Source organism: Ochlerotatus camptorhynchus, unplaced genomic scaffold, assembly GCF_037179485.1.
Source record: "Ochlerotatus camptorhynchus isolate MF236.1 unplaced genomic scaffold, CSIRO-AGI_Acam_v1.1 ptg000823l, whole genome shotgun sequence".
NCBI classification, from domain to species: Eukaryota; Metazoa; Arthropoda; class Insecta; order Diptera; family Culicidae; genus Ochlerotatus; species Ochlerotatus camptorhynchus.
Window position 1 is genome coordinate 1 of NW_027041284.1, and position 142,188 is coordinate 142,188.

General features: G+C 38.3%; 3 protein-coding genes across 5 annotated transcripts; 1 reads left to right on the forward strand and 2 right to left on the reverse strand.

The window, feature by feature from the left end:
• The first annotated feature begins 8,849 nt into the window (after positions 1-8,849).
• On the forward strand, positions 8,850-121,045 carry homer (protein). 2 transcript variants are annotated; one of them, XM_065238544.1, is made up of 6 exons: positions 8,850-8,993; positions 19,744-19,900; positions 75,016-75,147; positions 87,926-88,117; positions 88,181-88,365; positions 120,820-121,045. In XM_065238544.1, the coding sequence occupies exons 1-6, from the start codon at positions 8,989-8,991 to the stop codon at positions 120,914-120,916; spliced, it is 768 nt and encodes a 255-aa protein (XP_065094616.1). In that variant the 5' UTR covers positions 8,850-8,988; the 3' UTR covers positions 120,917-121,045. The 2 variants fall into 2 exon arrangements, with proteins under 2 accessions (XP_065094616.1, XP_065094617.1); XM_065238545.1 differs by lacking the exon at positions 120,820-121,045 and adding an exon at positions 112,442-112,487 and having other exon boundaries at positions 8,852-8,993.
• On the reverse strand, positions 100,903-104,894 carry LOC135715149 (uncharacterized). The gene is made up of 2 exons (XM_065238548.1): positions 104,337-104,894; positions 100,903-102,220 (listed from the first exon to the last, which is right to left on the reverse strand). The coding sequence occupies exons 1-2, from the start codon at positions 104,886-104,888 to the stop codon at positions 101,921-101,923; spliced, it is 852 nt and encodes a 283-aa protein (XP_065094620.1). The 5' UTR covers positions 104,889-104,894; the 3' UTR covers positions 100,903-101,920.
• LOC135715148 (uncharacterized) lies at positions 105,046-106,771 on the reverse strand. Of its 2 annotated transcripts, XM_065238547.1 has the most exons (2): positions 105,247-106,771; positions 105,046-105,213 (listed from the first exon to the last, which is right to left on the reverse strand). In XM_065238547.1, exons 1-2 carry the CDS (start codon positions 106,019-106,021, stop codon positions 105,047-105,049), a joined length of 942 nt encoding a protein of 313 aa, XP_065094619.1. In that variant the 5' UTR covers positions 106,022-106,771; the 3' UTR covers position 105,046. The 2 variants fall into 2 exon arrangements, with proteins under 2 accessions (XP_065094619.1, XP_065094618.1); XM_065238546.1 differs by having other exon boundaries at positions 105,046-106,771.
• Positions 121,046-142,188: the final 21,143 nt, after the last annotated feature.

A 142,188-nucleotide genomic window follows, 5' to 3' on the forward strand; every position in this document is an offset into this window, starting at 1 on the left:
TTTCAGACTAGACTAGACATACCATTTAACGTACAATTTCCATTTTCTTTATGTAATTTGAAATATATTGAATGAAACTTACTTCGTAAGTATTTGGATCTATATACTTTGCATGTTTTGTAAAATAAAACTTCACCTATAGTTACAACATTTTCTCAAATTCGCAGTGAACAATCATGACTGATTTTCTCAGAATTGGGTAGGTCAAATTTTGAAAAGAAAGTGGTAGTAGCTTTCTTATTCTATACCCATGTACCGTTCAAGAAACTGTTTTTGAATTTTTTTGGAAATGTTTTAAATAATTGAAATAGTTAGGGTAAACGCTCCTATAGTTGCGGTACGTTAGAAGCGTTAGATTCCTATAGTTGTGTATTGAGTCTCGATGCACAAATATAGGAACCTAACGCTTCTAACGTACCGCAACTATAGGAGCGTTTCCCCTATTTATGTTATTTCGCAAGTTTTGAATCACCCTAAAAAATAATTGAAAACCTCGTACTTTGATAATTCATAACTCATTGTCGATGATATGTATAAAGAAATGATAAGAAAATTAAAACAGCAAAAAAGGTTATCTTCCATTTAATTCCACTTAATTAATTTTGGTATCCATGACAGATACGTATTTCGACTACAATGTGCAGTCTTCATCAGTGTCATTCCCACTAAAGAACTTGAACTAAAGACTGCACATTGTAGTCGAAATACGTATCTGTCATGGATACCAAAATGAATTAAGTGGAATTAAATGGAAGATAACCTTTTTTGCTGTTTTATTTAGCATTCCGCTAACAACCCAATTTCATTACTTCATTATGATGGCTACCAAGCCTTTGGGGATTTTCCTTATTAGAGAGTTGTATAGATTTTTCTCCTTTAGCTTACTTAAATCTTTGGTTTTTATTAGTTAGGTAGGTTCCGATTCAACACATTGTAGTTTCATTTTTATACCTATGATCTTGACTTTTTTACCTAGGGGATGAGTACTTAAGGGGGTTAGATTTTGATAAGTTCTTTAGTGATGAAGACTGCACATTGTAGTCGAAATACGTATCTGTCATGGATACCAAAATTAATTAAGTGGTATTAAATGGAAGATAACCTTTTTTGCTGTTTTATTTAGCATTCCGCTAACAACCCAATTTCATTACTTCACGATAAGAAAATTATTTCATCATCAGCAATACATTAAAAATATATACCTACACAGCAAAAAAAATGTAATATCGATCAACGTAATTCAAGCTGCTGTATGAAATAATTATGTAATAGCAAAAAGCAGATACAATATTACATCAATGGACGTAATTTTGTTCGCAAAATCGAACGTACATTGATGAACTTGCAACGTTATATTAAATAACCGGCGGAATGATCTCTGTGCAGCTGTTTGGATGTAATATTCAACAACTTTTTTTTTTCTGTGTATCTATCTGAAAAATGTTTTAAACGGCATTTATCACAGTGGAGGATTTTGCCCGATCCGATCGTCTTCTTGTTTAATTATTTTCTTAAAATGGTCCATAACCGGCCAGTAGTTTTTCGGTAATTACTCTAAAACGGTAAAAGATACCAGTCCGAAATTTGCACCAGTAACAGATAAGAAGTAATGTACACCGGGGCAAGTTGAAACGGCATTTTGGAACATGAACCTTAAGACTCTCTGGAACAATAGTTAATTTAGATACACCAGATGTTTTTTCATCAACATTATCATGAAAGAGTTTTCCATTATAAAAAGTAGAAGGGTCTGTGCCTACGTGCACGAATCGAAGCTTGACGTGGGACCGCTAGTGGGCGGAGCAAATATGTTGATCATTTAGTTCTCTTTCCGTTTTTGAATTGGTGGCCCTGAAAAGGGCCGGTTGTTTTTGTGCAAGTGCAAGTCGATGCCGACCGGATGACAGCGGCCTAATCATGCTACCTATTGCGGGAAGCCTTTCCTCCGGTCGATGTGGGTGTTTTCGTCGTCGTCCGTCGTCTTCGTATTGGTGCAATGCGTGCTGTTCCACACATACTTCGTGTCCAACGCTTATCCGTACGTTGCTCGAAAGCAAATGACGAAGAAAACGATATGGCAAGCGTTTTTATTATCGCTGCTTTTCTCCTCCCTTCCTTTCATTGGTGAAATGGTGAGCGAGCAACCGAGCATTGAGCTCGCTTTTGTGAGCATGCGCAATGTGTCGTGTGTCCGATTCGCACTCTAACGTTGCGTCCGTGTTAGGGATTTTTCGTTACATGTCTGAATTTTGATTTTTTTAATGTGACCCCCAGAATAGAAATAAAAGACAAAGTCCTACGTCGAAAATATTAAATTACACATATTACCTGAGAAACATATTTTTTAAGCAAACAACAATAGTGTGTATTATTTCAGGCATAACATTTGATAACGGCACAAAAGCATTTGTAAACAAACTTTCTAAGGCCCTTTACACGCGAACGAAAGTACGCCCACGCAAACCAACAACATCAGCGAATCCAAACACATAAAGCAACCAACGATACAGACAAAACGGTTGCTACGACTACCATGACAAACTCGCTCTGTAACAAAGCTCGATCCGAGTGGTAGAAGGATAATGATATATTGCTTGCCTGCTTTGTTGCAATATACACGGATGAGGACATAGCTTGATATGAATCGGGAAAAGACATAACAAAAAAATTCCCATTAACACACGTGTATCATCTTCGGCAGTGTTTGAAGTTTTCACTGTTCACTGAATAATTCACATGTATTTCCGCAACCGTTGGACCCCCATGTGTCAGTAAACTAAACTGATTTCCTTGTATCGGCGAGACGACGAATCATGGCACATAAAGAAACAGAGAAAAATAAATCTTGCTGCATCGATGATCAAATACGTCCACACAAACGATTTACTACTGACGGTATCATCGAAAGAATCTTTATATTCGTGTGTATCATTCGGCATGGATTGTGTGCGTTAGTTTCTGTTCATGATACATCTGCGTATCGCAGTATAACACTGGTGAATGGTTCATATTCAGCAACATGTAATGACACTGAATATGAATGGTCAAAAGCTGTTGCATAAAGTGAACATTAACTTTTCACATCGAATTACGCGGGTTATTGGGGGAGATTTTGTATTGCCAGGTTCCTAATTTTGCGTATATATCCTAGCTATTGTAAATCCATTGAAATACTATACTCCTGAAAACTTTTTCAGAGGATTTCCAACAAAACATAATCCCTAGTACCTCTCATGTTCTTGACTGGATTTTCTTTATTAAGGCGTCGTCCACTGTTGTGGTGATGTGGCATGTGCTAGTATGTCAAAACATCATGACAACATTCCTCTCATTCCACAAAACATGCATGCAACCTCGATTAATGTCAGACACTCACTGCCCCACTACTGTGGCGGCGATGTGGCATGTAAAAACATTATGCTGAAGCATTGCATGTAGCGAAGGGGCTGTTCATAAACTACGTAGACAATTTAGGGGGGGTTGACAATTATCCACGGTCCATACAAATTAAAAAAAAATGTATGGACAATTGTCTACGCACGGGGAGGGGGGGGGTCAAGAATTAAAAAAAAACTGTCTACGTAGTTTATGAACAGCCCCGAACGTCAACATGATGTTAGTCAAGTTAGTTTCTGATATGGCGGCGGAGTGGCATCTGCTAGCATGGTAAAAAATCTTGTCGAGGTTTGCCTTACGCCACATTACATCCACATGATCTTTTGGCATGTTGTATGATGCCGCACCGTCGCCACAACAGTGGGCGCCTCGTCTCGTGTCCACAGTACGTTGTTCTAGAGTTTTTTTTATTACACGAGTGAATCCCGTAAATTTAATACACGTATCATGTGGAATTTGATTTTTTTTTTCCTTTGGTTTGTTTTTTCCGTCGATCTTGTTTTCCGTGCTGAGCACCAATGCTACCGACGTGCCAGGAAGGCAGCTCCTACACCTGGACCCTACCTATCGACCCATCAACTCATGAACCGGGGACCAACGGCTTTACTTCCCATCCGAAGAAAGGCGTGATCAGAGATGTTATGCCTCAGAACATCCCGGCGGCGCCGACTGGTATTGAACCCAGACCTGCTGGGGTAAGAGGTAATCACGCTTACCACTACACCACCGGCGCCGTTAAAGAGGGATTTGATTTAATTGGTTCCAAAATGGAATACCCGTGATCCCGGCGATATAGGAAGTTACTGTGTTCGGCAAACAGGTAACTAAGATCTTTCGGCACAAACGAAGTGACAGCGGCTCGAAAACTTTGGTGACTAACCTGCTATTTCAATTTTTCAGTGTACCACATGGCAACACCACTACTACTGGATTGAACCACATGGCAACACTACTACTGGATTGTATTAGCATTTTCACCAAATGTATTAGAATGTTTTGGTTCTATCTCTTTCACTCTACTCAAAACTGAAATGCATAAAAAAAATGACAAAATGATACACTCTTTGTCAAATAATCATTGTACACAAAATCAACTTTGTTCAAATCAAAACAAAAAAACTAGCCCATCTGGTGGATGATGGCACAAGCTTCCAAGAAAATTCTATTACAGTGAACCACATTATTTTAATGGATTTCTTCGCCAGTTAGTCGTCTGTCACTTCGTTTGTGCTTTCGGATGGTGGACATATAAGTTCAAAGTTCAGTTACTAGGTGGCGTAAGTGTATATATGAGATTTTTTATGTGCTATTTATATTTCATGAACCTGACGTTCATGGAAAATACAGTTCTCAACAATGTTTTTTTTACCCCGGTGTACAAGGCCTTATACATGAAGAAAAGGTTAGTTGCGAATGCTCTTGTTACGCGGCTCTATTGCATATGTCTTCTACATAGTTGCTAAGCTAACCAAGTCCTTTCAAATGATGGACAATAAGTGTGTATGATACATGCACAAGATCTTACGTACACTGTGTGTACGCTAGCGTACGTAAGAGCTTGTGCATGTATCATATCTCAAGATTATGGCATTCTGAGAAATAACTGTTCACTGCAAAGTTGTCCAAAAAAATATATGAAAACTTTCCCGAAGACACCCGTTCACGGATTTTTCATACATTGTAGCAAGCGTGATTGACCATTTTATGGATAATCCGAATCATCTGCACAACTTGTTTGTGGCCTCCAGAGTGCATAATTTGGCCTCAATGCCAAATTCAGTCAGATAACACATCAACAAGTGCTTGCGCAAAAAAAAAACATGGGGCTCTAGGACCAGTTTAATTTATTTACCTCTTTTACGGATGTTCCGGATCTTCTGGAGGACCAGTCTGTGATCATCAATATTCTGGCCACAATATGAAATTAATTCGAAAAACACATCAACAAGTGTGTTCGCAAAAAAATTGGAGCTCTAGAAACAGTTTAATGAATTGAACACTTTTACGCATGTTCCGGATCTTTAAATGGGCCAGCCTTAGCCCTCCAGGGTTCATATTTGGACCAAAACCCCAATTTTTTTTTTAACTCACCAATAAGTGCTTCCGCTAAAAACTGCGCAGCTCTAACTCCAATTTCATGAATTTACCACTTTTACGGATGTTACGGTGTCCCGCTGGAAGACACATTGTACCAAAAGGAGGACAGTTAACAATTTCCCCGAAGATACCAGGAAGTTATCTATTCATATAACTTTAATATCAGAGTTTATCAGAGTTTTATTGACTGTATATAAATTTAGTTTCATTCATTTTAAACCGACCATGACATTGATCCGTGTTCTTAATACATCAAAACTAACTAACTTATCCGCGTTCCATTTCTTCGATTATTTCTTCCCTTATTCGCTCGTAAGGTACCGCAGGACGAAGGAATGTTTCTTATGTACCTAGCTGCGCTGTGCTACTGCCAGAGTTGGTGCGGTAGAAAGATGACGTTTGCGATTCCTTATGTATCATCCACTGCTTTGTATGGATCTGTACGGCAATGTTGTGCGGTAGACACGAAGAGAAGATATGTGCAGTTCAAAGTTGTATACAATCATTGAACGCCTTATTCGGTGAACTGTTGAGATCGTTTTTCTTTTTGTGCAACCATCGTTCTTCGTTTCGTTCATTCATTTGGTGCTACAAAACTGAATACTCTTATTCGGCAAAGGTGTCTGACACTTCACTCATTTGTGAATATCTATTCATGACCAGTTACGAACCTGACACACGGTAGTTCAATGGCATGTTGACAGATTTCCAAACACTGATCTTCGGCTTTACTTCGTGAAGCAGCTTGCCAACAATTTGCTCGTTTCCTTCTACCGCCCCGAATGAGTCGGGTCGCACGAGCTGCTTGTCATGAAAAAGAACGGTGAAGATTATATCATTATTGTTTTCAACTTCTGACATAGCGTTATTATTCGGTTCGTTGATCGCTTGTTATTTTGTCATTTGGAGATATTTTTGATTCCTTGATCACCTTTCCGAAAGTGGTATTGGTTTGTGTGGGCGTTCTTTGGTTCGCGTGTAAAGGGCCTTAGAAAGTTTGTTTACAAATGCTTTTGTGCCGTTATCAAATGTTATGCCTGATTTTATCTTACTTCATATAGAGGGGTTAGTTGAAATACTCATAATACAGCAGTCGTTACACAGAAAAAAAAATATTATTATTGGCTCTGGCTTTGACAGTTCGCTTGGCTCAAAACCAGCTAGTTCGCCCCTCTCTTATATTAGACACTCTACAATTTTGCGTACACGCTATTTCAAAACTACCCAAATTTGGGTAGAATCCACCCAGATCTGTCAAAACTGAACCTACCCAAAAATGGGTAAACTGTGTTGGGAGTGACAAGTTGACAAATGAACAACGTCGATCGGATTCATACCAATGTTGTTCATTTGTCAACTTGTCACTCCCAACACAGTTTACCCATTTTTGGGTAGGCTCAGTTTTGACGGATCTGGGTGGGTTCTACCCAAATTTGGGTAGTTTTGAAATAGCGTGCGTAGAGATTTTCACGTCCAGTTGAATTAATCATATTGTCGAGCAGTTTTGGGACAACCTTCTACCAGCGATTTTACGGAAATGAAACATTAAGGCCGTTCGCAATGCTGAGTGCGTTCGCCGTTCGCAATGCTGAGTGCGTAGAGATTTTCACGTCCAGTTGAATTAATCATATTGTCGAGCAGTTTTGGGACAACCTTCTACCAGCGATTTTACGGAAATGAAACAATAAGGCCGTTCGCAATGCTGAGTTTCAAAATTGACCACTTTGTCAAGCAGTTTTGGCGTGACTTTCTACCAGCGATTTCACAAAACTGGACCAACTAATTTCTATTTTTTTTGTGAAACGCACAAATGTTGGCTACTTTTCTCGAGGTTCTGGAAGAAAAAATCTCTAAATAATGTTTCATTTCAAAGTTCGAGTGGTAGTAAACGTCATTTTATCTGCTCGAATGAAGTAGTTAATTGTTTTAAACTACTCGTCAATTCTATAATTTGAAACTGTCAAAAATAAAACTGCAACACGATCAGGGCAACGCACAGTTCTAAAAGATGTTTGTCATCATCAAGTTCCATAAACTTTACTGTTCTCTATGAAGTTCTCCGTTTTTTGTTTGTGAAGCTCTTCGAAGCATCTTTAAACACATCCAAAGAAATTTGAAACAGAGTTCCATTCATGTTTCAAACTCGCTCAGAATTAAAACAGAATATTCGAGCAGTTGCAAATCTGGTGCAAAATAGTGCTCGAAAAATGAAACTGCAACTCAGCATTGCGAGAGGTGCGTTTCTGTTCTAGTTTCAAATTGAAACAGTCCTTATAAAATACAACAGCATTGCGAACGGCCTAATCATTTTAAACTGCTCGAATGATGTGATCCATTGGTACGATATATGAGAGCGTGTTAGTCAATATCCGAGGAAAATACATCAGTGCTAACATTTGAAAACGGCACAAAAGCCATTTGTAAACAAATGGTTTGTGGGCCCTTTACTCACTACTTGAAGTACACCCACGCGACACAACAGCAACATCGGGTAGGGGAAATTTTCCCCTTCCTGACGATGCTGTTGGTTTGCGTGGGCGTTCTTCGGGTAGCGAGTAAAGGGCCCACAAACCATTTGTTTACAAATGGCTTTTGCGCCGTTTTCAAATGTTAGCACTGACATAACAAATCGCTGTCAAACTCATTTTGAGAGATCTAATTTCATACATTTTTTAGGTTATTCAGAGGAAAATAATAAACAACTTTACTCAGCGGTCCACCCACCTGCTAGTGTGCGGGCGTTAAACGTCACTAATCCTTTTTGACGTTTAATCATCTTTCTCTATCTAGCACACATGGATGAATGAACGGTTTGTTTTCCCACTAATCTGTTTTCTACTTGCTCGCACTTTTTCACTTTAAATAGTACAATAGTGTGCGCCGATTAAACGTCAAAAAGCTCTATACGTATACGCGACGAAGTGTGCGTAAGATAAACGTCGGCAATCTTAATTGACCTTTCTGCCGTTTATCAGTTGCACACTTCTGTAATCCTATTTTCAAGTGGGAAGTTTTTTTATCCTCATTTTCGCTCCAGCGAAATGATGCTTTGTTATTGTTATCCTCACTTTCGGACCATCAATACTCGCGCATATAGAATGGACTATAGACTTCTCTACCATCGTTTCATCAGGAAAATTTCTTCCATGGTGCATTGACGAATTTTAGTTCATGCTCTGACGAAAATTTTACAGGATTACTAATCATGAACACTAAATGTAAGCTTTCAGTAAGCGTTACCCCGATCTCCTGTCAAATTATCATTTCATGAACTAAAATTCATAGCGAAAAAGGTTCCCGATGAAAACAAATCACTGACACAACAGCACTTTAGACATCTCTATAGTAGTAAGTTGAACGCTGAATTTAATCGCCCAAACCGGGCTTTAGGACTTGGTTCAGTTTTTCTTAAATATATGTCAGACTGTGTGTAAAAGCAGCTAAGCAAAAAACAAATAGATTTATTCTTCCTATATTTAACCTAACCATTAAAGCATGGGGTAAGTAATTGTTCTAACTTTTATTGTAAGTGTAGTACGTATGTCATTAATAATAGTACTTCTGTCATAGTATATTTAATCGTTTCACCCTCAGAAGAAAAAAATACTAAGCTACGCCTTGTTCAATCGTTCAACCCCCAAACATTAAATTCTCACTGGAAGTAGGATGTTTGATACCAAGTACATAAAATTTATTATAATACCTTTAAGTCCGTACGCAGTAAAAGTTTGTGATGGATTAAAGGGAGATAAAAAGTTGCTAATATTAAATGGCATGTATGTTTTACCAAATAACTAGTTTATTTGTATTCAGATTCGACCCAGTTCAAAGGAGTGCGAGGCTGGATCCACGGAAAATTACAAAAGAAAAGTTCAAACGGACGTTTACTAAAGCCCTCTAGTAAAACTATGGACGACTGCCACCAGAAAACTATGAAAAGCTGTTCCAATCGAACCAAACGGTGCATTTTTACAGTTACTAGACAGCTTTTAGCAGACGGCCAAACTTCTACTGGAGGGCTTTAACGTTTAGCTATCGGAAAACTAGTAGTCTATTTTAATCGACGGAATAATAAATCAACCGGTCTAAACAGCTACTAGGGTAAACGCTCCTATGGTTGTGGTATGCAAGAAGAGTTTTTGTTTCCTATTAAAATATAGACTGTAAAAAATAGTTTAACTATTTACAAAAAAAAAAAAAATCAAAATTATTAAAAAAAAAAATAAAATAATTCAAATTGCATTTTTTGTTTAATTATTCTTTTATATTTATATTGTATTTAAGAAAAAGTACTACTCACTGACAATGTGTTTTTTCTGGGCAATTCATAAACAAAAAAGTTATGAATTATTGAAAAAGCACTATTTTCCAAAATACTACCTACGGTTATCGAATATCTTTGAAATAATGTTAATATCAAAACAAATTAAGTTAACAACAAAAAAGCTCTTGATGTTGAAAGTTATTCTTATAATCAGGCAAGACCGGTAACATTATTAAAATGAATAAAATAACAATATAGTATGACTTAGATCATCGGATTTAGAGTTGCTTTATGCTTTTGGGTTGTTAAAATAATACTTTAAGGAAATCTAAAAAACCAGCACATACTATGGGTTTTACAGTGATTTTACATGAGTTCTAGATTTTTAGGGGGGTACCCAATTTAAAATCACGAGATATCGTTTTAAAACATTTTAAAAAAATGTTCCTTAAGTAATTTTCTACAAAAAACTCTTGGACGGCAATGTCGTAACATGCTTTAGTTAGGCAGTATACGACATCGGGACAACATCCCAAACTTCAAAAAGAGAGTGGTACCACAAAATTAGGACGTGTTAGGATATAGGTATTAACGGCGCCGGTGGTGTAGTGGTAAGCGTGATTACCTCTCACCCAGCAGGCCTGGGTTCAATCCCAGTCGGCGCCGCCGGGATGTTCTGAGGCATAACATCTCTGATCACGCCTTCCTTTGGATGGGAAGTAAAGCCGTTGGTCCCCGGTTCATGAGTTGATGGGTCGATAGGTAGGGTCCAGGTGTGGGAGCTGCCTTCCTGGCACAACGGTAGCATTGGTGCTCAGCACGGAAAACAAGATCGACGGAAAAAAGAAACCAAAAGAAAAAAAAGAAAAAGGATATAGGTATATTCAGGACTTTTACTCAGGAGTCTACAAGAAAGTCAAATATGGTCAACTTTCTCAGTCCTAGAAAAAAGTTTCGATTTGTTGCACAGTGTATTCAATCATTGTCATATTTTTTTACATTTTTTCTTATTTTTTATTATAGTATGCTATTATTCGTCTCTATATAGATGTGTAATGTAACATGTCTCTTAACCGTAAATCAAAAATATATATATATACAGCCATTCCATAGCAAAACGATATAGAGCATTTCCAGCCCAAAACGCAAACCGGTTGGACATGAGTGTTTCCGATTTGAATGAAACATTTCTCACGTGTTCGCTGCTACTAATGGTTGCATTTTTCATTTAAATATGATTTTTTCCTCCAGAGTAACTTTTAAAAAGGGCGTATAAAAAAAATGGATTATTTTTTTTTTCAAAAAATCATAACTTGAAAACTATTGAGCCAATCTCTTATGTAAAACATGGTTCATAGGAATTATTGCTGAACCTTAATATGTCTGTATAAAGGTATGAATTTTGAAACTACCATTTCCCATCACTTGAATCCCCCATCAGCCATAATATTCACCCATCACTAAATTCCCAATATATGTTTTACCCCCGAATGTATATGCAAATATGTTAGTTCAACATGTAAATAATCGCACTACATGTCGCAATATTGTCGCGCTTATGTTAAATTCTCATTTGGTGACGGATACTGGATAAAGAGCCGCCGTGTGTTAAATCAATGGGCGCAGTCGTACGGCCATAAACAGAAAATAGATGGTATAATCCTTTTTTTGAGAAATTATCCTGCCACACACAGTACATCTCCGTTTACAAAATCACCAATTTTCTGATTCCGGTGTTGTTGTTGTTGTTGTTGTTGTTGTTGTTGTTGTTGTTGTTGTTGTTGTTGTTGTTGTTGTTGTTGTTGTTGTTGTTGTTGTTGTTGTTGTTGTTGTTGTTGTTGTTGTTGTTGTTGTTGTTGTTGTTGTTGTTGTTGTTGTTGTTGTTGTTGTTGTTGTTGTTGTTGTTGTTGTTGTTGTTGTTGTTGTTGTTGTTGTTGTTGTTGTTGTTGTTGTTGTTGTTGTTGTTGTTGTTGTTGTTGTTGTTGTTGTTGTTGTTGTTGTTGTTGTTGTTGTTGTTGTTGTTGTTGTTGTTGTTGTTGTTGTTGTTGTTGTTGTTGTTGTTGTTGTTGTTGTTGTTGTTGTTGTTGTTGTTGTTGTTGTTGTTGTTGTTGTTGTTGTTGTTGTTGTTGTTGTTGTTGTTGTTGTTGTTGTTGTTGTTGTTGTTGTTGTTGTTGTTGTTGTTGTTGTTGTTGTTGTTGTTGTTGTTGTTGTTGTTGTTGTTGTTGTTGTTGTTGTTGTTGTTGTTGTTGTTGTTGTTGTTGTTGTTGTTGTTGTTGTTGTTGTTGTTGTTGTTGTTGTTGTTGTTGTTGTTGTTGTTGTTGTTGTTGTTGTTGTTGTTGTTGTTGTTGTTGTTGTTGTTGTTGTTGTTGTTGTTGTTGTTGTTGTTGTTGTTGTTGTTGTTGTTGTTGTTGTTGTTGTTGTTGTTGTTGTTGTTGTTGTTGTTGTTGTTGTTGTTGTTGTTGTTGTTGTTGTTGTTGTTGTTGTTGTTGTTGTTGTTGTTGTTGTTGTTGTTGTTGTTGTTGTTGTTGTTGTTGTTGTTGTTGTTGTTGTTGTTGTTGTTGTTGTTGTTGTTGTTGTTGTTGTTGTTGTTGTTGTTGTTGTTGTTGTTGTTGTTGTTGTTGTTGTTGTTGTTGTTGTTGTTGTTGTTGTTGTTGTTGTTGTTGTTGTTGTTGTTGTTGTTGTTGTTGTTGTTGTTGTTGTTGTTGTTGTTGTTGTTGTTGTTGTTGTTGTTGTTGTTGTTGTTGTTGTTGTTGTTGTTGTTGTTGTTGTTGTTGTTGTTGTTGTTGTTGTTGTTGTTGTTGTTGTTGTTGTTGTTGTTGTTGTTGTTGTTGTTGTTGTTGTTGTTGTTGTTGTTGTTGTTGTTGTTGTTGTTGTTGTTGTTGTTGTTGTTGTTGTTGTTGTTGTTGTTGTTGTTGTTGTTGTTGTTGTTGTTGTTGTTGTTGTTGTTGTTGTTGTTGTTGTTGTTGTTGTTGTTGTTGTTGTTGTTGTTGTTGTTGTTGTTGTTGTTGTTGTTGTTGTTGTTGTTGTTGTTGTTGTTGTTGTTGTTGTTGTTGTTGTTGTTGTTGTTGTTGTTGTTGTTGTTGTTGTTGTTGTTGTTGTTGTTGTTGTTGTTGTTGTTGTTGTTGTTGTTGTTGTTGTTGTTGTTGTTGTTGTTGTTGTTGTTGTTGTTGTTGTTGTTGTTGTTGTTGTTGTTGTTGTTGTTGTTGTTGTTGTTGTTGTTGTTGTTGTTGTTGTTGTTGTTGTTGTTGTTGTTGTTGTTGTTGTTGTTGTTGTTGTTGTTGTTGTTGTTGTTGTTGTTGTTGTTGTTGTTGTTGTTGTTGTTGTTGTTGTTGTTGTTGTTGTTGTTGTTGTTGTTGTTGTTGTTGTTGTTGTTGTTGTTGTTGTTGTTGTTGTTGTTGTTGTTGTTGTTGTTGTTGTTGTTGTTGTTGTTGTTGTTGTTGTTGTTGTTGTTGTTGTTGTTGTTGTTGTTGTTGTTGTCTAAACAGAATCTGGCGTAGCGGCGTTTACCCTATCAGCTGGCGAACCGGAATTATAGTGCCGATTCCGAAGCCAAACTGTTCTGAATCTGGACCTGCTGCTTTCCGACCTATCACTATAACGTATCGTGAACCGCAGATTGACGACTGAGAACGTATCGTGAACCGCAGATTGACGCCTTTAGAGCTGGGAGAGGCGTCGACACATACTTGGCGGAGTTGGATAGGTCATTGCCAAATCGGGACAAACACTGCTTGATTGCATCGCTTGATCTGTCGAAAGCGTACGACACCACTTGGCGGTACGGTATCTTGCGCACTCTGCGTAAGTGGCTGATGGGTGGGCGCATGTTCAACGTACTGAACAGTTTCCTCACCGACAGATCTTTCCTGGTGAACGTGGAAAAACATTTATCGGGTGAAATGCCATTGGAGAACGGAGTCCCCCAAGGGTCAGTGTTGTCTGTCACGTTATTTCTTATAACGATGCAGCCGATTTTCAGAGTGGTGCCGCATACTGTTGCCGTGCTTCTCTATGCGGACGATATTTTGCTGGTGGTACGGAGGAGTAAGAAGCGTCCTCTGTATAGAGATCTACAGGCTGCAGTGAAAGCTGTCGACAAATGGGCGAAAAGCGTCGGCTTCACATTTTCCGCGACAAATCAAAAAATTTCTACGGCAGTCCCAACGCCCGTTGAGAACCCAGCAACGATATATTCATCTACAGCTGTACCGAGGACAAATCAACTGAAAGTTGTTGGCGTCAACATTGACCGGTCGCTGTCCTTCAAACACCATTGCAAGGAAATCAAAAACACGTGCGACTCTAGACTGGGGATCTTGAAGATGATCGGGGCTAAACTTCCGCGAGGGCAACGCGATTCTCTGTTGGGTATCGGATCAGCAATCGTCACGTCGCAACTTATCTACGGTATCGGGCTCGTCAGTAGAGCGAAGGATTCGGTGGTGCAGACTCTTGCATCCATCTACAACCGAATGGTCCGGTTCGCCTCAGGGGCGTACGTCACCAGTCCGATTCCAGCGATTATGGCTGAAGCAGGTACTTTGCCATTTGATTTAATGGCTATGCAAGCCATAATTCGTGCTGCAATTCGTTTGATGGAGAAGGATTCTAGGAATATCGATCTTCCAGTTGTGGAACGAGCGTCCGATCGCCTGGCGACGATTGATGTAGAGCTTCCAAACATCGCTGTACGAACACGTCTCGCCAACCGAGAGTGGTATGAACCCAAGCCGCATATTGTTTGGGATGTCAAACGGAAGGTGAAAGCTGGGGATCCCCTGAATACAGTGCGTCCCATCGTGCAGGAATTGCTGGCTAACCGGTTTAACCGTGCTTTGGATATTTATACGGATGGTTCTAAATGCGAGAACATAGTTGGAGCAGGTGTATTTAGAAGCAGCATTCAGCAAGCAATAGGTCTTCCGTCACAATGTAGCGTGTTTTCGGTGGAGGCCTTTGCAATCAAGTCGGCCGTCATCGCTGCAAGAGCATCAACCGAATGTGTTATAATTCTGTCTGATTCGGCCAGCTGTCTTTCGGCGATAGAGAGTGGTAGATCGCAGCATCCGTAGATCCAGGAAATCGAGCGCTTACTACGTGGACGGCCGATCCACCTTTGTTGGATCCCTGGTCATGCCGGAATTCACGGTAACGAAGAAGCAGACCGTCTAGCCAGTGAAGCACGAAACAGTCCACCAATCAACGTCGCCGTACCAAGGATTGATTCCATCAAGAACATGAACCAAGTCTTTCGTCAGCTATGGGAAGCACGTTGGGCACAATTGACAGATGTGAAGCTGAAGGAGGTCAAAAGGGAAACGAAGAAGTGGATCGATCAGTTCAGCTCTGCCGATCAACGCATATTCACTCGTCTGCGCATTGATCATACTACACGAAACGAAAATCAATTATTTAATTCATGTGTTTCACTTATACATTTTTGCCAGAGTATCAGCCTTATACATTCCATAAGACAAACCACATAGGTCCTATTAGAATGCATTAAAGGTATGTGTGACCGCTTATACATTTCATTTGACACATGATCTTTATTAACTTTTTGCAAGGCGTCTGCTTATTAATTGACTTATACATTTTATGAATAATCAGCAATGGAAATTTGCCAAAAGGTATACGGAGATTTCTATCCGTGTAGGGTTAGGCATAACTTTTTGCTGAAGAAAACAGCTCCGCCAGCATGTGAATGCTGTGGGACCGTTGTTGACGTTCGTCACATTATTCTGCACTGCAGAAAATTTGAAGCGGCCAGGACGAAATACGGAATCGATTCCACAAGCCTTTTTACGGCGTTACGCAACGACGATGATTATGAGAAGCGGTTGCTGAAGTTTCTGCATGAAACCAAACTTTATCGGAAGCTTTGAAGGGCGAAGATAGAATGGAAAGGAAAATGCAGGATATAGGAAGAAAACGAAGCGGAGGATGAAGAACAAGCAAGCGATGCAGAAGAAAAACGAAGTCTGAATGGAAGAAGATGTCGGACAGGAAATGGAAGAAGATGCAGCGGAAGAATGTTACCAATGAATGTTGGAAGCAAATGAGTTCATGAAGAAGATGCTGAATGGAAATCGAAAAAGATAGAGTGAAAAAGGATGAAGATGAAGCCGAAAACGAAAGTACTACAGAAGACATGAATGAGTATGAAGATGCAGAAGAATGAAGATAAATATGAAGCGCAAGGAAAGAACGGAGAAATCGAAAAATAATGTGGAAAAGATATATGGAAGATCATGAAGAATGAAGATGGTGAATATATATATAGAAGAAGTAAAGAAGAAATTTATGGAGAAGAAGTGTAAACCATGAGATGAGCATGCAGACGATGAACCAGGAAACGAGCAAACGATAAGAAACCTAAGTGAATTTTGAATTGTATCGTAAACACTAACACTCACCCTCACATCACTCTGAACACACCCACACACTGTTTACACAAAAACCAATTCAACTGACATGAATGCATCAGCAGGATGTAAAATGTCAATAATAAAGAACAACAACAACAACAAAGCCTGTTTTTGTTGATTCAAACGCCTTAATTTCCGCGCATCGTATTCAGACCAATCGGTCTTCCATACTCTCCTCGTACCTAGAAGACGCCACCCTGAGCTATCAGCGTCCTTTTCCTTGTTCAATTCTACCTCCACACTGGGGTGTAAGTCGGGAGAAGATGGTAGCGATGCAGTATGGCGTGCTATGTTGGCAGACAGCGTCTTCACCTCATCGAGTATTTCAAGCTCCAACATTGAATTTGTTTGCATTGTGCAACTTGCCGCGGTATCTAAAGAGAGCTGGGTGAGATGGCTAATCTCATCATTTAAGCTACGTAGGTCTGTTGATAGCGCTGACGTCACCGATTCGACCGCCACATGAACATTCTCCTTTGTTCAAAGCGAGGTGAAAGTTGAAGTAAGTGAAAAATCAAATCTGTTTACAATTCCAAATGAAGTGAATTTTTTGCGAATTTAGATTTTCACGCTGGTGAAAAATGTAGTATTTTGTATGAGATTTGACCTTTAAGCGGTGAATGGAAACCTAATAGAAAAATTTCAAAAAGGTTATATCTGCTCTATGCTTCACCGACTTTTTCTTTCGTTAAAAACTCAACTGAAACAAACATTTCCTGCTGTGTTTGACGTTTTGCTTCTAGATCATATCTTCTGTAGCAAAAATAGCAAAAAATGCATAACAGTGCATAGAGAATGTCGATGAAGAGAATCGATCATTGCTGATAGGATCTTTTGAAATGGTCACCTAGATTCAGTGTTCGGAAAATCTCAAATAGTAAAATTTCACGCTTGAGATTATTCGCTTATGAGTTTTGTCTTGCGAAATTTAACTGCGCAAAAATCACAGATGAGTTTTCAGGTTCAAACATTAATTGCTTATATTTTGGTGTTATTAATTGTTATTAGCGTTGTTTTTGTATCAGTGGATGGAAAACTAACAAAACATGCATAAAAATGCTTTCAATTGACGTTTGAGCGGTTTTTATAAGTTTAAACTGTAATGATTTGTTTGTCGTTGTGAGTTTGAGTGCGTGAAAATGCATGAGAATCTCAAGCGTTACATTCGCATCATGCTTGCAATTGCTCATTACAGCTAAAATTCTATTTTTCGGTATTATGAAACAATGGGATACTATAATAATAATTTTTATTTGTAAGATGCAAGAATAGGTGGTAAAGTTTGTATATGACACATAAAATTTGTCAATTTTGCTTTCAGAAGGTCACAATTAACGATTTTATGATCGCTGATTGCTCGCTCATCGCGTTATTTGATGCAAAATATTAGTGTTTGAAGTCTCAGAAAGGTCTAAAAGTGTGAAAAAAGAGTTGGCGTAGATTGTGAAAATAAAAATAAAAATAAAAAGGAAAATGGCGAGAAGCAGAAGGAACCGGATGGCTGAACGACGGTGCAATACGAGAAAAAAAACAAACGGTTGCGTCCTCTGCGTAAGATGGCCGAAAGACGAAAAAGAAGGAATGGATGGTTTGTCCTTCAAAAAAAGCTAAGTACAATAGTTTTTGTGTTGCGTTAAATGTAGAGGGTGGGTTTAGTCGGGAATGGGATGCAGATTTTCCGGAAAAGCTGCAGCAATGTGGGTGACGTTTCCTCGAATTTGGGTGGAATTTTGCTCATTTGTATGTGGATACACTTTTTGCGCTTTTTGAGTGAACTGATATGAGCACACTGATAAAATTTCAAAGATTATTTTTATGTGCCCCACACATGAATTTTTGAAATGTGATCAACGAATTATATCTATTTGTCAAACGCATACTTAATATGTGTACACATAAAAGCCATGTGTAACCAAAAAAACTATTCTTTTGACTAATAAATTTTATGTGTGCTTCTGGGTGGATTCTGTTTATGTGTGGTCACATAAAAAATCATGTGGAAATTCGTCAGTAAAAATGTGTGGAATTGTATTAGTGTAGCATTTTTTGTCCGAGTATAGAATGGTAGAGATAGGCGAGACAACAACCAATTGAAGCGTTTGTTGTAATGCCATCTAGTGTCAATTTAAAAAAAAGTATAGATGTAATGATAGTACACGACTAGAAAATGGTTCCCAGCGACCAGTTCACTTTTCCTTACTTTTGATAGTATGTCTCCTTTTCTCCTTCTAATGTTGCCAAAAACAATGAAAATTAATGAGATAAGATTAAATTTGTTCGTTTGTGGTTGTGTATGAAAAAACTGATTAAGGTTGTGTTGATTCTGCCATGGTTATTGTATTTGGTGGGCTTGTTCCAGTTATGTCGCTTTCGTTATTGCGGTGTAGCACCGGTGTAGTGTAAACAGGAATAAGCGCGAGTCTTTGACAGCTTAACATCATTAGTTTTTAAACAAAGGTACATCCTATATCAACACCCTATATTATTTCAGTGTACAGCAGTGTAGCACCGCAAAAACGAAAACGAAATAAATTTCGTATAATTTGAGTGCATTACATGAACTTAAGTTTACTTTAATTGATTATAATTAAAATTGAAAAGACATAGAGGTTTTGGACCTACGGGAGAAGAGGTAGTAAAATTATTTTCACTCCCGCGAGTTTTCCTCTCAATCAATAGAAAAAAAAGATAAAATACAACATATTTCCTTCCTTTTAATTAGCTACGGGTGTGACAACGATGGCGAGTTCACTATGTTATATTTTCATTTTATTTCAGCAACCTTATCTTCCAGCAGATGATCCGGACAGCAATTTCAACATTAATAAAAAAAAACTATATATGCCAGCAACACTGACTGGGTGTATCCTATGGCTTACCTTCCCTACTAACATAATTCTTAAATTCCCGAGACATTTATGAGGGGTCGTAGAGTTCTCTGCATCTCTCTTAAGTAAATGTTGGACTAACATACCTTTCCTATCCCTACCAGTTGTAAGGACGTGGCCAGGACAATCCTTAACTGTTGGAGCGGGATATGTCGTTATCTGGGAGATAGTAATTACTTCCTACTTACTATCTGTCCAGTAATAGATATCCGTCTTGCTCTTAATAGTTTTGAATTCGTACCACCTACGATATTGTGCAACTTGTTCGATGCTAATGCTAATGCTAATGCTAATGCTAATGCTAATGCTAATGCTGATTGCTCGCTCATCGCGTTGCTCATCGTTACAGCTAATCTCTAGTTGTGCCCTTCGGAAAGCAAAATTGACAAATTTTATATGTCATATACAAACTTTACCACCTCTTCTTGCATCTTACAAATAAAAATTATCATTATAGTATCCCATTGTTGCATAATACCGAAAAATAGCATTTTAGCTGTAATGAGCAATTGCAAGCCTGATTCGCATACGAGCTTATTCTCTCGGAAGGGCTCAATGAATGAGATTTGAGGATGATTTTCCGAACACTGCCTAGATTTGATAATACGTTATTATATTGTATTTTCCTACTATCAAATTTTGACCTACCAAAACATATTTCTTCTTTTAGGGAACAACCAATATTCTCTTGCAATGCTCATGTATTCCATATCGACCCAAAAACAAAAAGGACATGGATTACAGCTAGCTCTAAAGCTATATCTGTAAGCTTTTTCTATGACTCTTCCAGGAATCTCTACCGCATCATTAGTGTAGAAGGAAGTAAGGTAAGAAATGTACAACTTAATGGCTTGTTCAGACTACAGAGCTATAAAATCGACAGTGAGCATGCATAAGGGCGTATACGCGATGATCGATTCTCTTCATCGTTTTTCTCTTTGCATTGCTACAGCTAAGCGAAACAATTTTGTAGAATTTGTTCAATGGAGAGTTGTAATAGGTTGTATTGGCTTTCAAAAGCAACAACAAACGCACCGACAAACGTTAAATCTAGCGAGTTATTAAGAAAAGAGAAAATCGATGAAGAGAATCGAAAATCGCGTATACGCCCTTATGAATGCTCACTGTCGAAATGTTACAAGGGCGTTATAATAATTATCGACAAGAGAAATTTCATCAAGATAACCCTGTAACATGTTACAATTCCGTAGTCTGAACATATCATAAAGGACTGATTGAGTGCGTGTCTAATAATGCCATTTTCAGACTTTACAGTATTAACATGTATTATAACATTATTATAAATGAACGACACGAAAAATGTCAACTGACGCGTTATAAGCCTATCTTGATGACATTTTTATTTTCATTAATTATTATATCATATTATAACTCTGTAGCCTGTAGTCTGAACGTGGTACGAGTTATTTTCTACATCCTTCTATGATTTGTTGATGGTTTTCGTTAAACGCTAGCCAGGCTGAACAGTTATAACGTGTTATAAGCCTATCTTCATGACATTTTTCTTGACATTTTATAACAATGTAGGCAAGGCATAGCACAGTTTTAAGTATATTTTGATGACATTTTTCTTGTCGATAATTATTATAACATGTTATAGCTCTGTAATCTGACCAATGCATTATACTATGTTCAGACTAAATTATTCTAATAAAAGCCCAATCTCAGTGTGTAACACACCAAGATAACCAGGCTTGCAATTGCTCATTGCAGGTAAAAATGTTGTTAGTTGGAATTATAAAACTATGAGATGTTATAACGATATTTTTTATTTGAAAGATGTACACACTTAGATTATTTTACCTAAATCTGTGAAATTTTAACTTAATGTCAACAGCTGAACGTTCGGTAAACAGTTCAGTGATTTTTCACAGATTTCTGTGAATATCTGTGAAAAATTACAGGAAATCTGTGAAAAACCACCGAATGTTCAGCTGATGAGATTTCGGTAAAATTTAACAGATTTCGGTAAAATAATCTTAGTGTGTAGGAAGAGGAGATAAAGTTTGTTTATGACACATAAAACCTGTCAATTTCGCTTACAGAGTGTCACAATTAGCGATTAGCTTTAACGATGAACGCTCACTTATCACGATTGCTCATCACAGCTAAAATCGCTAATTGTGTTCCTCTGAAAGCAACATTGACAGGTTTTATGTGTCATACACAAACTTTACCTCTTCTTATTGCATGTGGGAAAATGTTGTGGAATGAAAAAAAAATTGTTGCGTGAAAAGGAATTTTTTACGCAACAAGGAAAATGTTGCGCAACATGAAATAAGTTGTGCGAAATGAAAAATTAGCTACAACAGGCGCCACAAACCAATACTCTCATACTCAATATTCAAGCGACCATTGACTTAGGGGGTACACGACGTTAGGCATACGGTCGTTAGGCATACGGACGTTAGGCATACAGACGTTAGGCATAATGTACGATAGGCATAATGGACGTTGGGCATAAAGGACGTTAGGCATAATGGACGTTAGGCATAATCTACCCGATGAATTCCAGAAGGATGATAATGGGGATCGTCTATTGATTGCTGACTTCGGTGACAATAATGAAAGAGCCTTAATTTTTGGAACTCATGAAAACTTGAGACGTCTTGGACAGCAAAGTATTGGGTTACAGATGGTACGTTTGCCACAGTTCCTTGTTTGTTTCGGCAACTCATCACTGTTCATGGAAGTATCGCTCCCTCACATCAGCAGACGGTTCCGCTAGTATTCATACTGATGACAACAACAAAAGAATCGTTGTATCGAAAAGTATGGCAGGAAATCCTGGAAGCAGCAGGTATGTTTTTTTTTTTTGTTATTGAATGAAAAACCACAGAATTCACCATTCTTCATTTCTTGAGCTGTTCTTTGGCATCATATTTTATTCAACCTCAGCTTTTTTTTTTGTTATTGAATGAAAAATCACAGAATTCACCATTCTTTATTTCATGAGCTGTTCTTTGAGGAAAACCTTTTCTTCTTTGACAATTGCAATATGTGTGTAAGAATATATTACAACAAATGTTTTTTTTTTTTTATTTCTAGATACGATTGATTTCAAGATATAGTTCAAAACTATGCTGAGTTTTCATTGCCAGTTTACTTAACCGCTATCGCTACTAATCTTGGATCTAAGTAAATATGTAGCTACGTCACTTATGATATGATAAATAATGGATTCCAAACTGTGCTTGTTTGTTTAACTTGTATCATTTTTTTATTCAACGGTTAGCCTAATTTAAGCATTGTTATCATGCTCGAAACAGGTTTCTAGAGTTTCACAGCAGCAAGGTATTTTATGCCTAACGTCCATTATGCCTAACGTATATTATGCCTAACGTCAATTATGCCTAACGTCCATTATGCCTAACGTCCGTATGCCTAACGTATTTATGCCTAATGGGGTACACTCGACTTAGGGTGGTGTAGTTTTTAATTTTCCTTAATTTGTTTTCCGTCGATCTTGTTTTCCGTGCTGAGCACCAATGCTACCGAGGCCAGGGAGACAGCTCCCACACCTTGACCCTACCTATCGACCCATCAACTCATGAACCAGGGAACCAACGGCTTTACTTCCCCCCGAAAGAAGGCGTGATCAGAGATGTTATGCCTCAGAACATCCCGTCGCCAGGGAGGCAGCTCCCACACCTTGACCCTACCTATCGACCCATCAACTCATGAACCAGGGAATCGACGGCTTTACTTCCTCCGGAAAGAAGGCGTGATCAGAGATGTTATGCCTCAAAACATCCCGGCGGCGCCGACTGGGATTGAACCCATACCTGCTGGGGTGAGAGGTAATCACGCTTATCACTACACCACCGGTGCCACTAAAATTGGAAGTTATCTTTAATGAAATATTGCCTAAGTAGTTCAGAAAATGTTTCTTTTTATTTCATGACTTCAAAATTTTTAACCAATAATCTTTTTAGGAGATGCACAATTATGCTCAATTTTCAATCACAATTACCGTAATTACTTTTTACCGATAAACCTAAAAAATTTCCAACCATATGTTTGAAACAGAACACCTCTCAAACTTGTGCAAATGCTTCTTCTAATGTACGTGTTTAGCTTTTAAATTGCAAGTTTATTTATTTTATTTTATTTAACTTAAATTAGACTAAAAATGCAAATTATATGTTCTGGGATGAAGCTGATGATGCAGGCTTTTATTTATTAGTCGTCAATCAGTTTAGACCGTTTTACAGTTTTACTTAAACGCTAATTGTTACAATTTTACTTCAATTACTTGCATAGCATTTATATTTTATTATTGATGCCTAGCTAACCTCGTGAAGAAAGTTTTTTTAAGCGTACTTTTATTCATTGTTATGTCAATATATTCACAGTATGTATTATAGCAAGACATCATTCTATTCAATGGGCTGTTTTTGGCATAGTCTGTTCTTTGATTGTTGATGCTAAATAAATTTCTATTCCGCAGTGAGCGAGTGGGAGCATAAAAATTGATATTTTCCAAAATCTCTGGACTGTTAACTCTTTGCGAAATCACATCGTTTATAAAAGCAATCATTGCGAACTCTCTTCGCTTTTTGAGCTCATCTAAATTAATTAGCATACAACGCGATTCATAAGATGGAAGTGGAAAACTCGTCCAACCCAACTTTCTTAGAGCGAACAACAAGAACTGCTTTTGAACTGATTCAATGCGGTTTACATGTGTATCATGATATGGAGCCCAAACTATGCTACAATATTCGAGAAGAGGCCTCACATATGCTACGTAAAGTGTTTTGATTGTGTAGGGATCATTGAAGTGCAAACTAAATCTTTTAATGAACCCGAGCATGTTGCTTGCTTTGTAGATAATGTTATTGTAGTGATCAGCAAAAGTTAACTTGGAGTCGAGGATAACACCTAAGTCTCTGACTTGATAGGATCTTTGGATTGTTTTCTGGCCAAGAGTAATTGTGTCGTGTATTACAGCTTGCTTTCTTGTGAACGATATAGAATTGCATTTATTAATATTTAGTTCTAACAAATTTTTCTTACACCATGTGTAAAAAACGTCAATTTCTTGTTGAAATATTTGAAGATCAGGTGCTTTAGATATCTCCATGAAAAGTTTCATGTCATCAGCATATATAGAAACATGAAGAAATTTAAAAATATGTTCTATATCGTTGACAAATAAAATAAACAGTAATGGACCAAGATGTGAACCTTGTGGCACACCAGATGTTACATTAACTATGGTGGACAGATTTCCTTCAAATCTTACCTTTTGCGTCCGCCTTGATAAGTACGACTCGATCCATTTCAGTAGCCTAGGACTGAAGCCTAATTTGGATAGCTTAAAAAGCAAGAGTGGTATATCAACTCTGTCAAATGCTTTACTGAAATCAGTATATAGCGTTTCTACATAATTTCCTTTATCCATTGAGTTTAAACAGTATGACACAAAATGTATCAAGTTGGTAGTTGTAGATCGTCCTTTAACAAATCCGTGCTGTTTGCTAGTAATTACCGACCTCATCTGTAAGAATACATTGTCATTAATGATGGATTCGAATAATTTAGGAATGCTTGATAATATAGCAACTCCACGGTAATTTTTTACATCAGACTTTTTACCACTTTTAAAAATTGGAATTAAAAATGATTCCTTCCAAATCGGAGGAAGTACACTCGACTCCAAGGATAAATTAAACAGCCAGAACAAAGGTTTTGCTAGCTCCTTCGAAAGTGACTTTAAAAAAATAGGTGGTAAACCATCCGGTCCAGCACCTTTTGAAGCATCCAAGGTTTCAAGACCACGTATAATTTCCTTGAGAGTTAAATTATCCACTGCGATGTTCTTCATTGGCTCGGGGAGATACGAAAAATATTGATAATCTCGCTCATTCTCATCATGAATTGTATAAACGTCCTGAAAGAAGTCAGCAAATAAGTTACTAATCTGACTAGGAGTATTGCCCAACTTACTGTCTAATTGCATTTTGGATGGAAAGCTCTTGGATTTTTGCCTTTCTTTAACATAGTTAAAAAAGGATTTTGGGTCTGACTTAATGTTAGTTTCAATCTTTCTATTGTGCTCTTCATATGCATTTTCAATTTCTAAATTAAGTTGGTCACAAATAGTAAGATAATAGGTAAAATTTTCATCATTTTTGTTTCTCTTGTACGCTTTATGAGCTTTCTGCTTTCTGTTTCTAAGATTTATTATCTGTCTATTGTACCATATTGGTGTTTTTGCATTGGCTTTTTTCTTTTGCTTCATGGGCACTGTCTGTTCTAGAATAGAATAAATAATCTGATAGAATACATCAACTGCATGTTCTGTATCATGACTACGGATTACAAGTTGCCAATCTATACTGTTCAATTTATTTTTGATAGCTCCATAGTCTGCCTTACTGAAATCGAAATAGGGGTCTGACAAATTATTATCCACCATTGCGGTTTTTTCAAGTATCATTATGGAATATTCAATAGCAGTGTGGAACACTTCATTTTTCCAAAGAGGAGAAGGTGACTCTGATACGCAAAAATCGTCAGTCATGGTAGTAAATAGCAAATCTAAATAGCAGTTATTTTGATTTTTTATATCATTTACTTGATTCAATCCAATTTCTGCGCATTTTTCAAACAAAGTATGAAGTGTTTCATTTTCCCCCATAATCGGAATCAAAATGGATTCATTTTCGTCATCTACAATAAAATTAGCTGCCCGTTGATTAAAATCTCCGTATATGTGAACGTTTATGCAATGCAATATTCAGAAGTTAGCATTTATACTTGATTTGAGTTCGCTGAAGAACCTTGTGTTAAAATTTCAACAAAAGTTGTGGTTTAAGGCCATCGTTCGGACATTTTAAGCCGTTTGTCTGTGATTAGGGTGGTTTTCCAGGAAACGTCCCGAAAATCCTGTGAAGGAAAGCGAATATCGGGAAAAAAATTCCGTCCGATTGTAGCCAAGGATTTTGTTTTCCTAGTGGGGTAAAATTTGGGTGGAAAAGTGCATTCAACTTCAAGTGGTGTGCTTTTTCCGGGAAAGTGGCATTTCCACCCAAAGAGAATATGCACGTGAGTGTATATGTGCGCGCAAGGAAACGCAATCTTGCGCCTATGTTTTCCCGGGAATTTTCCAAGAAAGTATACCATATTTTTATACCAGGACATTCTGCAGACTATGCACAACATGATGGTATACATAAACATATGATTTTCGAAAATTTGTAGCATGGTTTTTCAATTTCCAAACCATGCGCCAAACATTCTCGCTGTAAATTCGTCACGGAAATAGTAAAGAAGCAATCAGCAATTATGCATTTGTTTTACCACGTTGCCACATTTTCTTGTTCGTAGGTCCACGAGTCCTTTTTCGCTAGTTCGCTCATCATATCAAATTGATCAGGAATTCTTCCGAATGTCAAAAATTATATCGAAGACCTACGACGGATCCGAAATTGAAATTGAGATCTCCATATATTCTTTCATCATATCAAACTGAACAGGAGTTCTTCAAAATCTTATCTTATCTATCGAAGACCTACGACTTATCGGGAATTGAAATCGAATCCTGCATATTCCCTCATCACATCAAATTGATCATTAATTCTTCCGAATAATCAGAAATTATATATAAAACGTATGCCTAATCGGAAATTGAAAATGAGTTCTCCATATATTCCACCAACACATCAAATTGATCATAAATCCTTCTGTAGACATTCGGGCAGTTAGAATATATTTCAAAATACAAGGATGGTCAAAAATTCTTCCAAACTATCAGAAGTTATATGGAAACCCTTCGATTGATTGCAAATTGAAATCAAATTCTCCATTAATTCCTTGATCATATCATATTGGAATTATCAGGAATTATTCCGAATAATAAGAAATTATATCGGAAAATGAAATCGAGTTCTCCATATGTTCCCTCATCACATCAAATTGATCAGGATTTCTTCCAAATTATCAGAATTAATATCGAACACGTATGACTAATTGGAAATTGAAATTGAGTTCTCCATATATTCCATCAACATATCAAATTAATCAGAAATCCTTCTGAAGAACTTCGGGCAGTTCGAATGTATTTCAAAATACAAGGATGATCAGGAATTATTTCGAAATTTCACCGAATTATCAGAAGTTATATGAAAACCCTATGACTGATTGGAAATTGAAATCGATTTCACCATAATGTGTACCCTATGTACCATATCAAAGTGTTCAGAAATTCTTCCGGATTATCAGAAATTATATTGAAGGTCTTCGACTAATAGAACAATTGCAACCAAGTTTCCATATATATCTCAATCAAATCAGGTTGATCAGAAATTCTTTCGAATTATCAGAAATTATAAAAAAAAAACTTCCTGATCAGAAATTAAAATCGAGTTGTCCTTATGCCCTTACCATATCAAATTGATCAGGAATTCTTTCGTGTGACCAAAAATTGTATCGAATACCTACGAATGGTGGGAATTTAAAATCGAGTTTTCCATATATTTCTTCATCATATCAAAGTGATCAGGAATTCTTCCGAATTATCATATATTATACCGAAGGCTTACGATTAAAAGAAGAATTGAAACCGAGCTCTCCATATATATCCTTTTTCCATCAAATTGAATAGAAATTGTCAGTTGGTCAGTAAGAATGTATTTACAAAATGTAATAATGATCAGGAATCATATGAAAGACTTTCAAATAATCAAAAATTTGTTTTAAACCCGTTGAATACTATCCAACAATGTCAGTTTGATAAATAATTCATTCGAATTATCATAAATGATACGAAGACCTACGATAGGAGATTGAAATCGAGCTCTCCATATATTCCCTGGTCATATCAGAGTGATCGAGAGTCCTTCTGATTATCTTTGGTCTGTAAGAATGTATTTTCAAAATTTAGCATTGATCAGGAGCCATGTAGACGATCTTCAAATGATCTTGAAATAAAACCATTTGAATATTCTTACATCATATGAGATTGGTTAGGAATTCTTCCGAATTATAAGAAATTATTTCGAGGACTTCCAACTTATAGAAAAATTTATATTGTGTTCTCCATATATTCGCTTCTCATATCAAGTCATCTTCCGAAGATCTTCGGTCAGTTAGAATGTATTTTCAAAATATAAAGATGGTTAGTCGAAGTCTTTCAAATGATCTTAAATTGAAATTCAATCTTTTGAATATTATCGTCCCATATGAGGTTGATCAGTAATTCCTCCAATTTATCAGAGTTTATATCGAAGGCTTACGACTTACAGGAAATTGAAATCGATTCTCCATATATTCGCTCATCATATCAAAGTGATCAGTAATTATTATGATGATCGTCGGTCAGATAGAATGTAGCAAAACTTCGAATATTCAAAGGATTTTATTTCAATTTCTGACCGTTTACAGATCTTCGACATGATTCCTGTTCAACGCTATGTTATGAAAATACGTTCTTATTGACTGAAGATCTTCAGAAGAATTGCTGATATATTTGTTATAAAAGGGGCGCTGGTGGTGTAGTGGTAAGCGTGATTCCCAAAAGGCCTGGGTTCAATCCAAGTCGGCACCACCGGGGTTTTCTGAGGAATAAAATTTCTTATCACGCCTTCCATCGGAAGGAAAGTTAAACCGTTGGTCCCCAGTCCATGAGTTGATGGGCCGATATGTAGGGTCCAGGTGTGGAAACTATCTCCCTGGTGCCGGTAGCATTGTTACTCAGTACGCAAAAGAAAATCGACGGAAACAAACCAAGGATTTTTTTTATATGATAAAGAAATATATGGAGAACTCGATTTCAATTTTTTTATTAGTCCAAGGTCTTCGATAAAATTTTTGATAGTATTCCTAATCAACCTCATATGATGAGAGAATATTCAATGGAATTATTTTTAATGTTTAATCATGTGATTCTTATATTTTGAAATGCATTCTTACTGACCGAAGATCTTCATAAGAATTTTTAATAATTTCGATTTGATAAGGAAATATTATATCAATTTATCAATATATTTATTCAGTTAGTCGTTAATCAAAAGCGTAGATTACATTATAATATCATTACTTATGATCTATGATTTCGCAGTGCTTGGAATTATTTTTCAATTTTAGCGGTGACATATTAAGGACAATCATTTCACAGTTTTCATTATATATAGATATCATCTGACTTATCGGTCCATATTTCGCTTAGCTAGTGCGGTGGCGATCTACCGCGAACAAATGTCTATTACGCAATTTTCGAAACGGTGCATAAAAATTAAGTCTTGATAATAAATAACCTGAGTCAATGCGTTGCGAAGCTATATTGTTTACGGAAGAGACCAAGAGACGATGCTCTTTCAATGAATGTTGATTAACAAACAACATGCTTCATAAGATGGGAGAAGAAATGCTGTCCATCCCAATTAACTCATATAATAAAAACTACTTTTGGATTGACTCTATTCGTTCAATTGTGTAAGGTGTAAAGTGGAAACCAAAACGCTTTATAAAATAAAATTGCTTTATAAAATAAATATGAATTGCTTGCTCTAAGAATTATTGTGTTATAATGATCCACAATTGCATATTTAGAATCTGGAAAAACACGTAAATCTTTTATTTTATATATTATTTATTTTATCAAACAAACTTTTACAACACCACGTCTAAAAAAACATGTACTTCATCAGCATGAATAAGCAGTTTGAGCTTTTTCAAAATAAGAGAGATACCGTTAACGTACAAAATGAAAAGAAGAGGTTCGAAGTGCGAGCCCTGAGGAACTCTTGACAAGTCTTGAAATGCATTAGATTTTTTCTCGCACTATCTTACAATTTTCTGACGGTCCGTTCCCAAGTATCACTTGCAACATCGTTCTTGACAAATAAAACAAATCCCAGTTGTGAATAAGTTCTATATTAATTGCTTGCAAAACGTCTTGTTTTAGACCCGTTGTATTGTTTTTGTGAAGTATTCAACCTTTCTGACATGCTGTTTATCTTGAAGTTATAATTCGGTATTGAATATCTCAATTATCAGTTTACAACATATTTATAAAAAAAAAACTTGGTGAAAACTTGCTAGCCTTATAAACAACATCTTTTCGTATGTCTGTTTTAGAAACGTGAGCAAATATGAATACATCTTAAATATAACTTATTTAAAATATGAAAGTAATAAGTTATATTTCAGTGGTACACATGACTAGCAAATTTTCATCAAATACCATCAGTTATAAATGTGTTATAAACAGGTAATTAAGAGTTGCAATACCGAATTATAACTTCATTATATGATACAAGTAATGTTCTTGTTTTTCGAATACATTTCATTCATGTTTTATCATCCCAAGTATGGTGTGTAGAAGAAAAACGTAAGATAACTAAAAATATGTTGACATTCTATTTTTTCCCAAAAAAAAAAGATGTTTGCAAAAATTGGGAATTTTATCAAGAATATGGTGTACAATTCTATTAACAGTATCAAGCTTTTTCTAAAGAGCCCATGAGTTTTTTGAAAGTAGAATGTAAAGATTCTCCAAAAAATTGCATGTGCATTGGGAGTATGAGATCTCATTTTATGCCCTTTTTTCACACAATTAAATACCCCAGAATAATAACTTTTGTTAATTGATGATGGAAACATAAAAAAATCCATTCGTTGGAAGGATGAAATTTATTTACAACATGCCCAAATTAGTAGGTTGCGTTGTAATTATAATTAAGTTGCGCTAGCCAATTATATTTACCATAACATATGTGTTTTATAAAGACATCACCTCTTGCGCTTTTATCGTGTGACTAGACTAAGTAAAAAATCTTGAAAGCGATTCTGCTGATTTTTACTTGATTTATTTGGTTTAGTCCTAAGAAAACAATTTTTTTTAAATAAACTGCAATGTCTCATTTACACCAATGACTGCGAGCAGAATGCTCTCATTTTCTGAATCAGAAATGAATGAAATCAGCATGCGTTGATTGAAAATGCCATAGATATGAATTTTAATTTCAGGAGAAAATTAAGATACTATTTATTCGGCTATTTGGAAGAATATTTCAATAGAAATATTACAATCAAAATATTTTTTTTTTTTTTTTATATATTAATTTATTTGTACAGGCTCAATCGAATAAACTTTACAGAGCCGAGTTATCATTTTCATTATACATGATTATTGTCTTAAATCTAGAGTTAAAGGAATTGAACCGATTACTCGCGGTCGTCTCGAGGTTAGTGGAGATTTACAATTTTTTGGGTGGGGAAAGGGAGAAGGAGGTTTGAAATATGATTTATTATACAAATATTTAATTAATCCTAAAACATGAACTTATTTCTATTCATCTTGAAAACAAACATTAAAAAAAAACTACACGCACAATACACAAACTAAACACAAGGTTAATCAAACTTACAATCTAAGGTTAGTATTCTTAAAGTAAACATATATGAGTTTCATAAACTCCAGGTCACGTCTAGCCAAAATATCCCGAACTGGAACATTAGGTTGTCTACCTCGAGCCCGAAGGGAATCGCACAGCTCAGATCTGACTCCACGATGCTCAGCACAAGACCAAAGGATGTGATCGGCGTCTTGGTAACCTTGCCCACATTCACAGAGATTGCTGTCTCCCAGCCCAACACGAAACAAGTGAGCGTTTAACGAATAGTGATTGGACATGAGGCGAGACATCAGACGAATGAAGTCTCGACCCACATCCAACCCCTTGAACCAAGGACTCTTCGACACCTTAGGGATGATCGAATATAGCCATCGTCCCAAACTCCCTTCACTCCACTTATTCTGCCAGCTGACGAGTGACTGTTGACGATAAATGAAGAAAAATTCATCGTAGGCGATTTGTCGATCGTAAATATCGCCTTCCATAGCGCCCACCTTAGCAAGTGAGTCAGCCATCTCATTGCCCGGAATCGAGCAATGAGATGGGACCCATGCAAAGGTGATGACAAAAGATCTTAAAGATAAAGCACTTAAAAGCTCTCGTATTTTCATGAGAAAATACGAGGAGTGCTTTACCGGCCTCATAGAGCGAATAGCCTCGACAGAACTGAGACTATCCGTAAAAATAAAATAATGGTCTGGTGCAAGTGAGGCGATCGTTTCTAGCGTATAATATATTGCCGCCAGTTAAGCAACATATATGGAACAAGGAGCTTGAAGCATTCGAGAGGCGCTATGAAATTCGTTAAAAATACCAAAACCAGCGGACGACTCTATTAGTGATCCATCTGTGAAGAACGATCTTGCGGAATCAACTTGGCCAAACTTTGCAGCGTAAATTGACGGAACAATCATGGAACGATGATGTTCTGGGATTCCACGAATCTCCCGCGTCATAGATAAATCAAAACTAACTGAAATACACGATGGGGATTATGCTGTGAAGGGCTGACATCCTGAGTTATGTACACGTAGTACAATGACATAAAACGAGTTTGAGGGTTTAGCTCAAGAAGCTTCTCAAAGTTTTCGATTACCAGTGGGTTCATAACTTCACAACGGGTGAGGAGCCTGAGGGACAATTCCGAAAACCGATCCGATAGTGGCAACATGCCCGCCAACACTTCGAGACTCATCGTATGAGTCGAGTGCATGCATCCTAACGCGATACGAAGACAACGATACTGGATACGTTCCAGTTTGATGATGTGAGTTTTAGCCGCCGACTGGAAGCAAAAACTACCGTACTCCAAAACCGCTAAAATCGTTGTCCGGTACAACGTTAGAAGATCTTGCGGATGAGCTCCCCACCACGTTCCGGTAATTGTTCGGAGAAAATTGATCCTTTGTTGGCATTTTCGTCTCAGATACTCAATGTGGGATCTCCAGGTGCATTTGGAATCGAACCAGACCCCAAGATATTTGAAAGACATGGACTGAGTGATCGGCTTACCCAAAAGTTGAAGCTTCGGTTGTGCTGGGCTATGCTTCCTAGAAAAAACGACCAACTCAGTTTTCTCCGAGGAGAATTCGATACCTAGCTCGATAGCCCAAGTAGACAAATTATCTAAGGTATCCTGTAAGGGTCCTTGCAGGTCGACCTCTTTGAGCCCTGTCATTGACACTACTCCGTCATCTGCAAGTTGTCTCAACGTGCAGTTGTCACTTAGACAATTGTCAACTTCTCTGACGTAGAAATTATACAAAAGGGGGCTTAAACATGAGCCCTGGGGGAGACCCATGTAACTAAATCGAGAAGCTGTAGAGTTTCCATGAGAAAAGCTCATATGTTTCTCTGACAGCAAATTGTACAAAAAGTTATTAATTAATGGGGAAAGGCCACAAGCGTGGAGTTTGTCTGAAAGGACTTCAACCGATACTGAATCAAAAGCCCCCTTAATATCCAAGAACACAGAAGCCATTTGCTCTTTTTTAGCAAAAGCCAACTGGATTTCTGTGGAAAGCAACGCGAGACAGTCGTTCGTTCCCTTACCCCTACGGAAACCAAATTGAGTATCTGAGAGTAGGTGGTTCGTCTCAACCCATTTGTCGAGGCGAAAAAGGATCATTTTCTCCAACAATTTTCGAATGCACGATAACATCGCGATGGGACGATACGAGTTATGATCTGACGCGGGTTTTCCAGGCTTTTTAATGGCTATAACTCTCACTCGCCTCCAATCATCTGGAACAATATTGAACTCCAGGAACTGACAAAACAAGTTCAACATGCGCCTCTTAGCGACGTCTGGGAGGTTCTTCAACAAGTCGAACTTGATCCTATCAGCCCCCGGAGCCGAATTGCGACACGAAAGGAGCGCGAGTGAGAGCTCCAGCATTGAAAAAGGCTGGCTGATCTCGTCTACCGAATTCGTCGTTTCGCGAGGAATCATCTGTGCCGGCACGGAATCAGGACATACTTTTCGCGCGAACTTGAGAATCCACCGATCCGAGTACTCCTCGCTCTCGTTGTTTGAAGACCGGTTACGCATCCTTCGCGCCGTGTTCCAAAGCGTATTCATCGACGTTTCGCGCGATAAACCGTCCACGAATTGCCGCCAGTATCCGCGTTTCTTGGCTTTGATGAGGCTCTTGAGTTCGTGTTCAAGAGTCGAGTACGCTTCGAAATACTCGGGTGTTCCGCGTTTCCGGAAAAGCTTAAACGCGTCGGACTTTTTACGATAAACCTCAGTGCATTGCTGGTCCCACCAAGGGGTAGGAGGTTTCCTACGAAAAGACGTTCCTGGAACCGGCCGAGTTTGAGCTCGAAGCGCGCTGTCCAAGATCAGATTGGAGAGGAAGTTATATTCCTCCAACGGTGGAAGCTCTTCTACCGACGACACGGCTTCATCTATCGCGGTCTTGAACGTTGTCCAATCGATATTACGGGTGAGGTCGTACGCGACGTTAACGGGTTCCGACGGATTGAACCCACTGGCAACTGAAACTTTGATCGGCAAGTGATCACTACCGTGGGGATCTTGGATCACATTCCACGTGCAATCCAACGATAATGAATTAGAGCAAAGTGTGAGGTCTAATCTACTTCCATTTGAGGATGGACCAGCCAGACGTGTTACTTCTCCATTGTTAAGAATTGTCATATTGAAGTTATCACAGAGGTCATATATCAAAGTAGAACGGTTGTCATCATACAGTTCCCCCCAGCCTGTACCGTGGGAATTAAAATCTCCCATAATCAACCGTGGAGTAGGAAGAACTGAACAGATATCTGAAAGTTGTTTTTGACTAATCGAAACTCGGGGAGGAATATACACAGAAGCAATACAAAGGCTCTTGCCTTTAACAAAAGCCTGACATGCGACAACTTCAATACCTGGAAATTGTGGAAGATTCACTCTATAGAAGGAATGGCACTTTTTGATCCCCAAAAGTACTCCTCCTCCACGCGAATCCTCACGATCCAGTCGAATAATGTTAAAATCATGAAAAGGAAGATCGATATCTGAAGAGAGCCAAGTTTCACACAGAGCAAATGCATCACAATCATTATTGTGAACCAAAAACTTAAACGATTCTATCTTAGGAATAAGACTTCGACAATTCCACTGTAGAACAGTGATCAAATCCCCGACCTCGTTTGGAAAATTATCCATCGAAGGAGATGATTGCTGCAAGGAGGGGCCACTTCAATGTCAACTGCTTCAAGAGGGTTTTCACAGTAGGAAGCATTGCCAGAACAATGCTTTTCAGAGGATCAGAAATATCGAGGTAATTGAGGATACTGTCCACAATGTTATCAAATGAGAACAACCCAGATGAAGAAGGGGCTTGTGTTCTGAAAATTGGGGCATCGGGGGTTTTGGATGTCCCCGGGAGAGGTGGAAAATCCTGGGTATAATCAGTTCTGCGGAATCCAGGAGGAGTAGAAGTCTCCTTTTTTCCACCACTCCTTGATTTGGGCAAGCTGATTTGGGGTTCTTGATCTGCAACTTTCCGCGAACGGATGCGTTTTCGTTTCCGGGCAGAACCTTCCGGAAAACTGAAAGAAACTCCCTCCTCAGCCAAGTCAGAGCCAGACTCGTCATCTGACAAAAGAGCGAAGGGATTTGTTTCGTTGGTCGATGGCTTGGCTGTCTTAAGCATTTCTGCAAAAGACCGCCTGGAACGTTCTTTAAGAGAGCGCTCTAGTTTTTCCCCGCGTTGTTTATACACCGGACACGACGAGAGACCATGAGGAGGAGATCCTTTGCAGTACACGCATTTTGGTGCCGTGACTGTGCAGGCGCCATCCTCGTGCTTCTCCCCGCATTTGGAACAGCGTGCCTTGCTGCCACAGTGAGAGGCCGTATGTCCCAACTGTTTGCAGTTTTGGCAGATCATGACCCGAGGAACAAACAAGCGCACAGGTAGCCGAAGTTTTCCCAACTCGATGTACTGAGGAAGGGCTGAACCAGAAAAGGTCACGCGAAACGAGTCTGTGGGGGTAAAACTCTTTTTACCCTCGCTGACAGATACTGAGCCCAGTTTTTGGACATCCAGTATCTTCACCGGGGGGAGCAAGGGGTTCTTGAAACGGCCAACCGCCTGCTTCTCCAAGATCTCGGGGGTCAGACTCGCTTCGGTGACCACACCTTCGATCTCCACATCACGAGCTGGTATGTAAACTCTGTACTCAATCGTAAAGAGCTGGGAGGCAGCAATCTCGTTAGCCTGCTTCAGGTTAGAAACGACAACACGAAGTTTATTATGCCTAACCTTCGTGATTTCGGTCACGGCCGAGTATCGCTTCGTCAGATCAGTGGAAATTTGCATCAAGTTCAAAGGTTTGTTTTTGGGCTGAAAGTAGACAACCCATGGCCCAGTCGAGTCATCTGGATAGGCTCGCGATCGGGGGCTTTTCTGAGACGAACCATGAATGACAGGACGTTTTCGTCTTTTCTTGCCATCGAGTGGCAAACTGGTTTCATCTTCCGACAAAATGTCCATATCGTCTTCTGACGAGACGTCCATTTTGCCGTACTAGTGGGAGCGGTAAACGCTCTACCACTGAAACGATGCTTAAAACCACACAGACACAATAAACAGAAAAAAACTACAAACACAGAAACACAAAATTAAATTTAACTGATGGGCGAGAGAAAGAAACAGGAAAAAAAAACTTATCTGCTATACTACTACCACCGAGTGATTACACAGCAGCAGCGGAGCGACGCGCAGCGTGGGTGACCTTCGATGCGCGTGTGCGGGCGATCTTTGTAGTGGTGTGCTTGTATTAGGCTCGGCACTCAGCTGGACACACGATGATGGATGACCGGTATAAATGCGGAGGCAGATGCTGACACTCGATGACGATGATCTGTGTGCAGGTATGCGTGATCACGCACCGATGGCAAAATGGTTGGCGAATTGGCAATCGCAAAAACAATTTTCCTTCCGATGATGCCGAAAACACACTTTCTTCTCAGAAAAAAACTCACTTTCAGATAATTGTTTAGCCGGGTACTATGCCAGTAATCACTAAGCGAGAAAAAACTGATAATTTAAACCAACCGAATACCGAGAAAACTTCCGAAATACCGGAGCGCGAAACAAGTCGACTGTACTTCTTGCTAGGTCGCAGTGGGATGTCAATCATAATATGTGGCGAATAAAAAAGTTTCACCTGCTATATTTGTTTTCACCCACACACACTCAAATTCTTTAGATTAAGATTGGATAATGACTTCCTATTTTTTTTTTTTTTATGAAATTGCGATGCACTATTCATGTGATTGAAATTCTTACAATAAACCAGAATTACAATAAAAAGTGTTTCGGAGAAAAAAAATTCTGATCAGCCGTAAGGCTTCTATATAATTTCTGATGATTCGAAAGAATTTTATATGATGCGAGAATTTGGAATAATTCCTGATCATTCTTATATGGTGGGATACTATTCAAACGATGTAGATTCAATGTTTGGTCATTTGAAGGTCTCGACATTATTCCTGAGATCCTTATATTTTGAAATACATTCCAACTGAAAAGATCTTCAGATAAATTTATGATCAATTAAACATGATAAGAAAATATACGGAGAACTCGATACCAATTTCTGATCAGCCGTAAAGCTTCCAACTAACTTCTGATAATTCGGAAGAATTTCGAAATATATCCTGACTATCGTTGTATTTTGAAATACATTCTAACTGCCCGAAGATCTTCAGAAGGATTTCTGATCAATTTGATATGTTGATGGAATATATGGAGAACTCAATTTCAATTTCCCGTCAGTCGTAGGTCTTCGATGTAATTTCTTATAATTCGGGAGAATTCCTCATCAATTGATGTGATGATGGAATATATGGAGAACTCGATTTCAATTTCCAATCAGTGGCAATTTCTGATAATTCGTAAACTATTCTGATCAATATGATATGATGAGGGAATTAATGGAGAATGTGATTTCAATTTCCAATCAGTCGTAGGGATTCCATATAACCTCTGATAATTTGGAAGAATTTCAAAATAATTCCTGACCATCCTTGTATTTTTAAAATCAGTCTAACTTCCCGAATGTCTTCAGAAGGATTTCTGATCAATTTGATATATTGATGGAATATATGGAGAACTCGATTTCAATTTCCGATTAGTCATACGTGTTAGGTATAATTTCTGATAATTCGCAATAATTCCTGATCAATTTGATGTGATGAATGTACGGAGAATTGATTTCAATTTCCGATCAGTCGTAGATTTTCGATTTAATTTCTGACAATTCGGAAGAATTCCTGATCACTTTGATATAATGAGGAAATATTCAAAGACCTCGAATTCAATTTCCGATCAGTAATTGGTCTTTTTTATAATTTCTGCTGATTCGGAAGAATTCCTTATAAATCTGATATGATGAGGGAAATTTGGGGAACTCAATTTTAATTTCCAATTAGCCGTATGTGTTCGATATAATTTCTGATAATTCGGAAGTATAGCCGATCAACCTGATATGATAAAGATATACCTATATGGAAAAATCGATGACAATTATTCTATAAGTCGAAGGCTTTGAATATGATTTCTGATAATTCGGAAGAATTCATTATCACTTTGCTAGGGTGTATATGGATCATTCGATTTCAATTTCCGATCAGTAGTAGGTCTTCGATATAATTTCTGATAATTCGGAAGATGTCCTGATAAAACTCGATTTCAATTTCCCACCATTCGTAGGTATTCGATACAATTGTTGGTCACACGAAAGAATTCCTGATCAATTTGATATGGTAAGGGCATAAGGACAACTCGATTTTAATTTCTGATCAGGAAGTTTTTTTTTATAATTTCTGATAATTCGAAAGAATTCCTGATCAACCTGATTTGATTGAGATATATATGGAAACTTGGTTGCAATTGTTCTATTAGTCCAAGACCTTCAATATAATTTCTGATAATCCGGAAGAATTTCTGAACACTTTGATATGGTACATAGGGTACACATTATGGTGAAATCGATTTCAATTTCCAATCAGTCATAGGGTTTTTATATAACTTCTGATATTTCGGTGAAATTTCGAAATAATTCCTGATCATCCTTGTATTTTGAAATACATTCGAACTGCCCGAAGTTCTTCAGAAGGATTTCTGATTAATTTGATATGTTGATGGAATATATGGAGAACTCAATTTCAATTTCCAATTAGTCATACGTGTTCGATATTAATTCTGATAATTTGGAAGAAATCCTGATCAATTTGATGTGATGAGGGAACATATGGAGAACTCGATTTCATTTTCCGATATAATTTCTTATTATTCGGAATAATTCCTGATAATTCCAATATGATATGATCAAGGAATTAATGGAGAATTTGATTTCAATTTGCAATCAATCGAAGGGTTTCCATATAACTTCTGATAGTTTGGAAGAATTTTTGACCATCCTTGTATTTTGAAATATATTCTAACTGCCCGAATGTCTACAGAAGGATTTATGATCAATTTGATGTGTTGGTGGAATATATGGAGAACTCATTTTCAATTTCCGATTAGTCATACGTTTTATATATAATTTCTGATTATTCGGAAGAATTAATGATCAATTTGATGTGATGAGGGAATATGCAGGATTCGATTTCAATTCCCGATAAGTCGTAGGTCTTCGATAGATAAGATAAGATTTTGAAGAACTCCTGTTCAGTTTGATATGATGAAAGAATATATGGAGATCTCAATTTCAATTTCGGATCCGTCGTAGGTCTTCGATATAATTTTTGACATTCGGAAGAATTCCTGATCAATTTGATATGATGAGCGAACTAGCGAAAAAGGACTCGTGGACCTACGAACAAGAAAATGTGGCAACGTGGTAAAACAAATGCGTAATTGCTGATTGCTTCTTTACTATTTCCGTGACGAATTTACAGCGAGAATGTTTGGCGCATGGTTTGGAAATTGAAAAACCATGCTACAAATTTTCGAAAATCATATGTTTATGTATACCATCATGTTGTGCATAGTCTGCAGAATGTCCTGGTATAAAAATATGGTATACTTTCTTGGAAAATTCCCGGGAAAACATAGGCGCAAGATTGCGTTTCCTTGCGCGCACATATACACTCACGTGCATATTCTCTTTGGGTGGAAATGCCACTTTCCCGGAAAAAGCACACCACTTGAAGTTGAATGCACTTTTCCACCCAAATTTTACCCCACTAGGAAAACAAAATCCTTGGCTACAATCGGACGGAATTTGTTTCCCGATATTCGCTTTCCTTCACAGGATTAAGGCCATCGTTCGGACATTTTGAGCCGTTTGTCTGTGATTAGGGTGGTTTTCCAGGAAACGTCCCGAAAATCCGGTGAAGGAAAGCAAATATCGGGAAACAAATTCCGTCCGATTGTAGCCAAGGATTTTGTTTTTCTAGTGTGTAAAATTTGGGTGGAAAAGTGCATTCAACTTCAAGTGGCGTGCTTTTTCCGGGAAAGTGGCATTTCCACCCAAAGAGAATATGCACGTGGGGTGTTTGATACTACTGGCTATTTCTCCCGTCAGTGTGCGCGCAAGGAAATGCAATCTTGCGCCTATGTTTTCCCGAGAATTTTCCAAGAAAATATACCATATTTTTATACCAAGACATTCTGCAGACTATGCACAACATGATGGTATACATAAACATATGATTCTCGAAAATTTGTAGCATGGTTTTTCAATTTCCAAACCATGCGCCAAACATTCTCGCTGTAAATTCGTCACGGACATAGTAAAGAAGCAATCAGCAATTACGCATTTGTTTTACCACGTTGCCACATTTTCTTGTTCCTTTGCTACCAGAGCACATGTTCGTAGGTCCACGTGTCCTTTTCCGCTAGTTCGCTCATCATATCAAATTGATCAGGAATTCTTCCGAAATGTCAAAAATTATATCGAAGACCTACGACGGATCGGAAATTGAAATTGAGATCTCCATATATTCTTTCATCATATCAAACTGAACAGGAGTTCTTCAAAATCTTATCTTATCTATCGAAGACCTACGACTTATCGGGAATTGAAATCGAATCCTGCATATTCCCTCATCACATCAAATTGATCATTAATTCTTCCGAATAATCAGAAATTATATATAAAACTTATGACTAATCGGAAATTGAAATTGAGTTCTCCATATATTCCATCAACACATCAAATTGATCAGAAATCCTTCTGAAGACATTCGGGCAGTTAGAATATATTTCAAAATACAAGGATGGTCAGAAATTCTTCCAAACTATCAGAAGTTATATGGAAACCCTATGACTGATTGGAAATTGAAATCGATTTCACCATAATGTGTACCCTATGTACCCTATCAAAGTGTTCAGAAATTATTCCGGATTATCAGAAATTATATTGAAGGTCTTCGACTAATAGAACAATTGCAACCGAGTTTCCATATATATCTCAATCAAATCAGGTTGATCAGGAATTCTTTCGAATTATCAGAAATTATTTAAAAAAAAAACTATTTCTGACCAGAAATTGAAATCGAGTTCTCCTTATTCCATGACCATATCAAATGTACCAGGAATTCTTCCGAATTATCATACATTATATCAAAGGCCTACGACTGATCGTAAATCCAAATCCATTATTCCTTCATCATATCAAAGTGGTCAGGAATTCTTCCGAATTATCATATATTATACCGAAGGCCTTCGATTAAAAGAAGAATTGAAATCGAGCTCTCCATGTATATCCTTTTTCCATAAAATTGAACAGAAATTGTTCTGGACATTTTTGGTCAGTAAGAATGTATTTACAAAATGTAATAATGATTAGGAATCATATAGAAGACTTCCAAATCATCAAAAATTTTATACTATCCAACATTGTCAGTTTGACAAATAATTCATTAAAAAAAAAATGATACGAAGATTCACGATCGGAGATTGAAACCGAGTTCTCCATATATTTCCTGGTCATATCAGAGTGATCGGGAGTCCTTCTGATTATCTTTGGTCTGTAAGAATGTATTTTCAAAATTTAGCATTGATCAGGAGCCATGTAGACGATCTTCAAATGATCTTGAAATAAAACCATTAGAATATTCTTACATCATATGAGATTGGTCAGAAATTCTTCCGATTTATAAGAAATTATTTCGAGGACTTCCAACTTATAGAAAAATTTATATTGTATTCTCCATATATTAGCTTCTCATATCAAGTCTTCTTCCGACAATCTTCGGTCAGTTAGAATGTATTTTTAAAATATAAAGATGGTTAGTCGAAGATAGTTGAAATTAAATCTTTTGAATATTAGCGCCCCATATGAGGTTGATCAGTAATTCCTCCAATTTATCAGAGTTTATACCGAAGACTTACGACTTACAGGAAATTGAAATCGATTCTCCATATATTCGCTCATCATATCAAAGTGATCAGGAATTATTATGATGATCGTCGGTCAGATAGAATGTAGCAAAAATTTGAATATTCAAAGGATTTTATTTCAATTTCTGACCGTTTACAGATCTTAGACATGATTCCTGATCAACACTTTATTATGAAAATACGTTCTTATTGACTGAAGATCTTCAGAAGAATTGCTGATATATTTGTTATAAAAGGGGCGCCGGTGGTGTATGGTGAGCGTGATTCCTTCTCATCCCAAAAGGCCTGGCTTCAATCCAAGTCGGCACCACAGGGGTTTTCTGAGGAATAAAATTTCTTATCACGCCTTCCTTCGGAACGGAATTTAAACCGTTGGTCCCCAGTCCATGAGTTGATGGGTCGATATGTAGTGTCCAGGTGTGGAAACTATCTCACTGGTGTCGGTAGCATTGGTACTCAGTACGGAAAACAAGATCGACGGAAACAAACCAAGGATTTTTTTTATATGATAAAGAAATATATGGAGAACTCGATTTCAATTTTTTTATTAGTCCAAGGTCTTCGATATAATTTTTGATAGTTCGGAAGTATTCATAATCAACCTCATATGATGAGAGAATATTCAAAGGAATTATTTTTAATGTTTAATCATTTGAAGATCTACGATTATTATATTTTGAAATGCATTCGTACTGACCGAAGATCTTCATAAGAATTTTAATTAATTTCGATTTGATAAGGAAATATTATATCAATTTATCAATTTATTTATTTATTTGTTAAGTCGTTAATCAAAAGCGTAGATTACATTATAATATCATTACTTATGATCTATGATTTCGCAGTGCTTGGAATTATTTTTCAATTTTAGCGGTGACATATTTAGGTCTATAGGCCGGCGCCGGTGGTGTAGTGGTAAGCGTGACTGCTTTCTCACACCCCAGTGGGTCTGGGTTCAATCCCAGCCGAGGTCGGTGGGATTTTTCTGTGGCATAAAAATCTCTGGTCACGTCTTCCTTCGGAAGGGAAGTAAAGCCGTTGGTCCCGCCCCATGTATGTGTGTTGAATGGGTGCGATATCCTACGCAGGTGTGGAAGCTGCCTTCCTGCACATTTGATTGCCGTCAATGGATGGCAATCGATGTCCGTCGGTGATTGGCACTAGATTGCGGAACAGAGACCGACGTTAAATAAAGGAATGAAGATATTTAGGTCTATCATTTCACAGTTTTCATTATATATAGATATCATCTGACTTATCGATCCATATTTCGCGTAGCTAGTGCGGTGGCGATCTACCGCGATCAAATGTATATTACGCAATTTTCGAAAAGGTGCATACAAATTAAGTCTTGATAATAAATAACCTGAGTCAATGCGTTGCGAAGCTATATTGTTTACGGAAGAGACCATATTTGTTATACCGATGCTCTTTCAATACCTGAATATTGATTAACAAGCAACATGCTTCATAAGATGGGAGAAGAAATGCTGTCCATCCCAATTAACTCATATAATAAAAACTACTTTTGGATTGACTCTATTCGTTCAATTGTGTAAGGTGTAAAGTGGAAACCAAAACGCTTTATAAAATACAATTGCTTTATAAAATAAATATGAATTGCCTGCTCTAAGAATTATTGTGTTATAATGATCCACAAATGCTTATTTAGAATCTAGAAAAACTCGAAAATCTTTTATTTTATATATTATTTATTTTATCAAACAAACTTTTACAACACCACGTCTAAAAAAAACATGTACTTCATCAGCATGAATAAGCACTTTGAGCTTTTTCAAAATAAGAGAGATATCGTTAACGTACAAAATGAAAAGAAGAGGTCCCAAGTGCGAGCCCTGAGGAACTCTTGACAAGTCTTGAAATGCATTAGATTTTTTCTCGCAGTATCTTACAATTTTCTGACGGTCCGTTCCCAAGTATCACTTGCAACATCGTTCTTGACAAATAAAACAAATCCCAGTTGTGAATAAGTTCTATATTAATTGCTTGCAAAACGTCTTGTTTTAGACCCGTTGTATTGTTTTTGTGAAGTATTCAACCTTTCTGACATGCTGTTTATCTTGAAGTTATAATTCGGTTTTGAATGTCTCAATTATCTGTTTATAACATATTTATAAAAAAAACTTGGTGAAAACTTGCTAACCTTATATACAACATCTCTTCGTATGTCAGTTTAAGGCCCCCGTCTGGAAGTATTATTGATATTATTCCCTTGCTGGGATTTTTTAGAACATCTGGAAAAACCCGCAAAAATTAGCTAGAACAATAAACTAATCGAAAAATCGAAGCACACTACGCTCTAGCATAACTTTCTGGCAACATGATAGTTGGAAAATTTTTAGGAAAATCCAACCCACAAAAAAACTGGGTTGCTTTTCCGACATGAAGACCACCCAATTCCGGCCACGTGATTGCATAGGTGTAGACACCATGTTCTATCTTTCCCCTCTGATAGCTCGTGATCTTTATTCTAAAGTACCAGATAATTATATACTAGAAGATTCGTGAGAATGTCAGGAATCTTTTGGTGTACTTCAAAGTACAATTTTCCGACTTTCCTCGCATCGTTTTTCCATTTTCATTTCATGCATACCATTTTCCCGTTGTACCGGTACATGGCGAACAAGGCATGGAAAAGAAAAAAAACTGTACTAAACACGAATGCGCGCGAGAAGCTTTCGGCTCACATGATTTTTGCGGACGGCTGACTGAAGCATGTGAATAGTGGTGTCGTATGTTTAGCAAAAAATAATTCAAGTTGTTGATAATGAAAAAGGTCATCAAGAAATAAAATGCCTTTCCCTACATCCTCCATTTCGCCCTGAATGACAATGGGTCCAAATATGCACTGGGAAACATAGTGTTCTCTGCAGGTCGATGAAACTAGCTAGGTTACTTGTGTTTTCTTTGTTTGGAGTAAACATATAAATATTGTTTGGGAAGCAATACAAGCAATAAGCAAAATATCCTCCCACTTTGATATTGACTATATAATCTACACAGCAGGTATTATTGATTTCCGTATCTAAGAATCACATTCAAAACTTCATATGGTATAATTGCCAATACCTCAAAAAGCTCCGCGATGCGGATAGAGTCCCTATTGACGGTGTGATTTGTTGTAAGATGTAGATCTCACCGAGCTGATTCAATTAATAATTACGATATTACACTGAAAATGTATTTTCGTTATTTCTCTGAAAACCGTTTCGTAAAAATGAATATCGTACATACACGATATTCATTTTTACACATCTTTCATAAATGGTACGAAACATTCGTTTTTCCTGTCATCTGGCGCAATGTCAATATAACGCCTTATTCGTATAATATACAAATACATCTTCGTACAATCAAACCAACAACTGCGCTTATTGTCTCCTAAAGTGCTGATTGTGTGTTGGAGATGGGATATTTTTTTTTAGAAAATATTGTCGGTTTGACCAATCCATGCAAGCTACCACAATAAATCATCGCAGTGGTTTTATGTTAGAGAAAAAAAATACATGCAAGCAGCAGAAAAAGTAAGAGAAATCGAAGTACCGCTCCATGAGTGCTTCTTATTTGCCTTTAGCTTTACCTCTTCTCATAGCACAGATAGAGCGATGGAAAAAGCACAGATCCAACGATCGGCAAGGTTCATGAGTCGAGTTCTGTCTGAAGCCTAATTTTATGTTTTGTCATTTATTCCTTCCAATGATGAAGTAATTTTTAACCATCCTCACTAACACACTCCACATTTTTCAATTTCGACAACCAACACTTGTGGACCGCTGGTTGGGTGTAGCGATAGCGAGTGTGGCAGTTCTAACGAAACTAGCTTCATACAATGTACAAATCCATTTCGTTGCAGAAAACAACGAATAAATTCGTAGAACAAACGAGCGATTTCGTTGTATAAACGAAATTTTATTTTCAGTGTACAGCCGATAATTACAAGACTTTGCAGACTTGCTGAAACTTTGCATAACTTATATCAGCAGAAAAAAAATGCATCAGTTAGTTACAACATAGGCAATTGCTTTATCCCAAATGTCAGTAACATTTATTGATAAAGTGAAAACCTTTCTCAACTGTTGTAAAAAGGTAATGCTTTGTTCAGAGTTGGGCACATTTTAGTTAATCCACAAGGAACATTTTCGATAGCGATTATCGCTTCCGCTAATTTTCTAACTGATATAAAAAATCAGAGCAACCTGTTTTTTGAGACATTCATGATTATAATTTATAATTTTTACACTAAAAGACTCCTGAAATAATGTTGTTTAGCTATTATCGAATTATACTGACGTATTATCTGTAATAGAAGTAATAGTAATAGCTTTTGGTTAGTTTGACAAACCTCGGAAACTTTATATAGATAGTGTAACACTCAATTTCCGGCAGATATGAAAAGCCACAATTACTTGCGACTACGATACATATCATTCTCATTAGATGTGATCATCCCTACTTTCAGAAGAAAGAAATATTTATTTGCTTCGCGAAGAACGTCGTCAGCTTAGCGTACACTACTGTTTATAAATGTGGGGTTCCCTAGATGTTTCACTATCATGTATCTCTCATATCTAACATCAGCAAAAAGGTACTTTACAAAATTATTCTAGAAAGTTGCAAATAATATCAGGCGTAACATTTGATAACGGCACAAACACTTTTGTAAACAAAAGTTGTAAGGCCCTTTACACGCGAACCGAAGTACGCCCACGCAAACCAATACAATTATCGGAAAGGGGAAAGTGTCCCCCAGCCGATGATGTTGTTGGATTACGTGGGAGTACTTCGGTTCACGTGTAAAGGGCCTTACAAACTTGTGTTTACAAAGAATTTTGTGCCGTTATCAAATGTTACGCCTGATATCATCAACATTTATGCATCATATCATTTTATCCTTCATATCCAAATCAAGGTCAGATAGGCTAGGTGATGTAGAATTTAATTTTTCATTTATGTGTTCCCGAACTTATCCGAACTTATGACGTGTACAAAACCGAATATGAGCAACAGTTGTTCGTATTTTCGATTTTCATAAACCGGACCGACGCATCGATCAGTTTCAGTCTACAGCATGATGTGCTCCTCTCTACACATGTCGGTCGGGAGTACGTAGACTTGGAAATATGATGGTCAGCATTCTTATGTTGAACCGGCCTTCCCCGATACTGCGCCTTGAAGGATGTTTCTTATGGCCATTTCTGAGATCAGAAAATATTTTCCAGGTTTCCGAGAACGCCAACTAACCAACTCCAGTGATATGTAAGAAAAAAAAATCCGTGATTTCAGTACCTTCATGTGGTGTTCAGCATTTTCGCGGAGAAGCTACCTCCCCAATACTTGAAAAATTGTTCCTGGGAACATTCCATAGATTCAGAATTTTTTTTTACGAGTTTTTCGAAATGCCAAGCAGGCTTGCTTCCACTCACTTGCTATAAAAAATTGTTTTTCGAAATTATGAAATCATTAGATATTATAATGATAGTAAATAGTTGTAAGTCACAAGATAAGGTTGTAAACTAGGTGTTTGAGACATAAAACCTGTCATTATTGCTTTCAGTGCACAATCAGCGATTTTACGATTCGTGAGCGCTCACTCTGAGTGAACGCTCACGAGTCATAAATTCGCTGATTGTGACGCACTGAAAGCGAAATTGACAGGTTTTATGTGTCAAATACATACCTTCCAACCTCTTCTTGCTTCTGACAAGTACAAACTTTCATAAAAGCATCCAATGATTCCATAATTCCGAAAAACATTTTTTATAGCGAAGTGAGTGGAAGTAACCCTGGCCAAGTGACCATATTCTTTGATATTTATGTTCAACTGCCGGTGATTTCAGTGAGAGAAAATTAACCTCCATGTGGGTTCAGCATTTTTAACAGAGAACCAGCCTTCCCTGATAGTGAACCTTGAATAACAGGTCCTAAGGTCATTCGTGAGATCCTGAAGTATTTTTCCGAGTTATCAAGGGACCATTCAATGATATTTGAGTTCCCACACCGCTGTTTTCAATAAGAGGAAATAATCCTAAATGTGGGTTCAACTTTTTCATGGAAAACTGACCTTCTCCGATACTGAACCATGAAATAGTTCCTACATGGCCATTCCTGAGATCCGGAAATATTTTGAAATGCTAAGGAACCAACTTCATTGATATTTGACTTCAAATACCGGTGATTTTAGTAAGAGGAAATTTACCTATATTTGTATGGAGAATAAGTCTTCCCCTATATTGAACCTTATAGAAAAGTTCTTATGACCAGTCCTTGGATCCGCAAATATGTTTCCAAGATTTTTGAAATGTCACCAATTGCAATGATATATAAGGTTAAATACCAGCTATTTCTACACAGGGGAATCAAATAAGTAGAGATCAATATTTTTATGAAGTTCCTCCCTTGTGCACCTTGCAGTTATATTTCCTGTGGTCATTCCTGACCGCTGGATTTTTTTTTCAAGGTTATTGAAATGCCAAGGAACCAAGTTCAATGACACTTGAAATCAAGTACCACTGATTTCAGTGAGAGGAAGTTAATCTAAATGTGGGTTCTGTATTTTCATGGTGAATAGGTCTTCCCCGATACTATACTATACTATACCCGATAGTGCCTATGACTATTCCGGAGATCAGGAAATATTTTTCAGAGTTTTTTTTAAATGTCAAGCTACTAACATCAATGCTAATTATATGAGTTCAAACACTGATGTGTTCCGTAAGATAAAATCAACCAAAATGTGGGTTCTGCATTTCCATGGAATGCCGGCATTCCCTGATACTGTACCTTGACGAATAGTTCCTGGGATTCAGATATATTTTTTGAGTTTCTTGAAACACCAAGAGACCAATTGCAATGATATTTGAGCTCAAACACTGCTTTTTGCAATAACAGGAAATCATCCTAATTTTGGGTGCAGCATTTTATGTAGGCCTCGCTTAACTCAGTCGGTAAAGGCGCAGCTACAAAGCAAGACCATGCCTGGACGTCACTGGGTTCGATTCTCGGTCTGGTCTAGGTTTTTTTTTTTAAGTTGGAAAATATATCGAGTACCCTGAGCATAGAGTATCATATTGTACTTCCTGCTAAATTATACAATGCAAAAATGGTACCGGCTTCGAAAGCTCTCGACTGTGGAAGTGCATATAGAAATCTAAGTTGAGAGCACGCAATAAGCTTGAAATGCGAACAACAAGAAGAAGATTTTCATAGAGAACCGGCCTTTCCTGATACTGGACCTTGAAAAATAGTTTCAAGGCCATTTCTGAGATTTGAAAATATATTTTCGAGTGTTGTGAAATGACACGTGACAATCTGCAATGATATATGAATTCAAATAAACACAAAAAAACATTCTGAATTTTACTGGTGATATAAACTTCCATTTCACGTAAACTAGCTACTTGCAAGAAACGTTGCTTACAAATATGGACAGTTGGATAGAACAAATGGAATATTTCATTTCATGTCTCATAAATTTACACGATCTATAATGTAAACTTGTATGATATATGACACTCCATTTATGTACATCATAGTTACGGTTATTTACATACAATTTACATTTTACATACACGTGAATTTACCGAATTGTAGAGTTTAGCATATTCATGGAGATAATACTACGGAACCATTCTTAGATCAATCCGTTTTAGCAAAGACCCATTCTGGAGGCGGCTGGGTCCGATTCCTAGTTCAGTTCGGTGGTTATTCATCTATGCAAACATTGTATACATTTACGATATTTGACAAATCTCAGCTAATCATGACATTCACTTATTGCAAACAAAATTAATGAAGAAAACAATAGTGTCGTGAACCGGGGGTAACGGCTTCACGAATCTGCCGGGTTGCTGCTCGTCAGCTGAAATGAGGGTCGGAATTCTCTTCGGCCCTCGCTGATGCATGCGGTCAATCGCACTGGCAAGAGCGGTCCGCTGCCGTTGTTCTGCTTCTGCTGCTGCTTCCATCCTTGCTGATACTGTTGTTGTTACTGCTGCTTGCTGCGTCATCATGAAAACGTGTCACAAGAATGAGCTTAGCGATCACAGGTACCCCGTATTTATACCCCATCTAATTTCGCCTCTATTTGCTAATCACCAATCAGGGAGCTTTCTAATTTCCCCTCTTTAGGCAGAATAGGTATTCTCCGCTTTCAGATAAGGTCGCATGGAATGCAAGGTAGAAGTTCTCAAAAAGGCTTATCGTGATAATAATTCATCATTAGCATTTATTTATCTTTTCTTCTCTTTTTTAATTTTGTTTGTTTATACAACCAAGCTTTAAGTTGATGTGTTATTTAAAGATATTTAATTTGTTCTTGTTTATTCTGGTATATTCTACAAATAGTACTGCAGTCCTGATTATCACCTGTGCATCGAATAACTGAGTATGATTGTACAGCTTTCCCCCGAAGAACGCATTGCCGACTGTGTTTTACCCACCGCTTTTACTCGGCGGATTTTCAACCAACCGCTCTGATTTTCTGCGAGTGGCTAGTTCTCTATTGACACTACTAACATGCAAAAAATCATACCAACTGGTTGAAAACCTGCAGAAAAAGACGTGACGTTTTTCCCCATATCATTTCCATGACATTTACTCTGGTTATGACACTATTTATTAACAAAATTGACAGACAATGTTTATAGTGTTTATCAAGTTTATCTAGTGAATGTATCATGATCATCTATAATATAATGAGCAGATGTACCTTCTCAACAACAGAAAATCACCTACCTGTTAAATAAAAGCTAATTATGATCCAAAACTGCAAAGCAGGGAAACATATTTATAAATAATTTTTTTTTTTATAAAATCAATAACAAGCATGATATTTTGTTCCAATATCACGCGTGATCAGGCATGGAAAATCATTTACATTCATTTCGTGCCTTCATTTACATTCATTTGCCCCTAACTTTTCTCATCAACAGAATTCCGCAAAATGATGTATGGAGCTTTTGTAGGTTTTGTTATTAACTACAACTTTTGGAAAGAACTCAAATCCGTATATCTTATGCATGACGAACCAGAGCAAACAGAATCCACTACTGTTTTCCAGGGAATGTATTTTACATTCACTGAAAAACAGCAACGAGTTCTGCCCGCTCTAATTTGTGATGCATAAGGGCTACAGATTTGGGTTATGGGCAAAAGTTGTAGCTAATAACAAAACCTACTAAAGTTCCATACATCATTTCGTGGAATGGTGTTGATGAAAAAAGTTAGAGGCAAATGAATGTAAATGAATGCATGAAATGAATGTAAATGATTTTCCATGCCTGCGCGTGATATTGCGAGCGCATGAGAGCGGAAAAATATCAATTGATTTCTGATTTTGCCAACACTGACTGAAACGTTCCTTAAACCTGACCATAAGGTTAAGAAGGACTCAAATTATTTAATTTATAGAAATCTTCGTCTTGATGGACCCTGTGGTGGCATTGCCATCATTGTTCATAGACGAATCAAACATAAAATTCTTTCTTCATTTGAAACCAAAGTTTTTGAAACTTTGGGATTTTCTGTTGAAACAAAATTTGGACAACTTACGTAGCTGCCTATTTGCCATTTCAATGCGTAGGCCAGCAAAAGAATTTTCTCAAGGGGAGAAACCTTCAGAAACTTACCCGTCATAGGTTTAAATTCTTTAATATTGGTGATTTTCATGCAAAACACTGCTCATGGAATAATGCTTAAAGCAATTCCAATGGTAATATTTTGTTTGATAATTGTTCTGCAGGTTATTACACTATTCAATATCCAAATCACCTTCCAGTAACTTTTGAAATATCCCAAGAACTAATTTGTAATCCCAACAGCTCTATTTTCAATTACCATAGAGCTGATTGGGAGCAATATCGAACATTTATGGAATATAACTTCGATCCAAACATTCCTTTGTAAACCAAAGATGAAATTAATTATACTCTTGAATCTCTGACTACTTCTATTGTTGAAGCAAGAGCTGCCTCAGTACCAAAATTCGATTCAATTATAATAGACGACGACCTTCAGCTCTTGATCCGTCTTAAAAATGTCAGTAGGAGACAATTTCAAAGAACACGCGATCCTGCCATGAAAGTTATCTGGCGGGATTTGCAAAAACAAATTAAAAAACGATTCTCTGCCCTGAGGAACAAAACTTTTGAGAATAATGTTTCTAAATTAGACCCGAGTTCCAAACCCGTTTGGAAACTCACAAACATTTTAAAAAAACCTAAAAAGCCTATTCCAGTGCTTAAAGAAGGTGGTAAAATTTTAATCACAAATTTGGAAAAAGCTCATTAATGGCTTGCTAAGCAATTCGAGAGTTCCCATAATTTCAGTTTGGGTCTCACTAGTCCTATTGAGAATCAGATTGCTCAGGATTATCTGAATATTTTCTCCTTGGAAAATATTTTTGATGATTCCTGGGGGACTGATTTGGACGAAGTAAGGTCTACAACTAAAAAATTTCAAAATATGAAAGCTCCAGGTGATGATGGAATTTTCTATATCCTCATCAAAAAACTCCCAGAGAGTACCTTGTATTTCTTGGTAAAATTATTTAATAGATGTTTCCATTTGGCATACTTTCCTGATAAATGGAAAAATGCAAAAGTTGTTCCAATTTTGAAGCCGGATAAAAATCCAGCTGAAGCTTCTAGCTACCGTCCAATAAGTCTGATTTCTTCAATAAGTAAACTTTTTGAAAAGATAATTTTAAATAGAATGATGCTTCACATCAATACGAACTCAATTTTTGCAGATGAGCAGTTTGGATTTCGCCATGGGAATTCAACTACTCATCAATTCTTAAGAGTTACCAATTTAATTCATTCAAACAAATCTGAAGGCCACTCAACTGGAGTTGCTCTTCTAGACATAGAAAAAGCATTCGACAGCCGGAGGCGGAGGGTTCGATTCCCGGTCCGGTCGAGGGAATCTTTCGGGTCGGAAATTTTCTCGACTTCCCTGGGCATAGAGTATCATTGTACTTGCCACACAATATACAAATTCATGCATTGGTATTGGCATCGTCGTTGTCAATTTTGTTAGTAAATAGTGTCTTAACCAGAGTAAATGTCATGGAAATGATATGGGGAAAAAACGTCACGTCTTTCTCGGCGGATTTTCAACCAGTTGGTATGATTTTATGCATGTTAGTCAATGAATGTTGTCAATAGAGAACTAGCCACTCGCAGAAAATCAGAGCGGTTGGTTGAAAACTCGCCGAGAAAAAGCGGTGGCAGTCGGCAATGCGTTCTTCGGGGGAAAGCGGTACAATCATACTCAGTTCTTCGATGCACAGGTCAATTATATTTGCATTATTTGACAAACCTCTGATAATCAGGACTGCAGTACTATTGTTTTCTTCATTAATTTTGTTTGCAATAAGTGAATGTCATGATTAGCTGAGATTTGTCAAATAACGTAAATATATACAATGTTTGCATAGATGAATAACCACCGAACTTAACTAGGAATCAGACCCAGCCGCCTCCAGAATGGACCTATGCTAAAATTGACTGAGCTAAGGAAGGCTCCGTAGTCTTATCTCCATGAATATGCTAAACTCTACAATTCGTTAAATCCACGTGTATGTAAATTGCCTTCACAGTTTAAAAAAGTAGTGTAAAATACCGTTACTATGATGCACATAAATGGAGTGTCATATATCATACAGGTTTACATTGTAGATCGTGTAAATTTATGAGACATGCAATGAAATATTCCATTTGTTTTTACGCAACTGTCCATATTTGTAAATTACATTTCTTGCAAGTTGCTAGTTTACGTGAAATGGAAGTTTACATGCATGAATGTTTGCATGCATGGATGTTTACATCACCAGTAAAATTCAGAATGTTTTTCTGTGTTTATTTGAATTCATATATCATTGTAGATTATCACGTTTCATTTCACAACACTCGACAATATATTTTCGGATCTCTGAAATGGCCTTGAAACTATTTTTCAAGGTCCAGTATCAGGAAAGGCCGGTTCTCCATGAAAATCTTGTTCTTATTGTTCGCATTTCAGGCTTATTGCGTGAGCTGCACTTCCACAGTTGAGAGCTTTCGAACCATTTTTGCATTGTTTAAGTAGAGTAGGAAGTACAATGATACTTTATGCTCAGGGTACTCGATATATTTTCCAACTTAAAAAAAAAAAACTTAAAAACCGAGAATCGAACCCAGTAACGTCCAGGCATGGTCTTGCTTTGTAGCTGCGCCTTTATCGACTGAGTTAAGCGAGGCCTACATGAAAATGCTGCACCCAAATTTAGGATGATTTCCTGTTATTGCAAATAGCAGTGTTTGAGCTCAAATATCATTGCAATTGGTGTTTCAAGAAACACAAAAAATATATCTGAATCCCAGGAACTATTCGTCAAGGTACAGTATCAGGGAATGCCGGCATTCCATGAAAATGCAGAACCCACATTTAGGTTGATTTTATCTTACGGAACGCACCAGTGTATGAACTCATATAATTAGCATTGATGTTAGTCGCTTGACATTTAAAAAAAACTCTGAAAAATATTTCCGGATCTCCGGAATAGTCATAGGAACTATCCTTCAAAGTACAGTATCGGGGAAAATGCAGAACCCACATTTAGATTAACTTCCTCTCACTGAAATCAGTGGTATTTGATTTCAAGTGGCATTGAACTTGGTCCCTTGGCATTTCAATAACCTTGGAAAAAAAAATCCAGCACTCAGGAATGGTCACAACAAATTTAACTTCAAGTTGCACTATCGGGGAGGGGGGAACTTCATAAAAAAATGATCACTACTAAGTTGATTACCCTGTGTAGAAATAGCTGGTACTTCCATTGCAATTGGTGACATTTCAAAAATCTTGGAAAAATATTTGCGGATCCCAGGACTGGTCGTAGGAACTCTTCTTCAAGGTTCAGTATAGGGGAATACCTATTCTCCATACAAATATAGATCACCACATTTAGATAAATTTCCTCTTACTAAAATCACCAGTAATTGAGGCCAAATATCAATGAAGTTGGTTCCTTAGCCTTTCAAGAAACTTGTAAAAATATTTCCGGATCTCAGGAATGACCATAGGTACTATTTCATGGTTCAGTATCGGAGAAGGTCGGTTTTCCATGAAAATGTTGAACCCACATTTAGGATAATTTCCTCTTACTGAAAACAGTGGGGGGGGGGGGGAACTCAAATACCATTGAATGGTCCCTTCAATGGGACTCCCTTGATAACTCGGAAAAATATTTCAGGATCTCATGAATGACATTAGGACCTATTATTCAAGGTACACTATCAGGGAAGGCTGGTTCTGTGTTAAAAATGCTGAACCCACATGGAGGTTAATTTCCTCTCACTGAAATCACCGGCAGTTGAACATAAATATCAATGAAGATAGTCACTTGGCATTTCTAAAAACTCGTAAAAATATTACCGAATCTAAGAAATGTTCACAGGAGCCACTTTTCAAGTATCGGGGAGGTAGCTTCTCCGCGAAAATGCTGAACACCACATGTAGTTACTGAAATCACGGGTTTTAGTTTCTTACATATCACTGGAGTTGGTTACTTGGCGTTCTTGGAAACCATAAGAAACATCCTTCAAGGCGCAGTATCGGGGAAGGCCGGGGCAACATAAGAATGCTGACCATCATATTTCCAAGTCTACGTACTCCCGACTGACATGTGTAGAGAGGAGCACATCATGCTGTAGACTGAAACTGATCGATGTGTCGGTCCGGTTTATGAAAATCGAAAATACGAACAACTGTTGCTCATATTCGGTTTTAGTACACGTCATTGCACTGTTTCTGTTCGTACACTACCAAGGATAAGTTCGGGAACACATAAATGAAAAATTAAGTTCTACATCACCTAGCCTATCTGACCTTGATTTGGATATGAAGGATAAAATGATATGATGCATAAATGTTGATGATAATCTTTGCAACTTTCTCGAATAATGTTGTAAAGTACCTTTACGCTGATGTTAGATATGAGAGATATATGATAGTGAAACATCTAGGGAACCCCACATTTATGAAAAGTAGTGTACGCTAAGCTGACGACTTTCTTCGCGAAGCAAATAAATATTTCTTTCTTCTGAAAGTAGGGATGATCACTTCTAATGAGAATGATATGTATCGTAGTCGCAAGTAATTGTGGCTTTTCATATCTGCCGGAAATTGACTGTTACACTCAGGCATGGAAAATCATTTACATTCATTTCGTGCATTCATTTACATTCATTTGCCCCTAACTTTTTTCATCAACAGAATTCCGCAAAATGATGTGTAGAGTTTTTGTAGGTTTTGTTAGTAGCTACAACTTTTTTCCCTAACTCAAATCCGTATATCTTATGCATGACGAACCAGAGCGAACAGAAGCCACTACTGTTTTTCAGTGAATGTATTTTACATTAACTGAAAAACAGGAACATGATCTGCCCGCGCTAATTCGTCATGCATAAGAGATACAGATTTGAGTTATGGAGCTAATAACAAAACCTACTAAAGCTCTATACATCATTTTGTGGAATGCTGTTGATGAAAAAAGTTAGAGGCAAATGAATGTAAATGAATGCATGAAATGAATGTAAATGATTTTCCATGCCTGGTTACACTATCTATGTAAAGTTGTCGAGGTTTGTCAAACTAACCAAAAACTATTACTATTAATTCTATTACAGATAATACGTCAGTATAATTCGATAATTGCTAAACAACCTTATTTCAGGAGTCTTTTAGTGTAAAAATTATAAATTATAATCATGAATGTCTCAAAATACAGGTTGCTCTGATTTTTTATATCGGTTAAAAAATTAGCGGAAGCGATAATCACTATCGAAAATGTTCCTAGTGGATTAACTAAAATGTGCCCAATTCTGAACGAAGCATTAACTTTTTACAACAGTTGAGAAATGTTTTCACTTTATCAATAAACGTTACTGTCATTTGCAATAAAGCAATTGCCTATGTTGTAACTAACTGATGCATTTTTTTTTCTGCTGATATAAGTTATGCAAATCACACCGTCAATAGGGACTCTATCCGCATCGCGGAGCTTTTTGAGGTATTGGCAATTATACCATATGACGTTTTGAATGTGATTCTTAGATACGGAAATCAATAATACCTGCTGTTTAGATTATATAGTCAATATCAAAGTAGGAGGATATTTTGCTTATTGCTTATATTGCTTCCCAAACAATATTTATATGTTTACTCCAAACAAAGAAAACACTAGTAACCTAGCTAGTTTCATCGACCTGCAGAGAAACTTTGTCATTCAGGATGAAATGGAGGATGTAGGGAACCCTAATAAAAATTGTATGGTTAATTTGCTTAACGACGTGTTCTGGGTATCATCCAAACCATTTATGGAATAGTTCAATGATTTGGGTTATCGTTCGTTTATGGTTATTTTTTATTAGGGAAAGGCATTTTATTTCTTGATGACCTTTTTCATTATCAACAACTTGAATTATTTTTAGCTAAACATGCGACACCACTATTCGCATGCTTCAGTCAGCCGTCCGCAAAAATCATGTAAGCCGAAAGCTCCTCGCGGGCATTCGTGTTTAGTACAGTTTTTTTTCTCTTTCCCATGCCTTGTTCGCCATGTACCGGTATAACGGGAAAATGGTATGCATGAAATGAAAATGGAAAAACGATGCGAGGAAAGTCGGAAAATTGTACTTTGAAGTACACCAAAAGATTCCTGACATTCTCACGAATCTTCCAGTATATAATTATCTGGTACTTTAGAATAAAGATCACGAGCTATCAGAGGGGAAAGATAGAACATGGTTTCTACACCTATGCAATCACGACGCCGGAATTGGGTGGTCTTCATGTCGGAAAAACAACCCAGTTTTTTTGTGGGTTGGATTTTCCCACAAATTTTCCAACTATCATGTTGCCAGAAAGTTATGCTAGAACGTAGTGTGCTTCGATTTTTCGATTAGCTTATTTTTCTAGCTCATTTTTGCGGGTTTTCCCAGATGTTCTAAAAAATTCCAGCAAGGGAATAATATCAATAATACTTCCAGACGGGGGCCTTAAGGGAAAATCCAACCCACAAAAAAACTGGGTTGTTTTTCCGACATGAAGACCACCCAATTCCGGCCACGTGATTGCAAATGTGTAAACACCATGTTCTATCTTTCCCCTCTGATAGCTCGTGATCTTTATTCTAAAGTACCAGATAATTATATACTATAAGATTCGTAAGAATGTGAGGAATCTTTTGGTGTACTCCAAAGTACAATTTTCCGATTTTCCTCGCATCGTTTTTCCATTTTCATTTCATGCATACCATTTTCCCGTTGTACCGGTACATGGCGAACAAGGCATGGGAAAGAAAAAAAACTGTACTAAACACGAATACGCGCGAGGAGCTTTCGGCTCACATGATTTCTGCCGACGGCTGACTGCAGCATGCGAATAGTGGTGTCGCATGTTTAGCAAAAAATAATTCAAGTTGTTGATAATGAAAAAGGTCAGCAAGAAATAAAATGCCTTTCCCTACATCCTCCATTTCGTCCTGAATGACAATGGGTCCAAATATACACTGGGAAACATAGTGTTCTCTGCAGGTCGATGAAACTAACTAGTTTACTAGTGTTTTCTTTGTTTGGAGTAAACATATAAATATTGTTTGGAAAGCAATATAAGCAATAAGCAAAATATCCTCCCACTTTGATATTGGCTATATAATCTACACAGCAGGTATTATCGATTTCCGTATCTAAGAATCACATTCAAAACTTCATATGGTATAATTGTCAATACCTCAAGAAGCTCCGCGATGCGGATAGAGTCACTATTGATGGTGTGATTTGTTGTAAGATGTAGATCTCACCGAGCTAATTCAATTAATAATTACGATATTACAGCCGATAATGACAAGACTTTGCTATGATGTATTCAGAAACTTTTAATAACTTATATCAGCAGAAATACTCAACTGTTGTAAAAAATTAATGCTTCGTTCAGAGTTGGGCACAGTTTAGTTAATCCACTAGGAACATTTTCGATAGCGATTATCGCTTCCGCTAATTTTTTAACCGATATATAAAATCAGAGCAACCTGTATTTTGAGACATTCATGACTATAATTTATAAATTTTACACTAAAAGACTCCTGAAATAAGGTTGTTATGAAACTGGTTAGCAACTATCGATTATCGTTACCTCCCGATAATCACATTATTATTTTATTGTTTAGCGATTATCTAATTATATTGACGCATTATCTGTAATAGAAGCAATAGTAATAGTTTTTGGTTTGTTTGACAAACCTCGGTAACTTTATATAGATAGTGTAACAGTCAACTTCCGGCAGATATGAAAAGCGACAATTACTTGCGACTACGATACATATCATTCTCATGAGAAGGGATCATCCCTACTTTCAGAAGAAAGAAATATTTATTTGCTTCGCGAAGAACGTCGTCAGCTTAGCGTACACTACTGTTCATAAATGTGGGGTTCCCTAGATGTTTCACTATCATGTATCTCGCATAATATCTCTCAAAATATCATAATATCAGGCATAACATTTGATAACGGCACAAAAGCATTTGTAAACAAACTTTCTAAGGCCCTTTACACGTGAACCAAAGTACGCCCACGCAAACCAATACCACTTTCGGAAAGGTGATAGTGGCCCCTATATGATGATGCTGTTTGTTTGCGTGGGCGTAGTTTGGTTTGCGTGTAAAGGGCCTTAGAAAGTTTGTTTACAAATGCTTTTTTGCCGCTATCAAATGTTATGCCTGATATCATATTATCTAACATCAGCGTAATACCCTGGACAGACTATGGCTTATATCATGTAATATATACTGTCTTGCAATGAGCACTCATACATAGGATTTCCAGTGAAAACTAGATAGTCATAGTCTGTCCGGGGTATAAAGGTACTTTACAACATTACTTGAAAAAATTACAATGATTATCATCAACATTTATTCATCATATCATTTTATCCTTCATTTCCACATCAAGGTCAGATAGGCTAGGTGATGTAGAATTTAATTTTTCATTTATGTGTTCCCGAACTTATCCTTGGTAGTGTACGAACAGAAACAGTGCAATGACGTGTACTAAAACCGAATATGAGCAACAGTTGTTCGTATTTTCGATTTTCATAAACCGTACCGACGCATCGATCAGTTTCAGTCTACAGCATGATGTGCTCCTCTCTACACATATCAGTCGGGAGTACGTAGACTTGGAAGTATGATGGTCAGCATTCTTATGTTGAACCGGCCTTCCCCGATACTGTGCCTTGAAGGATATTGCTTATGGCCATTTCTGAGATTCGAAAATATTTTTCCAGGTTTCCGAGAACGCCAAGTAACCAACTCCAGTGATATGTAAGAAAAAAAACCCGTGGTTTCAGTAACTACATGTGGTGTTCAGCATTTTCCCGGAGAAGCTACCTCCCCGATACTTGAAAAATTGTTCCTGTGAACATTCCTTAGATTCGGTAATATTTTTACGAGTTTTTCGAAATGCCAAGTGACCATCTTCATTCATTCAACTACCGGTGTTTTCAGTAAGAGGAATTTATCCTAAATGTGGGTTCAGCATTTTTATGGAGAACCGACCTTCCTAGATACTGAACCATGAAGTTCTCATGGCCATTCCTGAGCTCAGGAAATATTTTTAAAAGTTTCTTGAATTGCTAAGGGGCCAACTTCATTGATATTTCATTTCAAATACCGGTGATTTCAGTGGGAGGAAATTTACCTAAATGTGGTGATCTTGAAATGCCAAAGGACCAACTGCATTAATATTTGACTTCATATACCGGTGATTTTAGTGAGAGAAAATTAACCTAAATGTGGTGATCAATATTTGTATGGAGTATAATTCTTTTCTTATAATGGACCTTGAAGAATAGTTCCTGAGGCCATTCCTGAGATCCTGAAATATTTTTCCGAGTTATCAAGGGACCATCTTCAATGATATTTGATTCCCGCACATCGCTGTTTTCAGTAAGAGGAAATTATCCTTTATGTGGGTTCAACTTTTTCATGGAAAACCGGAAATCCGGAAATATTTTTAGTTTTTTGAAATGCTAACGGATCAACTTTATTGATATTTGACTTCAAATACCGGTGATTTCAGTGAGAGGAAATTGGTGATCTATATTTGTACGGAGAATAGGTCTTCCCCTATACTGAACCTTGAAGAAAAGTTCCTATGACCAGTCCTGGGATCCGCAATCTTTTTTTCCAAGATTCTTGAATATACCAGCTATTTCTACACAGGGGAATCAAATAAGTAGTGATAAATATTTTTTATGAAGTTCCTCCCTTCCCCGGTAGTGCACCTTGAAGTTATATTTTCTGTGGCCATTCTTGAGTGCTGGATTTTTTTCAAGGTTATTGAAATGCCAAGGGACCAAGTGCAATGACATTTGAAATCAAATACCATTGATTTCAGTGAGAGGAAGTTAATCTAAATGTGTGTTCTGCATTTTCATGGCGAATAGGTCTTCCCCGATACTGTACTTTGAAAGATAGTACCTATGACTATTCCTGAGATCCGGAAATATTTTTCAGAGGTTTTGAAATGTCAAGGGACTAACATCAATGCTAATTGTATGAGTTCAAATACTGGTGTGTTCCGTAAGATAAAATCAACCTAAATGTGGGTTCTGCATGTTCATGGAATGCCGGCATTCTCCGATACTGTACCTTGACGAATAGTTCCTGGGATTCAGATATATTTTTTCAGTTTCTTTAAACACCATGAAACCAACTGCAATGATATTTGAGCTCAAATACCGCTATTTGCAATAACAGGAAATCAGCCTTAATATGGTCTAGGTTTTTTGGGTTAGGAAATATATCGAGTACCCTGAGCATAGAGTATGATTGTACTTGCTACTCAATTATACAATGCAAAAATAGTACAGGCATTGAAACTCTCAACTGTGGAAGTGCATATAGAAAACTAAGTTGAGAGCACGCAATAAGCTTGAAATGCGAACAATAAGAAGAAGATTTTCATGGGAAACCGGCCTTTCCTGATACTGGACCTTGAAAAATAATTTCAAGGCCATTTTTGAGATCCGGAAATATATTTTCGAGTGTTGTGAAATGAAACGTGATAATCTTCAATGATATATGAATAAACACAGAAAAACATTCTGAATTTTACTGGTGATGTAAACATCCATGCATGCAAACATTCATGCATGTAAACTTCCATTTCACGTAAACTAGCAACTTGCAAGAAATGTTGCTTACAAATATGGACAGTTGGATAGAACAAATGGAATATTTCATTTCATGTCTCATAAATTTACACGATCTATGATGTTAACTTATAAAATATATCACACTTTATTTATGTGCGGTTATTAACGTTACTTTTTTTAACTGTGAAGGCAATTTACATACACGTGAATTTTCGGAGCCTTTCTTAGCTCAGTCCGTTTTAGTATAGTTCCATTTTGGAGGCGGCTGGGTTCGATTCCTAGTTCAGTTTGGTGGTTATTCAACTATGCAAACATTGTATAAATTTACGTTATTTGATAAATCTCAGCTAATCATGCACACCAAAAAAATTTGAATTTTAATGGTGATGTAAATATCCATGCATGCTTAAATTGAAGCATGCAAACTTCCTTTTTACGTAAACAAGCAACTTGCAAGAAATATTACTTACAAAGATTGATGGTTGCATACAATATTTAGAATATTTCATGAAATTACTCATAAATCTACACGATCTGTAATGTGAATTTGTATGGTATGTGACGCTCCATCCATGTGCATCATAGTGACAGAAATTTACACTACTTTTTCGAACTGTGTGATATTCACTTATTGCAAATAAAATTAATGAAGAAAAGAATAGTACTGCAGTCCTGATTATCAGAGTTAAATAATGTAAATATTATAGACCTGTGCATCCAAGAATTGAGTATGATTATACAGCTTTCCCTAGAAGACGCTTTTTCTTGACGGGTTTTCAACGTTTTCAACCAACCGCTCTGATTTTCAGCGAATGGCTTGTTAAAACCGCCGAGAAAAGCGGTGGGTAGACCGCAGTGCACAGTTATAAAAAGTAGTGTAAATTTCTAATCAATATGATGCACATAAATGGAGCGAATCTCTGATACTGCACTTTGAAGAATACTTCCTGTGGCCATCCATGAGATCCGCTAATATTTTCTCAAGTTTGGAAAATTCCAGGCGATTAACTTTAAAGATAGATAATCGAAATACCGGATAATTCCAGTAAACGAGAATTTAGCTAATTGTGGGTTTCAGCATTTTCATGAAAAACCTACCTTAACCGATATGAAAGATAACCTTCCCCGATGCTGTACCTATTGTATTCTATGAGCATTTCTGTGAACTGAAAATATGTCCCTAAGATTCTAGAAAAGCCAAGTGACCAATTTCAATGATATATGAGATCAAATACCATTGATTTCAGTACAAAATGTACCCATAAAAATTTTTATGGAGATGCAACCTTCCTAGATACTTCCCTTTGACGGCAAATGGCCATTCCCGGGATCCGGAAATATTTTTCAAGTTCCTTGAAATGCTAAGTGACCAACAATGGTGACCATATTCGAAGTCTATAGATGGTCACATAGACCTTCCGGAACATAATTTGGTTCCCCTGGGGGCTGAGATAGCCTAGTCGGTAAATGCACTGTATTATTAATTCGATGGCGGTAGGATTGATTCTCGGTCTAGTAGAGGGAATCTTTCGGATAGGAAATTTTCTCGACTTCCCTGGGCATAGAGTATTTTTGCGCTTGCCATACAATATACAAATGAATGCATTGATTGGCATAGAAAGATTTCAATTAATAACTGTGACAGTGCATTTAGAACACTTAGTTGAGAGCCGGAAATCGTTCGCTACAGAAGCGTGAATCTGGTGAATCGATAACAATAGCGTAAACGTGACATTTACACATACAATTTCGTACAAGTTTCCCTAAAATTGATGAAAATTTACATGACACAATCAAAAATATCGCTTTAAATCGAATCCCAAGAAAACCTCATTTCTACACTATTCACCATTTCATAAGATTGATCCATTGTGTTTTTCTTGATTGATTAACAAAAGAAATGCTGAGTTTGCTTAGTTGAATAATACATTTTTATATATTTATTTATTTTATAATTATTGTAATCAGGTCAATCGTTATAACTTAAAGATCCATAGAGAACAATACTTCAAATACGGTCCACGGTTAATATGTGCCTGCTTCATACATATTTGAACGCTGTAGTTCTTCTATGATTGCAATTGTTGGGATTATGTTACGATCCATGAAGCTTTGACGAACAACAATTGGGCAGTGAGCGTTGAAGGATCAGTGGAAAACCATTGATTTACTTGTCCATAACACCACATTATGAGGCTTCAAATTATATGGAAGCTGTGGTTTGATAAATAGCTGTGACATCAAGGAAAAATAACCAACATCATCAACTACAGTTGGCCAAGAATCAGTCATTCAAGCAAGTAGTAGCCAATCATCTAAACAGGACATCTGATGTGGCATTAACCACTGTGCTGATTCTACACCGTACCATTTCATGTGTTTTCATGTGTTTGAAGAATAAATACTTTCATGTCATAAGTCGTTCGCAATAAGAAGTCGGTATCTTGTCCGAGAAAAAATGAGTCACGCCTTTGAAAACTTGTTGAAAAGAAATTCACCTACCAGGATGGATATCAGTACGTTGATAAAACACTCAACTCAATCATTGACCAGTGGCGTTGGTGGTTTAATTGTGCACAGTATAACCTTTTCGAACCACTTGTTTGTAAACCATATAGGGAAAATGACTCTAATGTTGGCCTATGGCTCTAAGATTGGGCCCATCGCTAAAAATCTAATATTGATCAATTTTATCCAGATGAAAGCGTCATTGGGACGGTACTTATGGATATTTTTGGTAGTTATTGAAAATTTAGTCAATTGCTGAATTTATGTATGGGCCCAAATTATGGACATTGAGGCCAACATTACATCCACTTCCCCTAAGTTGGGTAGAATTTTGTTGTACCAATAAGTATCATCATATTCGACGATATATTTGTTGTATATAGTTGGATCTTCCACAAAATAATGTATAAAATACATTTTAGTATTTTGGAACAATGCAGTACTGTTAGTGCCTTATTCATGGTTTTTGTGTCCATTTCAGCTGTTGTAGGTTAATTGCGCCTGTCCAACCGTCTTCTGCGTTTAATGAATGCAATATTATCCCCCTCATTTGAAACACCTATTGCAAAAGTATAATTAACAAATTATATATAATAGGGACCATAAAACGGTGTCAGTTTGGTTTGCGGTGTGTGTTTGATCACTGAATTCTTCATTATTTTTCTTAAAGTTTAATATTTTTGTTGTTTCAAGAGGAAAGAATACATCCCATTTTAATGTCTTTCAGCAAGTATTGTATCACAAAAACTACGGGAAAACCCAGAAATCAAATTCAACCCGTTGATCTATTTTACTCCCTTGACATTTAAAAAAAACTCTGAAGAATATTTTCGGATCTTCGGAATAGTCATAGAAACTATCCTAGATTTAGATCTTAGATTAACTTTCTCTCACTGAAATCAGTGGTATTTGATTTCAAGTGGCATTGAACTTGGTCCCTTGGCATTTCAATAACTTTGAAAAAAAAAATCCAGCACTCAGGAATGGTCACAGGAAATATAACTTCAAATTGCACTATCGGGTAAGGGAATAACTCCATAAAAATAAGTTGATTACCATGTGTAGAAATAGCTGGTATTTAACCTTATATATCATTGCAATTGGTGACATTTCAAGAATCTTGGAAAAATATTTGCGGATCCCAGGACTGGTCATAGGAACTTTTCTTCAAGGTTCAGTATAGGGGAAGACCTACTCTCCATACAAATATAGATCACCACATTTAGGTAAATTTCCTCTCACTGAAATCACCGGTATTTGAAGTCAAATATCAATACAGTTGATCCGTTAGCATTTCAAAAAACTAAAAATATTTCCGGAAAAAGTTGAACCCACATAAAGGATAATTTCCTCTTACTGAAAACAGCGATGTGGGGGAATCAAATATCATTGACGATGGTCCCTTGACAACTCGGAAAAATATTTCAGAACCTCAGGAATGGCCGCAGGAACTATTCTTCAAGGTCCATTATAAGGAAAGAATTATACTCCATAAAAATATTGATCACCACATTTAGGTTAATTTTCTCTCACTAAAATCACCGGTATATGAAGTCAAATATAAATGCAGTTGGTCCTTTGGCATTTCAAGATAACCGCATTTAGGTAAATTTCCTCCCACTGAAATCACCGGTATTTGAAATGAAATATCAATGAAGTTGGCCCCTTAGCATTTCAAGAAACTTTTAAAAATATTTCCTGAGCTCAGGAATGGCCATGAGAACTTCATGGTTCAGTATCTAGGAAGGTCGGTTCTCCATAAAAATGCTGAACCCACATTTAGGATAAATTCCTCTTACTGAAAACACCGGTAGTTGAATGAATGAAGATGGTCACTTGGCATTTCGAAAAACTCGTAAAAATATTACCGAATCTAAGGAATGTTCACAGGAACAATTTTTCAAGTATCGGGGAGGTAGCTTCTCCGGGAAAATGCTGAACACCACATGTAGGTATTGAAACCACGGGTTTTTTTTTCTTACATATCACTGGAGTTGGTTACTTGGCGTTCTCGGAAAGCTGGAAAAATATTTTCGGATCTCAGAAATGGTCATAAGCAACATCCTTCAAGGCGCAGTATCGGGGAAGGCCGGTTCAACATAAGAATGCTGACCATCATACTTCCAAGTCTACGTACTCCCGACTGATATGTGTAGAGAGGAGCACATCATGCTGTAGACTGGAACTGATCGATGCGTCGGTCCGGTTTATGAAAATCAAAAATACGAACAACTGTTGCTCATATTCGGTTTTAGTACACGTCATTGCACTGTTTCTGTTCGTACACTACCAAGGATAAGTTCGGGAACACATAAATGAAAAATTAAATTCTACATCACCTAGCCTATCTGACCTTGATGTGGAAATGAAGGATAAAATGATATGATGAATAAATTTTGATGATAATCTTTGTAATTTTTTCGAGTAATGTTGTAAAGTACCTTTACGCTGATGTTAGATAATATGATATCAGGCATAACATTTGATAACGGCAAAAAAGCATTTGTAAACAAACTTTCTAAGGCCCTTTACACGCAAACCAAACTACGCCCACGCAAACAAACAGCATCATCATATAGGGGCCACTATCACCTTCCGAAAGTGGTATTAGTTTGCGTGGGCGTACTTTGGTTCGCGTGTAAAGGGCATAGAAAGTTTGTTTACAAATGCTTTTGTGCCGTTATCAAATGTTATGCCTGATATTATGATATTTTGAGAGATATTATGTGAGATACATGATAGTGAAACATCTAGGGAACCCCAAATTTATGAACAGTAGTGTACGCTAAGCTGACGAGGTTCTTCGCGAAGCAAATAAATATTTCTTTCTTCTGAAAGTAGGGATGATCACTTCTCATGAGAATGATATGTATCGTAGTCGCAAGTAATTGTGGCTTTTCATATCTGCCGGAAATTGACTGTTACACTCAGGCATGGAAAATCATTTACATTCATTTCGTGCATTCATTTACATTCATTTGCCCCTAACTTTTTTCATCAACAGAATTCCGCAAAATGATGTATAGAGTTTTTGTAGGTTTTGCTAGTAGCTACAACTTTTGTACATAACTCAAATCCGTTTATCTTATGCATGACGAACCAGAGCGAACAGAAGCCACTACTGTTTTTCAGTGAATGTATTTAACATTCACTGAAAAACAGGAACATGATCTGCCCGCGCTAATTCGTGATGCATAAAAGATACAGATTTGAGTTATGGACAAAAGTTGTAGCTAATAATAAAACCTACTAAAGCTCTATACATCATTTTGTGGAATGCTGTTGATGAAAAAAGTTAGAGGCAAATGAATGTAAATAAATGCATGAATTTTTTTTCCTTTTGTTTGTTTTTTCCGTCGATCTTGTTTTCCGTGCTGAGCACCAATGCTACCGACGCCAGGAAGGCAGCTCCCACACCTGGACCCTACCTTTCGACCCATCAACTCATGAACCGGGGACCAACGGCTTTACTTCCCTTCCGAAGGAAGACGTGAGATGTTATGCCTCAGAACATACCGGCGGTGCCTACTGGGATTGAACCCAGGCCTGCTGGGGTGAGAGGTAATCACGCTTACCACTACACCACCGGCACCGCTGTGGTTACACTATCTATGTAAAGTTGTCGAGGTTTGTCAAACTAACCAAAAACTATTACTATTACTTCTATTACAGATAATACGTCAGTATAATTCGATACTTGCTAAACAACCTTATTTCAGGAGTCTTTTAGTGTAAAAATTATAAATTATAATCATGAATGTCTCAAAATACAGGTTGCTCTGATTTTTTACATCGGTTAAAAAATTAGCGGAAGCGATAATCGCTATCGAAAATGTTCCTAGTGGATTAACTAAAATGTGCCCAACTCTGAACGAAGCATTAACTTTTTACAACAGTTGAGAAATGTTTTCACTTTATCAATAAACGTTACTGTCATTTGCAATAAAGCAATTGCCTATGTTGTAACTAACTGATGCATTTATTTTTTCTGCTGATATAAGTTATGCAAAGTTTCAGAATACATCATAGAAAAGTCTTGTCATTATCGGCTGTAATATCGTAATTATTAATTGAATCAGCTCGGTGAGATCTACATCTTACAACAAATCACACCGTCAATAGGGACTCTATCCGCATCGCGGAGCTTTTTGAGGTATTGGCAATTATATCATATGACGTTTTGAATGTGATTCTTAGATACGGAAATCAATAATACCTGCTGTGTAGATTATATAGTCAATATCAAGGTGGGAGGATATTTTGCTTATTGCTTGTATTGCTTCCCAAACAATATTTATATGTTTACTCCAAACAAAGAAAACACAAGTAACCTAGCTAGTTTCATCGACCTGCAGAGAACACTATGTTTCCCAGTGCATATTTGGACCCATTGTCATTCAGGGCGAAATGGAGGATGTAGGGAAAGGCATTTTATTTCTTGATGACCTTTTTCATTATCAACAACTTGAATTATTTTTTGCTAAACATACGACACCACTATTCGCATGCTGCAGTCAGCCGTCGGCAGAAATCATGTGAGCCGAAAGCTCCTCGCGCGTATTCGTGTTTAGTACAGTTTTTTTTCTTTCCCATGCCTTGTTCGCCATGTACCGGTACAACGGGAAAATGGTATGCATGAAATGAAAATGGAAAAACGATGCGAGGAAAATCGGAAAATTGTACTTTGGAGTACACCAAAAGATTCCTCACATTCTTACGAATCTTATAGTATATAATTATCTGGTACTTTAGAATAAAGATCACGAGCTATCAGAGGGGAAAGATAGAACATGGTGTCTACACCTATGCAATCACGTGGCCGGAATTGGGTGGTCTTCATGTCGGAAAAACAACCCAATTTTTTTGTGGGTTGGATTTTCCCAAAAATTTTCCAACTATCATGTTGCCAGAAAGTTATGCTAGAACGTAGTGTGCTTCGATTTTTCGATTAGCTTATTTTTCTAGCTCATTTTTGCGGGTTTTCCCAGATGTTCTAAAAAATCCCAGCAAGGGAATAATATCAATAATACTTCCAGACGGGGGCCTTAAAGGAACATAGTTCCACTGGGCTTCCCTTCTTTATTTAGTTTTTGTTTAGTGTTCATCACTTTCGTGCACACACCAATGAAGCATTAGTTTATTTGATTGTATTATTATTTTTTGTATACCTTACGTTAAGTTTGAGATGAGTCCACTACCAGGGGGCTCAAAAGAGCTTTTTGGTGTGGGGGTTAGTGGTGGGCAATAAAAAAAAAAAAAAAAAACCATTTTCACATAATTTAGATTAGCTCATATATACTCAACAATAATAGAGCCGTATTTCATTTCTCACTAATTAATTTTTCAAAGCAACTTAATGAATCATTCAAATTTTGTTGCATTTTTTTCCATCCCAATTCTCAACACGTTGTCTATCTGAGCAGCAACGTTGTTTCGTATGCCAGTGATAGAGTCAGCAACAGAAAAGTGCTTCATTGCTTCTCCATCATTTTGGTATCCAAGACCGATACGTTCTGCTCATCACAACTTTGATCTGACAGACAATTACTACACTTGAATAGAACATTTGCATTATCTGTGATAAGCTTTGCCTGAGTCCGCGTAAGTGTAGTGCATTTGCAATGAAATACACGAGCACACTTACCCGCACAGATAACCGGCAAATCACTTACCAAAATCCCCAAACTACATATTGCACACTCTACCATATCTATCCACCTATACACACAAAATTTACATGCAACACTACAGAGACACAAGTAAAAAGGAACGGAATAGCCAGAGGAAGGGAAGAGAATATTAGCGAACTACCCCGAGTTCAGAATGACGGGGACGAAATCGAGGTGGTCGACGAGTTCGTGTAGTTGGGTTCACTGATGACCTCCGATAATGATACCAGCAGAGAAATTCAAAGACGCATTTTATGGCAGGGAATTCCTACCGAGCCTACTTTGGGAATCCTCCGGTCGAATAAAATTTTCTACAAGACGTTGATTAGACCAGTGACTAAGGTCACGAGACCTGAACTATCCTAGTGGAGAACCACGTGTCCTTGGGGTATTCGAACGGAAGGTGTTGCGTACCAGTTGAAACGTGGAAGAGGTGAATGAACCACGACTGGCTGGCGACTTGCAAGTATGAATCGAGACGACTTCTTCGTATAGCACAAGACACCTGTCCATTGACTGACTATGGTATGGTATGTATCCTTATGCCTAATAATAGCCATTTGTCTTCAGCAGTGGCGTCTCCTCACTGTGCACCAACTCTCAAAACATAAAAAAAAAAATACCAAAATATAGCTTTAACTCGATAGATTCCGAGTAAACTAGAAGATTATGTGCATGTTTCAACTGATTCAAATATGAATATGGCAGAGGTTCTCAAGCTTTTGTCGATTGCGACCCACTTCGAGAAATTCCATGAGCTTGCAATCCTCCAATATTGAATACATATTTTGCAAGGCCTAAATGCTATAGCTCCAAAATGGATTTGAAATATTAAAAATGAATTATGAACACCAAAAAAGTCGTTGCAGAATGGCTTGAAATCCAAACACCAAAACTAAAAACCTCCGGAATAGTCCAAAAATTCCAAACAAGTAAAAATAGCTATAATCGACAAACACGCTAAATCACCTTAAAAACGGCATTAAATGTGCAAAAATGATGTGGACCAACAGAGTAATAGGGCATCGATTCTACTAACAGAAATTATTTTTTTGTATTTACGTAAAGAAGGAAAAACACCACGTTTGCCTTATTATCAAGCAATAAATTAGTCGTCATTCATTGCGGACGCGTTTCCAATTCGCTCGTAGCGTCACGTTGGAATTTGATATAAGATTGCTAATTGCGCTGCATAAGGCCCTAGAAAAACAACTGGATACCAACACGCAAGTTTTGCATCGACTTGAAAGCCAGAACGAAAAATTTGATTCAATTCTCGAAGCGATCGCAGTCCTGGAACGTTCACTGTCCACCTTAATAGAATCGGTGTCAACTGTAAATAACAACACATCGTCAAAAGTAAAAAATGCGGTGTCGTCATTGTCGCGCGGTCTTGATGTCAGCTCGTTAAATTCGACTGGTATTAAAAACCACCTAACCTCAATATTCAAGAGACGACGAGAAACCGCACGAGGACTACGTGTGTGATCTTACGGGAGATTTGTCTCGTGAGCTGACGAATATGACAAATTGAATGAAGTGACAAATTTGAGCAGTCTAACCATGGACATGGGCGACAGGACGGTGTGTAAAGCTGATTGGACTGAGTACGATGCTCGAAAATCACGACGCCTGAGCCAGAAAAAATTGGCTGCAAAGGCTATAAGGCAGAGGAAGCAAAATAGGACCCACCAACAAATTTTCAACAACAACAACAATTCACACAATCTTAGCAGAAACAACAATAACAACAACATCAGAAACTACGACGACTACAACTGCAACACCAATCACGCCAACTACAATAGTGAAATCTCCAATAACTATAAAAACTACAACAATAACTGCAACAACAACAACACCAGCACATTCCGCATCGAACGTTCGACTGTTTCGGTCTAGTGTTGCTTGCACTCCGTTTTCAGTAGGGTTAAATACTCCATTTCCGGCCTATTAAGCATAAGACGCTCTTAGTCTTTCTTAATCTAGATCAGTTTAGCACCAAACGGAATGTTATTATTACTGATGGCTTCCAAATTTATTTGCCTTTCGGTACGTACCATAAGATTTGAAAACGAGAAACCAAACGTTGAGATATTGTCAAAAGTCCAACACTGCTTCTTGACGCCAAACTCGGCCTACGGATTTTAAACTCGGCCTAACGCATTGAAACGCAATTGAAACGCTAATGAATTCACTTCGGCCTATCGTATGAAGATAAAAATTGATTCGGTGGGAGCGCTTCTTTTGTTTTTGGGAATAATGGGTGCAAACTTTCATACCACGCGTTCTCATTGACTTCGTTCGGTAGCTTATTAACTAAAGTATCGTACCAAACGCATAATTGACTTGTTAACTCTGAAATCATGGATTTATTTGAAGTTTTCTGCTCGATAGGCCCAAAATGGGCGATTAGGCCGAAGTAGTGCTCTACCCTACTAGTTTTTTCCCTATTGAGGTTTTTTTTCAATCCGCTATCATACTGAGTGGTGATATAGCATACATCAGTGTATATATAGTACAGTATATGCAAAGTGGCTTATTTACATCCACACATCCAGAAAGTTTAATTGAAATCTTAGAGGGTGCTGCCAGCTCCGAATACGATTTGGCACGAAATGCGTCATATACGGACTTCAGCAAAGCGTTTGACAGAAATGGTATCCCAATGCTGATTTTTAAATTAGTCTTTTGTAGCAATTTTTATTATTAACTAGCTGAGTGTGCCCGGTCTTGCTCGGGATTCAATATTAGCTTGAGTTTATGCGCCGATTTAAAAAAAAAGCATGCTATATTGTACGTAGCGCCCCCCCTATTATCTAAGGGGCTACCCCCTATGATTATCTCCTTATACCCCCACACTCGCCCCCACATGCCTAATTTGGTTCCATTTGCTTGATTAGTTCTCGAGTTATGCAGAAATTTCTGTTTCATTTGTATGGGAGCCCCCCCTTACAGAAGGTCGAGGGGTCTCGAACCATCATAAGAACCTTCCACGGCCCCAAAAACCCCTGTATACAAATTTTCACGCCAATCGGTTCAGTAGTTTCCGAGTCTATAAGGGTCAGACAGACAGACAGACAGACAGAAATTCATTTTTATATATATAGATATTAGATGTATTATAGTGTACCATAAATGGGGATGACAATGAGCCAAAAAATCTAAATTTGTCGTTACCTACCTTAAAATATTCACATGTTAACAAAGAAAGCAATTTGAAACATGTGAATATATACACCAATAATTTATTTACGACTGTGAAAATTGTTGATTGAAATTAATATCTCATGTTAGTCAAATTAAATTGAAAAAATAGACCAATGAAAAACCCTATAGGGGGTGACATAGGGCCAAAACTAAAATTTGGTTAAAATATCTTAAAATATGTAGATGTAGCGTATCTATTAGGAGAACACTTGAATATGATCACAATGTACTAATGAATGGCAAAAAATCACGAGTAACCCTCGTCTATCCACATAAAGGTGTGTTCAAACTTTTGTTTGGACATTTTTATAAACTTGTTTTTGCTACTATTTAAGACACTAAACTTTACAGCACTATTTTAATAAAATAACTTGTTATCTACACTTTACTCCACGATTTCAAAAAACATATTCTAGTCATCATTTTCTGAAGATTCAATGCATCAATACACATGTTTCAACTATAGCTCAACGTCACCATCTAGGCTCAATGCCACCCCGACTTACGGTACTAAAAAATGTTAAGAGCAGTATATTTGTATCGATGAGACCAATCTTATATTCATAGGTCAACGTTAAAACCAATACAATCTTGTATATTTCTAGAAAATAAAAAAAATATATAAAAAGCCGTTATAAAATTCGTTAAGGTGAAAGCAACTTGGTGAGTAAAAATAAATTATAAAATGGTTTTCCTGAGAATTCACTTCAGATTGGAAATAAAAATTTCATCATTTTGCGTGAACTAAGAAAAGGAATTTCAGTGATGCCTCAGAGAAAACCATTTTTTTATTTTTATTTACTCAATCGGTCAGTTTCACCTTTGCCTTACGTTCCCAAAAACAATTTGCCCGTTATTTCGCCTTTTTGGCTATAATAACCATAGTATATAGTATAACATAACCTATACGGGACCCATAAGACTTACAAACTCTAGAGTGTATAGCACGCAGTTAGGTCAGTGTTCTATAAATTAGTGATATTCCACATGATTAAAACAATCACTTGAGGATTTCTAATGAAATTTTCACCCATGTCAGTTGTTACCGTTATCTTATTTTAGATTAATAAATTCCAGGCGGTGATCAACTCAACAATAACACCTAATATGACTTTTACCCAGACATCACAAAAGTTCGGTCAATGGAGTGACGTACGAGCGAATACCGTCTACGGCCTGGGATTTTCGTCGGAAGCTGAGCTAGGGAAGGTAAATAAATAAAAAAATAAATACAAGATCATAAGTCTGGGGTTATCCTTTAAAAAACATGTAATTTTTGTTTGCTCATATTTTTGCAATTTTACGACCGACTTTCGATCTTTATAGGTTATTTGAAAGTAATAATTGAATTGAATATTATATCATTATTGAATACTAATCCTTCTCTTAAAACTTCAATATTTTACAAAATTCTCACTGAATATGCTTGACTGACTTTCTCAGAATTGGGTTGACAAAATTTTGAAAGGAAAGTGGTAGTAGAACCCTTATTCTACAGCCATCGTGATACGTTGGATTGACGTACGAATTGGAAATTTAGATTGAAATAAATAAAATAGTTACTCAAGTCATCGATCATGTATGTATATGAACCGTTCTACCTTAACATCAACTCACAATTCAGTGAGCGCAATTACATAAGTATCGATTCCTCTGCTTACCGTCTCCAACTTTCCTAGCGGTATCTAACCCATAAAGTACCAGGACGAACGAATTTTTTTCAACAACCTCGTCCTCAGCAATGCCTCATCTGATTTTCATAAACAGGGATTTTTATTCAAGAGGAATAGTTGAACTAACTTTTGTCGTAGGTACCACCCCCTTAGAACCCTCATCGTTCTTGTGAGATGTAAATATGTCTGTGTTTTTTTTTTGTACTTTTTTAACCAGTTTGAGCAAATGTTTTAAATTTTCACGCGATTCGGTTTTCTGGTGCAGCAAATGATATCAGATAGATGACATATGGTTAGTAAGACTGAATTTAAATATTTCCATAACGTATGGCTACGATATTATCGGTTGCGGGAGTCCCGGAAATTGGTTCTGTAGGACATAGTAATATCACAGACAAACAGACATAACACTCGCAAGTTGTTCATCGAACAAGCATTTAACGGTCAATTTAAAAGTGGCGCGCAAAGTCATTTCCCTTGAGTTTGACGTTTACACACTACCACCATCTGTTCAGCGTACTACCCACCACAGTGTACTCAACAGATGGCGGTAATGTTTTAACGACGATGTTTTACAGTGAGAAATATACAATGTGTTATGTCTGTTTGTCTGTGGTAATATCTCAGGTAAAAGTATCAAATCATGTCTAATAGGTAGAATCAAGTAAATGAAGATGATTTGAGATGATGTTGACCAGTTTGGCATCGGTTCCGGAACGCGGATCTGTGAATTCCGGCGAACAGTTTGTTGAAATATAATTAAATTGAGGTTATGATATCATATTATGCCAAAATGACAAGCTATGATCAATGGAATCAGGTTGTAGTGTATATGATGACATATGGGCACATTGGCATCGGTTCCGGGAAATCCGTGGAATTTACTTATTTTTCTTCGACTTCGTCATTATTTGTAGCATATAAGTACTTCTCCCAGAATTTTGATACCAAAATTAATAATGTCAAACTGGGGCCTGTTTTAAAGCCACGAAGACTTCAATGGGGGAGGGGAGTCAAGCCAAAGTATACGCTCGGAAAAATATTTTAAAATTTTAGTAAAGTATACGATGGGGAAAGGTAGGATCTGCAATGCAATGGTCTACGTGGTTTATGGACAGCCCGCAGGTTGAACTGAATGTTGCACCCAACTTGTAAGTTACTCATAGATTTCGTTAGTCACCGCTGCTGTGACTCGATGGAGACGCATTGTGAACTACCTTGCGTCTTCATCGTTTACATGCACGTGTGGTGTATATATTGCGGAACAATGATTTTTAATTTAAAAAAAATTGTATCTCCAAAACTACTTCGTCGACATTGCTAATTTTTTTAAATGTTACGTTAAATTAAATGATCTTTCAATTAAAAATACTAAAATAAGAAGTTGTTGAAGACCCTCGCAGTGAAAGTGCTCATGCACTTCTGATACTCTCAGTGCTAGCTGGCGTTGCTTGATCGCTGCTCATTTCTCCATTCACGCTGCAGCTCCGACATAATCTGCGTGACTGCTCTGTTGATGGCATTCCAAGTACTCAACACATTTCATCGACGACATTCTCCACGTTAAAGACAGGCATCTCCCTTCGCACTGTCTCGAACCACATGCTCTGGCGTGTCCGAACCGAGGCAGGTATTTCTTGAAGCAGTCGTGGCCAGACAGGAACTGCGTTAGGTGGAAGTTGACTTCTCCGTGTTTTTTGTTCACCCAGGTCGAAAGAATCGGTATTAGTCGATGTGTCCATCTACTGTTCTCCACTGTATTCGACTCCTGTTGTCACTCAGCCAACGATTCCGCTTTCACAACTTTCCGTACTCTTACAGCTTCTCTCCGTTTGTAGCACTCGCTGTCCTCCACCAGGGTGATGCCGATAGGGATCATTCCAGCGATAACGCATACTGCTTCCAACGAGATAGTTCTGTACGCACTCACGACTTGCATGGCCATGATCCGGAACGTACTGCTCAGTTTCCTTTGGTTCTGCTCCGTTTCCAGCGCTGGAACTAAGGCTGGACCTCCATACCTCAGTATCGACGACGACACACTGGCCAGAAGACGCCTCTTGCTACTGCTGGGACCAGCGTTGTTCGGCATGATTCTAGCTATCACGTTGATGACCTTCGAAGCCTTCTCACAGGCATATTCGACGTGGCTGTTTAAGTTTAGTCGGTCATCAATCATCACTCCCCGCTTTTAACACACGCTTTGAGGCTATGGCGTGCTTCCCGACGATGATTTCTGCCCGCTGTACCGCTTTACAGATACTGACGAATAACGCTTCCGCTTTGCTGTTGGCTATCTGCAGCTTCGTTCCTTGCATTGAGTTACCAATCATGTCTATCGCCTCGGTTGACGAAACTTCCAGTTCTTCCAGCATCTTGCCTGTTACCGTCAAGACGACGTTGTCCGCAAAGCCAACGATCTCAACTCTTTTGGGCAGCTTCAGCGTTAAAAGGCTCTTGTACATCCCGTTCCAGAGCGTCGGACCAAGGATGAAGTCTTGTGGAATTTTCGCTGTGATCCTTATCGATTTCCGGCCCATGTCTGTCTCGTAGACCAGAACCCGCTCAGGATTCTGCACAGGTAATCAAGGACTCTCATTCTATGCAGTGCTTCGGGGATGGCCTTCCAGCTGGCGCTGTTGAACGCATTCTTTACGTCGATTGTTATCACGGCACAATATCGATCTTCTCTCCACTTCTGTTTGGACGCCTTCTCAGCCCTTTCGACCACTGTCCGAATTGCATCCACCGTCGATATCCCCTTCTGAAATCCGAACTGCCTCTCCGACAATCCGTGCTCACTCTCCGCGCATTTCGTCAGCCTGTTTAGAATGATCCTCTCCAAGAGTTTTCCAAGTGTATCCAGCAGGAATATAGACCGAAACGATGCTGGATCCCCCAGTGGTTTTCCTGGTTTCGGCAGTAACACTAGCTTCTGTATATTTTACCTGTCAGGAAAGTGACCCTCGTCCAGGCATTTCTGCAGCACCATCCTGAACATATCCGGGGACGCCTGGATCGTTGGACCTCTGATCTTCGCCATCATGACTCGGTATGAGTCGCCCCAGGGGTTGGCATCAGCGTCTCGACACAGCTCCTTAAAACAGTTTGACTGGCTCTGCTTTATATCTCGTTTATATATCTCGTGGCCGCTCGAAACACTTCTCCTCGTTCCTCTCTGTCTGCTCCTGTTCTTGCTCTCTGAACACGTCTTCTGGCTCTGAGGCAACTAGCGCGGAGGGTTCTAAGTGCCTCGTTCCACCAGTAAACTGGATGCCGTCTGTTATTTGGCTCCAGTTTCCTCAGCTTGGTCGTGTCACATGCTCTCACTAACGTTTCTGTCAGCTCGTCCGCGTTCAGAACCACGGGGCTCCTGTCCACACGGAGTGCCTCAACGAAAATATCCTTGTCGCAAGCATTCGTCTTCTACTTCCGGTCACAAGTTCTCGTCCTCCGTAGTGCCACAGTATTCCGTTGGTCGACGCTATATAGGAGCGCCTGATGGTTGCTATGGGTGTATCCTTCACACACTCTCCAATCCATGTTTGCCACCAGCGAAGGACTGCAGAAAGTAACGTCGCTAATGGATTCCCAGCCATCTCTGCGAAAAGTTCTGCTGGTGCCTTCGTTCGTCAGCATAACTTCCAGTTTTGCCAGAGCTTCCAGCAGACTTTGCCCTCTTGCATTGGAACATCTGCTTCCCCACTCCATTGCCCAAGCATTGAAGTCTCCTCCGATGACTACCGGTCGTTGTCCAATCAGCTCTTCGGTATGCCCATACAGAATCTCATGGCACTACTCCATAGGCCATATGGGGAGTCCGTAACAACTACATATGAAGATTCCGTTAATTTTGTATGCTAGGCATTTGAAACCTCCCGTAGTATGATCATTTTCGCCCTCTTTTTTGCACAGCATACACCTTGGTTTCTTCATGCAGCCTCTTGTAATAAGACCTTTCTCCTCGCATTTCCTGCACAGATCAGATCTGTCAGGGCCATTGCAGTTCCTCGCCTGGTGACCGAAACCCATGCACTTGAAGCTTCGCTCCAGTTGCTTGGTAACCCGAGGAGTGGCTTTCAGCGAGCAAGCTACCCGTCTCCAACAGCTTATTTGCTGCATCTGATGACAGCCGTATCAACGCACTTCTCAGCTCCTCTTCTGTAGTGATCTCGTCCAAATCCCTGCACTCGACCACTGTGGAATTAATCAGAAAAGCTCAATTTGAAGGATTTACTAATGAATTGGTAGATCTAACAAAAAATTAGATTTGACGAAGCCTACACACTACACAATTAATCTAGCTCGGTAAAATATCCAACAGCCGATTACTTCGGCATTTAGTTTTGCTGATATCTCTGCAAACAATCTGTTTGTTAGCTGATATCTCAGCAAAATATTATATATTAGCTGAGTCTCGGCAATTGTTTGACTGAATCTCAGCAAAATAAATTACAGAATTACTCGGCTGTTGGAATCTCGGCGAAAATTTTTAAGTGTGTAAGATTATTTCACCGAAATCTGTGAAATTTTACTGAAATCTCAACAGCTGAACGTTCGGTGAACAGTTTGGTGATTTTTTACAGATTTCCTGTAATTTTTCAACTGTGAAAAATAACAGGAAATCTGTGAAAAATCACCGAACTGTTTATCAAACGTTCAGCTGTTGAGATTTCGGTAAAATAATCTAAGTGTGTAGTAACATAGCTACACTTATATATTGGATTGGATGAATTTGAAGTTAGCCGGATTAAAAAAAAATCCCAGTGATTTTTTTCTATCTTCATAACTGATCGGATTGTAAAAGTAATTTTGTTGTTAATGTTTTTAATCCAATCGGTGACGCAGTGACCAGTGGTATTTCACGTCCGTAGCTCGGTAGAGACCCACACAAAGGCGGTGGCTCCGACCACGGCGTGCTATTGTGGCGGCTGGCCGGTGGGGACGTCACTGGACAGGGCTTGGCACTAGTAATAGCCAAGACAATGGTGGCAGCGACGGAGACTGACTGACAGTTGAGCTGCCGGCCTCACTTCCGACCACCGGGCCGTAGTGATGAGTATCATCAATTACTTTTTGATTTACGGCTTAGCGACTTGCAGTCAATTTAATTGTTTGTAAGAAAGTTTGAACATACTGAGAGGTAAATCAAAAAGTAATTGATGATACTCATCACTACGGCCCGGTGGTCGGAGATGAGGCCGGCAGCTCAACTGTTGAATTTCATACCGTACTGGAAATATTTCAGCATGTAAGGATGCACAACAAAAATGAGCTGTGTTTGTTCACATCGACTGATGCTGAGTGGTTGCGATACAAGCACATATCGTCCTTTGAACAGTTTTGTCTGCCGGGTTTAGATCTGTAGGTATATTGATTATTTTTAGATATTTCGAGATTTTTTTCAACTCGGTGTACTACGAATTGTTTGTACTTTCGATGGTCAGAATAAATCCATACTAGTACTTTTTGAGAATCTTTCCAATATACTATTCTCATAGGCTAATTCGTAGCTCTGTGATATTGTCTATGTTAGGCGTGCTCCCAATACGGCTGGTAGCAACACCAATCTTAGAATTGAAAGCTTTTGAATGGGAGCGACTTTGGCTTTGGAGACAATTAATTTTATGCTGACAGTATGACCGATAGCTCTTACCCCTCTTACAGACGAGGCTGCGGTGATCGCATATTCAGAAGCGTCAAAAAATGTATGTAATTCAAATGCTCGCACTTGAGTACATAATATCCAACGCGGTATTTTTATTGATGACACTTTGTTAATTATTGCAATTTATTGCTTCCATTGTTGATATCCCAATCAGATAATTCTGTATGCAATCTTTGCATTAAATTTTTTTCCATGTATTGTGAGGTTGGAAATAAGTCCCGCTCAAAACGATAAAACTTCCCTCATCGTTGGCGCTCTTTCTTCTTTCTGAACTTGCACTGGTAAACGGTCAAAATTTAATTGATAGCTTCTGCAATCCAGGCTGGTATTCCAATATACCCCTAGTACTTTTTCATTTTGTGTTTCTTTATTTTCAAATATCTTTACCGTACTATTTTGTGCTCTATCCTTAGGCAACCTGGTTAGAACGGTTAGCTAATATATCAAAAATTACAATTGTTCTACATTCCATATAGTTGCAGAGAAAAATCAAGGCCTACTTTGATCAAGTTTACATAGCAATTAATTTTACGGATGTTCGGCATCTTCCGGTGGGTCATCTGGTGACCAAAAACATCACCATTTTACTATATTCCATATAGCTACACAGAAAAATCAAGACCATGCATTGATCAAATATACGCAACAACTAACCGTAAAGTTCCTGATGTTCCTGATCTTCCGGTGGGTTATCTGGTGACCACTCGGAGCCAATGCCCAGCTAATATATCAAAAATCCTCATTTTACTTCATTCCATATAGATGTAGCGAAAAATCAAGGCCAACTTTGATCAAATTTACTCAGCACGGTGGGTCATCTGATGGCATCTGATGAATGACCTTAATTTATCTTAAATCTAATGTCTGGATTTCATCAAATTCAAATGTATGATAACTAAAAGCAATTACTGCTTATGTGACCGATTATGACCATTATGAATATAAAAAACTTCCATTTAGCCAAAATATCTCACCGAATAGGTTTCATAGTACGATGATCTAGCTTTGAGTGGTCTTCCTGTGAATTGTGAATTTTTACACATCGATGACATTATCGTTTATAGGAAAGTTTGAACATACTGAGAGGTAAGCACATATCATCCGTAAGAGACGTGTGTGTGAGAAAATTTGCGAAAAAAAAATCTAAGGGCACCGGTGGGATTCGAACCCACAATTCCCATTCAGTACACGGGTGCATTGCCAATTATACAACGGTGGACCTATGGTCTACGGATGTATTTAGCTAATGACATTTGAGTTTCGAATCCGTTCCCCACCCTAGTCTCTTTGCGCAAGCGTTCTCTGATACACAACAATCGTCTATTATCGACGATATGTGTTTGTACCGCAACCACTCAGTATCAGTCGATGTGAACAAACACAGCTCATTTTTGTTGTTCATCTTACATGCTGAAATATTTCCAGTACAGTATGACTCTAACATTTTGAGCTGCCGGCCTCACCTCCGACCACCGGGCCGTAGTTGATGAATATCAATTACTTTTACTTTTTGATTTACGGTTTAGCGACTTTGCAGTCAATTTAATTGTTTATAGGAAAGTTTGAACATACTGAGAGGTAAGCACATATCATCGGTAAGAGACGTGTGTGTGAGAAAATTTGCGAAAAAAAAAATCTAAGGGCACCGGTGGGAATTGTGGGTTCGAATCCCACCGGTGCCCTTAGATTTTTTCGCAAATTTTCTCACACACACTTCTCTTACCGATGATATGTGCTTACCTCTCAGTATGTTCAAACTTTCCTATAAACAATTAAATTGACTGCAAAGTCGCTAAACCGTAAATCAAAAAGTAAAAGTAATTGATATTCATCAACTACGGCCCGGTGGTCGGAGGTGAGGCCGGCAGCTCAAAATGTTAGAGTCATACTGTACTGGACATATTTCAGCATGTAAGATGAACAACATAAATGAGCTGTGTTTGTTCACATCGACTGATACTGAGTGGTTGCGGTACAAGCACATATCGTCGATAATAGACGATTGTTGTGTATCAGAGAACGCTTGCGCAAAGAGACTAGGGTGGGGAACGAATTCGAAACTCAAATGTCATTAGCTAAATACATCCGTAGACCATAGGTCCACCGTTGTATAATTGGCAATGCACCCGTGTACTGAATGGGAATTGTGGGTTCGAATCCCACCGGTGCCCTTAGATTTTTTTTTTCGCAAATTTTCTCACACACACGTCTCTTACCGATGATATGTGCTTACCTCTCAGTATGTTCAAACTTTCCTGTAAACAATTAAATTGACTGCAATGTCGCTAAACCGTAAATCAAAAAGTAAAAGTAATTGATATTCATCAACTACGGCCCGGTGGTCGGAGGTGAGGCCGGCAGCTCAAAATGTTAGAGTCATACTGTACTGGACATATTTCAGCATGTAAGATGAACAACAAAAATGAGCTGTGTTTGTTCACATCGACTGATACTGAGTGGTTGCGGTACAAGCACATATCGTCGATAATAGACGATTGTTGTGTATCAGAGAACGCTTGCGCAAAGAGACTAGGGTGGGGAACGGATTCGAAACTCAAATGTCATTAGCTAAATACATCCGTAGACCATAGGTCCACCGTTGTATAATTGGCAATGCACCCGTGTACTGAATGGGAATTGTGGGTTCGAATCCCACCGGTGCCCTTAGATTTTTTTTTTCGCAAATTTTCTCACACACACGTCTCTTACCGATGATATGTGCTTACCTCTCAGTATGTTCAAACTTTCCTATAAACAATTAAATTGACTGCAAAGTCGCTAAACCGTAAATCAAAAAGATGACTTTATCGTCATTGCAAAGTGCACAGTGGGGAATCGCTGGCCATTAGATAAAATTGGAAAATTTGCATTTCCTCCTCTATTCTATTTTTTTTTCTATCATCTTTATTATTTTTCGACAAAAATGGCATTATTACTCAATCAACTGGTGGTTTAACAGTTGCTTGGATTGAAATGACGTCTTAGAAAGTTGTTTTAAAAACAATGTAGAACAAATTTGCTTTATTAAATTTTGTGGAATATTATCATCATAAGTACATCTTTATTTGATTAAAAAAAAAAGTGATTTTTTCATAAAAATTAAGCTTCAAACTTATGAAGCCAGGGATTGCCATGGTTGACACCAATTGCAAAAGGTAGTTAAAAATGCAAAGTTTCGAATGAGCATAGCCTGATCTTGAGCAAACTTGCGCAGGATGCTGATAGTGCGAAATGAAAAAAAAAGTTATTTTTACTCAGGTGACATTCTACAATTTTAAATTTGAATCACGATCAGGAGATTGGTTGATTGCTCATTTTTAGTGCATAATAACAGCTAATTTTCCTTATCTACACATCATTCATAAAAAAAATTCTGTTATTAGGGACCATAAACTGTATTCACGTAATAGTTTATGGAAGCACAAAGAGTTCTAAGATTTTCTTACGTGCCATATTTTTTTCGGATTTGTTACAAAAAATGTAAGGAAGGGGTTGAAAATCATAAAAAAAATGTATGACGCATTTAGTGTACGACCCCCCTTAGGCTTAGTTTATCTCCTCCTAAGAACTTGAAAACAGCATCGAAAAATAAAAATTATTCAATTTACACCAAAACTGATCTGCAAAGGACCGTTTTTAGTCTGCATTATTTTTTGTGTTTTTCAACAAGCAGAGATAAGGCAGAGTCTTTAGTAAAATAAATAAGGAAAAGTGATCGACATATCATACCACTTCATCTCTCTCCCAAACAAAGTAGCAGCAGCAGTAAGAAGATATCAGCATCACTTTATCCATATTTTTTTACAAATACGTTTTATCGGTTTGAAGTTATTGTTATATCAGTTATCATCGAAATTAATTATGGAATCCAAATCAGCGATGGATACGGATACTGTAAATTCAAGTAAGTTGCCTTTTTGAGAACACATTAATTGCGATGAACTACTGTCTATACGAGAGTGATCGTCCGTACTAACAATATTTTTTTTTTGTGTGGGTAATTTCTTTAAGTTTTATGTCGTGAAATAGTGATCTAACATTTCGTAGTATCTTTTCAATACCGTCATAAAAATCGTTTTGTTTTCATTTAATCTAAAGGAAACGGACTAAAAAGAAAACAGATTTACGAAACATGAAACATCAAGAATCGCTAGAAAAGGTGAAATCAGCCGCGGAAAAATGCTTTCCTTCGCATGCGAATAAAGGGTTTGAGATTTTTTTGGAAAGCATGTAACAGAAAATTTCTACAATCCCAACGAAAGCGTGACCGCTTTGAGATGGAACATTTAGATTGATTTGAGGAATATGTAATACCACCATCTGATGCACCTTGGCGGCTAGCAAAATCAAAGCTTTTGAAGAATGCAGTGATCGATCGAAGCGGCACCGTACTGAAGAAATTAGAGCAAAATATTCGTCAAATCAATTAAGCTTTGCTGCGGAAATGAGTTTGCGTGCCGAAAACAATTACAAAGCAGCAAATTTAATTAAATGGGGTATTGATCTCAACAACCAAAACACTCAAATCACACCTGAGAAGGCGTTATCGATTGTAGAGATTTCTAAACTGACGAGATATAATTACAACATTATTAGGGAACCAGTAACAGACAGGTCTTAAGTTTAATGTAAGGAGTTTGTATGCAAAATACAATGGTTTTATTATTTCAGGTACCCACCGTACTACCAAGTAAAAGAGCGAAAAAAGAATGTTATCCCCCACAAAACGCATTTTTTGTCACAGTGCAATGTGAAGATTGATCTCCAAGCTATTCTAAATAAAACCAGTTAAAGGTTGATGCTGCTTCTAGAAAGTACTATTAAACCCCGATTGCAACATGGTAAGGAGGAGCATTTTACTTTGCGTATCACTTGACCTTCAAATGCTTGAGAAAATCTGGGTTTGAAACGAAGTTCGAGGCGAACAAGAAAAGAATTCAGGCAAGCTTCAAGAGAAAAATGGGTCTGATTGTCAAAAAACCGAAGCCAGGAGGATTCGGCAACAGCAACAGCTCGTAATTTTGTTTTGCCAATCCTGAATTCAGTTCCAAAATCACAGGAGTAGATTTGGAGTTGATTAAAAGACTTTGGAACATTCTAATTGCAATTTCTTGTTCCCAGCAAATAGACCCAGCTAAATTCAAAATTTACTATGTTGATACCGCGAAGCGCTACGTAGAGTTGTACGCTTGGTTTTACATGCCATCGTCGATGCACAAAATTTCGATTCACGGGCATAGCATTGCTCAGGTGGTGATATTGCCGATTGGAAGAATTACGGAGGAGGCTCAAGAAAAATGTAACAACGTCATTAAAAACACTAAAGAGCATTTCCACTCGGAAAGACAAGCATGAAAACACAAATTGGGATATTATTAATCGCCTTCTTATCAACACCGATCTAATGGTTAACTCTTATTATCAGAAGAGAAAACATAATTTTAAAAGTCTACCGGAGGAAGTTAAATTTCTGATCAAGACAAATATACTGACTCAAGCGATATGGTTCCAGAAGATGATGATGATGATGATGATGGTGAAAAATCAGAATTAGAAGAAGAATATGATGATGCTGATGATGAGGAAGAAGTTTAACTAGAAGGAAAATTCAAATTTTAATTTTTAATTTGTGTTGTTTATTTATAAAAACTTTATTATTAGGTAGGGTAAATGGATGTAATGTCGGCCTAAATGCCCCTAATTTGGGCCCATACATAAATTCAACAATCTACTAAATTAGTAACGTCCCAATCACGCGTTCATCTAGATTAAATTGATAAATAGTAGATTTTTAGCGATGGGCCCAATCTTAGATCCATAGGCCAACGTAAGAGCCATTTCCCCTATATTTTAAGCAAATGAAAAAAGTTTTCTAAGCATTGTTTAAAAACAAAAATCTTCATTGTATGACCATCATTCACAGTTACAGCGTATAAAAAATTTAACAAAAAATAAAATACAAAATCGTTTATAGCGTAAAAAATACAAGTTATAATTCAAAACATATTACATTTATGGATTCAGCACCATAAAATTACTCAAGAAAAATGATTTTTTTTTTAAATTTAGAGAATTATTTGCTTGGCCAGACTTTGTATGGAGTCGCCCCACTGTGCGACGCCAGGAAGGCACCTGGACCCTACCTATCTACCCATCAACTCATAAACCGGGGACCAACGACTTTACTTCCCTTCCGAAAGAAGGCGTGATCAGTGATGTTAAGCCTCAGAACATCCCGGTGGCGCTGACTGGGATTGAACCCAGGCCTGCTGGGGTGAGAAGTATTCACGCTTACCACTACACTACTGGCGCCACAGTACATTAACGTTAACGCCATTTAATCAATGGCATCAACAACATTGTCCCTAAGCGTTCGGAAAATGCTTATTAAGTCCGTATTGGCATGTACGTGTATATGTATTTTGAAAAAATTTTAGAATTAGCTTCTACAATAAGCCTTAAAATATTATTCTGAAAGAAGCTTTTAAAAAAAACCCCATAGTTAAAAAACCCACGCGGTAAAGTAACTTCGCACTAATTGAGCTTCTTTTTCAAGGTTCAGGGAGCATGTCACCGAAAAAATAGTTAATGTTACTGTTTTCATAGACCTGTTTATCATTGAAAATCATCTATTCTACATTTGCAGTTTATAGAGAAATTCCAGGAAGTAAAAGAGGCTACAAAAAATGCACTTAACAAGGCTTCTGCTAATGAAAATTCAACAGTTACTTCCGCAAATGCATCCCCTGTTACAGCACGTTCTTCAATGTCAAACAGTGACAGCTTCGACCCCAACAACGTTGATGTTCCGATTCCCGCAACTGGTAATGTTTCCTCGGTACGGAAGCTCTGCAATTCAATAAGATTTAAAATCAAGTGTCAAATGTATTTTTAATTTCAGAATATCAACACTGAGAGTCCTTCCCATCCTACTATCAATGATGCTCTCATCAATACGAATCCTCTCAGTATCGAACTTAAACAGACATCTATAAACTCATCATCTAGCGATGGCATGACACCTTCTTCTGCAGAACAACAACTCAAATATGAAAACGAACGGTTAAAGCTGGCTCTTGCTCAAAGGTAACGATTAACACTAAATACATGCATAAACTCTAATCCAGTCAGTAAGGTTTTATTGGGTTTTTGAATAGCGGAACTGTTCGGTAAAAGTTTATAAATCTGGCCAAAATTCAAAAATATTAAAATTTATTTCGAACTTGTACAGACTTAGTTCTGTTAACCCCATTTAATCATATATTATTTTATTAACGGATAACGGTCATTTGAATTTTTACCGACTTTTTCAGTTATACTGACTCTAATGGTGGTAAGCCCAACTCGGATTAACATTTAATCCCTTGCCTATTTGGATGATCTGCAAAATGTTTGCTTAGAGTAGTGTTGATTAAATCTGATGTTGACATCAGAGCAGCCGGACATTCTTTATCGGTATTTAAGCCGAGGATAATACCAGTTGGAGCTTACCACCATAAGTGTGTACATGGGGCAGTTTGGTCATCTTAAGTAAATCATCACTAATAACACCAAATTCAGTGTAAATTCGAATGATTTGCAACTCAATCAATAGTTCCAATCCCCTTATAGACTACCCGTCATAAGTATGGACTCGCATAGAACAATATTGCAATACTCATTTGAATATTGAGTTAAAATCCCTCTGAATCCCTTGAAAAGTTTATGATCACTCAAAGAAAATGTGTCTACGCGTTTGGAATTACTTCAGAAAGCACTGAAGCAGTGTTTTTAAACACTTCGGAATGTATTTCATAATAAAAAAAAAGTTTAGAATCATATCAAAACAGCTCGAAATCACTTCGTTCACTGAATCATTTGGAAACAGTTCGGAATCACTTCGGAAAGAACTGAATCGCTTCTTACAGTTTGAAATCACTTCGGAAAGTACTGAATCACTTAAGACAAAAATTGAATCACTTCGGAAAGTAGTTAATAACTTCCGAAATATTAGGAATTACTTATGAAAATACCGAGTCACTTCAAGAATGTTCGGAATTACTTCGAAAAGGACTGGACCGCTTAATATAAGTTCGGAATCACTTCAGAAATTACTGAATAACTTATGAAAAGTTCAAAATCACTTCAGAAAAGTTTAGGCTCACTTCGGAAAGTGCTGCATCACTTCAGAAATGTTATCAATCACTTCGGAAAGTACTGAATAACTTCGGAATGTATTGTATCACTTTAGAAATATTCAGAATCACTTCGTATCGTACTGAATTGATTCAGAAAAGTTTTGAATCACTTCAGAAAGCACTGAATAACTTTAGAAATGTTAGGAGTCACTTTAGGAGTACTGAACTTAAAAAAGTAACAGGTTGTATCCAAAACACGACCGTAAAGCAACAACTCGCGTGGTCTTTCTTTTTTTGTTAAATGAAAGACAGTGCAATTCCATTTCTACTGTATGGAAAAAGCTCTTTGATGAATCATTTATCCTGAGGTTGGAACTGTGCTCGTCCGCACCTAGCAAACCTCGAATAATAACTCATCAGAACAACTGCCCCGATTCTTTATTCTTCGAAACCTTTTATACATGAATTTGTTACATAAACTCTACACAATAGTTTTTCTCCAGCGAGACAGATAGTTTTTCTCTTGGAAAGTCGGTGTCTGCTTTTTTTACAAGAATTGATGCTCCCCGCGGTAGGAACGGCTATGTAAGATGTTTAATGTTTACTTTGACCTTTCGCGAAGCACCAAGTTAAGCCAGCGCGCACCGCAGACGACGCGGTAGCAACTGTTTATAAACAACTTACCCCGGAAATGTGCGACATTGTCCTACCGAATACAATTACTGCATGAGTAACGGGGTCTATTACTGGTTAATTTCTTACTCAGATTGATATTGGAATTTGAGGCCTTTGCATCCCCTCTTACTTAACCAACTTGAGAATAATATCGAAGAGATTCTTCTCAAAGATATGCGCTGGTAACTATTCTATATTTGCTAAATTTTTTAATGGATCTTCTTATTATGGTTCTTACTCCTACTGTGCCTTTCTTAAGACCCTACTTTGTACTATTCAGTATTATTCAGTCGATCATACTTTAACTAAATTTTGTCATTTGGCTAAATCATCTGTGTTAACAAGTTTTATCATGTTAGCCTCTAATGGACACCTTATGCAACGTTTGTTTGATTCGAAAAAAAACGCGTTTTGCTGATATGAAAATTTGCCTATCTATGCCTTACGTTAATTATGCGTTTAGTTGAGTTATACCATTCTTGTTGCAATTGATATTTAATGTTAACATTGTATAGAACCATTACGAATAATTCACTATAAGGATTGATGTTAGAATTTGAGGTTGTTGCATCCCCCCTTACTTACTGAGCTTGAGAATCATTTTGCAAAAAATATTATCAATAAGCTTGAGTTGGTAATCTTCGATTTGAAAATTTCGCGTTTTCTTGTTGCCGTATTTCTCCTAACCTTAGGGTGATCCTCAATTGTACCTTTCGTAAAAGCTCCTTCGTTTCTGCTCGTTCACCCATGCGATTGAAAACTGTTCCTGACTCGTCATTTGGTTGATATCAAATATCAGGTGTGAGTGTATCTGCCATTCTCCGCCATCTATGATTCGTTGTTTGCCGCATTCAGGTTACCCTTCATCGTCTTTCATATCTATGTCTTGTACTGATCGCATCTCGTCATTATGTATGTTTCTGTTGGAAACTTTTTAATGCTATTTAGAACTTCAACTTTCTCTATGATCTAGTATGATTCCATATCTTCGATGATTTTCGTTATAAGATGTGAACTTGTTTTGGAATTTATCCACGACTGTTTTCTATCTGTGTTTATATATGCAGCTAGTCAATTTACTGTTTGTGCCATAATATGCGTTAGTTGTGTACTTGATTGTGCTTCATTGCCATTTTTGAGTTTGATGTTTAATTATGTTATATCAAACGTTACGTTGTATGTTCTGTAGTTTTATGATGATGTTTGCGAAACCGTTGCTGAAGTAGTTTGTCATTTTAGATGCTGTGTGATGAGCTTATGCCAAAGATTGCTCATCTATACAGTATAATGTGTTGATCAATTCTGTTATCCTCGATAAACCACTCGATTCCATCTTCCTGTTCCTTATACTTTTCCGATGATTCTACCCAACACCGTCGATCTTCAATCTTCCGCTTGATTTGTCTTTAGATTGTCATCTAGCCATTGTGAATGTGACTCTTCCTTCACTGTTGACCGTCTCTGAGATTCGCCACCTGGTACATCCACGGATATCCAAAATCGATTTTCCCTTTTAAACTGTATCATCAATAATTTTCTTTTGGATAATTTTTTTTATCAATTTTACTTTAAAACTTTGGTATATTCAAATTAGTTTTTACTCATCATTTGAATCAACTATTTTTTTTTATCTTGGTTTACATACTTTGATATAGGGTTTTTGATCTAATTTCCGTCCTACTAAGCACATCCCGCACTTTCTCTCTCTTTTTTAAAAGGGTTTGAACAAAACATGAAATGTTTTCATAAAAGATAACTTCTAAATTTATTCACCTTTCCATACGTACCGTTGGATTTAATAAAGAGTCAAACAATGTTGAGATATTATTAAAAATCTAACACTGTTTCTTGATTCCAAATTCGTCCTACGAGTTTCAATTCCGTCCTAACGCATTGAAACGCCATTAGATTTTCTTCGTCCTACGGATGATGGTAGAAAAAGTGGAGTCGCTAGGAACGCTTCTTTTGTTTTGAGAACAATGAGTGTAAATATTCATACAATGCGCTGTAATAGGCTTCATGTGGCTTACGAACTAACGGATCGGAACAAACGTATTATTGATTTGTGCACGGTGAAATCATTGATATTATTGATGATTTCTGCTCGATAGAACAAAGATGGGCGATTACGACGAAGTAGCGCTGTTCCCTAATTGACATGATATGATTAATAATATTCTTCGTTAGTTGCTTGCTGCTCTTATTTTTTTCAATTTCATATTTTCATCTACACAATAGATAATCGGTATACTATCTATTTGCAGCAAACAAATTCACAATTAATTACTTTAACTGATCATTCTTATCTGATTGTCGATATTACACTTCTTGTTTTACTCTTAACTTTTGTTCCTTTGTGTCATACTTCTTATTCTGATATCTTTCATGTTTTGCTAGTATTTTTATTTTATTACCCTACTTTTTCTCTTCGCTTAACTCTTTTTGTATGTAGTTGTAACTCACCAATTAATCAAAGCATCTGAATGGCTACGTCATGAAATTGCAGCAATTACTCTCGTTCTCCTAATGAGGTTTAAAACGGCACGTATCTGTAATTCGATTCATCTATGCTCGATTCCAGGTTCCTCTGGCCATACGTTTAACTTTTTATTTAGTCAATTCAATTAATGTCTTGTAAGTGGCCAAATTGCTGCAAGTGCTCGTCTTCGCTAATTGAGTAGAAACGGTGGGTATCTGTAAGTAAACTCAAATTTCAGTTAAACTTATTCATAAATTCTCGTGCATTCTGGATTCCGAATGCCATTGTCCAATTGTTCATCTCCAGATCTGTAACGGTCTGTAAAAAATAAAACGGCCTTTAATAAATTGTCAACCGTCACCTCATTTACGACTCTGGGATCATTTACAGTATATTAATACTGTGTTTTGACGGTATTTTCCGTTCAAAATTGTTTTGTATTCAATCTCGCTGTGAGATTCTAGTACACAGTTAGTCCAAAGCGCTTTGTAGGTACAATATTCTTGTCCACTTTGATCTTGTTTTTCACCGTTTTTTTTTCATCATTGTCATTAGTATTATTTTTCAACGTGTTATTTTTTTTTATGAAATTATTCTATAAATCTGTTTGTAACAGTTTTTCAGTAATTTAACCAATTTGGTGTGCTGTAATGTCAATCCTTAGCTCTTCGATCCATTCAAAATCGTACTGCAAAATATTTTGCTCTTTTTTGATGAATACATTTGTTTTATTAGCTGAATAATTCAATTACTGCATCTTGAAATAAAAAACACAGGATGTGTACTGTTACGCAGTCAATCAACTAATAAAAATGTATTTTCTGTTCCTGTTACAAAACGCTCTCGTTTCACTTTCGACTTTATTCTCGACGGTTGTCACACTGCGTGGTTGCCGCTCTGCGAATATGTGTTGCCAGTTTCAGCGTAAGGTATACGCCATCACTCCTCCTGAACGACCCATTCGCAGGCCAATCCGTTCACGTAATATCTCCAGCTTGACTCGTGCCAACGGCTTAGTCAGCGCGTCCGCTAACATGTATTCTGATGGACGGTAGACGACGTCAATCTTCTTCTGCTAAGCCATGTCACGAACGAAGTGGTATCTGGTGTCCACGTGCTTGGACCGTTTAGTTCCTCCGTCTTGCTTCAGTAGTTTAATGCAGCTCTGATTGTCCTCGTAAATTCTTACAGGCTGCTTAACTTCCTCACCAAAGTCCTTCATGATTTTTAATATCCACTGCAACTCTTGACAACTCTCGGATAGCGATATGTATTCCGCTTCTGTAGACGAAAGCGCCACACAAGCTTGTTTCCTTGCAGTCCAAGATATTGTACCGTTACCAAGTCGAAACATATAACCAGAGTTGGACTTCCGGTCGGTAATGTTTCCGGCCCAATCAGCATCCGCATAGCCCTCAAGGTCTCCTTCTCCACCAACGTACAGTTTCAAATCACAAGTACCTACCAGGTAACGAAGCACACGTTTTGCCTCTACCCAATCGCCAGCGGTGGGTTGGCTCACCTTCCTTCCCAGAATAGACGTGCTAATAGCAATGTCTGGTCGTGTATGCACAGCTAAGTAAAGCAAACCTCCAATGAGACTTTGAAATTTGTCATTGGTTGGTAGTCTATCGCTCTCCTCCTTTTGCTGCATGTAACCTGTGTCCATCGGGATCTTTGACGGTTTAGCATCCTGCATACCGAAACGATCCGCCAATTTCCGAATGTACGCCTTCTGGCTGAGGCAATACTGATCGTTCTTCTTCTCTACCTGTATTCCAACGAACTGTTGAACATCTCCAAGTTGGGTTAGGTCGAATTCGGCTCCCAAGCGCCTGAAAATCTCATCGTACTCCTGCTGACTTGAACTTGCGACCAACATGTCATCGACATACAGCAATATGAATGTCGATTTCTGACCTCGATGACGCACATACAAACAACGGTCTGCATCAGACGGCTTGAATCCCATTTGTCGTAGAACACTATCGATTTTCTGGTTCCACATCCTTGCCGATTGTCAAAGGCCGTATATGCTCTTCTTCAACAAGCAAATTGTACTACTCATCGTAGATTTCACTCCAGGAGGCACTCGCATATAGATTTGCTCGTCTAGATCACCGTTGAGATACGCGGTCTTGACATCTATATGTTTCACTATCATACCTCTCCTAGCTGCGATAGTAAGTACCGCAGTTCGAAAGGTTACCTGCTTCGCAACGGGAGCAAATATTTCATCGAAATCCGTACCGTAGACTTGGGTGAATCCCTGGGCAACGAGACGTGCTTTATAACGAATCACGTTCCCGTCCTCGTCATACTTGCGTTTGAACACCCAGCGGCATCCTACGATTTTCCTTCCAGGTGGTGCATCGGTTTCCTCCCAGGTTTGATTTTCCCGAAGCGATTCCAGTTCATCCAATTTTGTTTGAATCCACTGCTCCTTTTCAGATCCACTGACAGCCTCCTGATAAGAACGTGGTTTGCCAGACAACTTCTTCACTGGACCGTTAACCTGATAACGCTGTGGCGGAACTCCAAAGTTACTACGCCGTGACCGACGCATTTCGCCGTCCGGCAGCTCCTCCTGTTCCTCGTCTCCGCGGTAAAATGAACTTGCTTCAAATCCTTCGAAATCTTCTTCATCTGCATCTGCATATTCACTCAATACACTTCCATTTTCATCATCAATTTCAGGGCCAACTTCATTCTGCACCGTTAGTGGGAACTCAACGACACTATCTGATTCCTCCGAAACCTGCTTTGTCGGACGGAAAATCTCCAACTGCTCCTGCTTCAGAAATCTTACATCCCTGCTTATGACGACCTTGTCCGTTTTCAAATCAATCATTCGGTACCCCTTATGCTGCGAAGAGTACCCGATGAATGTCATCCGTACGGCCTTTGGTTCCAGCTTGGTGCGTTTTTCTGAAGGAACTAGAACACACGCCTGCGAACCGAACACGTGAAGATTCTCCAAATCTGGCTTCTTCTTGAAAACGGTCTCGAAAGGAGTTGTATCTCTGACCCTTGTCGGAAGTATGTTCTGCAAATAGTTGGCAGTATTAACAGCTTCCGCCCAATATTTGTAGCCCATATTGGCATCGAGCAGCATGCATCTGCCCATCTCCACAAGCGCCCGATTTTTGCGCTCCGATACACCGTTCTGCTGTGGTGTATGCGCCGTAGTGAACTGCTGGAATATTCCCTCTTGTGCACAGAACGCTTGCAACGAATTAGCCTTATACTCCCCTCCTTGATCCGAGCGAAGCACCTTCGGTGGCCTTCCGAACTGCGTTTTAGCCATCCACACGAAGCGTTTGAAGCAATCTTGCGTCTCAGACTTTTTGCGAAGGAAAAAAAATCCAGCTGTAGCGACTGAAATCATCTACAAATGATACGAAATAACGGCACCCTCCCGGCGTTGGAGTATTCATAGGCCCACACACGTCGCTGTGGATGATATCAAGCACTGCGGTCGACTTTTGCTCTGCCTGTTTGGGAAACGCAAGTCTCGCCATCTTCCCCTTCAAGCAGCACTCACACACCGCACGGATACCACAAGGTTGGATACGGATACCTTTCGCTAATCCTCTTCTCTCCATTTCCAGTATGGCCTCTGGGTCACGGTGTCCCAATCTTCGGTGCCATTCATGGATGCACAACGGGTTGTGGCTCTTCGCTACCGCCACTGTTGGCTTGCTCATCAGTCTCAGTAAATACAAGCCACCGACAAGCACAGCCTCGCCTGCTGTTCACCCTTCGCGAGAGATAGTACAACCAGAAGCAGAAAAACTCACCTCAGCTCCCTTCCTGATCAAGCAACCAACGGATATCAAATTGGCCTTCATCTCTGGAACGTAAAGCACCTGAGTCAGCAACACTTGCTTTGTACCTTGGCCCTCAACGAGGCAAGAGATCCGGCACGTTCCTTCGCCTTCCACCGGACACTTGCGGCCGTCAGCCACCACCACAACACTAGGTGTTTCCAATCTTCTTTTCTTCACGGTTTCGAAAAAGTCACGATTTGCACAAATGTGCCACGACGAACCAGAATCGATTGTCCATTCACTAGTCGAGTCACCGATCGCGAACGCGAAAGCTTCTTCTTCTTCCGCGTGTGTTGCCACTTTGGCCCGTGCATTCCTGGATAACCTCGAATCGTCCCGAACATCTTCGTCTAGTTTCGGTTTCACTCGACAATCTTTCTTCTTGTGTCCAACTCTCTGGCAGTTGTGACACACCACACTTTTCTTCTTCTGCGTTTTCTCATACACTTTCAACGCTTTCTCACTTTGTTCGTATCCTCTACGCTTCAACACTTCATTCATCACTTTTTGCTTCACCAATTCCAGCGTGATTTCCTCCTCCTTCCGGCAATCCAAAGCCGTCGTCAGGGTACTGAAGGACTTTGGGAGACTGCGCAGGACCATCATAACTTCCAGCTCTCTGCCTAGATTTGTTCCAGCTTTGGTCAACTTTTCGAACAACTGCTCCATATCGTACAGATGCTGCTCAATGTTTTCCCCGTCAGTGTAGCGCATATCACACAGCCGATAGAAAATGCCTACTTTTGCTGACAGCGTAACTTTTTCGTGATGTTTCTGCAAATTCTCCCACGCACTTTTCGCTGACGTGGTGTTCCGGATGAGTGCATGCTGGGTCTCTTCCACCAACAATCCGATCGTCGCTCTTGCCTTTTGGTCTCCCGCTTTCCAAGCAGCAACTTCCGCAGCATTCCCGGGACGATCACTCGTCGCAACAATCGCTGCTGGTGAATCTCCTGGGTTCACATATTTCCACAGGTCTTCCCTTACCAGCAGCAGCTCGACAGTGAATTTCCAGCTGCCATAGTTCTGGTTGTTTAGCTTCGGAATTCCTAGGCGCTCCATTTTAACCACACATTAGCACACAAATGTTCGCAGTTTTACTTTGCTGGGTCCATAACCTCTTGAAATAAAAAACACAGGATGTGTACTGTTACGCAGTCAATCAACTAATAAAAATGTATTTTCTGTTCCTGTTACAAAACGCTCTCGTTTCACTTTCGACTTTATTCTCGACGGTTGTCACACTGCGTGGTTGTCGCTCTGCGAATACGTGTTGCCAGTTTCAGCGTAAGGTATACGCCATCACTGCATGCATTACATACAGGTCGAATTTTTTTTTTGTATCTCTTTTAAATGTTTTCATCACTAATTATATTAGAAAATACTGTTTACTATTATTAACTATATATGTTTATACCTTTGTTTTCATTTTCTTGAAACTTTACCTGAAGCTTCGCTTTTATGTTCCCATCTCCATATTTGTATGTTTTGAACATTTTGTTCAATCTCTTATTAATCCCAATTGATATTTAATGTATACTTTTTTCTTTACAATTTTCAATTGTCTCTTTTCATTCTGGTAATTCCATATATTCATTTTCAAATAACAATACTTAATTTCATATATATACCCCGGGGTCATTATCATTTAGTCAATAATATCCATTCGATTTTTTTTATACTTATTATTTATTTATATTACTATTCAATTTAATCATCACCATATACATCATTCGTTCCGGGAACGTCTTTCCTTGTCTAACGCTTTCTCTCACAAACATTCCATGTATCCCTATTATACATTAGCTACAGTTTATAACTTCTTTTTTTTCACTTCACCAATATTTTTATTATTTGCTCGCAGTATTCTTTCCATTTTCATAGCCATCTCCCATGTGCCTCCAAATTTTAATTGTCATTTTAATATGTGTGTCTCTCTATTCTTAATTATTATATAAATGTTATGTACATAATAATCGATAAATAAATACTTATTTTGATTATAGGAATCTTTATCTGTACTGACGAATTTGTTCCGCGTACTTGATGATTAATCATTGTATCGCTTTATACGATTGACGTGGATTTTTTTCTAATTTCTTCCCATTCTGTATTACCACGGTTTGTTCACTAGGAATTTCCATTACTGCTCCTACATGTCCCCCTAGGGGTGCGTCATGAAATTCTCGTAAAATTGTTTCGATTTCTTCACCCTCTATTTGGATAAGTTCAGGTCTGCATTGTACAAAGAAATTTTCTAATCAAATTTCAGTGATATGTATTGTATCATTTGTAATACTTCAAACTGTTTTATTTTGCGAAATGACATGACGTGACATGGACATGTTTTGCTTGCTTTATATAGTCAGGACCTTCTATAAAGCTCATATTGAGTTTCTTTAGGAAACTTTTACCATTGAGCAAAGAGTTATTTTTCCCCTCGATAATCAATCCTGCAATCTTTTTGTTTGGTATATTTATAATTCCATTCTTTTCATAATCCTTCAATCCATGTAATAAATAACACAGAGTTGAAATTTCCTTGTAGGCTGATCTACTATTTAATATAACTAATGTAGCGCCTGCTGAGTCATTAGTTAATTGCCTTGAAATCGTAAGTTCATCTGTGTTTACTAATGATTGTTCTACGCTTGCTTTGAAATCATTGTATAAATTGTGGTTATCATCTTTCTTTGTGGTGTTTTCATTGTCACTTATATCCATGTTTACTAATTCATTAAAAACTGAGTCGTTTTGAAGTTGGTCAGTTCTCAAATCGCTTGTTGTTTATTTTTGTTCGGGTTGTCTGCCCTGCATTCTTTGTTGCTGTCGCGTAACGACTGCAACTACCTGCTCTTGTTCTACCGACGTATGTTGTTGTTGATTCTTAATGTTTACGTTACCTTTTTCAACCTTACAACGTTGTAACCTTGATTGCCCCTGACAATAACTTGTTGGTTGAATCTGGTTGATGTTTTTGTTTTCCTGCGTGCATGGTAGCCTTGACAAAAAGTCTGCTACAATGTTCTCTTTCCCTTGTTTGTAGCGTATATCACATTTACGACCTTGCAGCTTAAGTCGCAGTCTTGTTAATGTGGGCGACGTTTCCTTTAACCGCCAAATTGAAATTAGAGGCCTGTGATCTGTGTAAACAATGAATTTTTGATCAAATATAAAATGTCTAAAATAGTCAACCGCCCAAACGATCGCTAATAATTCTTTCTCGATTGTGTGATATCTACTTTCTGCTTTCTGCTCTGCTTGCAAAGGCGATCGGTCTATCGACAGTTTTCTCATTAGATAACACCGTTCCTATCGCGTAATTGCTAGCATCTGTGGTGATGACAAATGTATCCTCATAATTAGGCCTTACTAACAAAGGTTCAGATATGAGGCATGTTTTAAGCATTTCAAAAGCTTCCTCACATTCACGTGTCCATACAAATTTTACATTCTTCTTCAATAAATCGTTCAAAGTTTCCTGTACTTTGCAATGTTTGGAATGAATTTTCCATAAAAATTAATTGTACCTAAAAATGACCGAACATCTTTCACTGTAGATGGATTTTTCATCATTTGTATACTTTCTACATTTTCTTTGGTTGGTTTAATACCATATTGATTTATTATATGAACAAGATATTTGATTTCTGTTTTCAAAATTTTGCTTTTTACCGGTTTCAATTTTAAAATATGTCTGTGTAGTCCTTGCAACACTTTATATAAGTTTTCATTATGTTCTTCGATTGTTCTTCCTGAAATGATGACATCATCCAAATAAACAACGGCTCGAACATGTCCGATCTCGTATAGTACCGTATTCATTAATTTTTGAAAAGTCGATGGGCTATTCCTTAATCCCATAGGCATTCTTGTAAATTCAAAGTGTCCTTTTGAGGTTGAGAAGGCTGTTTTAGCGGCATCTTTTGGATCGATTGGGATTTGATAAAATCCTGATTTTAAATCCAATGTTGAAAAATTTACACTATCTCCAAGATTATCCATGATTTCATTGATGAGTGGAATTGGATATACAAAAGGCTTAGTTATCAAATTTAAACCCCATAAGTCCACTACAATTCAATATTTCTTATTTCCAGCTGCAATCAAGTCCTTCTTTGGTATACACAAGACTGGTGCATTCCATGGGCTTTTACTTGGTTTGATGATACCTTGTCTATACATTTCTTCGATTTCTTCATTAATTTGCTTTTTTGTTGCTTCTGGGAACCTGTATTGCCGTTTATTAATGGGTACGTTCGTTGAAGTTTCTATTTCGTGCACTGCCGCATCTGTGTGGGTTTGTTTATCACCCTCAAGAAAAAACACATCACTAAAATTACTTAAAATTGATTCAATTGATTCTGAATCGCTTCGTGATAAATGATCAAGTTTGATCTGTTCGAAGATTTTATTATATCGTTCGTGTCCTTGAAGCATTTTAATATTTTTGTATTTGACAATATCGTAGTCTATGTCAGCATTTAAGTCCAACATTTCTCTGTCGTCATATTCACTTCCTTCTTCATTATATTCTTCATGATAAAAATCTTTTTCCAATCTATTTCCATTCCATTGAATGTAAGATATACGAAATTAAACGTCGAAGAATTAATGGTTGAAATACTGAAGTGGATTTTATTCATGAGTTAACAACGCAAATACAAAATGGAAACTGAACTTGTTAGAGCAAGTCAATAATGGTTCTCATTTTTTACATCTAGGTGGGTCGTTGAATACAGTGTTGCCAGCGTGACTGTAAAGTATAGCGCACCACAATAACTCCCCCTTCCTAGAAAAATTCCTACTGAATCCGAAAACGCACGTGATGCCCGCTTTTGGTTATCCGATCAGATGAGGAATCTGAATCCTTGTTAATGTAGGCTGGTTTAACTCTATCGATCGATACTGACACTGTTTTGTCCTTAATATAATGGTAAATGTCTTACTGCTTACTACTCAATCATCCCGTTGGCTTGTGGATGGTATGGCGTGGTGTGAACTCGTTCTAATCCCAATAAGACGCACAACTCTTTCATTAGGTGCAACTCGAACTGTCGACCTTGATCCGACGTCAGCTTCGTTGGGGTTCCGAATCTCGACACCCACACCTCGATGAAAACTCTGGCGACGGTTTCTGCAGTCATATCGGGGATAGCCAACTGCCTCCGGCCATCTACTGAAGGGGTTTTCCTGTTTCTTAACAAAATCACTGTGGTCGATTGTAGACGGTAAGCAAATTGCTTCTATTCTTGAGAGGACGTCTGCAGGGACATTTTCAGCGCCGGCGACATGAACCAAGTCCGTCGTATATTCACTAATAAAACTCAGCAACCGCTGCTGCCTTGGCGATGGTTTGTTTGCATCTTGTTTAAATGCGAACGTTAGTGGTTTATGATCCGTGAAGATTATCGTATCGCGCCCTTCAATTACGTCTTTGAAGTGTTTAACGCCGAGATAAACTGCAAGCAGCTCCCTATCGTAGGTTGAGTATCGTCGTTCACGGTCACTAAATTTAACAGAAAAATAACCTAACGGCTTCAAGGTGTCTTGCGATCGTTGCTGCAACACGGCTCCGGCTCAACCATCAGTGACAGCTGAGCATTCGGGTCATAGTAATCGAGCGCTGTGGCCTCTGTCAGAGACCGTTTACATTCTTGGAAGGCAGCATCAGCTTCGGAGTTCCATATGATCGGTGTTTTATCGGTTATTAGCTTGCGCAAGGGTAATTGAGCTTCAGCGGCGTGTGGAAGAAATCGCCGATGGTAATTTACTAAGGCTAGGAAGCGCCTTAGCTTTTGCACCGTATCCGGCTTAGGGTATTCTGCAACTGCAGAAACCTTTTCCGGAACCGTTGTACAGCCAGCGGCAGTGATTAGTTGTCCCACGAATCGTACTTTTTCTTTCCCTAACTGACACTTGTCAGCATTGATCTGAAGCCCATTTTCTATCAGTTTTTCGAAAACCAATCATAGGTGTTCCTCATGCTCCTCTTCGGATGATGAAGCGATAAGCAGATCATCTAGATATCCCACTAAGAATGGCATGTCAAAGAAAATATTGTTGATAAATCTTTGAAATGTTTGACCTGAGTTTTTTAATCCTGGCGGCATCACTAGAAATTCATACAAGCCCAGTGGCGTGATGATGGCTGTTTTTCCGACATCATTCTCGTGCATAGGAATTTGATAGTACGCGCGTTCAAGGTCAATCACAGAAAATACAGTCTTACCTCGTAGCGTTTGACAAATATCGTAAATATGTGGTAAAGGATACCCCCTGTCCAAGGATGAGGGGCTTGATGATGATTTGTCAAGTGTCGCTATTATTTTTTTATTTGCAATTTGTTAAAATTGTAGTTTTTCTCCAGTTCATTGATTTGAAAGGTTCATGCGAGTTAATTTCACGGAGCCGTAAATTGTAGTTTTAACATAATTATAATAGTTATTTTAAATTCGCTTTTGTAATGCTAAGGTAAATAGTTTGCTTTGAGTGTAAAGTTAATTTATAAGAAAGTTCTAACAGTTTTTTTTTGCACTTCGAAACTTAACGGGTCTTACCTCTAACATAGTAGCAGTGACAGTGTCGCATGTCTTAACAACAACTGCCTGCGACTAGTGTTCGAGGGACCGACAGGGCTCAATACGGGTCAATACTAACAAAACTCTAACACTAACATGACCCCGAAACTAACGTTCATCCATTGCACTAATAGTTATAATGTAGTTGTACTTTCCTACTAACCCATCTATCACAGACAAACATACATAACACTCGCAGGTTGTTCATCGAATACGCATTTGACGGTCAATTTGAGTGTTTTTGGTTGGCACCACCATCTGTGGCGCGCACGGTTGGTTCCCTTGCGTTTGACGTCTGCACACTAGCGCCATCTGTTCAGCGTACTATCCATCACATGATACTCAACAGATGGCGGTAGTGTTTTAGTGACTATGTTTTGTGGAGAGAAATATTAAATGTGTTATTTCTGTTTGTCTGTGCATCTATGTTAATGTAACCAATACTAATACCTTTCTCTCTGTTCTTTTATTCGTTTTCTATATCCCTTCACCATCACCCCATATCCCATCATTTTGACGAGAGATGAGTTACTTGTATGGTGCATGCCCAAGTCGTACTACAGGATAATATGTTGAGCGTGGTTCTATCACACAAACCACGCAGGAACGCAAATCGAGAGAGCTGAGGAATAATGAGGTAAATTCTACACAGTATTTTAAAGGAGCCAACTCTAAGCAGGTAAGGGGCTGTCCATAAACTACGTAGACAGTTTAGGGGGGGGGGGTTGACAATTATCCACGGCCCATACAAATTTAAAAATTTTTGTATGGAAAATTGTCTACGCAGGGGGAGGGGGGGATCAAGAATCCCAAAAAACTGTCTACGTAGTTTATGAACAGGCCCTAATAATAGCAATTAATAATCAAACAACCATAAAAAGGTAAGAATGAATTTATTTATTTTAAATACAGTAATGACCCGATTTTGTCAGCCCCTCCGCGCTTCAGATTTTTTTCTTTCAATAATTTCACAAAATCATAAATCTAAATTTTTCTCATTCGTCATTCGTTAAGAGGGATATTTAAAGTATACTTTGGTGCAATAGGTTCAAGAAGATTACTGGAAAAGGGCATGGGTTTTGTAGAACATTGGAAAACATTTTCAAAAAAGGAGACTGACAAAATCGGGACATTATTGTATTCCATTTACATTTACATGATTTATCACATATATATGGTCGAAATCTAATAAACAGTTGATCACAATACGAGCCTAAAAGCTGCAGTGACCTAGTGAGCATCATAGCTCGAGTCGTCTGTTAGTATTGTGTATCGCATGGAGAGCCCAACCGATATGCTAGCCTATTAAGACTGCAGTTGGTCAAGGATACCGGTCTTCGATGGTTGAGTCATTAAGATTCTTGTAATCGCCTACGAGTCTGTACTTGATGTCACCGTTCTGCAGTGTCTTAGTAGCTAGATGCACTGGACTTGAATACGGACTTTTCGAAGGTTTTATGTATCCGAGCTCTAAGAACAACTTTAACTCCTTACGAAGCGCTTCGAGCTTATGCGGTGGAAGTCTGCGGAATTTAGAATTACATGGAGGGCCTTCGACCTTGATAGTGTGCTTAACGTTGTGTTTAACCTCTTGATTTGGAAGGCGAGGTCTAGTGACGTCAGAGTATTCGCTTAATAAGCCGCCATAGTCGTTGCTGCCGGAAAAAGCATTCAAGCCAAATAGCCCTTCTGCGATCAAATTGATTTGACCGCGTGCTTTTATATTTGTCATTTTATCTATTAGGCACTCACCCCGCAAGTCCACTATCAGGCCATAGTGTTTCAGAAAATTCGCACCTAGTATTGGGGTCGTTACATCAGCCAGTATGAACCGCCATGGGAAATTCCTGCGTAGATCGAAAGTTGGCCTGCAAATTTCGGTGCCGTAAGTCGCGATGCGGGAACCGTTGGCTGCGTACAACCCCATTCTTGGAGTCGGTTTAAGTTTCTGGCACGGTGAACATGACAGAACCGATAAGTCTGCGCCGGTATCAATCAAAAACTTGTAGTTAGTGGCCGAATCGTGAATTGTTAGACGGGATTGACCAACTTCGCCACATTCGCCCGTCGTCGTTTGTAGCTGCGCTAGTTTTTTGATTTGAACTGACAAGGCTCTCGACAATTCTTAGCATTGGATCCGAACTTTCTGTGGTAGAAATAATACGGATGGTACTCTCGGGAGCCGCTTGGGGAACTCTGCTGTCTGCTGAAACTCCTGTTACGAGGTCTGCTTCTCTCTCGACGGAAAGCGGCTAGCTCGTTTGAGAGTTCGGAAATGTGTGTACGTAGTTCTGCCAAGCCAATCTCTTTGCTTCTGTCCGGTGAAACTGTAGCGGAAGAAACGATTTGACTCCTGGTGATGTCTGCGAGCTTGTCGGCTTGCTCGGCAAGCTGCGACATTTGAAGTGTGGCTTCTGACACTTTAAGAACGGCTTGCGTGGTTTCGGGAAGTTGCTGCATCCATAGCGATTTGATAATTTTTTCGTCGGTGATAACGTCCCTGGCAAGATCCCTCATTTCGCGTAGAAGCTGCGATGGTTTGCGATCACCCAGCTCGCAGCCGCGTAGTAGCTGCTGCATGCGATTTTGTTCACTTGTGCTATATTCCTGGGTAATTCTTTCCTTAATTTTAGTATACTTGGCATCAGCTGGAGGGTCACGAATAATGTCCGAACAGCATGCGAGGATCTCCGAGTCGATGGCTGCCAGAACGTGGTAATAGCGAGTATCTTCTCGAGTTATTCCGGCTAGCGTAAATTGTGCTTCGAGCTGCGCAAACCATAGAGTCGGATCACGCTTCCAGAAAGGTTCAATTTTGATGCCGAGTTTGTTTACTGCAATTGCACTGCCGGCAGCGTTGCTCGTAGCAGCAGCATTGTTTGCAGCGGTTGCTTGTGCTGCTTGCAACTCTTCTTGTAGACGGATAATTTCATTTTTCAGGAGTTGTTCATTCGACATCTTTTGTGTGCTGCTAATGGGCGCCTTGGCGAAGTTTCGATGTGTGGCAGTCCGGATGCAGTCGGAATGAAACGATAAGAAAAAATCGACAAAAATCGACATACGAAATTAAACGTCGAAGGATTAATGGTTGAAATACTGAAGTGGATTTTATTCATGAGTTAACAACGCAAATACAAAATGGAAACTGAACTTGTTAGAGCAAGTCAATAATGGTTCTCTCTTTTTAAATCTAGGTGGCGTCGTTGAATACAGTGTTGCCAGTGTGACTGTAAAGTATAGCGCACCACAAATGTATGGACTTGTGTAAATTCTTTACACTCGTCTTCTTTATAGTTTTTCTTGCAAGTATCAAGCTCAAAAATAGCATATTCACAATTTCTTCCAATTTGTGCTACCTGTTTTTGAAGGAAGTCTCCTCCGAGTATACATGGTACTAATAAATGTGTCATTAAATGAAATTTTGCTGGGAATACTATGTTTCCTATGATTAAACCTATATTAACTGATCCCATTGTTTTTGTATTTCTACCAATTCCTGCTATTGTTATAGTATCATTTGTATTTACTTGGTCTATTCTTAGCGATTTGACTGCTTCATATCTGAGCAGATTTACTGATGAACCTGTATCGAGTAAACATCTCAGTCTATATGCAGGGTTATTAGTTGTAGATATCTCGACAAAAAATAAGTTATCTCTAGAATAGATTTTTTTAAGTGCTATTTTATTTGATATTATATTATAAAGGGTTGATTCGTTGTTATTATATTGCTTATTTTTATTTTGTTTCCCCATTAGTGCATGAAAATTGAATTCTATTTCATGACTATTTTTACTTGAAAGCTCCTTATTTCTCTCAATTATATTCTCATCCGCTGTAATTCCTACTATGTCCTTTTAAAAAAAACGTATGGTTCAATTTCCACATATCGTTTAATATCTTTTACACTACTTTCTCTACGTATATAATCAATATATTCTTTATTTATACGATGAGAGAAGCTTTTGAAGATTGTAAATCTGAAGCTCCCACCTATACTTTCGATATGATCTCTTGCGAATGCTGTGCCTATCGTGGCTGGTACAGCTAAATTATGAACTAAGTTAAATTTTATTGGTATGTTACTTCTGCCTATTTTTAAATTGACCCAAATGTCTCCAAATGATTCTTCTTCTTCTCCGTCTATCTCTGTATATGCCACACTAAGTGGGTTTATCATTTTTGCTCCCACTTTCAATGCTATGCTTTTATGCATAACATTTTCGGTTTTACTTGTGTTAAAATAGTATCTGCAAAAGAACTCCGGGTTTTCTGCTGTTCACATATACCAGTAGAAATCCCCGTTATTTCCGCCGAACATTGGATATTTATGCTTTGTTGTAATGATTGGGTCAAATTTTATACCAGCGTGAAAACATTGGGAATTTGTAACATGTGTCTTTCCAGGATTCCTGAATTTTAGTTTTTTTTTTTTTCTTGTGTTGAAATTATCTCTGATACTGAAATTCTCTCTGCGGTTTTCGTCATTGTATCTATTGCTGTATTCAGCTTGGTAATTTCTGTTGTAGTTTCCGTTATTATTCCTGTTGTAATTGTCTGACCTATTCGGTGAATTATTGTTATTCATATTTCTGCTAAAATTATTACTTTCTTGGTATTCGTAACTCGTGCCCCTGTAACCATTTTGATTTCCATTGAACGGCCTTTGATTAGTCCTAACGGAATTATTCGGAAAATTTCTATGAGGTCTGAATTTTCTATCAAACGAATTAACCACTTCATTCGAGCAGTTAAAATGACATTTACTACCACTCGACCTTTAAATAAAACATTATTTTGAGATTTTTTCTTCTAGAACCTCGAGAAAAGTAGCCAAAATTTGTGCGTTTCATAAAAAAATAGAAATTAGTTGGTCAAGTTTTGTGAAATCGCTGATAGAAAGTCAAGCCAAAACTGCTTGACAAAGTGGTCAATTGTTTTGTTGATGGTTTCGTTGATACTGGTTAAAATATTTGGGTTGATTGACATGATTATCCCAATCATTTCGGTTCCTTTGTGATTTTGATTTTTCAACAATGTGAATACACTGAAGTCTTTTTTCGATATCCTCAATTTGTTCTTCGTCGATACACACTTCCTGTAAATATTTGACTAGTTCATTGAAGTTGTTATTTTTCTGTGATTTTGCCATATTTTTCAAGTTCCTATTTTTCAAACCTCCCAAAAAATGTATCCTCAAACTCCGTAGTGCATATGACTCTCTGCCTTTGGCATTATTTTCTTCATATTCATCCACGTGTTCTTTTAATGTTAATGCCTTATCTTTGTAATTTTGAAAGGATTCGTTTGGTCCTTGCTCTAAAGTTTCGATTTTCTGAAAAACTTCTTCCAGTTTAACATTTGTCCCAAATTCTCTTTCGAGATTGGTTCTCACTTCGACCCATGTTTCCGCATAAATGCGTTTGAAATACCCTGATGCCGGATCCTTCAATTTCATCAAAATTACCTGAATTAAAGGTTCATGCGATTCTTCTACTGGCAATTTCTTAGCGAAGAAATCACACTGGTATAGAAACGATGGTAATTCTGAGGCCGCGCCTCTGAACTCTGGAATGCATTGAATAGCTCTTTCAGTTGAGAACTCTGCCATTTTTGTTTGTTTTTCGAAGCAATCGAGTAAAAATGCGACTGTTTCTCAGTCCCTTATTAATTTATGGATATTGGTATTATCTTGCCTTTACGCGAATTTAATTGGATCAAAAACGCTTTCAGCGTAAATTCAAGATTAACAAAATGAAATTTTTTTTTCATGTTTTGTGCTTTGTTAAACGAATTTGCCTGTTGGCCTTTTGAATTTGTTTAAATTAATTTAACGTTCCCTTAAAGTTGTTGATTAAGAAAAGGATAATAATTACACCGCAAAAAAATCTGAATTTTACTTGTGATGTAAACATTGATGAGTGAAACTTATATTTCATATCACGCAATCCAGCATCTTGCAAGAAATATTGCTTACAAAGATGAAATGTACAATATTTATAATATTGTATGAAATGTATCAGAACTTTAATCAATTTATAATGTTCACTTGTATGATATGAGACGCTCCATTTATGTGTATCTAGAATAGAACCTTACACATTTTTTTTAACTGTGTACTCACCCTATCAGGAGCAGGATCAGGATCATTCCTTGTTGAGTCTGCGATGAACTTCCCAGATGAAGTCCCCATATCTTTATAGTTGACCCGAAGTGCACCAATGTTATTTATATTAACCACTAGTTCAATCACTAGTTCACTTTTTTTCTTTTTTGTAATTTAATCAATGTCACTTTTCGGTTTCTTTTTTTTTTTTTTTTTGATAATTAACACTTACTGCCAGTCTAAATTTTGGCGTTCCAACACTTGAAAATAGCGGTTTAGTCTCCGCTGTCACCAGATCGAGGAATTTGAGGCCTTTGCACTCGGTATCAATATTCGGCGACTGTGTTAGGGAAACCACTTTTCTCATTTTGCATTTTCGATGATTATTAAATAAATAATAAAAAAGCGAAAATTGATATGTTGTTTGGAATGATGGTGACGCGCTTGGTAAAGATGACCAACAGCGATTCATGAAGAGCTACTGAATCCGATCAGCAGCGGTGCGGCTTCTTCCTCCATCTTAGGTGAACAGACTCATGTGGGCTGCTTCTCGCTGCTTGCGGGCAGGCTCTCCGTGTGTACTGGAGCACAATGTTCAACGCCATGCACCGAAAGCACTGATTTGCTACTGCTGCTGATGACGACCGATTGAACACCACTACCCACGGCAATTTAATAAGCACCGTTCTGTACTGAATCATTGTGAAAAGTTTGTAATCATTTCTGCAAGAAATGAATCGTTTCGAAAATAATTGAATCACTTTGAATGCAATGAATCACGTCAGAAATGTTTGGAATCACTTCGAAAAATACTAACTAACTTCAGGAATGTTTGCAATCACTTCGAAAGTACTGAATCACTTCAGAAAAGTTTGGAATCACTCCGGAAAGTATTGAATCAATCCAGAAAGTTTGTAATCACTTCCGCAAAAACTTTGTCGGATAACTGCCCACCCGTTTTCATTCCTTCCTCCGCAAGACCTTCACCATATAACGTTTCCCTTCTATATAAAGTCAGGAATCCTTATTGCCGGGGTAACGGAGGCGTGAATAAGGAACCGCGAATAAGGATACCCACAGCTTATGTGATTTTCATTAATGGGAGCTGTGGTGGATTATCTCATTTGTTTCAATATATAAAGCTATACTATCTTCGACAAAGTTGTTGTACTGGGATAGACCAACAAGCATGTGTCATTGGATTCAGGTTTAATTGCGAACTGCACCGCTAGAGGCGCTTCACTTTTATGTTACTTATGACGGGTGCTATAATATATGGATCTTAGAACCAACATAGAATATTTCGTGATCCTGGCCATACAAAAAGTTTCTGTTATCAGCAAAGTTGTTCAAGTGACCAAGTCCTTTCGGATGGTGGTCATATTAGTTCAGAACTCTCTCACTACGCAGCGCTAGTGTGCACATGAGCTTCCTGTATAAGCTGTATCTCAAAATCCTGGTTACTTTCTCGAGCAAAGTTGTTCAGGTGATCATGCTCTTTTGTATCGTGGTCATATAAGTTCAGAACACTTTGTAACGTTTTACGTTTATTTGGAAATAGTATTTCGTCGAAATCTAATTTAATTAACAATTAAATCCTTCTTATGTCAAGTTTGCTAAGAAATGAAATATTTCAACCGTGTAAATAAAATCAGACCATTACTGTGTCGATTTTACAACTTTGCCATATTTACTGTGTCTAGGCTACAACTTCGCCATAAAAGCTCAACTTATAGTGAGCTATATTATATTGTACATGCTTTCTGGAGGCGCCATGAAGTCCGTCGCCATTCGAAAGGTTTGGCGCAACTCTCGAATAAAGAGGAAGTTTTTAAAAGATGACCTAAAGGGTGATACGGTCAAAATTTGGTCAAGGGAAAACGCGTGTAAATCGGTGAAATCGTTTATTTAAAAAATCAAATTAAATTTCTTTTTCAAGTTCAATTAGTATAAAATTCAGGAAAAATATTCAGTTAGGCTTCCGCTTTTCCAAATCCGAATTGCCGGGCCTTACGCTTGACCCCTGCCATCAGATTTTGTACAGCCACCTTGTCCACCTTCTTCGCCGCAGAAAGCCAGTTTGCCTTGAACTGCTGCTCGCCCTTAGCAGTTTTTTTGGTCTTCTTTAGGTTCCGCTTGACAATAGCCCAGTATTTCTCAATTGGGCGGAGCTCTGGCGTGTTGGGAGGGTTCTTGTCCTTGGGAACCACCTGCACGTTGTTGGCGGCGTACCACTCCATGGCCTTTTTACCGTAATGGCAAGATGCCAAATCCGGCCAAAACAGTACGGAACAACCGTTTTTCTTCAGGAAAGGCAGCAGACGTTTATTCAAACACTCTTTCACGTAAATTTCTTGGTTGACAGTCCCGGAAGCTATGAAAATGCTGCTTTTCAATCCACAGGTACAGATGGCTTGCCAAACCAGATATTTCTTTGCGAACTTTGACAGTTTCATGTGCTTGAAAACATCTGCTACCTTTCCCCTTCCTTTTGCCGTATAAAACTCCTCTCCCGGAAGCTGCTTGTAGTCGGCTTTGACGTAGGTTTCGTCGTCCATTACCACGCAGTCAAACTTCGTCAGCATCGTCGTGTACAGCCTCCGGGATCGCGCTTTGGCCGTCGTATTTTGTTTATCATCGCGATTTGGAGTCACTACCTTCTTGTAAGTCGATAGTCCGGCTCGTTTTTTGGCTCGATGCACGGTTGTAGACGATACACCCAGCTTATTTGCGGCATCTCGGAGAGAGAGGTTAGGGTTTCGCTTGAAACTACCGGCAACTCTCTTTGTCGTCTCAGCGGCTTCCGGTTTTCGATTTCCCCCCAATCCAGACTTCCTGGCTGTCGACAAACGTTCCCCAAACACTTTAATTACATTTGTAACGGTTGATTTAGCAACTTTTAGCGATTTTGCCAACTTTGCGTGCGAGTAGCTCGGATTTTCGCGATGCGCGAGCAAAATTTTGATACGCTGCTCTTCTTGCTTGGACGGCATTTTGACAACTGAAGAGTGAATTCCAAAATCAAAATAGGAGCAACATTCTACACACACACACCTTCAAAATGAGGGGTGTTCAGGTTTTTTAAATGCAAAATTGAAAGAAATACGTCAAGTTGATATTGACCAAATTTTGACCGTATCACCCTTTATTTGAATAGGAAAAAGTCGTTAGGAATTTTCCTGCTTGCAAAATTATTCTGACTCATCCATTTCGCTTTCGAATCGGCTGGATAACAGAAGTGCGTGAATTACTTTACGTTCTCAAGTTATATTAAATCAAATTGATTTTGTGCGATAAGTTTCTGATAAGTAATAGTAGTGAGTGAGTTTTTATCAACCAGTGGTTTTTTAAACGTTTTCTTTCTTTTTGTACAGTGGACATAAGTCCGTATTAAGTTCCGCGTAGTCTGTTCAGTGCGTTTATTTGTGAAATTGTACAAAAAAGGTAATTTTATGGAATTTTGTTAAAATTTAGAATTGTATAAGTAATGTGAGTTCACGTTGGATTTCCAGCGCTTTGCGCTTTTTTTGTACGGCCTGGATATACGTTCCGTTCGGCTATCGTCAACGCTGGATCGGGGGTTCCATCTGTGGCATCGCCATCATCGTTCGTGGGAGACGGACATTTCCCGTGACCCGTACGCCCTGCTAAGGCCTGCCTTTTCGAAGGTAGCTAAACGGAGGTGGGTGAATTTCGCTAATCTTCGAAGCGAAATATCTTCCGTCGACGAGGTCCCTTCCCCTACAACCCCGTGGACCATTATTTCCGAGAGCTCGCACAGTGTGAGTGCGTCGTCAAAAGCGTGCCGCGGTCCGGATTCAATCCAACGGGATATGGGGTTCATTTCATCACGGATGGTCATAGCGGAAACAAAGTACGCGAAGCCGTCCGAAGGTAAGTTGGCCTCCTCTCTTCGCGGAGCGAATCTCCCGGGACAGCACGACTTCTCGTCGTAGCTCAGCTCTCGATTGCCAAATCGGAAGTCTTCCGTCCAGCCGCCACTCCCTCCGCAATTCTAATTCGGCCATACCGCGTACGAGTCACCTTCCGTTGCTGCGCGCCATACTGCAGCACGTTCACGCCGCCATCGCTACACCGCCATCATCGAGTCGTCGAGCCCTCATCGGTCAGCAGTCATCGATTCATCGGTTCGTCAAGTAAAACCTGCGCAGGTATGTGAGAGCATGTTTAATTCATGGCCATGATTTGCTCTTTCCCGTAAACTCCTCTCAGAAATCCAATGCTAACGAATGCTAGAATATAGTTTAAATTAAAGGTTGAAGATTAGTTTTCCGAACGTTTTGAATGCTACTCTCTGACTAAAACACACTTACTACGTTACGTTCTGTTTTCTTTCGTTTCCGCTCAGTTGAGTCAGCATTCCTTCGTTCTCTTTCCGTTTCGTTTCGGGGGTGAGTCAGAGTAATACCTTTGGTATATTTATTTGGTCCATGCGCTCCATTCCTGTATTACTGAAAGACTTGGCATTTCCAGAAAGTTAATAGTTTTTTTCATTGCCGTTAGTAACCAACGACCATTCAAGAGGTCCTCTGAGAGAAAAGTCTCATTTGTCGGGCAAAGCTTTAACACGACCAGTGGTCTCTCCTAATCGAGAGTGGCGCTTAAGCCACTGAGTTAAATCAAAACCTCAGTGAAATTTCACGAACGGTTACATTGGTGCCCAGCACAAAAAATTATAACGTTTCATTTCTTTCATTCGTACATAAACAAAAACAGCATTTTCATACTTATTTTAATTTATTTCTATTTTTATATATATTTTTAATTTGCATTTTAGTTGTATGTTTGAATTGAATTTTCACCTAGTATTTAAATTGAACTGAACTTCCTTCTAGTGTTAAATTGGATTTGAATTTTCTTCTAGTGTTAAGTATGAATTGAATTCGTTTTTCTTTTATAATAGATTAAGTTTTTTTCTTCTTATTTTGCATTCTTGAATTTACATTTTATTATTATTTTTTTTTTTATTTAAGCATTATTTTTTTCTCGGTTTGAATTTGTATTTTGTAATTGAATTTGTATTGGAATTTGGTGATTGATTCTAATCAATTAAAATGAGTTGTCAATATATATTACCATCTGTTGAGCATTTGCTGGAGGATGAAGTAGACCATGAATTGAGATTACGGAAGCAATCAGTCGATCGAAGAGAAACGTTGGAGGATAAGAAGAGGTTGTTACGCAGATTGTTTAAGGATGATAGGAGTAGATAAGTTAATTATTCAGGAACTCATAAATTTTCAGATGAAATCCCAAAGGTTTCAGAAGTTGTCAATGGATTAATATCGAATTTGCAGAAACGAGCCGATCAAACAAGTCTCAAGAATACGGCACTATTTGATTCGCATAGCAAGCGCATCTGTTGATAATAAGGAAGAGAAAATGGCACAAAAAGATGTTTGTGTTCAAATTGAAGGAGTGTTAGCAGAGATAGGGTTGAAAATACGGGAAGATGAAGAAGAAGAGAGTCAAGAGGTAGGGAGAGGAAAGTTTACAGAATCCAAGGATGGAGATCAAAAGGAAACATTAAAGGTTTCCGAACCAACATGCTTATCAGGAGCTAAAGGAATCGCATGTAGTTGCCCGTGGTGTGATGGTACAGGTGCAAGGGAGAAATACCACAATCAAAAACCTGAGGTGTCAAAACATAGACAGAATGAAGGTTATTCGGATGAAAATTCGAAATATTCAGATTATGACAGGAAATCAAGAAAAAATAGAGTCGATAAAGAAATAAAAGGGTGGAAATATGGATATAACAAACATAAAAGGGATAAAGATGTTCGAGATACGGAGAAGTCAGATAGAAATTCAAGGGATCGAAAACCCACTAGCAATCGTGATGAAAAGGGAAAAGAAACCCGTAGATTGCGTCGCGGAAGAACTCCAAGTTCAAATGATGATAGTGACACAGAGGAAGAAGTCAGAAAGAGGAATTCAAGAAACCACAGACAGAAACTATACGATAGTGAATTAGAATCGGAGTCGGAAGATAGTTACAAGAGAAAAGAGAGAAGAACTCGTAGAAAAGGAAGTAGCGGTCGAAGACATCGACGACGTTTATCATCGTCTAGTAGCGTAACATCGAATAATGGAAGGAATCTTTATAGGAAGTCCAGAGTTGAGAATTGAAATATTTCGTTCTCTGGAGACAGATCGATGCAACTTGAAGATTTTTTGTACAAAATCAAGAAATTGGCTCGACACGAAGATGTCTCGGATAAGGAGTTGTTGAAGAACATTCATCATCGCCTAAAAGGAGAGGCGAATGGTTGGTGGTTTACTAGGGAGGATAGATTCACTCGGTGGAGTAAATTTGAAGATGAAATTCGCTTCCGATATGGAAACCCTAATCGTGACAGAGGAATCAAGGCCCAAATTCGTGACTTAAAACAACGGAGAGGTGAAACGTGCGTTGCGTACGTAACAGAGGTTGAAAAACTCAACCAATGTTTGCAGCGCCCTTTCTCGTCGAGAACATTATTCGAACTCGTTTGGGAAAATATGTGTGCCCACTACCCATCAAGATTATCAGTAATGGACATATACGATCTTGAGCATCTGAATAAAATTAATCATAAAATAGATGCAAGTGACCCTAATTTCTATAGGTCACCAAACAACATGAGAAACGATGTACATCATATTGAGGCTAAGGATTCTTGCTGTGAGTACACAGAAGAAGAGGATGTTCCTGTCCAAGAGATCCAGAAATTGCAGAAGAATAGTCGACCGACTTTGCCTTGAAGGACTAAGCAAATACGTCTTCTAACCAGCAGACGGGACAAAGACGGACAGAACCCAATAAAATGGCCTGTTGGAATTGCCAGAAACCTGGTCATACCTGGAGAGACTGCACAGAGCGTAAGATAATATTTTGCTACGCTTGCGGAAAATTAGGCAGAACTACAAGGACTTGTGAGAACAACCATCCTAGTACGGGCCGAAATAATGCCCAAAATTGCCAACAGTCAACAAACTGAATGCGGGGTGCTTGCCTGGGAATCCGAACATCTCGCCTGTAGGACCGATTCCCGATCAAGGAACTGTAAACCGAACAACCGACAACTATTCACTATTTGAAATTCGCGTAAACCCTGGTTCATGCCCTCACATTAAAGTTAATGTTTTAGGCACTGAAATAACTGCATTATTGGATTCAGGAGCTGCGGTCAGCGTTATGAGTTCAGTCAGCCTTTTAGAATCCCATGGTTTGACTATACTGAAATCAAATATTAAAATTTGTACCGCAGATGACACTAAACACACGTGTTTGGGTTACGTAAACACCCCATACACACTTGGAAATGAGACAAAAGTAATACCAACTTTGGTCGTTCCGGAAATTCGAAAGCCGCTTATTTTAGGAATGGATTTCTGGCGTGCCTTTAAAATACGTCCAATGATTGCTTCGGACAACATAATTCAAGATTTAGAGCTAACGTGGACTTCAAGTTTAGCAGATAACCAAATTAATTGCCTGAGAGTAGAAACGGACTCGATCGTCAGAGATGAAGATTTTATATCACTCTCAGTCCAACTTGTCGAACCGCTAGAACCAGAAATAGCTTTTAAATCCAAACCGGAGGAAGATGATTCGTTGGATATGCCAACTTTGGAACTACTAGAAGACCCTGCCAAAGCAATCGACGCGGTGGAAACCAAGCATGTTTTGACACTACGCGGCGCTAGTATGCAAGTGAACTTCCTGTATAAACTGTATCTAGAGAACCTGGCCGTATATAAAGTTGCTGTCTTGAGTAAAGTTATTCAGGTGACCAAGTCCTTTTGGATGGTGGTCATATTATTTCAGAACTCTCTAGCTACGTGGCGCTAGTGTGCACATGAACTTCCTTAATATGTTATGTCTGGAAAGCTTGTAAGATGTTGCTGTGCAATGTGAGAACAGAAACCGGAAAAGGGATGACGTGTAGAGGCCGGAAATTGATTTCGGACACCATTTTAAAATCCAAGATGGCGGTCGTCGGTTCAAGAAAAACTTTCAAATACCTTAAAATGTGGGCATTGCCGGATAGAAGCCGACGTGTAGAGGCCGAAAATCGATGCTAGACGTCCTTTTGTAATCCAAGATGCGGCCATCGGTTCAAGAAAAACTGTCAAATACTCTCCAATATGTGTATTTCCGGAAAGGGGATGACGTGTAGGGTCCAGAAATCGATGCCATTTGATCGTTGGTCAAAAAATAGATTGGAAGTGTTCAGTATTGTCTTGACCAAGATGAAACTAAACTGTTTTACAAAAAAAAAAAAAACGCCTTAAAGATTTTATGTCTCAGAGCGTCTGAAAACAATGCCGGGATCGAAAGGGGACAAAAAAGGGTTCTCAATTATGTTTTGCTGTAACACGAAAGGGTATTTGATGATGAAGCCGTTGGTAACAATGTCGCGAATCCAAGGGTCTATAAAAATTTAAAGAAAGCGAATCTCCCTGTACATTTATTTGCGATTTATTTGATAACTGAACAAACTACTGCCTCTCACCACAATTAGAGGAGTTCTGCGCAGCCAAGAACATTAGTTTTAAGGCTTTGCTGCTCTTTGGTAACGCTCCGTCGCATCCGCCCACCATAGGCAATCCCAACATAATGCTTTTATACATGCCTCCAAAGATTACGTCTTTGGTGGAAGAAGTTCAGCATCAAGAATTGTTTCAACTGCTTGGATGTGACTCAAAAGGACATAAAACAGAACACGTTGGTAGACTGCTGGAGGAAAATTCGCGAATTCACAACGACAACGAGGATTTGCAGATCATGTCCGATATTCAACAAACTGACGGAAAGTATGGTGCGCGGGGGATGACACACAGTGAAGTCAATGAAATCATAAGAGATGAACCGGAAACAATGAATATGGATTATATTTTCATCCCACCACGACAGAAATCGAGTTCAATATAAATCAACTCTCCGAGTTCAAAAGCTTCTGCACATATGGACAGTAATGTCGAACATAGTGCAAAAATGCAAGATTTGCTAAGGGAAGTCAAAACCCTTCTCACGGAGTGGAAGAACGAGGGTGACTAGAATGTATAAAACATGGCAGCGCTGGTTGGTTCTTTGTCATCGAAAGAGGAAATACATTGTGGAATAAATCTACAGTTTTCGAAAGAAAAAACCAAACAAATTGTTTTAAGGAATTTTCCACGATGCATCACGAAAGGTTCAAAACTACCAATTTTACACTTTTCCTACCGAGAATCACAGATTCTAAGTAATCATGAAAAATTTTCAATACCTATGTTTTGTTTTCCTTGTAGTCAGTCAAATGGGTTGTTCAACTTTGACAAATATTCCGATTTTTATACATCATCTGATTAGAGCTTCGTTTTCTGAGCACAACGATATTTTTATAAAACCCGGTAGACATTCCTCTCGATTTTTAAATCAGAAAAAAATAGCGGCTGTAGTAATAGACTGTCCCACATTTATATGGGGGAATTTTTTTTATCATTTTGCCATTAGGTGAGAAAACCACTCTCTGAAAATTTCAGCTCATTCGGATGTAACACGAGCTGGCGCTTTTGATTTAAACTTTATATGGGGATATTGGTTGAAATATATGGAGAAATAATATTCCTTCACTCTATCGTGCATAGAACTGGTTCAGCACAATCGATTTAGCTCAGCATTTCACCACACGTACCTTAAGCTATAAGAAACAACTTTGCTGAAGGCAGCATCACGATTTATTATTATGAAGATATTAATTAATAATGTGCATGCAGCTCGTATATTGCAGCTTAGGCAACATCACGTATTACCACTAAAAATAAAAGTTCATATTTTCCACAGCCCGACATCCAGGCTCGTGTCTTTTGTTGCTATAACCACTGTCTGAATGTTTCAGCTCTTTTTGACGTTACACGGGCTGGCGCTTTTGGTTTAATGTTTATATAAGAGATTTGATTGAAATTTGCATATACAAAATGATCATATACAGTTAAGTTTCCTATAGTACGGATTCGTTCTTGATGGATTCGTTCTTGTCGGATTCGTTCTTGCCGGATTCCTATAGTACGGTTGCCACTGGATTCCTATAGAACGATCGCCACTGGATTCCTATAGAACGATCGATCCGGCATTAACGAATACACGTAGCATATGGGATTTGAGCTAATTGGGACCAAACACTGATTGTACCGCAATCAGTATAGCTAATCCTGATGTCTTTGGAGAAGTTGAGAAGCAGATAGTTGGTCACCTTTTGGGAATAGTCAGTTCCCGGTAAGTCACAAGACTGGTCCTGTGGAAGATCCGGAACATCTGTGAAAATGGTCATTTTATGGAACTGATTCTAGAGCTCCGCGGTTTTTTCGAAACTACTCATAGACGTCTTATCACATTTAATTCAAAGTTGTGACTCACTCGAACACTCATAGACGTCTTATCACAATGAATTAAGATTTTCGACCAGAAAATGTACGTTAGGGACTATGAGATGGTCCTCTAAAAGATCCAGAACATCCGCAACACTGGTCCATATTTGAAATTGATCCTAGAGCTCAATGTTTTTTCGAAACCACTCATAGACGTCTGATCATTATGAATTAAGATTTGTGACCAGAAAATGGATGCTGGAGATCACGGGATGGTTCACAAAAAGATCCGGAACTTCCAAAAAGTGGTTAATTCATGAAACCGATCCTAGAACTCCGTGGTTTTTTCGAAACCACTCATAAACATCGTATCAGAATGAAATCAGAGTTGTGTTTGGAAAATGGAATCTGGAGACTACGGGATGGCCCTTCGGAAGATCCTGAACATCCGTAAAAGTGGTCAAGGCTTGAAAATGATCCTAGAGCTCTGCGTTTTTTTTTCGAAACCGCTCAGACGTCTTATCACAATGAATTCAGAATTGTGACCAGAAAATGTGGACGCTGGGGACTATGAGATGGTCCACTAAAAGATGCGGAACATCCGCAAAAGTGGTCAATTCATTAAACCGATTCTAGAACTCCGCGGTTTTTTTTTTCCGAAACCACTCATAGACGTAATATCAGAATAAATTCGAAGTTGTGACCGGAATATGGACTCTGGAATCCGGAACATCCGTAAAACTGGTCAATAATTGAAACTGGTCCTAGAGCTCTGTGGCTTTTTTTCGAAACCACTCATAGACGTCTTATCACATTTAATTTAGAGTTTTGGCCAGAAAATGGACGCTAGGGACTACGCGTAAAAGTGATCAATTCATGAAACTGATCCTAGAATTTCGCGGTTGTGTCGAAACCACTCATAGGCGTCTTATCAGAATGACTTCAGAGTTTTGACCGGAATATGGACTTTGGGGACTATGCGATGGTCCTCCGGAAAATCCAGAACATCCGTAAAAGTGGTCAATTCATAAAACAGATTCCAACGGCGATGTGACGAAACCACTCTTAGATGTCTTATCACAATGAATGTGGAGATGTGACCAGAAAATGAATGCTGGGGACTACGGGTTCGTTCACTAAAAGATCGACAACATCCGTAAAAGTGGTTAATTCATGAAACGGATCCTTGAACACCGCAGGTTTGTCGCAACTATTCATTGACATCTTATCAGAATGAATACGGAATTGTGACCAAAATGTGAATTCTGGGGACTACGGGATAGTTCTCCGCAAGATCAAGAATATCCATATACTTGGTCAATTACTGAAACTGATCCAAGAGCTCCACAGTTTTTTCAAAAGCACTCACAGACGTCTTTCCTTATGATTTCAGAGTTTTGATCGAATTTTTGACCCAGGGGATCAAGGAATGGACCTCTGAAAAATCCAATACATCCTTAAAATTGGTAAATTCATTAAACTGGCTCTAGATCTTAGCAATAGCGGTACCGGTGGTGTAATGGTAAGCGTGATTTCCTCTCCCAAGTAACAAATCTAGAGCTGCTTGGCTATATTGAAAATTTATAAAGGTTTTATTGCAGCTGCAACCATTACCTACAGCTTTATGACGGTCAGATATAATGCAAGTTATGGAACTTTCTTATAGCTATCTACAAAACCCCTATAAAGCTTATAAAAAAACCAAATGATGCTTATGCTATTTTCACTTATGAAAGGTTTCATGATTGCCTTGAAGTATATATAAGCGCAATAAAACTAGTTGGCCATGAAACAGTTATTTTAAAACCATTATAAGAATTCAGTTGCAACTTGTCAAACGTGTAAATGGGCGGTTTATTTTTACAACATAGAAAATAATCAAAACTTTCCGGTATTTCCAAGCGGAGCGCAAAGAAAATCAACAAAATTGTTAACATGAGCCCGTTTATTTGCTACAGTCAGCCGCAAACCTTCGTGAATAACTCCAACCAAGAAAAAAATGCCGCTTCATTTTCTTAACAACTTCAGAAAAATCGGAATCACTTTGGTGAGCACAGAATCATTTAAAACCAAGTTCAAAATTTCTTCTGCCAGTAATGACAATACTTTACGATAGACAATAACAGCGCTGGACGCTTCCAAATGTAACCTACATTTGGAAGCGTCCGGCGCTGTTATTGTCTATCGTAAAGTATGAGATTACCAGTTTTTACAAATTGCAGATGCATGCTAGTCCAACGTTGCTTCTCTGTCAGGTGATCTGGTAATAACGGAGTAGCAACTGCGAGCGGTTAATCATTACCATACTCAATTATGTCTGTACTATCTAAAGTGATTCAGTACTTTCTGAAGTTTTTCTGTAGTAATTCAGACTGATTCCGAGATTTTCTAAAGTGTTGCAGTACTAGCAGAAGAAATTTTGAACTTTTTTCAAAAACCGAGAGATCCTCCTCACTTCCACAAAGTTTTCAATAGTTTTTCAACAGGATTTACTTAAGGGAGTATTGATTCTTATCGCTAAGCCACTCAATTGTGACAAATCGAAAAAAAGTCTCGATTTTGACAACATAGCTCGATATCGAGTTATATAACCATAATTAAAATAAGTGTCATGGCTACTGCGATAGCGAATTTGTGTGGGATTGTTATTCTATAACTCGATAATTCTATAACTCGAGTTGTAGAGAGTGCATTGTTGTTACGTTTCCAAAAACGAGATCTAAGACATTACATTACATTAGGAAAGTTTGGAATCACTTTGAAAAAGATCAGAACCACTTCAGAAAGTACTGAATAACTTCAGAAAAGCTTAAGATCACTTTGGAAAGTACTGGACCATTTCAGAAAAAATAGCATGTACAGAATAACTTCGAACAGTACTGAACTTTACAAAAGTTTTAAATCACTTCGAAAAAAAAATGGAAACACTGGATCCGTGTATTCAGCTCATAACATATTCAATAACTTCAGAAAAGCTTGAGTTCAGTAGGGAAAATGTTGTATCGCTCAGTGATAGACTCACTTCCGAAAGTGTTAAATCAGTTCAGAAAATTTAACACTTTCGGAAGTGAGTCTATCTCTGAGCGATTCAACATTTTCCCTACTGAACTCAAGCTTTTCTGAAGTTATTGAATATGTTATGAGCTGAATACACGGATCCAGTGTTTCAGTAATGTCATGAGTTCTTGGGAACGTCTAAGACAAGAACCTGGTATAAAAGTAAAAACCTGGCACTGAAAGAGTAAACGAACTGCCTATTAAGGTTTCCAAAGGTAGCATTAATTCTAGCAGCACAAACATATTTGGTTCTTATTTGCGAGATAAAGATTTGCGTAGCGACGATTGCGTTATTGACACGCACACATGTTTGAGGAGTTTGGCATTCCACTTTTGCTAAAAGTAGCAAAGGTTGAGTTCACGAGGTTTCCTAAATAAAAGTTTCCTTTACGGAAGTAAGGTTTCTTATAAGAGAGCCACATGGGATGTGCCATTTTACATTATTCCACATATATTTTTATAGTTGCTGTTCTTTTATGCGGGCGATTGATTTATGTTTAACAGTAGTCATAATTTACTATTACTCAAGATATCACAAATCCACAACCTCCAGCATGAATTGAAACCAAATTGGTAATGATTTGTATAACGCCAGAGGAATTCTGAACATCTCTGATCAAGTAAAGCCGTTGGTCCCCGGTTCATGAGTTGATGAGTCGATAGGTAGGGTCCAGGTGTGGGAGCTTCCCCTGGTTTCGGTAGCATTGGTACTCAGCACGGAAAACAAGATCGACGGAAAGCAAATCAAGAAAAAATAGAGGTATTCTGAGTAAAACGCATAAAGCGAATCCATATTTATGTATCTCTATTTTTTTGTTTTTTTTTTTTTTTTTTTTATTTTAACTATCATCATCGGAGAAACAAAAGTCAGTTGCACCATTGCTTCGGTGAAACAATAGTCAGACACCATTGCTTCGGTGAAACAAAATTCCGTTGCACCATTGCTTCGCTTAGTGCAGTAAGGGCTTCATACTGCGGAGGTTTTGATTTGAGAACATACTGGTAGTTTTGGGAACTTTGATTTGCTCATGAATGTTTAGGAAAGTTCTAGAAATTGTTCATGGTTTTTCCTGAAATTAAAAGAAATTTAAGTATGATATGAGATAAATAATAAATCACAAATTATGGTCCTTTGAAAATGTTGACGGAAACAAATCATAATTTCAAGAAGAAAGGATAAAGGGACTTTGTAGATATTCAAGGAACATTAAAGAGATTTTCCACCCCTCGGGTTTTTGTAGTGTATCAAATGCCACCTTCGCCACCTGTAGATTACGGTATGGCTCGATAAAGAGCAAATGTTTTGCAACGTGCCATATAAACTAGTTAATACACTATTTGAAACAACGTCAGATTTATATTTTAAGGGCGCAGGTCAATATTGGGTAACACAGCACTGTTTGCAAGTGTATAATATGCTATAATATGGTTAGTAAAAATTTGGGTAATTATTTCAAAAGACGTAGACCATTATTACGAGAAAATTCTTCGAAGACACCAAGTCTCTAAAACTTTCGTTGTATCCGGACAATTGCGTCATGGTACCATCGAAAGGTTTTACTACTTTTAATGCCAATCCTAGATCAAGCTTGGAAGGCATGTTTGTATCTTCCAAACAAGTCTTACAAGGTGTGGAATTGATGGGCCGCATGTTTTGGTGCAGTTGGTTTTTCACTCGGCTTTCATTCGGCTTCGCACGATTCGCTTGTTTCGACGCTCAAATACGATCGTAGTAGCGTCATAACGTATGTTTCAATCAGCGTTTGCATAACTTATAAGGATTATAGAATTTCTGTATGAAACCAAAATTTGTTAATGTTCTTCCACTGAATGTTGAGATAATTTATTGATTATTTTATTTAAACACAGTATACCATAAAAAATCAGCATGCCGGGGCATGCGGTGAGTTTTTGTCCATTTTCAAGTAAGGAGTTATCATAAAGATACAAAAAACCAGTTGATATTTCCCGGAAACTTTACAAAAGAATACAATCAAGCGCAATAATCATGCAAACATAGCTAAGCTTTGCTATTCTTCGTTCGGTTTCGCAAATTTGCTTTCGGGTGTTATGACGTCGTCACCATCCTTCTTATATTACTCTCACTTTTGTTGATTTTTTTTTACTAGTAAAGTCTCTTCTCTTTTTTAAATGAGTGTATATTTTCGTTAGTTTATGTCCATATAAAAAATAAAGGGTTGTTTCCATATAAAAAATAAAGGGTTGTTGACACTACCGCAGTATGACGTAGAACTACGTAAAATTGATGTATTTCATGCTTAGTAAAATTTCATACTTGATCTTAAATTTTTCATGTAATTCAATTTTTCGGATATAGTTCAAAACTCGCGACAATTTATGTTAGCATAATCAGACTTATGAGATATTTAAATTTAATATAATGGTTAAGAACTGACATAATTTTCCCTACATATGTAACTGCATTGGGTTGATCAATGTTGGGTTGAGATGAACCACCTACACTCAGATACTGTATTTGGTTTCCATAAGGGCAAGGGAACGACTGTCTCGCGTTGCTTTCCACAGAAATTCAGTTGGCTTTTGCTAAAAAAAATAGCAAATGGCTTCTGTGTTCATGGATGGCAGCCCTACTTTTGCTCAATAAAACAGATGAAATTATCCTTAATAAGTAAAAAATATCTCCTTAAATAGATCGGGTTGCTCCTTAAATGATTGATCAAAATACGTTAAAAATCTTAAAATGCTCAGTAAATATTTAAAGTACGCTCCCTAAAATAGAGAAAACTGTACATTAAGTATTTGAAAATGCTCCTTAGTACACACCGCTTTGCACCATTTTGACGTGTAATTGTACCATATATCATCGGAAAAGCTGCTGTAGAAAGGTTAATAAGTACCATGAAATCAGCTGAAATGTTCAGTAAATCATTGTGTGCATTTGTGCATTTTTACTGAACATTTCAGCTGATTTCATGGTACTTATTAACCTGATGAACACCACCAACTGTGTGTTTGAAACAGTTCTACCGATTTTTACCGCACTTCAGTTGTTATTTGAAGGAAGGCAACAAGTCCTAGGTTTGGAAATTGCAACTATTGTTTACCCCTACCACGATATGTGCTCCTATCATCGTCGACTTCACGTAGAAGTAATACTAAAACATATAGTCAAAGTACATAACTCTGGATGGGAGCATACTATCAATTACTGTCAATGGTCGAAAGGTACAGTAGCATCACCTACCCCACCCGTGTCCCCTCGAGATCGTCAAGTCGACGATGACAGGAGCACATATCGTGGTAGGGGTAAACAATAGTTGCAATTTCCAAACCTACGACTGGATTCAAATAACAACTGAAGTGCGGTAAAAAATCGGTAGAACTGTTTCAAACACACCGTTGGTACTTGAGCGGGTCGGTTTTCATCTCTTTTTGCCAGTGGTGGCAGGGGGGGGCCCCCCCTCACCATCCCTCTCCAAAGGGGGAGTTTGGTAAAGAGAGATGAAAAAACCGATGTGTACCTTCCTTAAAAGTTGTCCTAGCTCGCTATTCTAATATCTATATGCAATCTTCACACTGCCGTACTCTAACGGAACTATCAACTCTATGCTTTCATCTACTCCATCTATCGTATAAAAATTACCACTACAGTCGTTTATTTGAAATTAGCATCTTCAACTATGTAAATCGTTGACTTCACGTAGAAGTAATACTAAAACATATAGTCAAAGAAGTTATTGATTATATATAATTTCCTGTACCTACACGTCACCCAGTTTCTTAAAATACTTTTATTGGGGGTTATTTGATAGTATTTCTCAGTTTGTCTGTAAGCGGAAGCCACAATCATGAATTTCAACATTTCTTAAGACATGGGTTTCCGGTCCTTAAACATGCCTCAATTCCAAAAATACCCATATTGTAGAAAAGTTGGCAGTAATTCCTAGTTTTTCTCTAACCGTAAGCCACCATCTTGAATTTCATAAGGGCGTCAGGCGGTCCTGCACGTCACCGTATTCCAAAAATACCCATATGGGGGTGTATTTCAGAGAATTTCCAAGTTTATCTCTAACCGGAAGGCACCATATTGAATTTCAAAATGGCGTCAGACATAGGATTTCGGTCCCAACACGTCACCCCGATTTCAAGAGTACCCATATTGTAGGTAATTTGGCAGTTTGTTTCAGTTTTTCTGTACGGTTTCATACATATTTTTCCGGTCCCTGCACGTCAGCCAGATTCTAAAAATATCAATATTCTGAAAATTGTTCTACCTTTTTCGACTCGTATTCCTTTTCGATCCTTGTTTGGACCCTACTTGAGATAATCCTGCGTGGATATCGATTTGGAAAAATTCCACTTCGATTCTTCAGATTCTTATAGTAATCTGCTTGGAAGTCGATTTGGATTAAAGTTTTACTGCCGTGCCCAAGCGCAAAAGAAAAGAACAATCTCCTGTTCCCCTTCTGATGAAATTAATTTGAGCAATCAATTTGATTTGAATCATCCATCATCCAGGAAAAATGCTAGTAAACTTTCCCGGCTTAATGCCAAGAATGATTGTGATTACCCTATTGTGATTACCACTTCCGATTTTCATGCTCTTCGCACGGAACTTTAGAACTTGGTGAAATTCAAGTTTTCACTGCAAATTGACAGTCGGGATGAATGCCGTGTATTGGATGAAAACTTGGACGGATTCATACGTCTTCTCAAGTATCTTACTGGGAACACTTCAGGAAGACTGGAGAAAATTTCCAACACCTCATCCAGTGCCGTAAGTGCCAGGGATGGGGTCACGGAATAAACAATTGCAACATGCCTGCTAAATGCATGAATTGTGGTGATTCCTCTCACGCAAAGAACGAATGTCCTGTGAAGGAAGATCCTAAGAAATTTAAATGTTCAAATTGTGGTGAAAACCACAAATCTAATTTTTGAGAATGTAAAACTCGCAAAGCAATCCTACAATACGTGATGGGTAGGAAAACACGTTTCCGATCAGATACAAATTCCTTTGCTGTTAACAACGGTCAGCGAGGAACAAATTCTACATTCGTACCCGTACAAATATCACCCCTGCTTCAAAATCTTCATCTTTTCTGGCAACACTGCTAGCTACGTTTTCTGCTGCGATTAGGTCGTTAATTAGTGATACTTTTTTCGGTGTTATATCGGTTATAAAATACTTTTTCGTCGTTCGTGATTCAGTTTTTGTACTACTGCTTTCTGTTTTCGTGAATTTCGTTCGGTGTGTTGTGATTTTCGTGGTGCGGTGATAAAGTGAAAAAGACTCATTGTTTACATACACTATCCCAAGCACTCCCCACGCGAATTTTTTTTTTCCGAAGCGCCATCTGCCAGCAAAACTTTTAAGCTTGCAATCTTTCATTGAGCTCGTGGTGTAACTGCTGCATAAATTTCGGCGAATTGCTGTCGTCTGGACCCTACTGTTGTATTGCGCTACGTTGGAATTTCGTTGTTGGTCTGCATCGCCTTGTTCCTGCAAAATGAGTGTAATCTGCCACGCTTGCACCAATGATGTCCAAGAGGAACGCATTACCTGCCGTGGGTTCTGTAGCGCGGTGTTTCACCTAAAATGCTGTCACCTGCCAAGTGAAAAGTTGGATGAAATCGATCGGAATAGGCAGCTCTTCTGGATGTGTAAATCCTGTGCTGCCATAATGTCAGACGTTCGTCACAAGAAAAACGTGAAGGCTGCTTACGATGCTGGTTTGGAGAAACAACTGAGCGGTCATACTGAGCTACTGGGGAAACTAAAACTGGAAATTCTGGAGGAATTGAAAATCGAAATTCGATCCAATTTCACAAAGTTGACCAATACCACTTCCACCACTCCGGTGTCCTCTAGACGGTCTGGTAATAGGTCACGCACCATAGGAAGCCGACGGTTATTCGAGAAAAAGGACAATAACTTGCCACCTCTTATGACTGCTACCGGAGATTCGCCGTCTCCAAGTCTAGGCCGTCTAACTGTTCCCGTTTCTAAGGATAAGTTTTGGTTATACCTATCTCGGATTTCCCGTGACGTTTCTGCTGAGCAGATCACCGAACTTGCCAAGCATCGTTTGTCAACGGAGGATGTTGAAGTTATCCGACTGGTTGCTAAGAGTAAAGATATCCAAACCATGTCGTTTGTCTCCTTCAAAGTAGGCGTCTCTACAAATTTGAAGGCGAAAGCATTGTCGTCCTCTACATGGCCCAAAGGAATGCTGTTTCGTGAATTTGTTGACAACCGCAAAGCCGAAAATTTTTGGAAGCCGCCTGAATTGCCAATAAATACACCGCAGACAACTCCGAAATCCAGCGAGTCACCTCATCAAATGCCTATGACGGAGTGATATCACTGAGTCAAGACCCAGAGCCACTACGTCGTATTACCTACTACCCGAATCCGGGACGCTCACTTGCCGCTAGCTTCTTGGAAGCCCCTGATCCCCTCATCACAGTCGAGCACCTCCAGCCAGCGACCTTCAGCCGTCCCGGTCCTGTGTATGAGTCCGGAAAAGGGGTCTTCCAAAATCCAACTGCAGGCGAGTACTCTAGTTTTCCGAACAATTCTGTCCCTGAAACGCTTATCACTTCTAGTCGTAATTCGTCAATAAACTCGTTCGTGGTTTACCCTAGTCGGACACCGGGACGCACACTTGCCGCATGCTTTTTGGAAGCCCCTAATTCACCCATCGCAGTCGAGCCAATTCTGCCAGCGACCTCCAGCCGTCCCGGTCCTGCGTTTGGATGTGAAGATGGGGTCTTCCGAAACCCTATTTCAGGCAAGTACGATGATAATTCGAGCAATTCTCTTCCTAAAATGTATGATGCTTACAGCCGCTTATTGCAAAACAAATCACATCCTGTTGTCTTCAACATGCCACTGGGACGCACACTTGCCGCCAGCCTTGTGGAAGCCCCTAGTCCTCTCATCGCAGTCGAGCCTAAGCTGCCAGCGTTCAACAGTCGTCCCAGCTCTGCGCATGAGTTGAGAGAGGGGGTCTTCCAAAATCAAACCGTAGGCAAGTACAGTCAGCAAACAACAACTTCTCTGCCTGTAAATATCTTGGTTTCCAGAGTACCATCTTACGTCTCTGCTCCACGACAATTGTGGTCTAATATTGACAATAACAGCACACCAGCCTCACCATGTTCAATCCAGTTGCCGCTGCACGTCGCAGGTAATTCTCCAGAAGCATCGAGGCCCTCTGACCTTGTCCTGCAAGATGCTGTTTTTGTTCATCGCAACCGACTCGTTCCTGAGATTGAAAGTGGTAGTCCTGTGATCCACCCAGTCTGCGCTCAGACTCAACAGATTACTGGCATGCCTCCCTCATATTCTTCTTCTCAACTTCGTATCTTCTATCAAAATGTCCGTGGACTCCGAACGAAGATCGATGCCTTCTATCTCGCTGCGGCAGATTCGGAGTATGATGTGATAGTTCTAACCGAGACGTGGCTCGACACTTGCATCCTATCAACTCAGCTATTTGGTGGATCATTCACTGTTTTTCGGACTGATCGCAATCCACTGAACAGTAGAAAGCTGCGCGGCGGTGGAGTTTTGATTGCAGTGTCTACCAGATTGTGCTGCTGTGTCGACCCAGCTCCAGTTAGTGATGCTTTGGAACAGCTGTGGGTAAAAATCAAATTGCAAACGTGTTCAGTCAGTATTGGAGTATTATATCTACCACCTGATCGTAGAGATGATCTGTCCCTCATTCAGCTTCATAGCGATTCTGTTAGTTCAGTAATATCATGCTTGAAACCTCATGATTTTGCGCTTCAGTTCGGTGACTACAATCACCCCAACATGCATTGGACTGCTTCAGAGGATGGCGGACTTCATATAGATTCCAGTATATCCCGTTTTTCAACTTCGGATGGTGCTCTATATGATGCCTTTTGTTTCAATGGTCTGACGCAAATCAACTCTGTGAAAAATGCCAGTTCTCGTACTCTTGACTTAGTACTGGTGAACGATACAGCACTACCTAACTGCAGCATTTCTGAAGCGGTTGAATCTCTTGTAGAACTCGACACTGCACATCCCGCTATTGAGGTTGCCGTTTCTTTGCCGTCACCAGTGAGATTTGATCAGCCACACGAGAACCCGCAATTTGATTTCCGCCGTGTCAACTATGACTTGATGAGTGAAGCATTTTCTGTGATTGATTGGCAATTTTTGGATGACGAACGAGATCTGGATGACATCGTTGAGTCGTTCAACTCTGAGATACGTCGTGTTATCGAAGCTCACGTGCCACTTCAGCGTCCTACTCTGAAACCTCCATGGACAAACAATCGGCTTCGTAGATTGAAGCGCCGTCGACGTACTGCTCTTCGGAAATTCAAACGTAATCGATCACAACACCTGAAACGTCGTTTTGTTCTGGCCAGCAATAAATACACTAGCTTTAACCGCGAAATGTATGCTCGTTATATAGACCGTACGCAGAGAAATCTACGCCTGCATCCCAAACGTTTCTGGTCATTTGTTCGGTCGAAGCGTAAGGAAAATGGGTTACCTTCGTCTATGTATCTCGGTGCCCGCTCTGCTAGCACAGATGCCCACAAGTGTGAGCTGTTTGCTGATCACTTCAAGAGTGCCTTCTCGGACATGTCGATTTCGTCCTCGCATCTAAATGCAGCCATCCATGACACACCATCAGATAGGCTCGACTTTGGAATTTTCCAAATCACTGAGGAGCACGTACAAAAAGCGATACGTAAACTTAAACATTCTGCGTCATACGGTTCGGATGGTATTCCTGCATGCATTCTTAAGAATTGCTCAAGTGTCTTATTGATGCCGCTAGTGAAATTGTTTAATATTTCATTACAGCGAATGACATTCCCATCCGCGTGGAAGACTTCGGTCATGATTCCTATTCACAAAAAGGGGGACAAGTGTGATATTTCCAATTACCGCGGGATAACGTCGTTGAATGCTTGCTCCAAACTCTTTGAGATAATCGTGAACGATGCCTTGTTCGAAGCTAGCAAGAATTACATCTCTAGTGCCCAGCATGGATTTTTTCCAAAAAGATCTGTGACAACGAACCTCACTCAATTCACTTCATTGTGCATTCGATCGATGGACGCTGGCATGCAAGTAGATGCTATATACACTGATTTCAAAGCTGCATTCGACCGAGTGAACCATGCTATTCTGCTTCGAAAACTCGAGAAATTTGGAGTATCCGTCGCCTTTGTTCGTTGGTTCGAATCATACCTGTCAGGACGGTCTATGAAAGTTAAATTAGGCTCCTCACATTCAACCGCCTTCCCGATTGTATCCGGAGTTCCACAAGGGAGCAACCTAGGCCCCCTATTGTTTCCGCTTTTCATTAATGATGCATCGTTTGTTTTACCATCTGGAAATCGTGTTTTCTACGCCGATGATGTTAAGATTTACATGGTAATCACATGCATCGAGGACTGTGCCTACCTGCAGAGTTTGTTGGAGTCATTTGAGGATTGGAGCAAACGGAACTTACTGGAACTGTGTGTAACGAAATGCAACACTATTTCGTTTTCCAGAAAACGTCATCCGATCATCTTCCACTATCGTCTTGCTGGTCATGATCTAGAACGGCTGAATCAGGTTAGAGACCTTGGTGTGTTATTGGACTCTGAACTTAACCTCCGGACACATTATGCTGATGTGATTTCAAAAGCGAATAGGCAGCTTGGATTTATCTTTAAACTTGCCGATGGATTCCGTGACCCTCTGTGTCTGAAATCACTGTACTGCGCCTTGGTTCGCTCGATCCTTGAATCTGCTGTAATAGTTTGGTGTCCGTACAGCAGTATATGGGTTGACCGTATAGAATCGGTTCAAAGAAAATTTGTGCGCCTAGCTCTTCGTTATCTACCTTGGCGTGAACATCTAAATCTACCTCCCTACGAACATCGATGCATGCTGTTAGGAATTGAAACACTGGAGAAACGAAGGTCTGACATGCAAGCGGTTTTTGTCGCCAAAGTATTAACTAGTGAGGTGGATGCACCTGCCATTCTTGCCGATATCAACGTTTATGTACCTGAACGCCCCCTTCGTCGGCGTAACTTCCTGCATTTGGCATCCCGCAACAGTCGATACGGGCAACACGACCCAATACGGTTCATGGCCTCTCGCTTCAATGATGTATCTGAGCTTTTCGACTTTGAAGCTTCCGCAGCTACTTTTCAACGCCGCCTAAGTAATCGATTGTAAAGCTGTTATGTGCATGGATTGATTATGAGCAGGTGAGTGACTGTCCATCCCCTGATGACTGTATGAATTGTGCTACCTGTTTTCATTTTTGTTTCCGGTTGCTTTCGACCCTTCCACAAGGACTTGACAATCAATGACGATGCTGCACTGTTGCTGACACACTTTTATGACACTGACCGCATTTTAACGTTTTTAATTTACACTGTAGTAATTATTGTATTTTGCATTGTTTTTGCTGTGAACTGTGTAATTGTTAATGTTTAGTTTCTGTTTCTATGTACTTAATTTAAGAAAAGAAACAGGGTTTTTATGCCAATTTGAGTTCACCATGACTCAATTTGGCTTTTCCCTGTCCAACTTCATTAAGACAACCTTGTCAGATGGAGGAATACAAATAAACAAATAAACAAATATACCTGCTCCCCTCGCTGCTAACAATGTTCAGAGGAAAAAAAAAATAGAGCTAACTGTGCTGCTATTGCAGCGGGTAGAAATGAAAATACTATATTTTGAATTGGAATGCTCGATCTCATAAAAATAATGACGACGAGCTATTTAACTTTTTGAGAGTTCTTAACGTGCATATTGCCGTTATAACTGAAACGTTCCTTAAACCTGACCATAAGGTTAAAAGGGACGCAAATTATTTCATTTATATAAATAATCGTCTTGATGTACCCTGTGGTTATGTTGCCATCATTGTTCATATACTAGACTGGCCACATTTGTATGGGAGATTTTTTTTTTATCGTTTTTTTTTTTTGAACGGGCCAACCCCCAGATTTGTGCCATTAGGTGAGAAACCCCCCTATAAAAAAATCAGTTCATTCGGATGTAACACGAGCTGGCGCTTTTGGCTTAATGTTTATATGGGGATTTTTTTTTCGAAATGTATGGAGAATTAACATCCCTTCACTTTCGTGCATAAAACTGGTTCAGCAAACTCTTTTAAGCTCAGAATTTCAGCACAAGTAGCTTAATCTATGAGAAACAACTTTGTTGAAAAAGGCATCATGATTATGGAGAAATTCATTCTTGAATTTATATGTGCATTTTGTTCATATATTGCAGCTAAATACAGGCAGCTATCAACTAGATTACCACTAAAATAATAAAAGTTCGTATTTTCCGCATGTCCTTGGGTACGAAAGTGACCCCGTTGGCTTCGTACACGCAGAAAAAACGCTCGTGAATTAATAAAATATTTTGTTATTTTTATTTTTGTGAATTAATAAAATATTTTGTTATTTTTCAATACAATGTCTCGGTTTGTTTCAGTTCATGAAGAAGTTTTAAATTAATATAGCACTCCATTCACATCAAATCTATAAATTTTATTGAATGCATCATTAATGCGATTGATTTAAATAAACGAAATTTGGTTTGTAACAATTATATATTTTATTCAATCCAAATGGTTACTTTGATTGTTTTAACTAAATATTTTTTTAAGTGCACGTTTCAAACAGTCAGTCTGTATCGGCATAGTTTGGCAAACGATAAGAAGTTCCTCCTGTCTATGCCTCCGTTATTTGCTCTTAAAATGTAAGTTATAATTTTATAAATTGTGTTGAAGCGTTCAAATTAATTAATGTAATTAAAATTTCAGCGGTGACGGAACAAATTGCAGTAGACACGCAATTATAAGCTAAACCGGATCAAATACCAGACGACTTGTTGGAGTAATTACCGCAAAACAAAACAATCGAGTATACTTAAGAGGTTATTAACTATTGACGGAGGGCGGAAGTACATATAAATAGTTGATATGTTGTTTTACTTCGGTTTACTGTTTTCATGGATTGCATTTGTTCGTTAACGTTTTCATATTCGTAATAATGATTGAATTTGGTTCCGAGTCAAAACAATGCTTTTTATGCGAGACAGTGTATTGTTAGCAATTTGCTATAAACCTGAATTGGAATAGAATAAATAATGAAAATAATATTTATTAATTTAAATAAATTTGATTTTGATATAATGAAAAAATATGATTCGATACAACTAAAATTGTTCGTTGCTTTAAAAAATGCTTCAGGTTGATTCAAGCAAACATTTTTTTGAATCAATAAAACTTGACGTTTAATTCAATAAAGCTGCTGGCATTACTTCAATTCTATATTTTTATTGAATTACTCTATGGATTTTATTGATCTATATTCTATTCAAAATTTTGTTTGAAATGAATCGTGCTTTATTTGGATGAACTATGTTTTTTTTTTGCGTGTACCACTCCAGGACAACATTTGAATAGTGGCACGAAGCTAGATCTGGCCAGAAGATCATAGGGCCCTCGTGTTGCTTCAACAGAGGAAGCAGACGCTTCTGTAGACACTCTTTGAGGTTGATCTCCCCGTTTACAGTCCCGGTAGTCATGAACGGCGCACTCCGTTTGCCACATGAGCAGATCGCTTGCCAAATCATGTATTTCTTGGCAAACTTTGAACGTTTCTACTTCCTTACTTCCTCCGGAACATCAAACTTGTGATGGGTGGTGACGAACAAAAGAGCCCCGGAAGCTGCCGGAAGTTTGGCTTGACGTAAGTCTCATAATCCATGATGAGACAATGAGGCTTCGTCAGCATCTGGGTGTACAGTTTCCCACCGTATTTTGCCGTTCGTCACGATTTGGAGCCTTTTGCACTTTGTACGTATGCAGTATCTCCCGGTCCTTGGCTCTCTGAACGAAAGACTTAAACAGATTCAACTTTTTGGCCACATTCCTGACCGAAGCATTGGGATTCCGCTTAAACGCTTTCACGACACGCTTGTGATCCTGATTACTAATAGAACATCAGACCGCATTTTTCCTTCCGTTCGATGCTCAGAGTTTCGTAGCAACGTTTTATTACACGACTCATCGTTGACTGCACGCTTCCGAGCGGTTTTCTGATGTCCCGATGAGAGAGTTAATGATTTTCCAGGTGCTTGCGCAAAATCAATTCGCGACGCTGCTTTTCGAGCGACGCCATTTTTTTTTCCAACTTTCGAAAAACTTACAGCGATAAAAATACAGTGTAAACAATACACTCTTATCTACTTCTACTCAAATTTTCAAGAGAAAATACCCAATGAGTAATTTTCTACAGTATTTTTTCCGTGATGCAATTTGATGTGGAACACCCTTTATGAGTATTTTTGAAATCTGGATGCCGTGTTGGGACCAAAAATCTATGTATGACGCCATATGGCGGCTTCCGGTAAGAGTAATCCTTTGAAATTCTGTCAAATACCCCTCAATATGGGCATTTTTGAAATCTGGGTGCCGGGTAGAAACCGGAAATCCATGTCTGACGCCACTTTTAAATTCAAGTTGGCAGCGTCCGGATAGAGACAAACTGGGAAATACTACCTAATTACCGACAATATGGGTACTTTGGGATCGGGGTGATGTGTAGGGACCATAAACTGCTAAATTATCCACAATCTTGGTATTTTTGGAATCGTGGTGACGTGCAAGGACCGGACATGTCTGACACCATTTTGAAAATCAAGATGGTGGCTTCCGGTTAGAGAAAACTTAGAAGTACAGTCAAATCTCCACAACTCTATGTCCACTAACTCGATATCGAGTTATAGAACTTATAGAAGTTATTGGATTGCAACAGTGGCGCCAGACATAGATTTTCTGTTCTTACACGTCACCCTGTTCCCAAAAATATTTATATTGGGGGTAATTTAACAGTAATTTTTCAATTTGTCTGTAAACGGAAGCCACAATCTTGAATTTCAACATTTCTTAAGACGTGAGTTTCCGGTCCTAAACATCCCCCGATTCCACAATTTAGCAGTAATTCCAAGTTTATCTCCAACCGGAAGCCACCAAATTGAATTTTCAAATGCGTCATACATGGATTTCCGGTCCCTAAACATCGATTCCATAATTAATCACATATGGGTAATTTGGCAGTACTCTACAGTTTTTCTCTAACCGGAAGCCGCCAACTTGAATTTCATGACAGCGTCAGACATGGGATTTTAAAAATACTCATATTGAGAGGTATTTCAAAGAATTTCCAAATTTTTCTCTAACCGGAAGCCGCCATATTGAATTTCATTTTTTGGGATTTCAGTCCCTACACGTCACTCCAATTACAAAAATACCCATATTGTGGGTAATTTGGCAGTATGTCTCAGTTTTTCTGTACGACTTCTGGCCGGTCCCTCCACGTCACCCAGATTCCAAAAATATCAATATTCTGGGGTATTTCGAAGTATTTCCCAGTTTTTATATTGTGGAAAATTCGGCAGTATTTCCCAGTTTTGAATTTCCTAATGACTTCAGACATGGATTTCCGGTTCCTTCACATCACCTCGATTCCAAAAATACCTAATCGCGCACGAGCAGAACTTCCCTACGTTGTGTGATTAATTGATTTGGTTGACCCGGTTGCTTATCGGGCCATCCTCATGGCAGAGGCATGCAAGCGAATTTATTAACGATCTTACAATAGAACAGTAGGCATGATAACACTACGCTAGCGGCACTTGTGTTTTGAAATGAGTATTTGGGTACGGTAGTTCCACACGTTTTGTACAAACTTACTTCCTCCCAAAACCAACGGTCTTAACCACCCCCCCCCCCCTCTCCCCCGCGTAGACAATTGTCCATACAAAAAATTTAAATTTCTATGGGCCGTGGATAACTGCCAACCCCCATAATCTACACGTAGTTTATGAACAGCCGTCAAACTAAGATTATTTTACCGAAATCTCAACAGCTGAATGTTCGGTAAACAGTTTGGTGATTTTTCAAAGTTTTCCTCTAATTTTTCAACGAATATCTGTGAAAAATCACCGAACTGTTGACCGAACGTTCAGCTGTTGAGATTTCGGTAAAATTTCACAGATTTTGGTAAAATAATCTTAGTGTGTACTAAACAAACCATTCACCCCCAGGCAGCAAAGCCAACGCACGGGTAAAAGGAATGCAAATATGCAATTCTAAACGAGTCATATGTATAGTCACTCGGTACTGGACTTGGAGCGCTATCTCGTCTTCTTTCCACCCTTCCTGTGTGGCTCGAGGTCATTCGCGCTGCATGAAAGGTTTCGAATGACATCGACAGGCGCTCAACCAAGTACATTGAACATTGTCGATAATGCTAGGATGAGCATTTTTTGTCACTCCAACCGTCTCACTCTATTAACTAATTACTTTTTTAGCATGTAGGTATTGACCATGAAAATGTATAAAAGGAAAATTATTACCCAATAAAGCAAGATTCTTATTCTAAATCTCGATCCTGCTGAGTATCTTTCAGTCAGGCAATCGACAGCTCTAAAACCTTGAGTCTAGTCTCTCTTGCGACCCTGCCAAGCATGCCAAATGGCGACCGTTAGGAAATGAACCGCAAAAAAAAAGTGAACTAATGCACAAGTGAACAAATAATAAATAAGAACACGATAGCTCCTATGTTGGATATTTGATCGTGTCAGAGATGCAGTGGAAACACAAATAAGTGAAACGGAATGAATGTTTGTTGAAAATACCGCGTTGGAGAAGTACACTGCTGTGTGACAGCAATGCACAGTGATTCTGAAACTCAAACATGGATTTTGACGCGACAAAAGTGACAGTGGTGTGTATCATTACGGGGGCCACATTCACTAATTATACGCTCGAGTACGATCAAAATTAAATTAAGTTATAAATTGATTCTAGTGATGGGAAAAATACAAAAATGGCTACCCTTGAGCTATTAAAATTAGTTCTAAGCAAACACTGATGAAGCAAAGCAGAAAAAAAGGAAAAAAAAATTAGAAAACATAAACACAAAAAATGTATTTGTGTAAGTAAAAAAGGAAGCAACGGAATTTCTCGCGTTACCAAAACCAGTATCCACGCGTAAATCCGAAGTATTCAGATGAGCATCAGCATCAGATACCCACAATTACTGGCAGTGTTTCGAAAAACTTAAAAACTCAAATCTCATGCATGAGTTTATGCGCCTATGAGTTTTGCCTTGCAAAATTCAACGTCGCAAAAATCACCGATGAGTTTTCAGGTTCAAAAATTCATTGCTTTATATTTTGGCGTTATTCATTGTTATTACTATTGTTTGTGCATCAGGGGTTCGGAAAACTAATACAACATGCATAGGCATGATATCAATTGACGTTTGAGTGGCTTTTTATGAGATTTTAAGCTGGAATGATTTTTCGGCGTTGTGAGTGTGAGTGCGTGAATATGCATGAGAATCTCAAGCGTGAATTTTGTTTGCCACAGTCGCACGCGAGTTTATTCTCGCAGGGATGCTCAATGAAGGAGATTTGAGAATGATTTTCCGAACACTGATTACTGGACAACTAATTATATCAACACATCTGGGCTTAATGTCCCAATATGAAGCCTTCGAAAACGGTTACGGAGGAATAATAATTGCAAATCCACATAGTGAGCCAAACTTTGGGCATCAATTTGCAGCAGACACTAGCCGATCTTGGTTAAGCCTGCGGCTTAAGCGCCACTCCGGTGAAGGAGACCGCAGGCCACGTTGAGTTTGCCCGGATGAGACTGCCTCAGAGCGAGTCCAAGTGAAAATCTTCCTAGAAATAAGAGATCGAGCCAGCTTGACTACTACTGAATTTGATCGAGAAACCCTTATTGCGAAACAGCATAATCTCTCACAACATCAAAATAATTCCGCAAAGCTCCCGGTAAGAGAATACACAACCCCTAAACGACGTTCCACGTCAAGTTCTCTTCATCGGTAGTTTCACTTAAATTATGCCAGAGGCGCAGCTGCAGCAAAAGAGGTACGCAACATAACAGTCAAATTCCGACCACGTGGAAGAGAACAACATAATTACACGGACCCGAAACAACGTAAAGCGACTTTTTTCCTGTCATTCTATTTTTTTATGGGACTGATCAACAACATTACATCGATTTCAAATCAAACATTTATTTCACAAAGGAAAACGGTAAGTTGAATTTATTTGTTAACTATAGCATGCTTTTACTAATTTTTGATTTCTTGTATTTCTACTCCTCTTTATTCTACTTATCTACCTAGCCCTGTACTTGTGTGCACGCGGTACAACCATAGAGGTAACTCTAAGACCACTGGGTCCCGAAGAAAATCATTATTATTTTTGGCTCACTCAGTACCAGAACAACGGTCCCAAGCAGTCCCAAGCTATTTCACTCACCCCTGCATGTTCTGCATGAATCCACACACCCCTGATGTTATCTGTCAAACTTTCATAGCGAATCAAAACAAACATAGTGTAGTAATAGAATTTCAACTAGAATAGGGTACGTTAATCGTTTGCTTGGGACCAATAGGCTACTAAAGTGGTGAGCCAATTTAAAATCATTAGTTTCGTATTGATTGTTGGTACAACTACCTCCTATCTGTGCTGTGCTCTTCTCTTTCTTCTCGGTTAATCCCACGACGATGCAGCTAGCGGGAAACGACGAAGCTTGGCCCCCGGGTGTCTATTATTAATGTGTTGGGTGGGCGTCCATATTTGACGATACGTGCGCACGATTTATATGCCTACACCCAACCACTCAAGCATTTGACTTGTCCACATTTTAACAAAGCATTATGCTCTTCGACCTTCGGCAAAAAAGATCCTCCGTGGCGCCCTCGCCGGACGCCACACTCAACAAAGAAATTGGAACGGACTCACCAGTTGGTTTTCGCTGCTGTTATCGGCAGCGACGATGATGTTCGACCGTTGGACGGCCAACAATGGCAGTTGGTTTCCACCAGGCCCGATACGCGATGAAAATTCGAATCGCTTTCCACCGGACAAGGTGACGGTTGCCGGGATCTTTTGCCCCGGGAATGCAGATGATGGCATCGGAAGTTGGACGTAGTCGTTGGCTGTTGGAAATAATATTAAGCACAAAGCGCAGATTTTGTTTGACGAGCACATTACCTGGCCTAGATTGTTTTCCTACGCACACAAAATCTAACCTATACCGCACACTACATTTAGCTTACGATTTGCTATAACTAAACAATCAACGATAAATTAGAATTTAAGGAAAAGTAAAACCACGTTGTTTTAACTCACTATACAAAACTATACATTAAGGTTCAATTTACTTTGATGCATTTTCAAAAAATTTAAATGCAGTTTTTTTCGACGCATCATTTCAGATTGCAAAAAACTCGCGTCATGTTGTGTAAAATAGCAAAAAGAATAGAATGACGCGAGTTTTTTGTAATCTGAAATGATGCGCCGAAAAAAACAGCATTTGAATTTTTCGAAAATGCATCCAAGTAAATTGAACCTTAATGCGAACAAAACGACACACTTTCACTGTAAACTGCGGTTCGGACGAAATTGAAGCGAAACCGTGACCCTCAGATTAGGGAAGGTGACCTCGGCCGAACTTAACGGAAGTTCGATTTTCCCGCGAACTTCTTCGAACGAGATCGGTAATGCGAGAGATTATTCTGATCGTTGGCCCTTCATTCAAAGTCGGGTGTAGCCACACTCTTTCTTTCCCCAACTTTCCCGAAGGTTTCCCTGGACTCGGCCTTGGGATAAACTACGCAAGGTCGAGTGGCGTTACTCGCGAGGCATTCCAATTTTAACGTAAATCAGCTAGTGTCGTACAGTTATTATTAACATTGTACTCGATGTTAAAAAGGCGCGAACGGAAGCGTACATTCAGGCTGACAAAGAGCATAGATAACGTCGCCGAAGTCTAAAATACAAGAAGTAAAGATGTAATAAAGAACTATGAAAGCAGCAAAAGTGTTACGTCAAGAAGAGATGCGATAAACAAGTTAAGTGAAATAAAAATAGTGCATCGAAATCCAGTGAAATTCTAGTATTTCTGCCATCGTAATCAAAGTCAACGTCGTCCAGCTGTCCAGCCACCGCCGAGAATAGAGATACACACTAAGATTTTTTTGCCGAGATGAGCACCACTGAGCAGCTCGGCATTTTATTTTGCTGGAAATTCAGCAAAAAATATGTTTGTTAGCTGAGATCTCGGCAAAATTCCCGTTTGTTAGCTGAATCTCGGCAAGTTTTACACTGAGATCCAGCAAAATAAAATGCCGAGCTGCTCGGTGGTGCCCATCTCGGCGAAAAAATCTAAGTGTGTAGGTCAGCAGCAGAGGCAGCCAACCAACATAATTGTTTCTTACTACATTTACTACATGTTACTACATTTACATTTTCTGGAGAGCCGTCATTAGGTATTCACCAAGGCGGTTCCCAGTTTAATGTCTACTTTTGGTGTTGCCATTTTTTGGTATGTTTGAACTAATCGATTACACATAATGATCTTTTTACTTAACGTTTTGAACTTAATTAAACGATTGTGTGATGCAATCGTCTAATTGCAAAATATTATTGCTTTGCCGACTTACTAAGTTTGAATTATGGCCTATTAGGATTTAGAGTTATAGATTCGTCTAGTATTTTTATGGCTGCTGAGTATTGCATTTTCAAACCTTTATATGTTTTTACTTCGTCATTAAAATCCTCTGATTTATTTCGAAATTCTCCATTTAAAAT

Coding starts and splice junctions, on each gene's coding strand:
- LOC135715148 (XM_065238546.1), bottom strand. CDS start 106,021: ATGTCGATTTTTGTCGATTTTTTCTTATCGTTTCATTCCGACTGCATC.
- LOC135715149 (XM_065238548.1), bottom strand. CDS start 104,888: ATGGGGTTGTACGCAGCCAACGGTTCCCGCATCGCGACTTACGGCACC. Junction 102,221..104,336: donor GTGACATCAAGTACAGACTC/GTAGGCGATTAC, acceptor GTTCCGGAAAAG/GTTTCTGCAGTTGCAGAATA.
- homer (XM_065238544.1), top strand. Junction 75,148..87,925: donor CGGAAGCTGAGCTAGGGAAG/GTAAATAAATAA, acceptor CTACATTTGCAG/TTTATAGAGAAATTCCAGGA. Junction 88,118..88,180: donor CAACTGGTAATGTTTCCTCG/GTACGGAAGCTC, acceptor TTTTAATTTCAG/AATATCAACACTGAGAGTCC.